This window comes from Alosa pseudoharengus, unplaced genomic scaffold (genome assembly GCF_046254945.1).
Source record: "Alosa pseudoharengus isolate Yale_2024_CS ecotype anadromous, Long Island Sound unplaced genomic scaffold, YU_APseudo_1.1 YU_APseudo_1.1_scf_8, whole genome shotgun sequence".
Taxonomy (NCBI): domain Eukaryota; kingdom Metazoa; phylum Chordata; class Actinopteri; order Clupeiformes; family Clupeidae; genus Alosa; species Alosa pseudoharengus.
The window spans coordinates 21,127,478-21,271,656 of record NW_027468870.1 but is presented as its reverse complement, the minus strand read 5'-3'; the positions used below and the strand labels follow the sequence as shown (position 1 = coordinate 21,271,656).

At 41.8% G+C, this 144,179-nt stretch overlaps 9 protein-coding genes and 1 long non-coding RNA gene across 17 annotated transcripts; 5 read left to right on the top strand and 5 right to left on the bottom strand.

The window, feature by feature from the left end:
* Window positions 1-5,925: 5,925 nt before the first annotated feature.
* On the bottom strand, window positions 5,926-24,351 carry prps1a (phosphoribosyl pyrophosphate synthetase 1A). Of its 3 annotated transcripts, none has more exons than XM_076273531.1 (8): window positions 24,197-24,351; window positions 23,865-23,987; window positions 22,658-22,847; window positions 17,409-17,507; window positions 8,613-8,737; window positions 7,363-7,536; window positions 7,018-7,177; window positions 5,926-6,920 (listed from the first exon to the last, which is right to left on the bottom strand). In XM_076273531.1, the coding sequence occupies exons 1-8, from the start codon at window positions 24,313-24,315 to the stop codon at window positions 6,828-6,830; spliced, it is 1,083 nt and encodes a 360-aa protein (XP_076129646.1). In that variant the 5' UTR covers window positions 24,316-24,351; the 3' UTR covers window positions 5,926-6,827. The 3 variants fall into 3 exon arrangements, with proteins under 3 accessions (XP_076129646.1, XP_076129647.1, XP_076129648.1); XM_076273532.1 differs by having other exon boundaries at window positions 22,664-22,847; XM_076273533.1 differs by having other exon boundaries at window positions 23,865-24,088; window positions 24,197-24,284.
* Window positions 24,352-32,651: 8,300 nt separating this feature from the next.
* nexmifa (neurite extension and migration factor a) lies at window positions 32,652-36,227 on the bottom strand. The gene has a single exon (XM_076274920.1). It carries the CDS (start codon window positions 36,225-36,227, stop codon window positions 32,652-32,654), a length of 3,576 nt encoding a protein of 1,191 aa, XP_076131035.1.
* Window positions 36,228-49,652: 13,425 nt separating this feature from the next.
* On the top strand, window positions 49,653-57,179 carry LOC143111384 (protein NipSnap homolog 2-like). The gene is made up of 10 exons (XM_076273612.1): window positions 49,653-49,787; window positions 50,768-50,907; window positions 51,089-51,134; window positions 51,572-51,666; window positions 51,894-51,964; window positions 52,335-52,475; window positions 53,041-53,072; window positions 54,316-54,410; window positions 54,864-54,947; window positions 55,659-57,179. Exons 1-10 carry the CDS (start codon window positions 49,696-49,698, stop codon window positions 55,721-55,723), a joined length of 861 nt encoding a protein of 286 aa, XP_076129727.1. The 5' UTR covers window positions 49,653-49,695; the 3' UTR covers window positions 55,724-57,179.
* Window positions 57,180-60,516: 3,337 nt separating this feature from the next.
* Window positions 60,517-66,887, top strand: bicdl2l (bicaudal-D-related protein 2-like). Its single transcript, XM_076273539.1, has 6 exons — window positions 60,517-61,046; window positions 61,916-62,032; window positions 63,399-63,554; window positions 64,207-64,277; window positions 64,816-64,936; window positions 65,943-66,887. Exons 1-6 carry the CDS (start codon window positions 60,585-60,587, stop codon window positions 66,321-66,323), a joined length of 1,308 nt encoding a protein of 435 aa, XP_076129654.1. The 5' UTR covers window positions 60,517-60,584; the 3' UTR covers window positions 66,324-66,887.
* Window positions 66,888-67,511: 624 nt separating this feature from the next.
* abhd11 (abhydrolase domain containing 11) lies at window positions 67,512-77,729 on the bottom strand. 3 transcript variants are annotated; one of them, XR_012984524.1, is made up of 7 exons: window positions 77,436-77,729; window positions 76,722-76,857; window positions 76,084-76,257; window positions 71,086-71,256; window positions 70,469-70,650; window positions 68,937-69,132; window positions 67,512-68,795 (listed from the first exon to the last, which is right to left on the bottom strand). XR_012984524.1 is itself a non-coding variant. In XM_076273541.1 (6 exons), the coding sequence occupies exons 3-6, from the start codon at window positions 76,189-76,191 to the stop codon at window positions 69,000-69,002; spliced, it is 594 nt and encodes a 197-aa protein (XP_076129656.1). In that variant the 5' UTR covers window positions 76,192-76,261; window positions 76,722-76,857; window positions 77,436-77,729; the 3' UTR covers window positions 67,512-68,999. The 3 variants fall into 3 exon arrangements, 2 of the variants coding, with proteins under 2 accessions (XP_076129656.1, XP_076129655.1); XM_076273541.1 differs by having other exon boundaries at window positions 67,512-69,132; window positions 76,084-76,261; XM_076273540.1 differs by having other exon boundaries at window positions 67,512-69,132; window positions 77,436-77,728.
* A 2,249-nt stretch (window positions 77,730-79,978) lies between these two features.
* LOC143111506 (fMet-Leu-Phe receptor-like) lies at window positions 79,979-83,885 on the top strand. Of its 2 annotated transcripts, none has more exons than XM_076273753.1 (3): window positions 79,979-80,143; window positions 82,243-82,786; window positions 83,166-83,885. In XM_076273753.1, exons 2-3 carry the CDS (start codon window positions 82,244-82,246, stop codon window positions 83,580-83,582), a joined length of 960 nt encoding a protein of 319 aa, XP_076129868.1. In that variant the 5' UTR covers window positions 79,979-80,143; window position 82,243; the 3' UTR covers window positions 83,583-83,885. The 2 variants fall into 2 exon arrangements, with proteins under 2 accessions (XP_076129868.1, XP_076129869.1); XM_076273754.1 differs by lacking the exon at window positions 79,979-80,143 and adding an exon at window positions 80,192-80,463.
* Window positions 83,886-87,376: 3,491 nt separating this feature from the next.
* On the bottom strand, window positions 87,377-94,363 carry LOC143111707 (uncharacterized). Of its 3 annotated transcripts, none has more exons than XR_012984598.1 (3): window positions 93,748-94,363; window positions 93,454-93,645; window positions 87,377-93,246 (listed from the first exon to the last, which is right to left on the bottom strand). It is a non-coding gene; the product is annotated as an uncharacterized LOC143111707 (long non-coding RNA). The 3 variants fall into 3 exon arrangements; XR_012984597.1 differs by having other exon boundaries at window positions 93,982-94,363; XR_012984596.1 differs by having other exon boundaries at window positions 93,454-93,642; window positions 93,982-94,363.
* A 6,198-nt stretch (window positions 94,364-100,561) lies between these two features.
* On the bottom strand, window positions 100,562-102,766 carry LOC143111403 (claudin-3-like). The gene has a single exon (XM_076273630.1). The coding sequence runs from the start codon at window positions 102,571-102,573 to the stop codon at window positions 101,926-101,928; it is 648 nt and encodes a 215-aa protein (XP_076129745.1). The 5' UTR covers window positions 102,574-102,766; the 3' UTR covers window positions 100,562-101,925.
* A 4,888-nt stretch (window positions 102,767-107,654) lies between these two features.
* LOC143112849 (claudin-4-like) lies at window positions 107,655-115,385 on the top strand. Its single transcript, XM_076275221.1, has 3 exons — window positions 107,655-108,142; window positions 110,532-110,541; window positions 114,765-115,385. Exons 1-3 carry the CDS (start codon window positions 107,655-107,657, stop codon window positions 115,383-115,385), a joined length of 1,119 nt encoding a protein of 372 aa, XP_076131336.1.
* A 4,807-nt stretch (window positions 115,386-120,192) lies between these two features.
* cldn28 (claudin 28) lies at window positions 120,193-120,792 on the top strand. Its single transcript, XM_076274279.1, has one exon. The coding sequence runs from the start codon at window positions 120,226-120,228 to the stop codon at window positions 120,790-120,792; it is 567 nt and encodes a 188-aa protein (XP_076130394.1). The 5' UTR covers window positions 120,193-120,225.
* The last annotated feature ends 23,387 nt before the right edge of the window (window positions 120,793-144,179 follow it).

The following is a 144,179-nucleotide window of genomic DNA, read 5'->3' as shown; positions in this document are numbered from 1 at the left end:
CCTAAAACCGTCTTTATTCAGAAACTGTGTCATTGGTCATTGATTTATGTACTCAAAAATAGCCCTCTAGCCTTTTTCACAAGCCTGTATTAGGCAATGGGTTCCTCAAAATTTCACGCACATTATTATTTATTTACTTTCTTCCAGATATAAAGTTCTTTTGTGAATTTTTTTGTGAATAAAATGATGGCTTGATTGAAAAAAGTTGGTACTCATGATCCTAAATTCATAAACTCAAAGTTGCAAGTTGGGTGCTTAATATAACATCGCCTTATGCAGCCATATTTGTGTATGGGTATCCTAGGTATCTTTGTGCTTCAGGGATATTCTGAACAACGATCTTAAATCGAGTTGAGTGATTACCCAAGCTTTATTTACAATAACTTTAAAAATGATGTTTCATTGCAACTTTGAGGGCATTTCCACCCTTTATCAAAAAAAAGCACCATTTTGCTGTCCATGGGCTAAAAATGTGTTTATTATAAAGTGTGTGCTTAGCTCACCAGTTTCTCCTTTTAATTCTGAATCCATACATACCTCATATGTTATGATTGGTTAAACTAGTCAAAAGTTGTAGCAGTTTAAATATTTTGCAGCGCCCCCTAGAGGCTATTTTGTTATCTGTGTGTTTGACACTCGGACTCAAATTGTTCTATAGACCCTTCACTTCAACTTAGAAGTGAAAACACCAATTTGAAATGACTGAGAAAAATTACACATACATACGACCCCACTAAATGCATTTATTTGACATATCGCACGTTGCGCCGTTAAAGGTAATGACAGATGTCATTCTCATTGGTTTAAAATGATGTTACGCCCCAAACACTCCCATATGACTGATTAAAAGACCTAGGAACACCTTGTTACGCCATGCGCTCCACATTTGAGAACGAAACCCCTCCCAATGTGAACTGGACATCCTACTAAATTTGAATAGACTTTTGACGAGTGACGATGCACTTTAGAATGTCATGATAGGGCCCTATAGCTGTGAACCGTTCCTGGCTGCGCCTGGCAAATCCGCCATCATAATAGCAATCCGCTATGGAACAAGTGCCTGTTGTTAAAGGGAATGTGAGATGACACTCTGATTGGTTTATTGCATGTTACACCCAAACCACACCCATGAGTAATGTAGCTACAGACCACTCCATTTTAGATTTGTGTCAGGCGCAACAGTCATTATCCCACCAGTAAAATGGCAACAGCGCCCAAGATCCGCCCACAAAGCGACTTGCGCAAAGTCAATTGCGCTGGAGTGCAAGAGCCCACTGCATTTCTCCAGGAGGAGATAAGAACAAATGGAGTGAAGATTTAGTTGTTACCTTTTGGAATTCAAGATAGATTTTTGTAGGTTTTACATACCTGACAAATCTTTTGAAACATATAATCAGTTTATTTTTATTTTTTTTATTTGCCTGGAAACAGACAACAACCACAATATGCACATTTTCTTTCAACAAAGACAGTGCAATTAAGGAGAGCTATTTATATAACATGGTAATCCGGTGATCGTTGCTGGGTTTGAAACGCCCATGAGGCCCATAAATACAACGCACATTCAGGTAACATGCCACAACTTGCGCTGTTCTGCTGACACCCAGTGCCAGACCGAGGAGGACCTTGAGCAGGATAGTGAGGATGCCTACTCTTCCTCGGATGGTTTGCCTTAGTTTTAAATTGGTCTTTTCAAATAAATTATTCTCAAATGATGTCTCTCATCTAACAACCCATCCAAAGACACTGTCTTAGTCTACTTCTTTTCAGAAGAAGAATGTGTTGTTGTTTTTTTCATGCTTGCAGCATCAGAGTTTTATTTTTCACTGCAGATGAAGGACCACTAAAGGTCTAGGCTAACAGTTTCCCCCATTTCATTCCATTATTCCATTCCATTCACAGAAACCGCGAGATACCTACAAAAACATAATGTAGAAGCTGATGGATTGTGAGAACACGCTCATTCAAAGCAGCAGTCCCAGACAACCTCCTACCGATTACGAAGGAAAAGTAAAAGAGAGCCAGAGGAGACTACAGAGGTGCTGATAAAGGAGGTGCTGAAAGACTTGACCGGGATAGGGCAGCAAATTCAGAGAAGTCATTCACTGTCGCTGTCAAGGATACCATTGATGCAAGGTGGAGATCATGGAATTGGTCGGCAAGTGGATGGGGAAGTGTGACGAGCGCCATAGCACCGTAGTTGGCTGTCTGACTTTAACTTTGTATTGCATATTCACGTGTTTTCTTTGCATTACACTGGTGAATTGTTTTCTTTGCACATTTCCCTGGTGAACGGTAGCCTACCGTTATCCTGGCTATTAAAACCACATTCTAGGCTACATCTGGTGTGGTGTCTAGTCGTGTAAAGAGATGGAAGAAGTAGCCTACTAGTGCAGACTGCTACAAATATGGGAAACATATATCAGAAGTAAAAAGACGGGAGAAGGGTCAAAAGACAAAATTGAAAATCAACAAATCCATTCTTGTCTGCCCCAGATCTCGTTCTCGCTCCAGATGGACCAATTCTCACCGGTTCCTGGACAATGCTAAAAACTCAAATATCGAAACCCAACAAAAGAAAATGCTAGGGTGAATTCTCACCTCTCCTTGGAGCATTACCTGGCTAGCCTATGATGCGTTGTAATTATCATAGGAAAATGAATAGACCTCTCCAGAATAAGTCCCGCCTCCGTAACTTCCGTATCCATCCAACTTCCGGTCGTCAAATCTCTATTCTGGAGAGGTCTATATCTCTTGCTCACATGCCCTCAATTCTCACCTGTTCCTGGACAACGATGACCTCAAATAACGAAACCCCCAATAACACTTCTTGATTGAGATGCATTTCCACCTCTCCTGGAAAGTATCACCTGGCTGCGTTGTGCTTACCATAACAAAAATAAATTACTCTGTTCCAGGTGCCCCCATTCTCACCTGGTCCTGAAAATCCCCAAATCCCGAAACCCAGTAACGCAGCTTAAAGGTAAACTATGCCGTATTGGCATATTCCTTACGTTTTCTCGGTTTTTGCTTCTTTTTCGCTGGCTCTGTCATGACGAATGTCTGAGAAACTCCATCGCTACCTTTTTCTAGCCGGTGCCTGGCGTGTTTGTGTATTTGAATGCAGTAAAGCAATTCGTTATACTCGTTATACTTCCTGACGACGCTGAGGCCGTCGGGAAGCGAGACGGCCACCATTCAACCCGAAAAAAGTCATATAACCATTCCAATGACTCTGAAGCTGTTAAATTAAGGTAAATTAAGCTAAAAAACTTGCACATTAAGCTAAAAAAACTGCATAGTGTGCCTTTAATTGAGATGTGTTTTTTGTCTGTAGTATTATAAGGCAATGTTTTTCCTATTAATTTGATTAATGCAATAAAATGCAGCCAATTCACACACTGGTGTCCCCCACATGGCATATTATCATACATTTCATAACAGTTGCAACTGAGGAAGTTTAATCACATCAGTAACTGAGTGAGGACATGATGTTAATAAGCATCTTTAATTATTTTATTTAGGCCTACTTCTGACATATTTTATCAGCTGCATTTTCAAGATAATATTAATAAATGGGCTACATATTAATAAAAACATTCAGTATCTTTCTTGTCTCTCCTGAGGTGTTATTTTACACCATTAATACAGGAAGGAGGAAATGCTGAAAACAATTTCAAAGGCCAATCTGAACATTAAATATGAAAGTTTACAATACAGAGCTAAGAATATGGTCTAAACACACTTTGAGATAAGATGTAGTAGGCCTAGGTAAGGTAATGCATATATTTCTCCAAGAGCAAACTGCATTTCGTTTTGGCTCACATATTTCGTAACCATTTCCTTTAAGGCAAAGATGCACATATTAGTGTCATTCATTTAAAACCAAATGTCTGTCTGTCTGTCTCTCTGACATTGTGATCTGCAGCACCGGAGCGCCACAGGGAACTGTGCTCTCTCCAGTCCTGTTCACCCTGTACACATCTGACTTCTGCTACAACACCGAGTCATGCCACATGCAGAAGTTTTCTGATGATACTGCAATTGTGGGGTGTATCAGGAACGGGCATGAGGAGGAGTACAGGAGCCTGGTGGAGGACTTTGTGCAATGGTGCAAACTCAATCATCTTCAACTTAACACTTCAAAGACCAAGGAGATGGTGGTGGATTTCCGCAGGTCTAAGCCCACTCTGCTACCAGTCCACATTGATGGGGTCAATGTGGAGGTGGTTAGCACCTACAAGTATCTAGGTCTCCACCTGGACAATAAACTGGACTGGTCAGCCAACACTGATGCACTCTACTCTTGGAGCGCTTTGGGTTGCACTCTGTGCACGTTAAATGCGCTATACAAATAAAACTGACTTGACTTGACTTGACTCTACAAGAAAGGGCAGAGCAGGCTGTACTTCCTGAGGAGGCTGCGGTCCTTCAATGTGTGCAGTAAGCTCCTCAGGATGTTCTACCAGTCTGTTGTTGCCAGCGTCCTCTTCTATGCAGTAGTATGTTGGGGAGGAAGCACAAGGAAGAAGGATGCGGGGCGAATTGACAGGCTGGTAAGGAAAGCTGGCTCTGTAGTGGGAGCTGAACTGGAGTGCATCACTTCACTATCTGACAAAAGGACCCTGAACAAACTGATCAACATCTTGGACAATAAGTGTCACCCACTCCACAGCACTATTGTTAAGCAGAAGAGCCTGAGACTTCGCTCACTGCTCACTTTATTTCTGCATTGTTGCACTGTTGGACTTACTCATTTGCACTATCACCATGACCACTATCACCATTGCACTACCACCATGACACTCATTCACACAGAGCACCTTAAAGCACCTTACCATACCTTACTATTCACAGAGAATCACAGGCTCAGTCCCTGCCTCAGTCATTGCAAGCGCCTCTGATTGATTAATCACCACTATGTGGATACTGTTTTTAGAATTGATTTAGATTAAGTGTTAGTTAGTATAATTTGTATTTTTGTAATTTGTATTTTAGTATATTTTTATATATTGTATTTAAGTGTTAGTTAGTATAATTTGTATTTTAGTATATTTAGCATATTCTTTATCTTCTACTGTCCTTATTGCTTAGTTCTGTTTTTTTATATTATATACTTCGATTACTCTTTCTGCTGTTAAAGATTGTGTTTGTGCTGTCTGTATGCTGCTGAGACCTTGAATTTCCCCTGGGGATCAATAAAGTATCTATCTATCTATCTATCTATCTATCTATCTAATTGATTATCTGTAGTAATTGCAGACATTACCTTGTTAATAATATTATTTCTAGCACTTTAGAGAAAATACCGGAGAGGGCAATGGGCCTATAGTTAGTTACCCATGCTGTTTAGTTTGCCAGCTTATACTAGAAATGTACACACAATAGTCTGGTAGGACACCATGAGCTAGGAAACCAGTGAAGCACATGACAATCGGCCAGAGCCTATGACTGCCAATCTTCAAATGGTCTGCTGTAATATCATCCATACCACACGCCTTGTTGCCATCTAGCATCATAGACTTTGTCTGACCCGACTACCATGCTATAAATGAAGAGTTTGGTTTCAAAATGCCATATCCACTATTTTAATGAATTTTCATAAATCATTTTTTTACATTTTGTTTTCCAAGTTATTTCAGTAGAACTGTAATAGGGTATTGTTATTTGATTGATATTACCTGAAATACACCAGACTTAGACGAAATAGCCAGACTTTTTAACGTTTTTTAAAAACTTAGCTATAGCATTTTGGAATTAAATAAATTATAGTAATGCTGACACCATATCCACTATTTTGTCTGGACCAGACACCCTCAATATCAGAAGAGAGGGATGCTTTACAAATGATTCATAACTCTTCCTCTTTCCAGAAATCATAATAATAACTTGAAGTAAAGAGGGAAGAACAGGAGACACACAGCGTAGAGTTGAAAACCTTGAGATGATTTATTCACACACATACTGTAGCTCTCCAGATGGAGAGGAGTGATCTCTCCCACCCTCGGAAGAGACAACCTCTTCTCCGCTTTAAGGCAACCGGCTTCTTCTTCTCTCATAAAAAATAAGGAAACATGCATCCAGACAATGGCTGCGTGATTTAAAATAACATGTATGTAATCTAGTCTATATCATATATTCGTATTGTATGTGGTGTGTTAGTTGGCTGAATCACACAAGCGATGGCAAAATAGATTGGAAACTTTGTTTGATAAACAATGTTAAGTCTCCAGCTGTCACATATCCAGTTTGTCTTTGAAGACACTTGTACCGAGTGACTGGTGCAGCTTCATGCAGAGAGAAAGGCTGCACTGTCTTTAAGCAGCAACAGACAAAACTCACAGCTATGCAACCAAAAATATACACAATAAAAACATAAGCCACAACATTAACAACATCCTAAATCTAGAGAGGGAGAAAAGTCAAATATATAACAAAAACTAACAAGAGTTCCCTCTTTTTTTTGGCAGCCACAGAGGCTGTGGAAGCATTTCCTCACTTTCCTTGTCCTCCTTGGTTTCCAGTCCCCAGGGTCAAATCCCTGACTGTTGTTGCGTAAACAAACACTTGTGTAGTCATCACATAACAAACATATTTGTAACAAGTTGTCAAGGCAACCAAACTGGCAGCATCAAATCACTACAATGTGGATATAAATGGCATTATGACAGTGTGGGAGTGGACAGCATAGTGGACAGCGTAGGAGTCCATAGGCCATTGGAGTACCCATGTGAAGTACACATGAATGTTTATATGTACTGTGTGTGTGTGTGTGTGTGTGTGTGTGTGTGTGTGTGTGTGTGTGTGTAGGAGGCGAATGGTGGGTATTACAATGGAACGTGGCTGAATAAGTAGGAAACAGACTCTCCGTTGTGTGTTCGTCTGATTGCTTCAGCCAAAATCATTGAGATATCAATCACCTTAATAAAAAGAGAGAGAGAAGAAATGTGAAATTCACATCATTCCAGTTAGTGTTTTCACCGAGTTCTTCAACCGCTCCAACAGCCAATTCCTCACCTGTATTTTGCTGCAGTGTTTCATCTTGTCCTCCTGGGGGATGGTGTTAGTGACCACCACGGCCTCAAAGCTGGCGTTGTTCACTCTGGAGATGGCAGGGCCGGAGAATATGCCATGCGTCAAGATGGCATAAACTTTAGTGGCTCCTGCTGACACCAATCTGAAAGATTAAACAATTACAACCCACATTTAGCTATCAAATTATGCATATTACTCCTTCAGAATAATACTCCTTCAGAATACTCATAGAGTACATGTACTACAATACACACACACACACACACACAAGGATAGGTATACAGACGCAAAAAAATAATTTCTAGTTAGCACAATGTTTGAACTCACTTCTCCGCTGCATGGCATATTGTGCCACAGGTGTCAGCCATATCGTCCACCAAAATGGCTACTCTGTCTTTCACATCTCCAACAAGCACCATGCGGTCGACCTCGTTGGCCTTCTTCCTTTCCTTATGGATGAGGGCAAAGTCCACATTGAGTCGATCAGCTATAGATGTTACCCTGATGACACAAAACCAACAAGCAAGACCAGATTGACATATGTGTGTGAATGTGTCTCTCATGACATGACATGACAACGAGAAAACCTCAGGCCCCTAATTTGAAGTGCAAAGTCTAACTAAAGTTAATTTATCAACTTGACAAAATCACTTTGCTAGTTTGCCATCATGGGCAAGACACTGAAGCAAACATTGATGAGTCAGTTCAATGCTTCCATACGCCACATGATAGCTCTATTTCATGCGTGAGAACTTTGCTTGCTCTTTTTTTTGCACTTTGCACTGCAAATAAATCAGTGTCCAAAGATGAGATAATACCACGTGTAAACTACTGTTATCATAACACACTTCAACAATCAGCGTAAAAAAACAGCATACCAGGGGGCAACTGTGACACAAGGAGCAGCATGCATAACACATTCAGGTTGAAGTGGACAGTCAATTCACAATCCTACTCCCTTATCTCTCTACCACTCATTTCCTGCCAATCTGTCCTGACTCAATTAAAGACACAAGCCTTTGTTTGTATCCTCCAGGAGGACTGCTGCTGTATAGGGAGGTGCTAACACTAGAATTAATGAGATTCTGTTTTTTTCCCCCTGTCTCACTTTGTTTCAGTAAGAGCATGTCAGCAAGGGAGAGAAATGGATCTCAGTGCTATTTATCTCTGCCGTGTCACTGAGAAACTATGATGACATTTCTTAGGTTAGCACTTACTGTATTGGAATCAATAATGCTGTTCTTCCATGTCGAGTTGAAGAGTGCCACTGAAACGCGGTGCACCTAACCTTCACTGTAGGATCTTTTGGCTCCTCTTGCATGGGTAGCCTTTTCTAAAAGAAACATTCCAAATTCTATCCAGACTTTTCCAAAATTATCATTTTTTAAGACTTTTTCAAGAGTTTCACCAAAAATCGCCATTCTTTTCCTGATCTGGACGTATTTTCTATAGACTTGTACGAGCAGCCTGAATAATGCAGTTCTTCCACGTCAGATTAGAGGGTACAAACTAACACACCCAACTGTGTGCCTAACCTTCACTGGCTCTGGCTAAATGTCTGGGCATGGACTGAGTACCTCTTGGCACCCCCGGCGTCAGGAGAGACGATGATGCAATTCTTCCACTCGTGTATGTTCTCCATGATCCACTTCAGCACTGCAGGCTCAGCATACAGGTTATCCACAGGGATGTCGAAGAAGCCCTAAACCACACACACACACACAGAAAATCACAGATTATTTCATAAACAAAAAAATAATAATGTGACAACTTAGACCTTCACACTTCAGCTCCCAACAAATATTCACAAACTCGGCATTACTTAAAAATGGCACTAGTCAACGTAATATCTCTATCTAGTAAGACATTCACTTTTTATTTATTGGGGGCCAAGCAGCGAAGCTGCGAAGGCACCCATTGTGTTTCTATGATTTCTTATTGGGGGCCAAGCAGCGAAGCTGCGAAGGCACCCATTGTGTTTCTATGATTTCTTATTATTATTATTTAACATCTTTCCTCCGCCATTGGAGTCTATGGCAGCCCATAGAACCGTCTGGTGAAAAGTTGTGAAATTTGGCACACTGATTGAGGACAGTCTCATGAATAATTTCACCAAATTTCATACCGGCACCTTGAGCGCTCTAGCGCCACCAACAGGCCAAAGTTGGACATGCGTTCACGCATGTAACTTTTGACCCGTATGGCCGATTGTCAAAAATGAGATATCGTTGGAATCCTTGGACCAAGCCGAGTTCAACGAACCCTATGACGTCATTTTCCGCCATGATGGATTTTCCGCCATTTTGGATTTAATCAAAAACACTAAAAAGTTTTCACAGGTTACAAATTTTGTCCGATCGTCACCAAACTTGACACACATGATCTTCAGCCCAAGCCTCACAAAAGATACTCCTTTTCGTCTTCGGAACTCAAACCGTTCGCCCGTAACAGCCAATCGAAATATGCGGCGAAGCCGCCAAACAGGAAGTGAGCTCATATTTCAGCAACCCATGCATATATCATAACCAAACTTAGTACATGGACTCAGAACCCCATCAGGGGGAAGCTCAAGAAATATGGTGACCTTTGACCTCTAGGGGGCGCTGTAATAAAGAAACATGCTTTTTGGCCTGTAGCTGCTGATGTGCTTAGAATTAAAACGCACTAGTGGTGTCTGGTAATACTGTTTGAGGTCCTTAGGCCGACTCAAGCCAATTTGTGATGTCATTGTAATTGATTCGGCCGCCATATTGGATTTCATCAAAAACACGTACAAGTTATCGCAGGGCACAAATTTCAGCGGATCCTTACCAAAATTGGCAGAGACCATCTTCAGACCATGCCTTATCAGTGCATTGCTTTCTGGACCAATTGACAGAAGCATTCGGCTGTAACAGCCAATCGAAATTTGCGGCGAAGCCGCCAAACAGGAAGTGAGCTCATATCTCAGCAACCCTGCCATGTATCATAACCAAACTTACTACATGGATTCATGACCACATTAGGAGGTCGCTCAAAAAAATTGGTGACCTTTGACCTGTAGGGGGTGCTGCAATTAGCAATTGACTTTTGATCTGTAGTTGCTGATGTGTTTTATCAATCTTTTATTTTTTGATGTGAAACTGATGACAACATGTTCCATCCAGTTCATTCTAATGCGTGCGTGCAACAGCGGGGCGGGACGGAACGGGGTGGGACGGGCAGGGGTGATTAGGTGGGGGGGCTGGCTGGCGGAGGCGGCAGCGGCAGCGGCAATACTCAGCCCTGTTTCAGCCCTACAAAGTCAGTTATGTTTTGATGTGAAAGTTTTTGAAAGTGTTGATCACGGGTGCCTGCTGAGTTCTATCTTGTCGCCGTAGCTACTCCGGCCTATTCTGCTTGGCCCCCTCATTGCTGCTTGCAGCTATATTTATTATTTAACATCTTTCTTCCCGAATGGGAGTCTATGGCAGCCCATAGAACCGTCTGGTAAAAAGTTGTGAAATTTGGCACACCGATTGGGGACAGTCCCATGTTTAATTTCACCAAGTTTCATGTCAGCACCTTGAGCACTCTAGCGCCACCAACAGGCCAAAGTTAGACATGCGTTCACGCACATAACTTTTGACCCATATGCCCGATTGTCAAAAATGAGGTATCGTTGGAATCCTTGGACCAAGCCGAGTTCAACGCACCCTATGACGTCATTTTCCGCCATGATGGATTTTCCGCCATTTTGGATTTAATCAAAAACACTTAAAAGTTTTCACAGGTCACAAATTTTGTCCAATCGACACCAAACCTGACACACATGATCTTTAGACCAAGCCTCACAAAAGATACTCCTTTTCGTCTTCGGAACTAAAACCGTTCGCCCGTAACAGCCAATCAAAATTTGCGGCGAAGCCGCCAAACAGGAAGTGAGCTCATATCTCAGCAACCCATTGATCCATCATAACCAAACTTAGTATATGGACTCAGGACCCAATCAGGGGGACACTCAAGAAATCTGGTGACCTTTGACCTCTAGGGGGCGCTGTAATTAAGAAACATGCCTTTTGGCCTGTAGCTGCTGTTGTGCTTAGAATTAAAACGCACTAGTGGTGTCTGGTAATACTGTTGGAGCTCCTTAGGCCGACCCATGTCAACTTGTGATGTCATTGTAATTGATTCGGCCGCCATATTGGATTAGATCAAAAACACGTACAAGTTTTCACAGATCACAAATTTTAGCGGATCCTCACCAAAATTGGCAGAGACCATCTTCAGACCATAACCTATCAATATATTGCTTTCTGGAACAATTGACAAAAGCATTCGCCCGTAACAGCCAATCGAAATTGGTGGCGAAGCCGCCAAACAGGAAGTGATCTCATATCTCAGCAACCCTGCCATGTATCATAACCAAACTTACTACATGGATTCATGACCCCATTAGGAGGACGCTCAAAAACTTTGGTGACCTTTGACCTGTAGGGGGTGCTGCATTTAGCAATATTGCATTTTGATCTGTAGTTGCTGATGTGTTTTATTGATCTTTTACTTTTTGATGTGAAACTGATGACAACATGTTCCATCCAGTTCATTCTAATGCGTGCGTGCATGCAAGGGCGGGGCAGGACGGGGTGGGACGTGCAGGGGTGATTAGGTGAGGGGGGCTGGCTGGCGGAGGTGGTGGCAATACTCAGCCCTGTTTCAGCCCTACAAAATCAGCTATGTTTTGATGTGACACAAAGTGTTGATCGCGGGTGTCTGCTGAGTTCTATCTTGTCGCCGTGGCTACTCCGGCCTATTCTGCTTGGCCCCCTCATTGCTGCTTGCAGCTATATTTCTGTTTATTCTACAAACCTTGATTTTTAACTAAGACCTGGTTAAAAATGGGTGAGCATAGTATAACTAGATGTACCGCAGAGCGGTACAAAATATGACCGCCGCCCAGTCCAGCACATTTTTTCCACAAAAATAAATCACGCTGAAAGGCCTATATGATTCTAACTGTCTCACTAAATTGCATTAGCCACACTCAATTCTCACTGGTATCTGCTAGACAACAAGTACCAAAACAGTAGATTTCACATGTAAAATTAATTTTATACAACCCCACCCCCATCTTGCCTGTTCATAATTCTGAGAAATTCTTGAATTGTGTGCATGTGTGCGTGTACACGTTTATGTTTATGTGTGTGGGTGTGTGTGTGTGTGTGTGTGTGTGCGTGCTTGTGTGTTTGCCTGCATATGTGTGTTTGTGCATGTGCATGCATGCGTACATATGTCTACTGTGTGAGTATGTGTCATACGTATAATTACTGTGAATGTATGTGTGTGCGTGTGTATCTGTTTATGCACATGTGTGCACATGGAATGGGTTAACATGACCCCTGGAGGCAAACATACGGAAAAAATTGGTCATCCTAGGCCCTACGGTTCTCAAGATATTCACAGAAAACTGTGTCTGCCCTACCCTCCTTTCGGGGGGTCCAGTACAGCGGGGGGGCTACAGATCAAAACAAAAACGATGGTTCCATGCTATCCATGTGGGGTTACATGCCCACCAAGTTTCGTGTACCCCGGTCTTTCAGTGTCCCGGGAATCCTTGTTGGTGTACGGTCACTAAATGTACACATAAATTATTTTATTGTAAGGCCCCCCATGAACGAAAGTTCACAAAACTTGGCATGCATTCGGAGGGTGTCATAATGATCCTACACTTTCAATTTCGTGCAATTTTGACCATGTCAGCCAGAGATATTGTGATGAAAACACCAAATGTTTTGCTTTTTAATTTTTAACTAGGTGGCGCTATACATGAAATAAGTGGTAATGGGATGGGTTGACATGCCCCCTTAAGACCAACATACATAAAAAAGGTGGACCTCCTAGGCCCTACGGTTCTCGAGATATTCACAGAAAACTGTCTCCGGCCACCTACAGGCCAGTTGGTGTATAGTAACATAAATTAATTTATTGTGTGGCCCCCAATGAACGGAATTCCACGAAACTTGGCGTGCATTCAGAGGGTGTCATAATGATCCTACACTTCCAATTTCGTGCAGTTTTGACTATGTTAGGTCACAGATACCTGCGATTACAACACCTCATTTTTACTTTTTTGTGTTTAACTAGGTGGCGCTATACATGAAATGAGTGGTTATGGAATGGGTTGACATGGCACCTTGAGATCAACATACAAAAAAAAAATGGTCCTCCTAAACCTTACGGTTCTCGAGATATTCACAGAAAACTGTGTCTGCCCTACCCTCCTTTCGGGGGGTGCAGTCCAGCGGGGGGGCTACAGATCAAAACGAAAAACGATGGTTCCATGCTATCCATATGGGGTTACATGCCCACCAAGTTTCGTCTACCCCGGTCTTTCAAATTTGGACATGCGAAAAAAAAAAAAAAAAAAAAAAAAAATCTGACTAAACCTGCGCGGCGCTTCGCTGCGCGGCGGTCATAATAAGGGGAGCTGTAAGCTCCCGATTACAGCTTCTTTAGTTCTTCTGTAGACAACTTCTGAGGTTTTTTGTGATGTCCCAGTGCTCTGCATGGTTGTTTATCTAACCCCCTAAACACTGCTGCATATTTATCACCATTCTCTGAATTTCTATCTTCTGTCATTTTAAACTATGATAAGACTATAATTGTCTGAGATTTTAAAATCCATGTTGACAACTCTACGAATTGTTTCTCAGTTGCATTTTCAGTGCCAAATAAAAAGGACTTCTGTTTTGACAGAATTAAATTGTAGAAAATACAACAGGGAGAGTAGCAACCGAGAGCACAGTGTCAAAGATGATACAGTAGTGGTCTGACACCAATATTGTTTGTTAACATTGTTAAGATCTAAGCCAAGGGAACTTAATCTAAGCCAAGGGACTTAATCTGAAGTAAGACTGTGTCTTTTAATTTGATGCAGCATGTGTTGGGTTCAACTCACAACCATGGGCATACTTTAGAAAGATTTATACAAATTGACTTTGTATACTCGCGCATTTGTCTTTCCTATTTTGCAGTCAGCGCATATTGGAATTTTCCCTCCACAGGTACATGTGCGCCCACGGGGCGTTTCAGCAAAAAGAGGGGGCGTGTTCCGGTGCAAACGGTCCCTGTTAATATTTAGCAGTTTCAGAAAACGATTCCGCCACAGACCAGGAACCTCCTGGTGTAAAGTCAGTGGATGGCGCAAATTCAGTTGCTATTTGCATGCATGGCCACAGGCCTGCAGAAACTAATGCTATGCACACCGATCTACAGACACCCTGTGCACAGATGGAAACATTCAAAGCCTTGATAATATTTGTCCGTTTCCCGGTTTTGTTCGTGCATTGATCAACTAAAGATTTAGTAGCCTATATAGTACATCTACATGCAATATCTTTATAACAACGCCTAATTACGACCTATTCATTTGGACAACTTTATACAGCCCTATAAAGGCTAAAGTTACCTTTAGTTTTGTTCCAATTTACCATTGTGTATGGCTTTAAACATCGTGTGCGCTTTAACATCAGCCTATTATTATACAGCATTATTCCAGCTGCGCTAAGGTTTTGACAAGCACCACAATTTTGCCTACCTTGTTGTAGCCCATCTGAAATAACTCCAAACTTTGCTATGTTCCCTCCATCCTTTCGTTGTTTTCAAAAAACGTTTAATATCCATGATGGCCTTGAAGTCTTGAGTTTGTGAATTTGCTTAAATAAGCTTATTATGTGCTGTTAACCAGCAACCATAGACAGTAAAAGAAAGCAGCAAGTAGCCTTGGCTACAATTTCTGTAGTTGCTGCGTCCATTCATTGTTATTCTCTCTCCTGCTCAAACAAAAGTTGTGCGTGCATTTAGTTGATGATAACGTGTTTATAAACTCTACATAAAATAAATATTGTAAATAGCCTACTGTCATGCAGTTAATGGGATACTGTGCAGAGTTGGAAAGTTAGGTCAACTTGGAAACTGTTTATCGTTGTTGAGTTGCCTGTTGGTAAGGTACAGCCGTAGCTTACACCTGCAGGAGCGCTTGCTTGGGCTCCTGTGTTGCGCAATGCACTTTGCTTCTCTCATCTATACGACGCCGTTCCCATTTCTCCAAACCATACATAATTACAAGGACAAATATTGCTACACGAGGGAAATCAGTGTGGTGTCCGATGTGAAAAAACAGGTATAAATCTAGCGAACACATTTCCACGAATCACGGATGTGTTGATGACATAAATTAGGAAATATTAGAGGACTTAATGAGACGTGATGTTGAACTGCATGCCGTACCATTTAACCCAAATGCCCCAGCAGCAGCACGGGAGAGGAGAGCTTATCTGACAGATCTGCATTGTCTATAGTGAGGTAATGTTAGATTACATTGCAAAAATATCACCATGCATTCATAACCTCGTGATTCAATGAGAGTGATCCGAAAACATTGGAAAGTTACATTTCTGTCAAGAGGGAAAATCAATAGCAAACTGTTCCCAACTGACTATAGCGCTGTGAACCGTTCCTGGCTGCGCCTGGCAAATCCGCCATCATAATAGCAATCCGCTATGGAACAAGCGTGCCTGTTGTTAAAGGGAATGTGAGATGACGCTCTGATTGGTTTATTGCACGTTACGCCCAAACCACACCCGTGAATAATGTAGCTACTACAGACCACCCCATTTTAAATTTGCGTCAGGCGCAACAGTCATTATGCCGCCGGTAAAATAGAAACAGCGCCCAAGATCCGCCCACAAAGCGATATGCGCAAAGTCAATTGCGCTAAAGTGCAAGATAGGGCTGTATTTTGGGCACCAGCGCATGGCGTAAAGTTCGCTTTTTACCCGCGCAAAGTTGAATTCGGTATTTTGCACATTTATTTTTTAAACATTGTGACCGGGGGTGTGGCAATTAACAACCTAGGGAGGGGCCTGGCGCGTTGTCTAAAAATCGCTATCATACACCACCTAAACCTGGTCAGAAGTCAATGGCGAGTTGTTCATATGCTATTTTAAGAGCGCATGTCAACAGTCATATTGGCAGGTGCACCCACCATCCTTCTATCATTCATGAACGCACACCAGCGCACGTCCATGCAAAGCATTACAAATTGCACGATTACAATGGGAAACATAATTAGAATAAAGATATTACGAAATACTGTACATCTCATGATGATCAGTTATTCACCATCATTTGCAAATTGGTAATGACGGTTAAAAGTGATTAGGGGAGAGGCGAGAGACACGTATGGAGCACAGCTGAAGACGCACTGTCACGAGATATAAGCAACTCCTCTGCAGGATAAATGTTGTTTTATTCAGTCATTTGAGCAACATTAGGGTAAGTGTTGCTTTTTCCAGCCTATGTTTTCGGTAGTAACCCATTTTCAGTCAATGGGTCACAGATGTCATTCTCATTGGTTTGAAATGATGTTACGTCCCAAACACACCGATATGACTGATTAAAAAACCTAGGAACACCTTGTTGCGCCATGCACTCCACTTTTGATAACGAAACCCCTCCCAATGTGAACTGGACATCCTACTAAATTTGAATAGACTTTTGACGAGTGACGATGCACTTTAGAATGTCATGATAGGGCCCTTAGTCTTTTCCCTTGTTTTAGATCTTAACTATGTTATAATAAAACACCTACTTGTGTCAGACCACCACAATCATCAAGTTTACAATGTTTGAAACATTTCCTAAATCAGATCAATCAGTAGAGTCGTTGTGCCTCGACATTCAGAGCACCCAAGCTCCGGAACAATATTAGATCTGCTCCATCAATGTCGGTTTTTAAATCAAGCACTAAATCTAGCCTTTTTAAAATTAAATCACCTTCCTTCATAAGTGAGTGAGATTCTATGTATCTGCATATTCATTTTTTTGTTTCGTTATTTTATTTATTTTATTTGTTTAATTTACTGTATTTTTATTTACTCTCTTTTGTTTCCTCTAACTGGTATTTTACATCCCCTTCTTGTTTCTGTACAGTTTGTTATTTTTTGAGGTTACCTTAATCACTGATTATTGCTATTATCATTATTACTAATATTATTATTATAAACAACCACATATGAACTGGCAACTTTTATTTCAATTGATTCATGATGAATGATAAAAATGCTAATACAACGCCCCTTTTCATTAGGGAGAACTGACAGGATATAGTTGGCCATTGTTGAACAGTTGAACCTGAATTTACCGGTATATATTCTAGTGATAAAATATTCAGTGGTCTCTGCAATGTAGCACAAGACTGATTTTTTATCAGGTCTACTGTAGAGTTGATGCAGTTAATATGGTAACTGTATCTATGATGCGTGCAGGTCCATGGTTATTATATGGTCAGTTCATATGATGTATCAGCGATGTGTCTAGATCCATGGTTATGATATGGTCAGTTCATATGATACCTGTATCTGTGATGCATGTAGGTCCATGGTTATGATATGATCTGCTCCAGACACAGACAGCATGTTGGCCACCAGCTTAGCTGAGATTGGAGCGCGGCTCTACAACAGGACAAAGAGACATAAAAGAAGTTAGAGCATTTCCTTTTCATTGGTGCTGTTTGTAGTTTCTGTGGTCAAAAATACTGACATATCGTAAGAATTTTAAATGCTCAAATTCCTGAGCATTTTATGTACCAGTAAAATGGCAAATGAAGTGAAAAGAATATGCATACAAGAGGAAATTCTGTTCCATGTATATTATGCAATATATATAATAATTATACAGTATATATATATATATATATATATATATATATATATATATATATATATATATATATAATTATTATATATTACATTATTATTATATAATTATTATATATAATTTTTGACAACTAACAGATATAGTATACATTTATTATAGCACATATTTTTTGACAACATAACTCCCAAACAGCAGCTTTAAGACTCCTTTCTCCCCTATACTAGCCCTCATGTTTGGGGTTAATGTGACTGTGATAAGACTAATGTGGGTGTGAGTGGACGTGGATGACAGAGATAACTTCTCCATGCTTTTGCTGCTGAACGAGGTGAAACTGCTTTCCAAAAGTGCTGTGAGAGATGTTTGGTCTAAAACGGTTTGGTCTGCTAACGGTGAAGACGGTGGTCTGATAACAACATCAGCAGATCCTTCTCTTATTTGCTGAAAGTGGTCCTCTTGCAAAGTGCATCTCTCCACCAACAGCCCCAGATGCTATACATACAGATGCAGAGGTGTAAAACTTCAGGCTTTTTCAATCGTACCCAACACAATGAATTTAATTCTAATGACAATGGCTTAGCGTTAATGTTACATCACATTATGGCCCAGTACTGATTTCGTACAGTCACCAGGAAGACTATTATTATACAATACTCTAATAGTAACAAGTAGTAGTAACAAGAAGTAGTAACATCAGCCAAATGCACAAGAAATCTGCTGGGCAATGCTCAATGCAATTGACATGTCCACCTCACGTTACGCTGTGTCAGATATATACTCATCAGACAGCTCAGGGATGTGTCTTGTCTCAGCCATTAATGAGTGAAATACACTGAATCATGAATAAATCATACGCATTGAAGAAATGTCCAGAAATATCATTCAGAGAGTTACATTTCCCTTGCTTGGTTGTATGGTACCAGACCTAATGTCCAAAATAAATCTCACTTGTTATCTAGCTGACCAAGCAAGTCATACCTTGTTGACTGACTAATAATTATTGAACTGATGGTTTAATCATGGAGATTTTTCAAAAAACAAGATTTGACATCACAGTCAATATTTGTGTAGCAATTTGACCTCTGCTGAACTCTGACCCAGGAAGGATATCATTCAAAAAAAGCTTTCGTCAGAGCCTGTTTACGGAGAGCCATGGAGGTTCACTCCATTGTACCTGCAATCTGTTGCAGTTCCGCTAGGGGCGATCACGAATAAGTGCAAAAACAATGGGGGTCTATGGAACTAGACGGCTAAATTTGTCTCTTTCACCAGAAAGATGTGATTGTAGTTTCTGCAAGCTCAATATGGATTATAGGTCAAAAGCTGAATGAACGAGTATTTACATCCTTTCGATTTCTTACAGGTTGGGTCGTTGTTGCCCACAACACACTAGCTTTCTGCTAATGAATGACGTCATTGACACGTTTGAAAGGCTTTTTAGAACAAATTAGTGACTCAAAAATATAATACTCAGCAGTGTGTATTTTCTTTGCCCCCTCTTTCGAATGCAACATTCAAATTTCTAGACAAAAAATTATATCTCGAGAAAAGTGGATTTCGAGGGGTACAGCTCCACAGACCTCCATTCATTCTGCACTTATTCGTGAGCGCCCTCATGTGGAACCAGAACAGGAACTGCAACCAGTTAAGAAACTGGAAGTTTCCCGAGAGTGGAGGTTCTCCCCTTATTAGACATTCTCTGCTTTCGTCCACAAAGACATAACAAGTAGAAGAGATAACAAGACTACTTACTACCTTTGTGTCGTCACAGTTTTATCCGTCAAGAGTAAAATAAAGGATTTGTGGATATTAAGAGGAATAATAGTCAATTCACAGTGTTTGCTGTGCTTTTCTGTGCCCATGTGGACACATTTAGCCCAAAGTTTAATGCACATAGATTTAGAAATCTCATATCTACTGTATGCAAGCTCCTGTCCTGAGCCATAACCACAACAATTAAAGGCTCTGATAGTAATGTGCATGGGGAGCACAATGAAGAATAAAGGAAACTGACCATCTTAAAGCAATCATTAGGACCACATATTCATATCCATCCTCCATGCCCATGGCTTGTTTGAAGAGCACAACCCTAGTGCTGGTGTCCATCCGTACACTCTTCAGTTCCATTTTCACCAGCTTTCCACCATTTTGAAACTTTGGACAAATTACCTTCTGGGACCCTAATTTGATTGATGGGCAAAGTGCAAAGTCTTAGGCGGGGATCACATTAGCCAGTGTCAAGCGGCAGGTTGCCTATTGTTCTCTATGGTTCGGCAGCGGAACAGTGGCAACGCTGGCGTAACGCTAGTGTTGAACAAGCTGAGTGTTGAACTTGGTTCAACTCTTTGGGCAGCTGTGGCCTACTGGTTAGCGATTCGGACTTGTAACTGGAGGGTTTCCGGTTCAAACCCCGACCAGTAGGCACGGCTGAAGTGCCCTTGAGCAAGGCACCTAACCCCTCACTGCTCCCCGAGCGCCGCTGTTGTTGCAGGCAGCTCACTGCGCCGGGATTAGTGTGTGCTTCACCTCACTGTGTGTTCACTGTGTGCTGAGTGTGTTTCACTAATTCACGGATTGGGATAAATGCAGAGACCAAATTTCCCTCACGGGATCAAAAGAGTATATATACTTATATATACTATTTAACTTTCAAAGCGCAACGCGAGCATATTCAATTGTCAGTTTGTGTTACCATAGGAACGAGATAGAACTAATTATGGTCTGAGCATTATGCTTGCCGCTGGCTACTGTGATCCCCGCCTTACATCTAACTAACAATTTAATAACTAGACAAGGTCTATTTGCAAGTTGGACAACATGTCCAAGACACTGAAGTGGCACATTGAGAGTCAGCCCAGTGCTCCCACATGTGCTACACGGTAACTGTACTTCATGCGCGAGAACTTTGCTTGCTGACAGGCTTTGCTAGCCTAGAAATCTAGACACGCCCCTAGCGGCAGATTACATTTGCTGCCAGGGCTAGTCTAGCAACTCTCCGTTGGCTTGTGAGCTCCAGAAATCGAAACTCAATCAGGCCAATGAAATCGTGTATAGAGTCGTTAGGTGGGCTTAACATAATGATTGATGGCAGAGCTGCAACGGTTTGGCTTGAATTCCCTGCTACTTGAAAACAAATAAGATAGATGTTGCTGTTGGCGAACAGTGTGACACGAGTTAAGCTTTTATTAACTTGGCAAACGTTTGAACTAGCCAACTAGCTCCGCTGGTGGGAAACGCATGGGACTCATAGCGCTGCCGATGTCCTATTGCGTGCAGAGGGAATTTGAAAGACAACTGATTATCCCGCCCCTCGGACTGAGCACTGCGAACGGTGAGTGCCCAAACCCTACATTTTAATGTGGGTCTGGCTCGTCAGGCTAAGGCTTTGCACTTTGCACGGCAAATTAATTAGGGGCCCCTGAAACTGTTCTGTGAGCGTGAGAAGGGCGTGTTGGGGTCAGGGCATAGGGGCACTGGGTGGGGGTACTGAGGTACTAAAGAGAGGCTGAGAAGTCATGGATTATGATGACCTTAGGATGACAAACGTTACCGCAGGTGAAAATAATGGTGGATGGAACTCAAATGTTATGAGATGAGACAGGGGAAATGTTTCATGAGGGGCTTAAACAGATAGAGCAAGAAGTAGGACTGTACCTTTGGCTATGACAGTCACTGACACCCAAATGAAAGACTTGTTTTTACTCGTAACTTCACATTGCAACAAATTGTAACAGCCCATTACACACACACACGCACATGTGGCTGAGTGTAAGTGTGTGTGTGACTATGCATGCATACATACTCCTGATAATATGGTCCTGGCCAATATTACCCAATTGGGGTATGGAACCTAACATTCAACTCGTCCACTAACAAATTCCAAAGTATATCTCCAAAGTAGCTGCAACCTAATATACACATTCCTACAAGGTATTTAAAATGCTAAATTTAAATGATGCCCAACATGCAGAAAAAACTGGCCAATAAAAGTCAATGCACTTCCCACAGCAGAATAAACACATGCAACAGATCCAAACAAGCATACTGACGGAATGGAGGAACTCCCTGTTCAAAGTTTACCCTGAATCTAAGAATCTGTAATTGATCCAAGTTTAGGGAGTTAAAATGCATCTTTGAATAAACCAATATAGTGGTCAGAGTAAGAAAGGGGTTTCCAAATGTTTCGATGGCATTGTTTAGCTGGGGTTTGTCCTTTATAACCACAACACCCTTCACATTCATACCTTTTACATGATAATAACAACATGAACAGTTGTACAGGGGTGCGTTTCCCAAAACCATAGTTGCTAACCTGTTAGCAACTTAGTTGGTTGAGAATGGGAAATTGCATTACAACCAACAAAGTTAGCAACTATGGTTTTGAGAAATGCGCCCCAGAATAGTTGTAACAGTGTGATCTGTAACAGGGGGAATAGTAATAATAATAACATTGTGATAACATTATTTTTCCGGACAATGAGAAATGTTTGTTCTGAACCCCTTAAAATGTTTTGGCTTCAAAGGCTAATTTGCTGATCTGGTGGACATTCTCAGCCTCAGGGTAAAATTCTTAATTTGGGTGATGCACTTACACTGACAGCTTTTCTGTTATACTTCCGGTGCAATGTATAGATGTGTCTCTGAAGTTAACAATGGCAACCTTACCTCAAGCTCAAAATAGTGGTCTAGATATTAGAGATATAATGTTTTGACAGCACACAAGCCCTGGTCCCTGAACCACGCAAATAGGGCTCATAGGGAGGCAGGAATGCAGTGTTTGTGTTTGTGTATGTATGTATGTATGTATGTATGTATATGTAATATATGTATCTGTTTATGTATGTAATGTATGCATGAGTGTAATATGTATGTATGTGTTCATCCAAGCACTACATGAGCGCATGAATGCCATGCGTGTTAGAGTAGAAGCAAAGCATGATTTCCTCACCCCCACCTTGTCCTTCTTGTCTTGTCGGGCATAAGGGAAACAAGGGATGACTGCTGTGACTCGAGATGCGGAGGCAATCTTACACGCATTGATCATGATGAGCAACTCCATCAGGTTGTCGTTTATTTCGCCACAGCCGCTCTGCACAATGTACACGTCCTCGCCACGGACACTCTCGCCAATCTCCACACTGAGCACAATGAATATATACACTTGAGCATATACACACACATGCAAACACATACACACACATGCACACATACACACACACAAATACAGACCCCCCCCCTCACACACAAACAAACAGAACAAAACTCTGAAATGCAAGTTTACAATATATCTGCCTCTGAAAAATGCACCACCCTTAAGCAAAGTTAACAGAGATTCACACTGCTGTTTAGTTCATTTGGAGGGCTGTACATAAATGTTAAATGTGTTGAGTTACACAGCAGTAACCGCAAACACGCACAGAGAGAGACAGAGAGAGAGAGAGCGCTTTCATGGTAGATGGGTGGCTATTATTAGAATTATCTTTCACATATGTCTACCCCATGCACCCCTCGGCTGGCGTTGCCTGTTACCGAGCTGAACTAAAATCTGAACATAAAATAGGTGCTTTCGTTAAAAGTCAACCTGCGACCTGCGCATTAATTTGACCTTGTTAGCATAATGGTTTCGTTTTCATGACATACCTTATCTGCTACTGCCAATACTATTATTTTGGCGCATTCGCCCAAATTCTGCAAGTCAACAAATGTAAACTAAACTAGCTGGTGAGCTAACAGTTTACGTCAAGAAGGTTATAATGGGAGTCCACATAAGTACAAAAGTGTTTTTTTTAGCTCTAGGACATGTATATGCGTACTACAGTTACTGTGTTTATTATTCTAGCTAGCACTGTAGCAATGTGGTGAAAACTAACGTTACAGTAGAAGGCTACATTGACCCTTGTAAATTTCTGACAACACATCATAGGTAACACAGGTATAACTGTAAACATGACGAATTTGAGACAGCTAATTTGAGATTAAACGTTTAAAGAGTTGGCTTGCAGATTCAATACACAGTCTGTCGTGAAATGTTTATTTCCACCATCTCTAGCACGCACTTCGTCCATGTGGTTGTTCATAGCAAGGCAGGCTAATGTTAAAGCATCACACTAGCCAGCTAACTGGCTATCTTGCAAACGTGATAGAATGGTACTCACCATGTCTCCTGGTTGCTGAATTTTTTAGTGACAACTTTTCCCAGCTCTTGTCCTAAACGGTCGGCGATTTTCTGTGACAGGTCCGGATGAGAACTACCGCTGAATATTTTTATGTTTGGCATTCTTGTTTTTTCCAGGATGGAGGAGGAGGACGACGACACGGTGAATAACGTTGACTGTTACACCACACAGTAGTTATCTGATGTCACTACAGTCTTGGCGTGCTATATGAAATATGAATGCTTAATGCGTATGTGTAATTGCGGTCGTAGGGCTGCCTTTGGTATTTGATATCTTGCTGTATTATCAAACGATAGTAAAATTACACTGACCTGGGTGTACCTGCGTGTGTCGACCGGTCCGTCAATGGTTCAACTCCCCGGTTAGTTAAATCAGACACCTCTGTGTCTCTTGCCTTGATTGTTGCCTGGTTCATATCCAAAACATCCATCAAGTGATGCGTCAGGGTACCACCCCCCCCTTTTCGGTCGACGCCACGCCCACCAAGGCCTTGAAGAGTCATGCGCACATTTTGTTGACAAGAGGATGATAAGGCTACTTTCTTACATGAATTACATGAATGCCACGGTTTACCTTTTCCTCAAAATATATAGGCTATAAATATATATATGTACCTTTATCGCTTTAACTCTGAGGCACATGGAAAGACACAAACACAGGCAAAAATGACCTACGTCTAGAAATTGATTGGCAATAACATGCAAAAACTAGGCCAAAAATGTATCTTATTTGTTTTTATTTAACTGGGTGATTTCTTTTTTCTTTACAACACCTGCTGTAGCCTGTAACCAAATTATATATATTCGATATAATTATATATATTATATATTTCCCAATGATTTGGTCCCTTACGCAACCAGCAGAGGTCTCTGTTGCACGGAGATAGACATAGTCTCATATGCACCACTCAGAGGTGGGCACAAATACATCAAAAACTATTTTGTTACAAATTACAAATACTGGCTCATGAAATGTAACAAAATAAAATACAAAATACTGATGTGAAAAATTTATTTAATTAAAATACAAGTAATTAGTAATTTGGAAATACAAAAATACCCACACAATAATCATGGTAACAAGGCATATTATTGAAATGTATCCTCAAGAGACAAGAAATACTATTTTTGATTGGCTGGCAGGGGGTTATTAATTCTGTACATAGGGGCACCTATGAAGTAGATCTGGTAAAAAATGTAATCACCATCCCATATCAACCATGTAAACCCCTTGAGGATCAATAAAGTATCTATCTATCTATCTATCTATCTATCTATCTACACTGTAAAAAATAATAAGTAATGGTTACTTGAAAAAAGGGTGGAAACTCGTTGCCTTAAATAAGTTAAGTAAACAAAACTTTTCTCTTCCAAGTTATGTTTACTTGATGTCTACAAGTAATGCTTACTTAGAAGAAGTTATCCTTACTTAAGACTTTAAAGTTCTGGTTACTTACTTCCAACTAGTAAAGTTTACTTCATGCCCTCGAGTAAAGCTTACTTAAAAACAAAGTTGTATTTACTACTGTTAAATGAGTTACCCTTACTTTGAGTTGTAAAGGGTACTTTATGTTGGATAGTAAAGTTTACTTGCAAAATGTACACAAATAGTTGGCACTATTAGATTAGATAACTTTATTGTCATTTTTCAGAGTACAAGTACAAAGACAACAAAATGCAGTTTGCGTCTAACTAGAAGTGCAAAAAAAGCAGAAAAATGCAATGTGATATTATACAAAGACAGGTGGTGCAAAGACAGGATAAGAAATATGCGGTGTAAACAGTAGTATACAGTTGGTTTACAGGTGGTGGTTTAGAGTAATATAAATTAGGTATAAATTTGTGCAGTGTATTAGCAGAATAAATATGGATATTCGGTATGAACCATATAGACATATATGTACAGTATACAGCTATGTGCAGTGTGGTAACAGTACTGTAGTGCAGAAACAGTAACATTATAACAGTAGTAAGAATATGTGTATGTGCAGGATGAATAGTATGAAGAGCAGTAGAAAATGCCATGTATAAGTGTAATTACAGTATGTACATTTGTAAATAAATAGAACACTATGGGTGGGATAGAGTAGTGCAATTGTCCGCGGGGGTGGGTGTCCCCCGTCAAGGTTTCCATGGTCATGGTGGACACCTCAACAGGCACAGGCAAGGAGGCATCGGGCGGGGGCTTAGTTGGTTGGTTGTCACCGGGATGCAGAGCTAGAGTTCAGTAGGGTGACAGCCGCAGGGAAGAAGCTTCCTCTGAACCTGCTGGTTCGGGTGCAGAGACCTGTAACGCCTCCCAGAGGGGAATGGGGTGAACAGTCTGTGGTTGAGGTGAGAACAGTCTTTGATGATGCTGCGCGCCTTACGCAAGCATCACTTGCCCTGGATGGCCTTGATGGAGGGGAGTGAGGAACCGGTGATGCGTTGGCCAGTTTTCACCACTGCAGTTTTTTTCGGTCGTATTCTGGTGTAACCTCCATGTTTCAATCTGTAGTGTTTGAGCAACTGACCTCTGACTTCACATCCAAACAAGCACAACTTACATGTCCAGTTCATTGCTCTGCATTTTCAGTTTTCCAACTGCAAAAAGAAAAAGAGGGCAAAATTATTATCAATATGCATCTATTGGCCATGTTTAACTAAAACAGCTGATTAAGTTCATCACATTAAATGTTCATTTAAATTATTTCTCCAGAGACCTAATTAATACTGTTAAGCTAAAAATATTATGACTTGCCAACTGAATTTTCTCTATTGCTTCAGGCCTAGTACATTTATCACAATAGAATTTAAAAGAATTTAAAATGTCAATCATACGTTGGAATTATATGACGCCATTTTGCACCTCAATAACGGCACATTCATTTAAATTCCACACACTGCAACCTAAGTCCTCTTGCTAAATCACAACGAAAGATTTTAGATAAAAAACCATGGCTTTCTCAGTCAGTAAGGTTATGAGTCCAATTATCCTAATTGTTTTATCAATACAGTAGGAATATCGACGTATACCATACACAGTTTAATCTTTACACGTTTTGAATCAACTTAGCATGCTAGCAAGCGTTTCTCATGAGAAACGTTAGAACTAAACTTCATTAAGAGCTCATGAAGACAACTGCTATTGGCAAATTTATACAGCCTAGTTCTAGACCCCAGGCGCCACCACTTCCTCATAACTTCGATAACAAAAAATATCAAAGGGCTTGAATACCTAGAATATTTGTTTTCTGCTCTGCATGGTCTGAGGCAATGTTAACTCGCATAGCTGCTATCAGTTAGCTGCAAACTGTTAGCAGCTAGCGCATATATCGGCCACTTCGCAAGTTAAACTTAACATTACCCCAGCTGTTAATGAAACCGAATGTACAGTTTTGCACAAATGCTGTTAGTTCAACCTATACTGTAAACATTTGACACATTAATACATACTGTAAACTTACCGGACAGAGCAAGTCACTGGTGAAGCTGTGTTACACTCCCATCCCAAAAGTCAGCCACACCGTAACACGACCGTTGGCTGTGGAATCCAGAATGCTCCCTCTGCTGACTGTGCACGTGTGCACTGCGTGAGTCCAGTTTACTCAGGTCTGAGTTGTGAAGCTTACTCGTGTATCTCAAGTTTTAGACCCCATTGATGCAAGTTCGGCACATTACTAATGTTACTCTAGTAAGAACACTAGGTCAGCCTTTAGTAAGTAAAGTATACTTGTGTTACTGCAGTAAGATGTAATGTTATTTTTTACAGTGTATCTAAACAATGATTGAACTGACAAGCAGGCTAACAGTGGAATCAACTGTAACAAAGCAAACTACCCACCATCATTTTCCATAACCAATGTAAGTAGTACAACAAATTGAACAGGTTGGCCTCTTTTTAAACTGAACTACATTTCCCTTGTTGTGCTATAAATGCATGCCTACTGGCAACATGGGGGATAAACAGAATAACAACCTATAAGGTGTCCCAATATACGGAATTAATTAACTTGGGAGAGAATTCCACTCCGGGAGGTCTTTGACTTGTCTCCGTCTCCTCCATTATTTCTGCATATCAGGACACCTGTTGTTATTCCTTACATAAATCCTCATGTCAAATCCAAGTTTTAATACTGTCCTGTAGTGAGAATGAACATCAGCTATTAGGTACTCAAGGTCATGGGGTCAAAGGCCGTGGTCCTAATATTCTCCCTCAGTATCTTATCTGTCTTATCTCTTATCAAATTTTAGTCTTGTAGCACTTAATACACCTGACAATTCAAGCTCCTAGTTACTTTTTAATTTCTTTCAACTTTCTGACATGTTCTAAGGGGCTTTACTGTAAGTTGTCTACAGGGTGACAACAATTGACATAAACAAACAAATTGGGTTTACACCCCATGTTGTCCTTACAGAAGGGTGATAAAGTTGACCATTTTGGCTCCCTCAATTGACTTTTCTTTTAATTTTTTTCAACTTTACACATGTTCAGAGGGGATCATAATAGAAGAAAGTTGGATCTAACACTTTAAAGGAATTATCCGGAGTAAAATGCACTTTAGATCGATTTCCGGGTGATTGGGGGTACATACGTTGAGTTGACATCAAAATTATGTCATTCGGATGTGTTTTGAGAAAGTTTGATTGTACCGTTTTCAGTCACAACTCGTAGCCTGGAAGTGAGCGGGGCATTTCAATTGCGCCGCTACAAAACGCTATTTCTATACCTCTTCTACAGTTCCAAACAACATAACACTTACGTGGTAGTGAGTAGAGGGTCCCTAAAGCCAAACCGAAGTATCCCGAGGTCTTTATGTGGTCGAATAGAGAGTCCAGAATGAATGTCATCAAGCCAGTACCTTTACAGAAATGTTGCCATCTTTGCCGCCACTTTGAGGGGAAAGTCTGTAGGAGTCTTATTGCTGAGTGTGTTGTAACACGCTCTGGAAATTCACAATTTCGTCGCCGTTTAAAAAAAAAAAAAAACATAGTCCAGTATTTCTTTCGAAATTGAAATGAAGTTGTATGGACTGGACTATGTTTTTTTTTTTTTTTTAAACGGCGACGAAATTGTGAATTTCCAGAGCGTGTTACACAGCAATAAGACTCCTACGGACTTTCCCCTCAAGGTGGCGGCAAAGATGGCAACATTCCCGGAAAGGTACTGGCTTGATGAAATTCATTCTGGACTCTCTATTCGACCACATAAAGACCTCGGGATACTTCGGTTTGGCTTTAGGGACCCTCTACTCACTACCACGTAAGTGTTATGTTGTTTGGAACTGTAGAAGAGGTATAGAAATAGCGTTTTGTAGCGGCGCAGGCTACGAGTTGTGACTGAAAACGGTACAATCAAACTTTCTCAAAACACATCCAAATGACATAATTTTGATGTCAACTCAACATATGTACCCCCAATCATCCGGAAATCGATCTAAAGTGCATTTTACTCCGGATAATTCCTTTAAAGTTGGTCAAAATGTGGCATACCACAGTAAGAAAAATGGAAAATGGGTAAACATTTCATGCTTTTCTTCCAAAAAGGTAATGAAATGTTTAGGTCAACTTTACAGTTGAATATAGAGAATTGCCCAAGGGATATCTCAGGCACCCAGCCATTCTTAAAACCAGATTCACCAAGATTCTAGCCTTTGGCTTTATGATAATCATTGCCTATTGTCATGGTTATAGCGGGTATATTTAATTGAGTGATGACATTTTTGCTTATTTGAGAAGTATTTAAGTAGTGATACTCAAATACAATCCCTCAAAGTATTTTGTTACAAACTACATTTAAGTTTTTCCAATCCTGCAAAATACAAATTGCAAAATACGCTAAAGTAATTAAATACGTATTTTAAATACATATAATTAAAATACTGCCCATGTCTGGCACCACTCATACTAGCTTCACATCACTCAGAAAGCTAAAGTAGGCTATAGGATACAATTTTTACTGCAATCTCATCGCAAAAAGCATCGCCACTGCTTAGCAAGTACAGCTAACTTCTATTAAATGTCCATACATATACTCATACATGCACAGATATTCTTTCCATTTAAATCACATAGGTCTAAATTAATGCTGAACAACACCCACATGATGCAATTTCACACAAACACATCCAACGGTAGAACATCAGAATGCAATTATGTGTGTAGAAAGTCTGCTGAAAGACAGGATATCTCTGTAAACAGTGATCAAAAGCTCTTTTTATTGTATATTTATACCATAAACATGATTACAAAACTTATCAAGTTACCAATATTACAGTTTTCACCATACAGGCTTGATCACAAATATGGAAACTTTTGTACCAGTTACAACAAAAAAGTAATACTAGAATAATTTACATGAAAATCTATAAAACAGCAATGAAATCACAAATTGTCAATATTTTTTTCTGACTGTTTCCAACAATATTTTTACACTATAGCACAACACTCTAACGACAAAATTGGTCCAGTTACAAAATTCTCAACAAAGTTTCACAGCTTCAGCTCATAGGTCATATTTCCCCTCGCCTTCATCTCTGTCTTTTTGTAATGCTTTTGGTTTTTGAAACCATAATCTTGGCATTTGATATCCTTTTCACAGCATGAAAAGGCAGGACGCTTAGCCACAGCAAGAGAGACTTCACAGCACTTTCTAAGAAAAATATACACTTAGAAAATATGTTACAAATTGGCACACGGAAAAATATACAAGTCTTTTAATGTCAAGAGTTCATTGAGAATCATTGTGGCAACAACTCAAGACTATGTAGATAAAGCTCCGTATTCTTTAACTTGAAACAAAAGGCAAGGAGTCTTTTCTAATCAATGTTTTAAAATTATGGCAGTACATCAAACATAACAGTATATCATACATTCATAATTATGGGCACAATAAGAATTCAGAGTTTTTTTTTCACAGAGTTTTTTTCTTTTTCGAATCATATACCATTTTTTAAAATGTTCAGTTTGTGTCTATGCTACCAGCACCATTCAAAGGCGGTTTGACACTGGCACCTTTTGACGAAGCTCATAGTCGAAGTGAAAAACTGAATTCATACTCTGACACATGGGAGAAAGAAAAATAGTACATTCAAAAATGCAGTTACAGTTAGAAAATTAAGATGTGAACGGAAAACCGAGCCCCACTTGGACCTGCCAGGATAGCAGAAACATGCATCAGAGACCCCAGTAAACAAAGAATATAGAAGAAAAAAAACATATGTGAGTATGCAAGTTATGCCTGAAAAATTGGCACGTAAATCACCCTACATTAAGATTAATGCATCACCAAACATGTGAAAATGCTGTTCTCGCCACAACAGATTCTCCTGCAACAAACCCTGATATGTATACTTGCCCCTAAAAAAAAAAGTTTTCATTAAAAAAAAAAAATGAGAGGAATTAGTAATTTTTTTACACCATTCCGCATACTTGGAATTATGACAGCAGTTAGCTTTCCCATCCGGCACTTAACACCTATTCCATTTCAAAACATCACAGTCCTATATATATATGCAATATATCGGTTTCTGGTTAATTTCTTCCTACACAACATATTCATGATAATGTCTCCAATCTATTTATTTTTCCTCATAGGTTGACTGCGGTAGGCTGGTGACGCCATAGAGACAAAAGGTATATCAAAACATGCACCCTTGAACTTCCCCTGCCCAATCAAAACAAACAATCAAATAAACAAACAAAAAACAAAGACCTAAGCAAATGTATGTAGATAAAAAATGTCTGAAGTGAGTTATTCACTGTTTGGCACAATATTTGAAACAATATTTTCATAGTCAGTAACTGGTAAATAGTGCATACTTTCCTATACAACAACGATAAATCATTCTTTATATAAATAAATAATAAACAAATAAACAAGTTAACACATGCACACATCCATCCATACACACACACACACACACACACACACACACAAACACAGGACACATTCTCTATGCTAGAACTTGCCAGATCTGCTCATCAAACATCACCAGTAGACCCTGTTAACTGGACTGGGGAAAGAGATACATAATGCCACGTTAAAAAAACTGTACAAACACCAGCATCAACAGGCTGATGTAAGTCAACAGACCAGCAAATCTCTTGGAGAGACAGCTTACTCCCTGCAGAAACCCAAACAGGTTTACTGTTGGCATGATAAAGACGGAAATATCTTGTAGTACAGGAAACCTCTCAAGTGTCCCTGACTTTTGAACAACTGAAGGCAACCACTTGCTGATTCGGCAAAGAGATGGGATGTTTTTTTGTTTGTTTGTTTGTTTGTTTGTTTTTAAAGCATTGATGTAGATGTCCACTGAAAAAACAGACACACACTGAGAGCTGTAACAGAAAAACAAAACAACGAAAACATTAACCAACACACAAAGATACAGTATACCAAGGCATTTTCTATTCATACCAACATATTTAAAAAAATGCAATGAAATCAAAACATATCTTTAAATTGAAATCATGTAATCGAAAGACATAAGCAGTAATGTCCTAAGAAAATGCAGCCATGTGGTGGTTCAGTTCCAGGAAAGGTGAGCAGGAGTCTGTGGCCTTTGTGACAAACATGTTTGTGTCATGCAGGATAGCCCAGCTTGTCTGTAGGCTAGGTCTGGGATGTGGCAAGGTTGGGTTGTTAGGGTTAGATTAACATCATGCAGATTCCCGTGGGATGCTGGAGTGCTCAAAAAAGGTTCGGAGGGGTGATGTGTACATTAGAGGGGTGGGGGGGAAAGTTGGGGCACGGGGGCATTTAACGGAATCCGGTGACTGAACGTTACCTCTGTTTCTCAAGTGTCGCTGTCAATGCTGAAACTTTAGCGTTCCCTTTGCTGAGCGCCAGCTCCTCACGTGAAAACTTGGCGCTGCTCTTGTGGCGGTACATCTTTTTGTGGGCTGGCCGGTGCGGGACGGGGAAGCAGTCCAGACCTAGCGCCGGGAAGAAGTCCGCGGGGATGAGTTTGGGTGGGTTTTTCGCACCGCGCCCCGCCCCTTTCTTCCCGCGGCCCGCCCCGCTGGTGCCTCCACCACCACCCCGCTTCTTCCCAGACTCGAACGGTCCTCCCAGAATCCTCAGCGTCTGGCTTTGCAGCGACTGCTCCCCTGGCGGCGGGCATGGCCCCCACAGTGGCTCAACAGACGCCCTCATGAAGCGCTGAACCTCCGCCATACCGGACACAATGTTGGATAGGATGTTGGACGGCTCCTTGAACTCCTGTTGGTCGTCGTCGGACAGACCGCCGCCGGGCCACTCCCCTGCTACGCCTAACATGGCAGCCGAGGGCGAGTCAGTGCCACTGTGGGAACCCCCCATTCCTTTGTTGGCCTTCCCCTCCAGTATGGCTTTGATCTTCCGCGCGGATTTGGACTCCTGCCTGGGGGACTTGCTCTGCTCGCCTTTGGCAGCTTTGGGGCTTTTCGTCTTTTTGGGTCCCGACTTGGCGCCTTTCCGTTTAAGACCCTTCTTCCCTTTCAAACCGCCTTCCTCATCCTTGCCGAGACTGTTGCTCTCCTCCTCATCTTCCTCGTTGGGACCGAAGGAATGTATCTGGAGCAGGTGGGTGTGCCTCGACCCGTTCACGTCCTCGAGCTCAGACGAGCTCACCACTCCGCAGTCCCAGTGCAGCTCGGAGGCTACGGCCTCGGTGGGGAAACCCGCACCTTGCCGGATTAGGTGCGGGGACGGGCTGGGGGTCACGGGTGGGGACATCTCGGACAGGGAGGCGTGGCGGAACTTGTCCGGCGTGAAGTTGGAGATGTCGAGCAGGTCGGTGGACTCTCGCAGCGGCGTCATCTCCTCCAGGCTTTGCTGCAGCACCAGCTGCGGGCTGCAGTGGGACAGGAAGTTGTCGCTCATCTCGCCCTCATCTCCGTCCCCTCCCTCCCCCTCGTGCAGGCTCAGCGAGCTGTAGTTGCTGGACGCCACAGAGAGCGAGCCGAGGGAGTCGAAGCTGACCAGCCGCCCGACACCGCCGCCGTCCCCCTGAGCTCCGTTCGGGCTTAGCCTATACTCCAGGTCCAGAAGCTGCTGCTGCTGCTCGGGTTGAAGCATCTCCTCGCTTGACACAACTCTGCTGTCTCCGACGGATGACGCAGGAAGGTAGCCTACTACGGTGGCTTTCCCGTCCGGAGTCAGCAAGGCCTGTTTGGGAAAGCCAGAGTGCATCATGGGAGACTGGGCGGGGATGGCGGACGGAAAAGGAAGCTGGTGTGTCTCCCCAGGCTGAGACGGCCATGCTGCGGGATAGCTAGTGTCTGCGTGGTGTGCGCCCTCGCTGGCGTATCCTTGGCTTTGCTGTTTCTCTCCAGGGTAGCTGCCGTGGCCATGGGGGGACTGAGGGAGCTCCGACTCAGACGGGGGCGAGAGAACGCAGCTTTGTGGAGGCTGAAACGGCACCCCGAGAAGGAAGGGCTGGGACTGCTGCTGCTGCTCCTGTGACAACGGAAAATAGGACGTGCAAGCATTGTTTGATGATTCAGATGCCTCCAGCAAGGTCTGAAGGTAGCCTCCGGGGAGAGGGGGCATGTTGGCAGGAGCTGCGCCCCCCGAGGAGTTCAAGGTCAAAGTGCATTTGTCTGGTGCATTACTGCTGGTGCTCACTTTCGTGTCTTGGGGGTTTCTTGTGCTAGACTCATACGCCTGGGCTGGTTCACTCTCTGCGCTCATGCTGGCCTGTGCGTCTGCCAGTTTCTTAGCCCTTAGTCGAGCCTCACTTCTGAACTTCCTCACTCGGATGGGTTTGTTGTCCTTGTCCCTCTCTTCGCTCTCTTGTCTCATCACCCTTCTTCTGGGTCCCGGACCACCCAGGCAGGCAGACGTAACACCCCCTGACACCCCGTCCTCGCGCACTGACATTTTATCCCTCAACTTCTCCGCTTCAGCTGCGTTCATCTGGGATGACATCACTTCCTGCCTGCTGTCCACGGGCGTTTTTTCCATGGTGTGAATCCGTTGGATCCTCAGCCGGTTGGCCATCCTGTGTCTGCGTTTCTTTAGGCCAGCGCCGGGTGATAGTTTGCAGCCATTGAGGTGCTTGACCTTGTTGCCAAGTGCCAGCTGCTCCTTCTCCGATTGGCTCTGCCAGAAGGCCTTCAGAGGGGCCAGCTTCTCGTACTGGTTAAGGGAGTCTGCGCTCAAGCTAACAGGCGTGGTCGACGCATCCACTCTTCCTAGTTTCACTGTCATGTGCTTGACTCCTTTGAACCGGTTGATAATGATGTACTTGATGATGACCGGCGGGTCTTTCCGGTGAGACTTCCGTCTCTTCTTGGGGCACCAGTCGTCATCCTTTTCCTTTTTCAGCCCGACTTTCGGCTTGGGCTTTTTCTCGGTGCGGCTCTCGGCGTTCCGCTCGCTCTCGATGGAGTCGACGTCGTAGAGGTAGTCCTCGCGGAAGGCCACCTTCCTCTTGGCGCGGAGCCGGTAGCTCAGCTGGCTGGACGAGGAGCTGGAGTTCTCCCGCGACAGGTTGCCGTGCTCTCGCCGTGCTAGCCACGTGTCTGGAGACGAGCCCGTGCAGGAGCTGGAGTCGTCGCTGAACTCGGCCGACTCGCCGGGCGAGCTGCTGAAGTCAAACAGTGACTGGCTGGTGGGGCTGATGATGGGGGTCGGCGTGAGGGCGTCAGCTTTGTCTGTATCCCACGATTCTGGCTTCTCAGCAGACGTCTCCCGTCTGGGGCATGCTGGGAAGAAGCCAAGGTGCTGCTGTGCCTCCTGTAAGGCGTCGGCGTCTGCATCACTGCTGCGCTCGTGGACGCTTTCTGAGAAGGACTCGTAGCGGATTTTGAGTGAGCAGACGTCGCCGGCCAGTGCGGTGTCCTCCTCCTGGAACATGTAGTTGTCCACGTCCTCCTCGCAGAAGAGATTGACGGCCAGCTCACTGCGGGAGCACAAGTCCAGCAACTCCATGCGGCTCTCGCTGATCAGCGACTCCAGGCAGCTCCAGTCCTGCGTCTCCTCCTCCCCTAGGCCCTCGTAGATGCTCTGGGTCGCCTCCACCGCCGTCGGGTCCCCGTCCGACTCGCTCCCCGCCCCCCGCAACGCCCGCTCTGCTGCTTCTTCCTCCTCCTCCACGGACGGCACGACCGCTGCTGCCGCGCCATGGTCCGCCGAGTCGCTGAGGAGCTGATCGGACAGGACCTGCTCGTCGGCATGGTGACCGGAGTCGGAGCCGAGGCACGGAATGGTTGAGGCTGAACAAGGTTGGAACTCCTGAGGGAGGCCGAGGACAGACTCACAAGATTCAGACTCTGCCGGGCTTTTGGTGTGAGAACTCAAACAGTCACCTCTCCCCTCACTGCTGCCACCGCCACCATCCACACCACCACCTCCACCAGCGCTACCCAACTCCATGGTAGAGAGAGGGGTCTTATCTGCAGAGCTCTGAGCAGGCCAAGGTGCTACTGATGTGGCACAGGAGATGGAGGAGAGGGAAGATAAGGAGGAAGAGGAGGAGGAGGAGAGAGGAGAGAGCAAAGCAAACGAGGAGAGGGAAGAGAGGGAGGAGAGAGAAGCTGGCGGGGCTGCGGTCTCATCTGGGAAGTCTGGCAGGCCTGGGGAGGGGGAGGGAGACAGGACCACCGAGCTGGGGGCTGGGGCACGGACTGGGTGAAGCGTCGTCGAGGGCGGGCAAACAGCAGAGGTGCACACTTTCAGATTGTGGAGCTGCTCTGTTGTTGACTCTGGGGCTAAAGATAGAGGGCGAGGTAGGAAGAGAGAGAGAGAGAAAGAGAGAGAGAAAGAGAAGGAAGGAGGAGAGAAAGAGACAGAAAGTGCAACAATTGAAAAAAAACAAGAAAAGACATTCAAAAGGTAAAACTTGTCTGAGACAGAAATTACTCATTTTAGCTAGCTGGTGACTGCAAATTGGTTGTTGACAGCAACAGCAACACAGCCATTACTGCATTTCATTTTGGCAGTAATTTGAGGCTCTAAATGCACACTGACAATGATCACTGTCCTGGCGGAGTTTTCATGTCTGCAATAATATTCTCGCCAGAGCTCCCAGAGTCTCATCACTACATCAGCACCTTGAATTCTCCATTTGCTTCCATGTCTGTCTCCAATTTTATTCCTTCATGTGTACAGATGACTGACTGACTGTCTCGTTTTGCAAGCAGAACTGTTGTTGAGCTGTTATTCAGCAGACACATGCTGTGTTTAATATCTAGATATCAAAGGTAATGTTTCCCTTACAGCACATAAAATAATTTTCATGAGAAAAAAACATCAGGTATAAACATCTTTAAATCAGCTGATAAATAAAAAAAGGAAACTTTGTAAAGATTGTTCAGTACTTTTACAGCCTTCAATTAATTTTCTACCCACAAGTTGTTTTCACCGCAAGGCAGCCTGTTGCATCTTAAGGTCTATACGTTGAACTACTCACAAGTCTATATGTTGAACTATACACAAGGTCTATTATGTTCAACAATGTATGTAATACATATGTACTTAATCAACTTACCTCTTTGTTGAAGGCTGCTCTTGAATTTCTGAAGAAGATCCATTAATCACTGATAGTTTCTATCAGGCATGCTCTGCCTTGTGTCCAACCTAGAGTAACACATTAAAAAGGTATAATGTAAATACACACACAGTATAATATAACACACATCATCAGGTGCGATGCTAGTGACTATATTTTAAACAGTGGGACTTTGTGTTAGATATACTGTGCATATACAACATTCTGGTATAAACATGTGCCACTAAACTGTGAGGAATTGCCAAATGGTAAGCTCCCAAATTGGTAAAACCCACCTTACAGGTCCGAGAAAGCACAAGCTTTAATTGAACCAATTGTCTGATGACAGTGGTGTAAATAACCAGCATTCATCTTTCATACACATAGTGTATGCAGTAACCAATAGCCTCTAGGTCAAAATATGAATGTCTCAGAGAAACAGAATAAAATGAAGGCCATATTCATGTCATGCCATGCGGCAGGGAACGCAAAACAGGAGAGGAAATCAGAGCAGATTACTAATGAGAATCCACATGGGAAGTGAACACTTCGGTCAATAATGCATTCCCTCAATAAAACATGGCTTAGAACTTTGTTTATTTTATTAGATTGTTCCATTTTCCTCTCTCTTGAATCTTAAAGGACCCTCTCATATCAGACGTTTCATTCAGAGATGGTGTCAAGCACTGTTTTGTCTTTCTGAGTGTTCAGATCTAGTACTGATTAGCCTAAACGTCAACATTTCTGATTCTGTACAAGTGCAAGCCACTGTAAACACATTGCCCCCCATAACATTATAAAATATTACAGCATTGCAGCATTATCCACTGCAGTGAACCTATGCTCAGATTTCTAATACCCCATATTCTCTACCGTTTAAATCCTTTTGCCCCATTCTGTTCCAGTCTTACAGATATTAACTCTTCATTACATCATGCTTTCCTGCTCTCGTCATTCTCTAGTTCTCTTAATGGGGTCCCAAACCTAGCAGTAACTCCAGACCAAATCTGGCCCTTATGCGGTCCATGCTCGTTCCAAATCCGTTACCTCAGTTCTCCTTTTAAACTGAGGCAACATGTCTACGTAAGATAAATGAGAGATTTTGAAAAGAAACAAAGTAAAGTAAACCTTGCGTTCTGAATTCTGCCTACACCTTAATGACAGCGTTCAGGTGAAGAGAAGAAAAAAACACTGATGAGTGAGGAGGCACAGCTGTGTGGGAAGCTATAAGAGTACAAATTAAAATATCTATTCTAAATGTCATTACTCCCTGTAAACATGTCAATTACATGTCAAAATGCATGTAAAATTCTGCATGTTACGAACAGGTAAAACTTCTCATAGCTGTGTGCTATTTAAAGGTGAACAGCAACACTGTTAGACAGCATTGTGTTCCAATTACTTCTTGGTGTTAAATGTTCAGAGCCAGCAATCATGTGATTACATGTATTGTAGAGTATTGTATAATGTACAGTTTTGAACATATGGCATATTTTGTGTTTATACCCATGTACTGTCTGATGTTTTCCTTTTTCAGGCTCTTATGTGTTTTATATAGAGGTTACTTGCATGCCACTATAAAAGTATAATAATATATGACCACGAGCATTATTATTAGTAGCCTCAAAATGAAATCCTATTATCACTTAATACATATTACTGGTTCATACTGGATCAGTCAACTGATGCCACCATTACTTTTACAGGGTTTCCAGGCATGGACCAAGACCCTTGTTTTTTTGTTTTGTTTTTGATTTTTTGCTGTGGGTACACTTACACTTACAACTTCAACCCTAAGCTGTCAGTGCTGCAAGCATTAATGGCAGTAAGCAGATGAATCACTGTTACGCATCAGCTGGGTTAAACAACTCTGATTATGACCTGAAGGCAGTGCACACATTAGCAAGCCTTCCAGTTTCAAAATAGCGCTGTCTAGGTAACCTCTCATATGCTGTGTCTTATTAGGTTTTATTAGCATGTGATAAACTAAAGATATGTTTTGAAGTGGTTATTCCAGTCTGTATGCCAAGTAGAAATGATACATGCATATAACAACAAATGTGAGTGTGTGTAGTCTACTTTATAAAAATCTTTAATTACAAATGTGTTTAACTGACAAGAATCCCACTGAATAGTCTCTTGTGTCCTTTGTACAAAATAAGACTAATGATTTTTATCAGGCACAAAAGTTGATCTATGCAGTAATGCATAAAATAAGAGAGAACTGAACACTGATTGATGTTATCAATCTTGTTTAAGTCAGACAGCTGTCACAACCGGTCAAAGTGGTTCACCCTTCCCTGTCTTGAGTTGTCTTCCATGTAACTTTGCAACTGTTTACAGAAACGGACACAGTGGGCAACATGTTGCAGACACCCATCATAAATCGTCTTGCTGCACCCAATCCTGGAAATCTGGAAACAGATCTGGCTCTGCTCTGGCACTGGGTGATGGCTAGATCTGTCCTGAAACAATCTGCTATTCGCAATCTGCTATCTACACAATCTAATGTGCTGTCTGCACTCGCCCCTGCTCTGTGCTGTACTTGTCCATGATCCCATTTCATGCTGAAAACAGTTCCTGATCGGTCTCTTCATTGTCTTAACTTTGCTGCCTTCTTCTGTTTCACCCCCCCCCCCCCTCCCCCAGCTGAAAAAGGAGTTAAAGCAACACCAAAGAACTTTTCATCTGTCGCACGCACTATTTGTTTATCGAGCACCGGCTTTGCAAATAACAATGTCCACAGACAAGGTAGAATAAGTTGCATGATTTTATGAAAGTACGATGTATTGCGACATCAGATGCAAGTCAAATTTGTAGTTTCTCATGTCTCATTCCATCGAACTACAGATCCGCTACCCGATGCAGCAAACTTACATAGTGCGGTAATAGCCGATAGAGGGCCGCGAAGCGAATGCAGAAAGTGCCGTTCACCCTGTTACGAGTTGATGAACCACTGAAACGATTTTGGAAACATTATTTTAAGGTACAAAAAACTCTTTGGTGTTGCTTTAAGGCTTTAATGCACACATACAGGCTTCAATGCTCTGCCTCCTCAAAAACTAACAACAGCAACGATATTGATTGGATCAGAGACATTCAAAAATAAGATGCCCCAGTAAGCTTACCAATTTATTTGCTCACAGGCTCTTGTTCATATGTCAGTGTGTGATTAGGATAAGTCAGGGTAAATAGCCATTCTCCTGACTGCTGATTGGGTGAGAGTGGAGTGACTAGTCAGGCGCATCACAGTTTATGCCACCATGCAGATGTCTGGGACTGGGGCAGATGTCTTTTGTCCCCTGGTGTGTACACACACTATGACAGTATACATACTTACTATGATGATGAGAAATAACTATAATATTCAGGATACCTTTTCATAGTTCAGCCATTCAAGCACTCTCTACAATTATACAATTGTGAGAACAGCTCGTACACATGTGCTGCCAACACGTTAACTGACTACTAACATTAATACAACATTACAGTAGATCATTATGGACAATTTATAGCCCGTAGAAAACTAGTGCTTTTACTCTGGAAATGTGAAGGATTCTTGAACCTATACGGATTCTTAAAAGACTGCAGTAAAGCAAGAAAATGTTCAGAAGAATCAACAAATTCCACAATTAAAACAACAATGTGGAGTGTTGGTCAGACTACCCAGGAGGCATGCCCAAAATCATACAAACACCATCAACAACACAGAAGGGCCTGATGAAACAACTGCAAGCCTGCTAGCACATGTCTGTTTGCAGTATACTATAGTAGTTGGTAATAGAATAGAATAGAATATGTATTGTCATTGTACAGGATACAATGAAATTGGATGTCATAATGTAAAAGCTTTTGCTCAAATTCTTTTTGGTTCAGCTGCATAATCTGTTATCTTGTCAGGTAGCCTACCTAACTAGTCAGGTGCCTTTGAGATAGTTTGACATTTTGAAGTCTTGACATTTTCATATTTTTCTCCCAAAAACATGTGATCCCAAAATGCTGCATATGTTATCAATCAGTGCAAACTCAAAGCCACAAATCTAACCTGAGAGCAGTACTGCAGTAGTACTCAGGACAATTTATAATCTGTTAACTTCTCATTCTGCCTCAAGTCTTCAGTTTAGAGATGATAGCATAGTGTCATAACAACAGCACTAAGACACACATGGCAGGCACCCATAACGCATGCATGAGGCTCTCCAGTGTCAGATGATGAAACTAGAACTGACATGGGTGAACTTCAGGAAGATGAGGAGCATGTGAGCATGTGGCCCATCTCCTTCAGGCTGAATACATACCATGGGGCCCTTATTTAAAAGCTGGGTAAAAGTATAGTCAATCTATGAGCAAAGTTATTGTGCATAAATGTACAGCATCATGTGGCAGACAGCTTTTAGCTGATCGACTGCTGTTTGTGCTAGGATCTTTCTCATGGTATCAAATTTGCAAATAGATTTTGCATAGGTATTGAGCAATCTTTAGTTAGACTTAAGAATGTGCACTTTGCCCAGCATTTCAATTAGGGCACCTAGGGTGAGACAAGAACCTATACCAAAAGTTATCCTGTGATAATGCACTGGTAAGAGAAGCATTAAGCAGGAGCCGGCTCCTTACTAACCTTAAAAGGTGCAACACACAGTTTGGTTGTCAAATAGAAAGATGCTTCTATTCTAGATTCTAATTCTAAGAACAGAGTGAACATCATGTTTCCCAGAGGTCCTACACATTCAGGGTATTTTGATACTCTGCTCAGATTTGTTTTATGCATGCAATTGCGCAGAGCAAGAGAAACATCACAAACTGCACACTTATTCTTACTACTCTTATAATGTTGTTTCTGCACTGCAATGGTACTGTTACCTCACTGCACATAGCTGTACATATCTGTCTATACGGTTCATACTGAATATCCATATTTATTCCGTATTTCTTATAATATATTCTGTTAATACACTGCATATATTATTCTTACTACTCTTATAATGTTATACTGCTGTTGTTCATACATTGTTCATACTACATAGCCATATTTATTCTGCTCTTATAAGGTTCCTGCTAATACAATTCACATATTTATATTTAATTTATATTACTGTAAACCAACTGTATACTACTGTCTACCCTGCACTATATATCTTGTATTGTCTAGGCACCACCTGTCTATACTATACTGTATATTACAATGCACTTTTTTGCACTTCTGGTTAGACGCAAACTGCATTTCATTGTCTTTACTTGTAGCCTACTCTGCACAATGATAATAAAGTTGAATCTAATAAAGTTGATCTAATCACAGACAGCAATAAAAGGCCAAAACGGGCATGTGATTATTGACACATACTGGTGTAGTTTTAAGTATTGCATTATTTTTGTGAAAAAACTAAATCATAGACACAAATCTCCTAAAGCTGAACTGGAGGAACAGTTTTGCTATCACAATCTGTCAAGTGCACCTACTTGTTGGTCACAGATACAAAAGCTGCTAGCACAGACACACATCGATGTTATACCTGTTCCGTTCAAACACATTTTATATCGCAACTATACACAGGCCTTCCAGCATTTTGATTCTGTGACTTTCATGGTCTACTACTATTGAACACAGATATAGCCTACCACATGGAAGGAAGTGGTGTTCTAGCTCGATAAAAATGCCATTTTTTTTATCAGTCAACGTTATTGGGATACTGAATATAAAATATCTGAGCTTTCCCACTTGAACTTACAACACACGTAGACATGCCGGTCATGCAAATGATCCTTCAGTGCCTGATCGAATGATAAATTAACGTGAAGGTCATCTCCAAGACAGACAAATACAAAACTAACGGCGCAGCTATTATTCATGCATCTGTTTTAGAAGCATATGGGAATCAGGAGAGGCCTGGCATGCCTATCCCAGTTTTGCATACTTAAATACTAAATACTCAATAATAATAATAATGCTAATAATAATGATGATAATAAACATTTACAGGGGAAATCTGTATCAGTTCCGTCACTATAGGACAGCCTATAGCAGGCATGTTCCAACCAGCAAGTGCCGCATGTCATGATAACAGACCTGCATATTATAGCCAACATCACTTCTTCAAACTGCCAACATAATAAACCAGAAAAACAATATACAGATTACTGCAGCATGCGCAACATCGCACAGTGCTGGTTTGAGGAGCATGTTGAATTCTGACGTTTTATTTTCACGGGAAGGGAATGGTGTATACGTGTGTGTGTGTGTGTGTGAAAGAGAGAGGACGGGTACTGGGGGGCAGGGCATTATTATTGCCTGCACAGAGCAGAACTAGCCAAAATCGATGGCCGGCCTTTTGTATTTGCATTCATTCAAAGGGCTGTTCAGCAAGTGTAAGGGCTAATGTTATGACAAACAATTGACATATAGGCCTACACGGCTTACAAGGTTACGCATTCAACTCTAGCGATCTCACAGGAGTAGTAACACGGATTCGTCTACCCCCTCGCTGTTGCATGCTCACACCGAGCATCTTGGGGTTGATCCGCACCGTAGCCTATCAGTCTAACCACCCTAGACACCAGGGCCGCCGTACCCCCGTCAACATTACCCGCGTTTCATGCGATTAAAGAAAAATATTAGTAGGCTATGCGTGTAATTCCCACGCTGCATTTTGCTGCAAGCTCACCTTGTTTTTAACCCACGAGCCAGGACTCTTCTGTAGCAGCAGGTGGACGCGCCTCTCGCGCCGTGGATTGCCTACCACTCCATTTTTATTTCCCGGTGCTGTTCGGTTCCTAGGAAACAATCAAAGCTCTGCCCTGTCCCGATTGCTTTCTCATCCTTGTGGTTGACATGAGCGCGGTGGCCGCTGTCATACAGTCAACAACTGCGTGGGCTACTCAAGCTGTTTTTTTTCTGTGGATGTTTTTCTACCCACAGCTACACCCCGTCCCTGGTAACGACGACGCACTCATGCGCTGCTACCCCCCCCTTTTGAGACCTGCCATAAAGAGCGCGCCCACACATCGCGGGATCGCGCTTAGCGTGCCCGGCTAAACAGGTGCAGCGCTCTCGGGAGTAGCTAGACTGGCGAGAGAGTCTGCTAAGACTACTAAACAATTCTTCCAAACTCATAAACTTTGAATTTGGACCGAAGAATTAGCCTTAGTAGACTCTAACCAGCTACTCGTATAAGCCTGGCGCAAAATAGGCTGGAATGGTTAGCTACATACATTCTCAGTCACAGCGATACATTATTTTGTACATTTATGTATGCTACATGGCTCTGTAAAAAGTGAAGTTTAAATTTTTAAAAAAGAAAGAAAATCCAAACATTAAACTCTCGTATCCCGTTCATTCCCCAAGAAGGGTATGGTATACTACTGATATTATTTTAATTATTTATTTCAGTATGTTTAAGACTGTTTTCATCGTTGTCCTATGCCCTTTACCGTGACGGCACGCCCTGGTTTCTGGTCCCTCTCTCTTGCTGAGGGCTGATCAGAGAGTTGTCACTGTTTGACCATGATGTGGATGAGGAAGGCTATAGCCTCTGGCCATCAGTCCCTCCTCTTGCATCTGTCGCTGGGGGGTAAGAGCAGAGGAGTAGAGGTGATGTTTATAGATAAGGGACCAGATAGGATAGGCTACCTCCTTGCTTTTGTCCTGTTGCTGTGTTGGAGCGCTGGGAGAAATTTTGGTCCCAGATAAGAATACTAACCCTCCCCCATCCCCATATTAATCTTTGCCAATAATCTTATTCTATAAGGGCCCCCTGTCGGTGCAGGGCCCTTTGAGTCATCCTAAAACCAATCCCCCTCCTCGTTGTGTATAGGTAGGCCTATGTGTGCAGTTTCCATGTGATTGCTTGTTAACCAGAAGTCATGTGACAAAGCCCTGCAGTGACTACTGATGACTACAACTGACAGTATGGCTACTCTGGCCAATGCATGTGCTTGTGCACAACTCTGACAGCATGATAGATAGATAGATAGACAGATAGATAGATAGATAGATAGATAGATACTTTATTAATCCCTAGGGGAAATTCAAGGTCACAGTAGCATGCAGACAACATATACACACACATTCACTAACAGCAGAAAAAGTAATTCAAAGTATATAATATAAAAAACACAACTAAGCAATAAGGACTGTAGAAGATAAAGAATATACTAAACATAATAAAATACAAATTATACTAAATAAAACGTAATCTAAATCAATTCTAAAAAACAGTATCCACATAGTGGGTGATTAATCAATCAGGTGCGCTTGCAATGACTGAAGCAGGGACTGAGCATGTGGTCCTCTGTGCATAAGGTAAGGTAAGGTGCTCTTTGTGAATGAGTGTCATGGTGATGGTGCAAATGAGTAAGTCAAACAGTGCAACAGTGCAAGAATAAAGTCTATATATCTATGTATAAATAACTATATTAAGAAAGGTATAAGTGTGGTCACAGTTCGGCTGTGGCATGGAGGGAGAGGTTGTGCATATGTGCTAATAAAGCACGCAAACAGTGAGGCAGAAGACAATGGTAAAGTGGCTAGTGGACAGACAGTTCAAGACATGGAGTGCATCCTACACTTTCTCTCACTGCTACAGGTTGAATGAGACATCAGCTATTCACAGCATTCAGAAGTCAGACTGGCCTTGGACATATAGTCGAGTCATGATAACACATCTGATCAGATAGAGGCTGACGGTCTGATTTGATTTCTGTCATTGCCAGTAGTAGCTGTTAACTATAGTTCACTCACAGTTGTGGCCCTGTCCATGTTAAGTTACAATCAGACTTACACTTACATTCCAAGACATTATATTATTCACTCCAGTCATATATCATTATATCAGTTTCATTTTTATTTATAGTTTATTTAGCCATGAAGGTCATAGAGATACAATAATTTCGGCCAGGGAGGCCTTGTCAATGTAATAAAAAAAGGACAGTTTAAAAGAAAAATATACTAAAATACAATAGACACAGAAACATAAAGGCAAAATAAATTACTGGTTTGTTTTATTCAGTAAAATTGTCTGATTTCTGCTTGTTAAGGTTTCATCTGTGTCCATGTTTATGTTCAGCATGAATTCGTTATCCATCCATTAAGGATCACTCAAGTAAGAAATGATCACTTCTTCTTTATTTAACAGGTATTTATTAATAGGTTTGTGAAGTGTGTTACTTGTCGAACTGGGTTGTTCATAATAAATCACGGAGACTGTGTTAGGCATGACCATCACTTTATCCAACTGACACTGAACTCCGTATCTCTTGTTATACAGGCAATATTCCAGGCCTACACTATGGAGCACGCCACCTACAGGTAAGGAGTGTTACACACAATTACCATACATCACAGGTTTTCCATCCCACAGCACTGGGGCAGCATCAGTACCTGAGGCATGCTCAGAATGTATAGATAACGTAGGCTCCTACAGAAGTTCCTCTTTATTTATTCAAATTAAGAGTCCTTTTGTTATGTCATCTTAGTTCACAACATATGTGCACAATAAACTTCTGCCCATTCAGCATGTATAATTCAAACAAATAATTATAGTCAGCTAAATAAAATACCAATAATATGATAGATGAGAAGAACATAACTCAACTACTGTACATGCTGTCTGTGTAAAGCACATTGAACTGCCTTAGTATGAAATGTGCTACAAATAAAACGTCCTGGCCTTGCCTTGCCTTGGTATGGAAAATAAAAGGCATGCCATTGTTGACATTGTCAAGATTGTGAAGGCTTTGTGAAGAGAGGGTGCAGATTCCAGTTTATTCCAAGTGCAGCCAGTGATTCTTGAGATTAGGGACAAAACATATCCGCCAGATAAAACAAGGTTTGGGGGTAAAAATATGAACAATATTAATTTGAAAAACTACTCAAAATCTTAATCAGGGCAAGGGTTGCACAACAAGGCATGATTTCATGTTGCCTCATAAATAGTTTTTGTTCTAAATGATATAGAATGTAGTCAGTGCCTGGAAAACCCCATGTCCGGAAGCAGATTTCCTCATTTCAGCATACCATAAAAATATCTAAAAGTATTGCAAAATGTATCATAATGATTATAATTTATATATTTAAGAAAATAATTTAATCAGTATCAAAAGTTAGAAATTGTACTATATGTTTTAAATGTACTTTTTATAATAAAAAAAAAAGGAATAATTGTGCGCAGCTAAAACACAGAGGACCCCTTTAGCACTTCCTAGTTCTTCCTCATGTCATGATACCTTTCTAGTTCTGGTAAGTTTTTCATATCTCATGTATTTAATATCCATCTGTTAACACCTGGCATGTCACAACCATAATGTGTTAACACCAAGGCTTAATTTTAAGAAGATTATGAATTGAACCAAAACATGGTTAGATAGCCAAAGCTACATTTAACAAAGATGTGTTAATAGCTTTTGAAAATCTTCAAAATATTCTTTTAGAAAATGTAAACCTTTTTTGTCCCTAATCTCAAGAATCACTGGCAGCTTATTCCAAGCATGTGGTACACGAAAGCAAACTTCAGCTCTCTTCAAGTGGATATTGCAGTAATTTCGTCCAGCAGTCTCTGACGTTGGGTTTTCTTCTTCATTGTGATCGTACCAATGTCACAGTTCTGTTCATTGTGTACTATGACCTTCATCTTTGACCAGGGGCACTGCTATAAAATGTGGGTGACAGAAAATAATTGTGGGCCCCCAAATATGCTAGGGGGTCCTGGGGCAATTGATGAATTGAAACTCTAAATATATTATATTCTTTGATTACAGCATATTAAAATATAAAAGAAAAATATAAAATACAACACATAAAAACCTACACTGGTATTCAATTTGTTTTTTTCCTAACACAGTTTTAAGCAAGTCTATTGGGAGTTTTACCTCCTCACATAGACAACATCAATAGAGTAGCTCCTGAGCAGCTATAGCCTAGCAGCTTAATAATGTAAAGGTGACACCAGTTAAATTTACCTCAGCATGACATTTACTAATGGTAGAAAAAATGAAATACAACCAAAGCTGAAAACCCAGGAGGAGACATGAAATGTGTGTGTGTGTGTGTGTGTGTGTGTGTGTGTGTGTGTGTGTGTGTGTGTGTGTGTGTGTGAAAGAGACTGTACATCTTGTGACTATTCCTCTAACTCCTCTAACGTACGGCTATGTTACAACATGCAGAGACTATGTGACCGCATGCACCAATTCAAACAAAAGTAGACATAGAACCACAGCCTTCCTATTTGTGTGGAAATAGGTCATTGGAATCTTTCCACACATACAGTATACAGTATATAATCCTCACCACATTTACAATTATTTATTCAAAGCGACTTAAAAGGGCCATTTTCATCAGGGCAACTCAGTACGGTGGAGCAAACGACTTGCAATTCATGACAACACATGCAAATAGACAAAACACTTGCAAATAGACAAAACACGAGCAACTTAAAAAAGTGTCTTCATCAATTTAACAAAGAAAGTACACAAACTACCCAGCCATAAAGGTATCCTGCAGGTGAACAAAACCATTTTGCGCTTTAGCAAGTGGTGAGTGTGACCTTAGACAGTCTTCACTATTTCTTATATACAAAATTCAGTCATTCAATCAACCAAGTTATTCAGCAAATACACTTTACAAATTAACTTTACATTTCGTCTTACATTCATTATAGAATTTTATTTAGAAATTAAAATATTCAGGAAAAATCAAATATATTCCAGACTTTTCAAGGGCCCTCTTCCCCCTTGGGGCCCTAGAAATCAGTCTCACTTTCCCCCCCAGTCCGACGTCCCTGCCTTTGACAAACGTGATGACTGAGTACCCATGACAGAGGACTGTTTAGGCTTCTACTGCAACCACATTATTGATGTGTATGCAAGACTATTTGTAGTTAATCAGGATAAGACCCCGACCACCTTGTCAAGTCGGGTAGGCTACCACCCATATGACACATGACACCTGACAAATAAACTTTTGGTTTTTTGGTGCGTTCCCATTGATTGTGGGCAACAGATTTTGGTTTCTGGAGAACTATCATCGGACAACAAATCATCCTCCAGTCAGAACACATTCAACCGGTTAGGTGGTCACTCAGCAACATTGCTCAAAAAGATGGCACATGCATCATCACAGTGGCAAAACATATTCATGGTAGTTTTACATGTGAGAACTGTAACACAGCATACTGCAAAAAGGAACATGAACGATTTTGTCTATGGGGAGGTGCACAAGTGGTTCAAGGTTCAAACTGAGGGTCAATTACAAAGTAACTTCGATACATTGCCCTCTGGCGGCGAGAGGTTAGAAGTTCATAATGTTTCTTGCCTGGGACCGTGTGGCCACAACAACACACAGTCACAGAGCTCATTCAGGGAAAGATGGCGACTCGAGTCCTCCAAAGTGTGGGAAACGGCCTCAACCATGCTAGAAAGAGTGTCAGAGGGAACCAGCAAGTTTCTCTTACGATAAGGTGAAACCTACATTTCAGAGAGATAATTTCAGCAGAAATTGTTAATGCACTTCTGCAAAGTGTTCGTAGTTGTTTGCTAACTTGCACAGCTAGCTACCTGTGATTTAGGTGCAAGTAGTTCGTACGTAGCCTACACAGCAAGGGACTCTTAACATTAGGCTCTTTTGGTAGAACAAGCTAATCGGCTAGCCATTTGATTCACAAGTTATAAAAATCTGTAGCGCCGAAAAGCAGGAACTTTTCCCTCTCCCCTTTGGTATGTATGTTTATGCATTTCTTTTGAAGGTCGAAGTAGTAGTTTTCCGAACAAAACAATGGGGACGTCAGAGCTGTTTTGACCCGTACGGCTGGAGAGCTTTGGCAATCTTAGGCTAACGTGATATCGCCACTGAATTGTCGCTCAAGGTCATTAGACATAACATGTGACTACGGAGTTGTTGCTTTTGTAGAGTCTATTGTCTTGTTACAGTTACCACTTGGATTGTTACATGATTTATTTCAAATAAACTCATGTCATCAAACGTAACTCGCACCAGCGGCGTTACAACCTTTGTTAGGACTTTGTTAGTTCGTCCCTGAATGACTTTTCCCAAAAATCTCAGCTATTTTGAGCATGAACTTGTTCCCTTGACTTATTTAAACAAGAATTTCGGTCATTTTAGGAAACGATGGTACATTTTGTATACAAGTGTTTAATTCCACAGCAACATGCTTGCTTACCTTCTAGGTTAAAGAGGAAAATATCACTGTAAATGCAGCCAAAGTCTTTAAGTAAAACCTGACCTTCAATGCAGTTATCCATTACATGTAAGTGTGATTAATGTATTCATGCAACAGGTGGATCCAAGTTGATGCACTGCATAGAAGCAGTTCTTGAACAACTGTGTTGAGTAGCCTAAATACCTTTGACCTTTTTGGAGTCGGTAAAAATAACTATGGGCATGTTGAGTTAAACACTTCTTTCTCCTGTCCATCTGCAGGTCTCTCTCTGCATCACCAAGCAAAAACCGCGAGGACAGCTGGTTCAAGTCTCTCTTTGTGCGCAAAGTGGACCCCAGGAAAGACGCACATTCACATCTGCTAGCCAAGAAAGAAGAGCATAACCTCTACAAAATCCAGTGTAGGCCTACAACAGCATTTCACAATTTTATGGAGCTGACAGTGTTAACTAACTGGGATTGGAGTGGCCAAATAACCTGCTTAAATTAAGGGGGGAGGATTTAAGAACTATAAGGCTTACTGCTGGTACAACTGAAATTTGTTCTGATTGGGATTATTTCAAACAAGTATTTCTTTTGTAGTTCACAATGTCAAACCAGAGTGTCTTGATGCCTACAACAAGCTTTGGTAAGATCCACTGTTACAGTGGTGCATATTGTCTGCTCATATGGTAAAAGCACTGAAAATGTGGCATGCTTTCATGCATATTATAATTGATTCTTAAATAGCATTTAAATAGCAAAGAGAACATAATACCTTTGATTGAATCATTAAGATGCACCCGGATGTATGTAAATTGTATTTCTGTGGAGATTTTATTAGAATACTGCTAGTGTTTTATTAACGTCTGTCGTTTTTACAGTGTGTTTGAGATGGCAGTTTAGAATTGTTAAATATGTACATAATTGCTCTCTCTCTCTCTCTCCCTCCCTACTTCCCTCCCTTTCTTTCTTTCTTTCTTTCTTTCTTACTTTCTATTTCTTTCTTTCTCTCTCTCTCTTGCTCTCTCTTTCTTTCTCTCTTTCTTTCTCTTTCTCTCTCTTTCTCTCTCTCTTTGTCCACAGTGAGAAAGTGCTTCCCTCCATCCACACCGATCCTCAGTACACGTGTGAGCTGGTGGGAACCTGGAACACTTGGTATGGGGAGCAAGACCAGGCAGGTAGGAGCTCAGAAGATCAGATCACAGCAACTCATCCAGAGATACAGATTCATAAACCTACAAAGTCTTCAACTTATTTGACAGCCAGCAATACGCATTTATCAATTGTACTGTAGCATGTCTGTATGTGTATTATTCTATGACGTTGTGTATATTTGTATAATTTAATTAGCCCCCAGTGATACAATGCTTGCTGTTGAGTGTTGATGTGTTTCTGCCTTCCCTAGTTCATCTGTGGAGATATCGAGGTGGATATCCAGCCTTGACTGATGTGATGAACAAACTCAAGAAGAGTCAGGTAACTCATTTCAGACTAACTCATTTCATCATGTGCGGTACATATAAGCTGTGCTAACATCACTGCCTGACAATCACTCGGCCCGGGTTCGCTTCTCGAATCCACTGTTGCAAGGCCATGTCTCTTTGGATTAAAGCATTTGCTAAATAAATACCAGTCAACTTTGACTTATATAATATGTAAATATGTTTACCTCATAGTCACTGGAAAGCATCATAGAACCACCAGTAAACCTAAAGCAAATAAATATTGGGAGTAATTTAACTGTAGTAATAGGGTGACTAGTGTGTACAGTTACCCCATGCACTTGTCTTATTATAATTAACAGGACAATTAACTCATTCACTGCTTTTTTAATTATTGTCTTAAGGAATTCTCGGACTTCAGAAAAGAGCGGTCAAAGATGCTTTTGTCCCGCCGGAACCAGCTGCTTTTGGAGTTCAGCTTCTGGAATGAGCCTGTACCCAGAGATGGGCCGAACATATACGAACTGAGATCGTACCAGCTCAGGGTATGTGTGCATTGTTATGTTTTTGCACGTAACTTTGTCAGAGTATATTTTTAGGGGACAAGAGGTTATTGTATCAGTAAACAGGTCCTTCCGTCTGACCTTGTTTGTGTTTGTGTTTGTGTTTGTGTTTGTTCATACAGTTTGGTTTTACTTTGGTTCATATTGTGTGCAAGCGAAGGTCTGCAGTCCCCTGACTGCTCTTGATAGTTTTCAATTTAGGTACTTGGGCATAACAAGGTCAGATAAATATTCTAGTATTTCTGTTGCATTGGTGGTATGTGAAACGAAATATATATTTGGGCTTGTGCATAGAAATACTGTCTAAGTGACCATAGTAGAAAAATAAACTAAAAATAAACAAACTAAAAGCCTATGAATGTGGTCAAACGGCTAAACAGTGACGTTGTCAAAATCAAGACGGTCATCTGCATGTGTAGTGTGAGGAAATGCAGTGGTCTCGTAGTGCCTAAGGAGCTGGCCTAGTATGCAGTGACCAGAAAAGCTGCGGGTTCATTGCAGTGTGAGGAAACTGACCATGTCTCACTTCTGATTTATCTGTTCTCAGCCTGGGACTATGATTGAGTGGGGAAACTACTGGTAAGACTTCTGTTTTTTTCCTGTCAAACAGTAAAGTGTCAACATGTAACCCAATAGGCCTGTATAACCCAATGAATATTCAACCAAATCTTTTTTTTTATTTTGTACTTAAGTCTAAAATACTAAATGTAAGTACTACCGTACATTGTTTTTACAAATATGAAGACTTTAATTCTTGGAAACAAAATGCTATTTTCATATTGTGTATACAGATGTTAAAAAATCTAAATCTATATGATATTGGTGTTTACTAATGCACTTGTTTATGCACTTATTATTGTTGCCTCTACAGATTATAGTAGCTGAATTTTATGAACGGTTTGTTCAAGCTATCTTTAAATATACTAAGACCAAATGAAAAATCTATTAATTTTAAGTAAAGATATCTCTATTGCCTGCCATAATTCAACTTATATATTTTGCCTGCTATGACCAAAATGATGATTGATTTTAAAATCCTTCATTTGAAAATCACGTTGCACAATGAAGTAATGACTGTAGTCAACAGTGATTGAATAAAATATGCTGATTAAATCCAATACTATACAAAACCAGGATGATCTTAAGATAAGGCCAAAGCTACCAGGCTTATGCAATCTCTGTAAACGTATCTATCTCACTAAGGCTATCATCAGTGATTAGTCTGTCTGCTGGATGACGCAGTGTGGGCAAGCACTTAACTCTAGGCCTCTGAAGAATATCTCTTTGTTTTGTTGGTTAAAATAACAGCAGATTTATGTCAATGCCCAGAGAGAGAATGCCCACTGATCAGTTGCCAGAAAATGTTGCATAGGGGGCATTTAAATTATCTGGCTTACGATGTTTAGAAATGTAATGTGAGGACTGTATTTTATTTACCCCTTTAGAGTGATTTATCGGTAAGTACAGTACATAGACATAAAACTCATAAACAAATGTTCAGATCTCAGTTTACGGTCATTCATGGTGTTGGCCATCAAAGGATAGGCACGCATGGGCTTGTTGGGTCCTCAGTGTTCAAGAGGGCTATAACTATAACTTTCACGGACGCAGAACAATGCATTTTATTACACAATCTAAATATATGTCTGCAAAATCATGGAGGAAATCTGCTGTGATACAAACCAGATAAAGCCGCTAGGTTCTTATGAAGTTGTACAGTTTCCAGCAGTTAAGCAGCTACTAAGGCTAAAACATATTCCAGGTGGTGCGTTAAAGACGTGTTTTGAATAGTGATGATTGAGGAAGGAACTGTTTTGTATAGGGCGCGGGCCATTGAGCTCCGCCAGGAGAACCATGAGGCTGTTGGCGGCTTCTTCTCTCAGATTGGGAACCTCTACCTGGTGCATCACCTCTGGGGTGAGTCAACTAAAGGCATGACATTGACATACATCCAGTTCTTTCAAGCTGCACTTTTGTGTACTAACAATAATGCATACTTTTAGGCGTCACAGTCACTATGACAGGTGATGTGTATAGAGAATTTAAGAGATAGATACAAGAGACAGAAACAAGTTTATGGGAATATTCCAGGATTAAATGAATAAGTACAAATTAAAAATACACGTTATAAATGGGCCTGTATCTGTCAGGTAAATAGTTAGAGGGAAAAGGCTTTGAGCTTTATGTAAATGCTGTCATGAAAACTGAAACTAAGATTTCAAACAAAACTGATGTATTTTGCATGCTGCCTTTCCCACAGTTAACCCTGTATATGTGTAGATGGAAATTTGAACTTAGACACGTTCAGCGTATAGACCTTTTTTTAAAAGGTAGCTTTGGCCAGCTTTAAATCATTTCATTCTCTTGCAGCTTACAAAGACTTGCAGTCCAGAGAGGAAACTAGAAACGCTGCCTGGAAGCACGAAGGCTGGGATGAGGCGGTCTACTACACAGGTGAGATGGCAAACAGGTAGAGATGAGGCAGTCTACTATACAGAGGTGAGACCTGTAGCAGGTACGGGCAAGGTCACCTTATAGGTGAGGCTTGTAGCAGGTAAGGGTAAGGTCATGTTACAGGTGAGTTCTGTAACCGGTAGAGATGAGGTAATCACACAGGTGAGACTTGACCTGCAGCTGCTAGATACATGGTTGTCGTGCTGGTGAGCTCTCTAACTGCTCCCACACACAGTTGCGTTCCATCAACGCATGCCAGTGGGTTTTCCAGACGGTAGCTATGCATAATTTGCTAAGCGTAATTTGATTGGCTGGTGCCGCTCGTCGATTGGCTTGATTGGCCGGTGCCGTCCTTCGGTGCAGCAAAAGTTAAACTTCTCAACACGAGCGACGGGAGCAACGCAACGCAACGGACCCACAATTCAGTTCGGCAACGGATGACGTAAGCCCATGTAAAGTGAACGGGATTCGTCTCCAGCACTGCAACGCACGCAACTGTGTGGGAGCCGTAACTGCTAAAGAAGTCTGTTAAATGTTGCACTGTTATTTAGGATGTAATGTATGTTCTTCAGACTTTTGCACAATATGCATAGTGAGTGTGTAATGCTACTAATGAGTTGGACAGTATGATCTTTCAACCGGTTAGTATTTTGCCAAATGAACAACGCCACTGGCAAGAGTTCTGAAAGCATGATTCTGCTCTCTTCTCAGTCCCTCTGATTCAGCACATGGAGTCGAGAATAATGATCCCGACGAAAGCGTCTCCTCTGAAGTAGCCAATCGGAAGCCACCCAGCAGGTGAACATGGAACTCATTTCTAGGGAAGTGAATCACCTGTGACGGATTCCACAGCCTTGGACAGCCATCGGATTTCAAAACGCTAGCACGCTTTCCTTTGTTTAATGTCTCTCTCTCTCACTCTTCTCTCTTCACTACGGCTGTTTGCCGTTAAAGATGAAACAAAAATGAAAAGAAATCTGTAAATGCTGCCGCATCTTGCCTATAAACTTTACACCGTTCAAATCAAAGTAACGGTTTCCTTTGGAATTTTGACCCATTCCTAGACAGCCATGATGATGGAATTTTGCTGATTTTAAAATGCATCCATTACCTCTGTATGTGCAATTAGCAAAAATATTTATTGAAAACAAAACTGAGGATCAGCAAATGGAGATGATCATGAAAATGTCTTGGAAGAGTGATTGTATTTGACACCACAGCAAATTGACCTCAGTAAACCTACTAACAACTCCTGTCAGTATGTGTTGCCTTGTTGCAGTTGTACCCCTCTGATCAGTTGTCTGTCTATTTTTCTGTGGACTCAAAATACAATTTTGGAGGTTGATTATGTTCTTCCACTGCATTTTTGGGCATTCATTGGTTCTGTAAAAAGTCAGTTACTGTCGGGTGTGTGATGGACATAATGTCACATGACTCAAATGTCGTAATTAATGAATAATTCATTAAAAGAAGCTATTCCTGGTACCTGACTCAACAGTTCCTAGTATGTAGGGCCTCTATTCATTTGGCAGGGTGTTCTCAGTGTGTGTCTGCTGACTGGATTAAAAGTTTGACAGCATACTGTAGCTCAAAGAAGCTGAATTCAATTGGCCCCCATTTAACCAGAGACAACATTTTAGACCCTGAGATCAGATTACTGATTCAGATTGCTGAAACGTAAAGAACAGCAAGTATGCCACATAACATTCTTATATCATGGCAACCACAATACCATCACAACACAATTATTGTGTTGCATAAAGTAAAATGAGAACTTTCTGTTGGTTAATGAGTCAGTTACTGCATCTTCTCCTGTCAAGAACATATTGAAGACAGATTTATCAGGTGTTATCAGGTTCCAGAGTTGCTTGGATTTTTGTTATTACGCGTTGGCAGTGTTGACTACAGAAGCACTGTTACAAATCCAGCCTTGGATGCCTAAAACAGGTTAGCTGCTTGATTGGTGAAGGAAGTGCATGGGCCTTTTAATAGTGTAGGTCCAATCTTGTAATGGTTAGGATTTGTATTTGTGAGATGATTAATGCCTTGCAAGACGACTAGCAAATAATTGTATTTTCTTTGTGGGGTATGAAATGTTTGATGTGCTGTGATTTTATCAACATAGAATACATGAATATGAATTGTAATATTTTTCTACAGTGATGATGCTTTTGTTTCCATTTAAGGAAAGCTTGTCACTGAAAGTAAGCCATTAAATCCATTATGTTTACAGTCTGTGTTTTACCTGTTGTTCACTGTGTGTGTGAGAGTGTGTTTCTGTAGGGTCTTAGCTGCTTAGAATGAAGTGCTAAATTAACTCTCAGGTGTGGCAGGATTGTTATGTATATTGTGACACTTGCAAGAAAGTGTCTTTTTTATATAATTTTCTTTGAGCTTTTAAAAATATTGAATTTTTATATATATATATACTGTATATGGGTCATTCTATAATTCGGGGTACATTTCAATTGTAGAGATAAACCAAAAAAAATGTAATACGTTTTTAAATCATTAGTCATAGAACACACATGACAAGTATTTGCTGAGCTTAAACCTGTAAGACTTCAAGTATTTATTTGAAAAAAAAAAAGTCATGACAGAAAAATCTGTCAACTCTGTTAGAGACAAACTCTGTAAATTATATATACTTAGCAAATATCACAGTGTTTCCTCTATGTTGATTTGGTAGTGGCGGCCCCCCACGGTTTAATTTTCTTCCCCCACGGTATCAGAAATGGGGCAGACGTACAATAGTCGCAGTTGCCTTTCAAAATTCATTGTGCAGACCTGTTGTAGATTCTCCAAATATACAGCTCAATCACAACTGAAAATAATGCCTCATTGTGTGTGAATAGAGGTGAATACATATAATTGTTTGTGTTGCAGCGAAGTGTCAGTTGTCAGTTCCGTGGGACGGTGGTTCGGACAGGCCTGCCCCACTGCTTAAAAAAATCCTAGAGGAAACACTGTATCATACATTTTAATATGCCTTCCCTAAGAGAACTTTTGTCTCTACAGTCACTGTAGCAACTTAGAATTTGATAAGATTGCTACTTTTTGAAATGAAAAAAAAAAACACATTCCACTGGCAAGTTTCCAAGAGGTGCATATTTTCTAAAAAAAAAGGGTAGCTTTTACATATATAATTTTAAAAAAATCATGTGGTAAAAATATTAGTTGTACCACATCGTCTGATATACATTTGAAACAAAAAACATTTAGTCATCATTTTAAGAGCAAAAGCTTAAATTAACAGTTGACACTCTCATTAAATGAAAACAGAGTTGACAGCACATCATTGTCAACTCTGTTACCATTAATCTATGCAGAATTAACACAGAATTAACATTTGTTGATTTGTTGAGTTGACATTTCCCATCATTTTGTGGCTTAGCTCCACATCCTAACCTCAAACTAGTTACTGCATGATGTATAAACCCAGAATTTCATGACTTTTAATCATATGATTGTTTTTTAAAAATTGAGCGAGACTTTCACTCCAATAACGCAATAACAGAGTTGACAAATAATGAATCTACTGTTGGTGTATCCTCAACATTTTGTTCAAATTAATGAGAGAAGAAGCTTAACATCTCACTGCCTTTCAGAAGTTTCCTGTCAGAGGAATTGACATCTCTCTGTGTAGGTGTCATGCTTCATATTCAAAGTCTGTCTGGATTTTAAGCAGTTTTATAACAGAGTTAACAGAGTTGACAGGAACTTTGAGAAGAACCAAAATGATATTTTTTTAAAACTTAAATCTTGCATAATACAGAAAATAGACATTGTATATAACTGATGTTATGACAGTAAATTAATCTCCAAAGAATAGATCGTTAGACTTGATAACATCATGTTTAGTCAAGTTGAAAGCATGACTCTGTAGTCGGAGACAGTCAATAATATGGGGTGTAGAATTAATTTAGTAAAATAGTTTGTGGATAAATTGGGTCTAAAATAAATATAAAACATTGTTATTGGTGAAAGGGTGTTTTATTGGCATAATTGTTGAAAATTGATTCTATAAAGATTTATTTTTTTGATAATAACTAAATCTTACTAATCTTACTAACTAAATGTACCCTGAATTATAGAATGACCCATATAACATAAAGGGCTGTTGGTGGGATCACAGCGGGCTCCAGTGCTTCAAAACAAACCAGTAACCCTTTGACAAACAACAGGACAGATACAGTACATGTAAAACAGAGATGCAAGTAGTTTGGTGTCGTACAGTATCAGCCGTTCCTAAAAACGTCTGTGAGAAGTAAGGCTTGGGAAGATAGGTCTATGTGTTCTTCAGACCTCTTCTTATGCAGCGAGTCTCCTTATTCTGCATATCTTTAGTCGGTGTTGGTTTCATACTCACCTAATTGAGTTCAGGGAAATAAGATTGACTAAATCTCATATGTTGAGCTAATCAGAAGCGGCACTGACTGATGGGGTAGTCAGTGAGCTGAGAAGAGTGGAGAAGCCAAAGCAGGTTTGGACCTGCTCATAATAATGCTCTGGCATCTTCGCTATCTGCTATGTTTATGGTATTTAGCAGACAGTTTTGTCCAATGTGACTTAACACGTATCTGATAGCACTACATATGTGTGTACATGTTTATTGTATTTAGCAAAGGCATTTGCCACCCAGCACTTATCTGATAACACTGAGTGCTTATCTACGCACATATTAAACAGTAGCACTTTTGGGAAACGGGTATAAAACTGAACTATATAGATCTCATTATGATCTCACCTCATGAAGAAGATGTGTGTGTTGAACAACCCACCCTTGGGTGGCCTCATTAGGCCGAACAACCCTCCACCACTGTCGTAAATAATCTACAGAAAACACATTTGAATCAACCCAATCCATGTGATATATTACCGTAAGGACATAAAAACCAACTCCAGTCTCCACACTTAGCAGTCTCTCCTCTGCAACAGGAACAGGAGTAAAGAAAGTTTCAGGACTGCTAAAAGACACCTACTCCTGAGCAGAAACCTGAGTCCAGATGAACCTGTTAGCCCAATTGAATTTGCTCTGCAGGTCAGTCTGGAAAGGAGTCCACTGACGTTTGTAACAGGTTCATCTTGAGTTCACCCAGGCTACAGAAACCTATTTCACCCTAGTAAAAGTGATTATACAGTGGAAGTTCCTGCAGTGGTGACACACAAAGGCGTGAAGCCCCTGAAACCTCACTCCCAGGTTCCTGCAGTGAAAAGGGCCCTATTAACTGCTGCTTCATCACCTTTTCAGGTGCACTTTATCAGGCAATTAGGTGTAGCACAGCCTGTCCAGGGTGGAGTTGCCCAAAGACGGAAAGGAAAACAAAGATACATTACACATTTGTGGCCGTAACATTTCGAAAGTCTTATTTTTAGACAGTATTAGTTCCATGGTCCTATTTTTAGACAGTATTAGGGTATGTTCTATTCTTAAGTGTCTGTTTAGTAGTCTCAAGAATGCTGATGTCATGAATGATACGCCCTCGCTGACGTCACACTCACTCCATGATGACAAACACTCATCCCATTTCCACAGACAGGTAAAACAGGTTTGTTGGCATTTCACATGTCTGTGTCTCACACGTACCTGTGAAATCTCCACTGTGGTAGCTGACTGTTGTTGTTGAAGAGCCCGTGATGGATTCGGTGGCTCACCCTGAGAGAGAGAGAGAGGCCAAGCCATTGCCTGCGTTTTTTGCTGAGCGTAACGCCTGCACACCCTTGAGCATACTGGAGGGGCTGATGACACCCAGGAGCTTTGAACAGCCGGACCCGGAGGACGTCCCGGGAGACGGAGTGGAGATCTTTGTCTCGGACGCTGATGACTCAGTGAAGTCCACACAGGATCAGGAGGAACAGAAGATTATGTCCGAGTCGACAGAAAAGTACACACGGCAAGTCCTGCGGGAGAGCAGTGGTTGCTCAGAGAGTAGTGTCCGGGTCGTTCTGTCGGAGAGTGAGGAGCCTGCGCTGCAGCCCGTGACAGAGGAGGGCCCTGGGCCTGCCCCACAGAGACACTATGTGGACGGGACACTGCCGGACCTGCTTAGGAGTGGGAGCCCGTTGAGGAGGAGGGTGTCCAGCCCAGTGTGTAACACGGTGAGTGGGGAAGAAACACTCAACAGCAGCTGATCACACTAAGAACTAGGAAGAGAGGTTGTCTGCTTGAACTATGTACAACACATAGAAAAGAAGTGTGTGTGTGTGTGTGGGGGGGGGTTGTTTGATTTAAGGGCATGGCAGAAAGTAGATAAAGTCTTCAAATAGTTGTGGGCCCACTGGACTTTCCATTCACTGTGGAGAGTTTTAAACAAGTGAAAATTACGGGGGAAAAAACAAAGAAGTGTCTGTGTTCACTGACCTCGCATAATTCGATCTAGTTTATCCAGAAAGTCAACATTCCTTGCTCGGCAGTTTTAAATGGCAATGAGATGGCAACAGCTAGGCTATGTGGATTCATGATAAGGAACATTTCTGAAAGTCCTTAACTGGACCATGGCCATATGGAGGCCTTACTTACAGCTTTGTTATACATTCACACTGTTTTCCCACAGCCCTCACTCTTTTACACGTGTCCTACACATACAATCTCTCTCTCTCTCTCTCTCTCACACACACAGACACACATACAGACACATACACACAATCAGCATTAAGGGTATTGTCAGTCTCTGAACAGTTTAGTGTTGAAGACACATTGACTCTAAGTTTGTCACATCCTTTTGTCATGCCTTGTGTTTGTGCTTGTTTGTGCTTGTGTTTGTGTTTGTTTGTGATTATGCTTGTGTTTAGGGTTTTGTTTGCGTTTGTGCTTGTGTTTGTTCGTGCTTATGTTTGTGCTTATGTTTTTGTTTGTTTGTGTTTGTGTTTGTGTTTGTGTTTGTGCTTGTGTTTGTGTTTGTTCTTGTGTTTGTGCATGTGCTTGTGTTGTCTAACACCTCCTGTCTCGTGTGCTGGCCCCTCTGCAGCTGAAGGAAGTGCGGCGTGAGGTGGCGCTGTCTCGCCGTCGGAGTCTCAAGCTCAAGGCTCAGGTGGACAAGCTCCAGAACCAGAATGACCCAAACTGGACTCAGCAGAAACAACAGGTACTGTAGGATGGGCCTTGCACTGGCTTTCACTTAAAGCAATATTACTACTAATCCTCATCATGCCTAAAGGCACATATGGCATCAGCAATTTGCCTCCATCTGGTTCTGTCTTGGGCTATACGTGTTGGGCTTCACCCCATGTTAGGTCCATTCCTTTTAGCTTATTCATCACTGTTCAACACCAGGTTGTTTTAGTGGTTTGATCGACTCATTCCAATAGTCATTAGGACAGGCTATATTGTGTACTGTCAGTGGAAACACTTAATTAAATTCTAAACAAATTTAAAAAAAAATTAAGGGTGACAACAAAGGGGTCATGGTCAGGCATAAATATGACAAGTTGGAAATGAGACTGTAAAACTTTATAATGCACCTTTAAAATTCAAAGCTTGTATGAATTGAAATGATTTGATTTGATGTGATATGTCTCACAATAACATGCTCTCAGTGGAGTGAAACTCCCACATGAATGTGCCTGCATATGAGCAGAATCTGTGGGTCAGCTGTTTGACTGTGGTACATGTTTTGAATGTGGTACATTTTTGTTTTGGTGAAATTAAGTTTGTGACTATAAGTCTGTGAGTTTTGTGAAAGGTTGTTGATAATTGAACTCAAGAGCCAATCATACTGTGGGTTTTGGGGAAATGTAGTGGTTAAGTAGCTGGGCTAGCATGCAGTAGTGTAGTGTTTAAGGAGATGGGCTACCATGCACTAGCCTGAAAAGTTGCAGTTGCAGCTGAAGTTGCAGGTTCAATACTCAGTTTCCACTGTTATGCCCTTGATCAAGGCACTTAACTCTGAGTTGCTCATGGGACAATGACCCTTGCAATATAACGGACATAAAGTCGCTTTGGATAAAAGTCTCCGCTAAATGAATAGGAAATTCACCTCACCCGCTGTGCATCACCTGAGTGTATGGAATGGCTGGAAACATTTATAGCTCCATCTGTGCCATTGTGGTTTGTGTATGGACATGCTCACAATGCATCAACAATGCCCACACACACACATACACACACACTCACACATACACACAGAGACCACTGCACATTTTTCAGATGTCATTCTACGGTTGCTAAGTGACATTCGAATGAGTTGAGCATATTTGAGCATATTTAAATTTGCAGTGGTCTCTTAATTTTGAATATGACCATCAACTCATTGAAATGTCACTCAGCAACCGTAGGATGACATCTGAAAAATGTGCAGTGGTCTCTGTGTGTGTGTGTGTGTGTGTGTGTGTGTGTGTGTGTGTGTGTGTGTGGGGGGGGGGGGGGGGGGTGCTTTCAAACACTCCAAATACTTTCAAAGGATTGCAATGATTTTGCTCACTTTCTCTCTTACTCGCTTTCTCTCTCTTTAGGTGACTGAAGAGGTTGAGTCCATTCTGAACCTTCTGCGGCCTCTAACAGACGTGACTCCAGCCGTGTCGGACTGCTTTGGGTCTGAGGGTCCTCTAGACGTGGCTCTGAGCCAGCTTCAGCAAGTGGCACGCTCACTGGCCATGAACAACAACAAGGTGAGGTGACCTGAGAAGCAGAGTGTGTGTGGGTGTGTGTGTGTGTGTGTGTGTGTGTGTGGGTGTGGGGGGGGGGTCTGCATAAAGAGGTGTGTTGTATATTGACGTATTGATAAGCGTACATAGCAACCGGCCAACAGCAGCAGAATAAATAACAGGATATAAGGTCGATTTTCTACAGACTGCAATGCTCAAAAATGTACCTGAAATGGTCAGAAGGGTTTGAGGATCATGAAAACGTGCCCAAAATTCACATTCCTAACTCTATAGAACCAAGACTTAAGCATATGTGGTGAAATTCTGAGCTATGGCCATAGACTTCAATGGAACAGTCGCTGCCTCCGCACAAGATGAAATATCTTGCTCCGCCATATACAATCTTTGCTTAGGAGTTGTGCTAATTAGAATCAGCTGATTAAGTGAATGGTTGGAACAAAAATGTGGCAGGACTTTTACTTTCTGAAGCTGGACTTTTACACCTCTGAATACCTCACATTTCATTTTCCATTCTTCTTCCATGCTCAACATGAAGTGTATTATTTTGGCAAAGAACAGCCTTATCTTGTTGCAGCCCTGATTTTAATAATACAGTTACTCCTGAGACATAGTGATTGATGCATCATTAAAAGACTCCATTTCCCATGATCCACAGGGAAGAACTGAAGATGGGGACAATGCTGTCCTACAACAGGCCTTACGAGACAGAGACGAAGCTGTTGCCAAGTGAGTTCCACACAGCAGAAGGGCATTTCTCTCTGACAGGAAAACCACCCTTCCAACAGCAAAGAATTGAACAATTTAACCCTTTTTTAACTTCATAAAGTGTTTTCCTCAAACATGTTAGATTTCATTTTGTAAACAAAATGTAACCACACTGTCCTCTGCAAGTCATACCTCTGCAATGTATGGTGGTACTTAAACACATCTCCAACAACACCAAATAAGGCTGATGTGTGGCCGAGGACATGAACGCAGCGGACCGGTCAACAGTTTCAGTAGGGAGAGATAACTAGAGATCAGGTCACAGAAAGCCCGTTTCAGGACAAATATTGAATTTCTGAATTGAATTGTGCTGTGCTGAATTCGCCTTATTTACACAGCATCCTATACTATGGGAGTAGGGACTAGGAGGGGTACACAAACCAGAGTAGGCTACCCTATTGTTGTGTTCTATGCATTCGCCAGTAGGTGGCGAGAACACGTAGGATATAGTCAGTGTACGAATGTCTTGTGTAATTGTGTTGTGTTATATGTCTGGCAGGAAGAAAGCAATGGAGATGGAACTGCTTAACAGTAAGACAGAGATGATGACCCTGAACAACCAGCTGCTGGAGGCTGTTCAACACCGACTGGAGCTCTCTCTGGAGCTGGAGGCCTGGAAGGTGCGCTCAGAGAGCAGCTGATCTGAAATCAGACATACTGTAGTAGTAGATGTAGTTTACTTAAAGGAACACGCCAACTTTTTTGGGGAAATGAGAGGAGCTGCAGGCAAACTGGTGTAAAAGGGAGCTATAGGCTAACTGGTCTAATTTATTTCCAGTTAATTATGCTAAGCTAGGCTAACAGTGTCAGACTAGGTTATTGCAAGCACAAAGAGAAGGGTATGTATATCTTCTTATCAAACTCTGGGGTACTGGCAAATAAGCTAATTTCTGAAAAAGATGGAATGTTCTTGCGCGCGCGCGCGCACACGCGCACACACGCGCACACACACACACACACACACACACACACACACACACACACACACACACACACACACACACACACACACACACACACACACACACACACACACACACACACACACACACACACACACACACACACACACACACACACACACACACACACACACACACACACACACACACACACACACACACACACACACACACACACACACACACACACACACACACACACACACACACACACACACACACACACACACACGGCCTACTGGTTAGCGCTTCGGACTTGTAACCGGAGGGTTGCCGGTTCTAACCCCGACCAGTAGGCACGGCTAAAGTGCCCTTGAGTAAGGTACATAACCCCTCAATGCTCCCCGAGCGCCGCTGTTGTTGCAGGCAGCTCACTGCGCCGGGATTAGTGTGTGCTGAGTGTGTTTCACTAATTCACGGATTGGGATAAATGCAGAGACCAAATTTCCCTCACGGGATCAAGAGTGTATGTACTTATACTATAGTATACATACAAGGCAAGGCTTTTTTTTTTATTTCTTTAGTGTATTTCATACACAGGGCAGCTCAGTGTGCTTTACAGTGTCAGCTGTCACACACACACACAATACAGCTGTGCATCTGTATGAGATAATGGTATGATAGGACCTTAAATGAAATGTCTCTCTGTCTCTCTCTGCATCAGGAGGACTTCCAGCTGCTCCTTCAACAGAATGTGATGAGTCAGCAGAAGCAGGCCGAACAGTCCCAGAAGAAGGGCCTTCTGGCGTCTTTTGGGAGAAAGGCCGGCAAGACCGTTCGCAATCCCTCCCCGTCCCCCTCTCGCCGGTCAGCTCCCGTGACCCCTAACACGAGCACTGCGAGCACGCCAATAGAGCCTGCGAGCACGCCCAAAGAGCCTGAGAAGAGAGAAGCCCCGTACCGCTGGAAAATCATCAGAAGAGGTCGCACCACCAAAGGGTCCAACAACACCGAAATGCCAGAGGGAAGCACACAAAGCCCATACACCTCACCCCCTCTAGGGGGCAGGAGAGATGGGCAATTTCAAACCATCTCCCTTGAATGAGTAAAAAAAAAAAAAAAAAACTAGGATATGATTGAAGAGCTTTATCTGTGCCCAGCATGTACACACTGTGAGCTTAAAAGCTTTGCACTATTATGGTGATAACTCAGCAAATACAGGTCCTATGTTGCCAAACTACAACTGGAAAATCAGTGGGACCAAACTTACTTTATTCTTGGTTGAGAATGCAGTTCTATGTGCATTTTCTTGTCCAGTTAATGCTAATGTTCCAGTAATCCAGTTAATGTGTTTGATGTAATGATGTATAAATATATAAATTCCTGCTGCACTCTATTTTTTTTATGTGAACAGATGCTAAGCATTGTTCTTCTGATGTTTGTAAAAAAAAAAAGTCTGATTTGTACTGCCAATTGTCTTCCTCTGTCCAGAACCTAAAGTTTACCAGCGTTGGATGTCCGTGCTTTTTTTGTTGATTTTATCACAACAATTTACAATACTTTAACATGATGAAAGAATCAGACATTGACAATGGAAGACATTTCTTTTTTTTTTTGTATATAATAAATAACTACAACATCGCAATACAAATGGACATCACTTGTCAGTCTCAACATACACACACACATATATAAGCTTTTTTCCAACAAATATAGGTTACTTTGTCTTCTGTCAAAAAATATTGATAGAGAAAATCACTAAGTTCAATAAAATCTGCAAAATTAAAAACCTCATTCAGACACTGACAATCTTGATGGTTAAACAACAATTCATTCATGACAGTTACACACTGAAAACCACCACTTTTACATTCTGATCGAACTGCATCATCCTACTCCTCTTAGCTGCTACCCAAAGCCAGAAAGAAAAAATATGAAAATGGATCAAAGAATCATGTAACTACCCACAATGCAGTTCACTCTAATATGAGACTTGGCCCGGTCTGGTGCACAGTTATGCCACAGTCAACTGCCAGTTTGGAAATAGATAAAACAGAATACAAACTCATGCTGTTAATGACTTAACATTTAGCTACGAATGTTATGATTAACATCTGCGATATTGGAAGAGTTATGTCTGTCACCAGTCATTCTGATGATCAAGTATTACCTAAGAACAAACAAAACAAGAAATGTCCAGCACAATAATATTACACCATTTACTATACCTGACTTGGACAAGTATTACATCAACAGTAGAATATTCACTTATTTATAAATGACATAAGAGCTGTTGAGGTTAGCAGTGCATATTGTGTCCCTTTATTCATTACGTAGTGTAAATATTATATTTACGCATATATAATCCTTACACGTTAACAAAGAACACAAATTAGAATAAAAGACAAGAGCTTTCTATGTACAAACTGTACACTAAAAGGTGGCAATTCAAGTATTAGGGCACAGGTAATATATGTATGTATACGTATGTAATATGTATACGTGCCCCCTGAGAAAGCCAACGGCACTGTAAATGGCACTCCTGTGTTAGAATACTGTCTTATAACCTGCCATATTGGTCACATTGGGATGGTCAAAATAAACTGTACAGCCAAATATTGATAACGTTTTTCTATAAACTGGAACCTGAATAGTGCTAACATATTCAAGTATTGTTGAGATCTGTTAATGTATGCATATCAATTTATATTTATCTTAAATAATTAACCTTTACTGTATGCCATTTATTTATTATCTATTAATGTGGCTTTCATTTCTCAATTTTGTGAAGGCACAATCGCAATTTGTGTGTGAACTATGCTGATGTTGCATGCATCTTATTTAGTGACCAGTATCCAATGTAGCAGGTTGTCAACAGTTGTGTGAAGCCTTCACACTGGAGTCAAAGCCAACTGCCTTATCAATGGCAGATTCATTTAGATGACCCTAACTCTCTCACCTAGTTATATTATATATTCTCATCTAATTAACTACCGGTATATTTAATACTGTTCCCTTACATGTAGTAAAAAAAAAGAACGAAAAAAACACAACTTGCGGATTTTCACCATACTGTCCGCATATTAAAAAATATATCTTAAAATGAAAGAAGAGATGTGTTAAAGCTTTTAGTGATCTGTGCTGTCTGTAAGACTAAAAACCCCTGCTGATCTTCTCTAGGCCTCACTAAAGTCCATTACTCTGTTATTACATTATTCAAACCTTGCGCTTTTCACTCCAAACTATAGGTGGATTTACATGGACAGTTTTTTTTTGTCATTCCAATTAAACTATTCCGAATGAAAAATTAGAATCGGATCGGCAGTTTTATTCCCATCAAGGTATTTATGTGTCTAATTTTTATTCTGATTGAGTCATCGTTCCGATTCTAATCGGATTAAAAGTGCCCATGGAAACCCACCTTATACCTTTATACTACAATCCAGCAATTAATCATAGTAATGATCATAATATGTCCTTTGGGTAAGTTAATAATTGCCTATGTACCAGTAAGAATTAGTATTCAACTCTGCGGAACCATAGGCACCTGCATACACTGCTATTACTTGATGATGACCTAAAAACAACAACAAAAAGAAATGGCCATAAACAACATAGCCTAATATAAACAAACACTCGAAAAAAAAAGAAAGGCAAAAACAAATGAGACTAAAAAAGAAAGACACAAAAACTAAATAAAAAAGATGCTTGTTCATACATTTCTCCTTGCTGACGACTGTAAGGTCCTGTCCTCTGTTCCCTGCGTCTGGCCTGGCCGGGGCTACTGGAGGAAGGATATGACTGTGCTGATGAAGTCCAGTGGCTTGTCTGCGTGGATCCAGTGGCTGGCGTCTGGGATGTACTGAATATCTGCACACGGGAAAAGACGCTGGATCTCTGGGTAGTCTTCAGAGCTGGGGAGGCGGAGACACACTTGGGTTAGGTTGACACCTCACCAATGTAAACATGAAAGTTTTTCAATAACGTACATAATTATATTTAGGTTAAGGTATGTAGCAGACACTTTTGTCCAACGCTACTTACAATGAAATCAATAAACACTACATGAACATTAAAATGAACAGTTTATAGTAAAAATTAAATAGCCTAAAGAGTACCAATATTATAATTCGACTACATAGAATTTAACAGAATAATGACAATAGCTATAAACATATACAACCCGCCACAATAACTATAAACATACAAACCTCAACAAAGCTGACAGCGTCCGTTTTACATTACAATCCTATGGAATAGACAGAAAAAGTCCCTACAGCTCAGAGCATCTTTCTCATCTCATCCGCAAAAAAGTTCCCAGAAAAAAAGGTGTCCTACGTCAACACTTTTTCGACAGCTGACCAATTACAAGCTGAGTAATGAGTCATTTATAACCAGCAGAAGTGGAGATTGTAGCGATGGAGAAACTTATTACAATCGATTTTGAGCACAATGAGCTATATGACGTGAGATTTAAACTGCATCACCATATTCATTTATGGAGTTAAACTGGACGTGTCCCAAATTTAGTGGTCAGTTCTGTGTCTTTAAGGAAAAAGCTTAAGACTGATGGCGAACATTCTCGTATGAATCTAGCACTGCTGCTCAGATTGGAACATACAAAACAGCAGAGATGACACTAATGAGAACAGACAGGTTTTAAACTAATATCATCACAGCACAGTACAAAAGCCAGATATGACTAATTATCCTGGTGTAATGTGTTACAATGTAATTTACTGTAGTGCCGGTGTCAATAGGTAAGTTTAGCTCTGCCATTGCATTGTGAACAGGACTGTGCAAGAGTGGATTCGGCTGCCTACCAGTTCTGTGATGTGCTTTGTGTTGTGCAGTGTTCCCCATTGTATTTGCTCACTGCGCAGTTTTCAACTGAAGGGGCCGAACCCCTACTTTCCCCATCGCATTATACACCAAGGATTATAACAGGAGTAAAATCATACTTATTATAGTGCAATGCACTATATTTTGAATGGAAATATTGTTTGCTTGTGCATAACTTCCTAATGAAAACAGTATAGTATAAACTAATTCTTTGTTTTCTATTTTGGAGCTTGTTGTCTTTAATTGTGATTGGACAGTAGAAATGTACAGGAAGTGAGTGGGAGATATGGGAGTAGGATCAGGAAGTGACCACGGGTTGGAATCGAATCCAGGCCCCCATGGCCACTTAAGGCTGAATGTGGTATGACTGCTGCCAATTATGCCTCCCACGTGCCGCTTTCTTTTCACCTGATATACGCAGAGTTGGTCCCACCAAGGAAGAGGGTTGGTCCCTCATAGCTGGTGTTGAATTCTGGGAAATTCATGATGTCATCCAGGTGATTGGAGATGGCCTCCAAGTTGATCCTCCAAGAATACTGACCATCCTCCTCAACCAGGTTTGTCAGGAGGAACTGCCGCAGTGAGCGCTCCTATGAAAACCAGCATGAGAAAGAGCATGAAAATCAGTGGGAGCACAGTACATTTTACAACATTTTTGTCCAAAACTAGTGAGCTAACTAGCTAAAACCAGAGGACTGGCCTTGCAAACTCCAAATGGATCACGAGTGTCAGTGATGAAAGCTAGCCTAGCCATAACCTTTTCATTTTAGCGGGAAGTTCGACCCACATAATGAACGGCTGAGGCAGGTAGCAATAATGGCAGATGTGGTTATCTGTCCTTCACTATGCTCATATACCATCAAAAAGGAATTTGAATATGGCACAAAAACTTCATTATCTTCAAATCAAAAACACACCTTGAAAAAAGGTGAAAATACTGCACACTGTAGCCTTAAACTGAATGTATGGTGCCACACAACAAATTATATAATACTGGACAACTGCCTTTTGCTTGATGGACTCACTTTGACATGCTTGCGGAGCTGGTCCTCCACCAGCCTGCGTGCAGTGGAGCGGGGCACATCTCTGGGCACACTCACGTCCTTCATCGCCTGGATGTAGATGGGGAAATTTGTGACTGACCCAGACTGGGCGGGGCTTATGTCCACCACCACCAGGCGCTCCACTAGAGTCGGCTGGAAGGAAAACACAAGGAAGGAAGGAGGGAGGAAAGGAAGGAGGGAGGAAAGGAAGGAGAGAGGGAAGGATGGCAAGGGGAAGAAGGGAGGAAGAGAAAGGAGGGAATGGGAGCGGAAAGTACAGGAGGATGGGGAGAATGGAGAAGAAAGGAGGAATGGAGGAAGGAGGGAAGACAGGAGGTAGGAAAAGAGGAGGAGAAAGGAGGATAGAGGGAAGGGGGAAAGGCAAATATCAAAGTAGAGGTTAAAGTAGATCATCACAAGGATTTTGCCAACATAGTAGGGGGGCCTATGTGTCTAATTTGGGGGCCTGTGGGATTCGCATGTTAATTTTTGGAGAGTATTATATCTTTGTTCTAGGGGTTCTTAAGAGTAAAAAAAAACATGTCTCCATTTTTTTTGAAGGTTTTGAAGGACCCAAATCAAAGGTCAAATTCAGAAAAGGTCAAATATGGTGTTTTGTCCATAAACCTCACATTTCTGGTATTATAGCATAGGGTTTGGTGCCTACAAGGTGTGCAAAAGTGGGCCACATAAACAATACAACATAATAAAACATTTTTAGGCTGATGATTGATCTCTTTAACAAGAAATTGTGCCTAAAATTCTCGAAATTGTCCGCTAAAAAATAATACCGGTACTTCAATATCAATACAATCAATTCATGCCTATTAGTGTGCTTGAGTGTAGGCCTAGCCTGCTCTGTCAGTTCTTGTCTACACCCATTCAGAGCACAAAGTGCAGAGATCTCTGTTAAATCAAGTGTAATAGACTTAATAGACTTTTACATAGTACCAGCTGAAGTCTGTGCCTTCCGTAGCTTATGTAAGTGTGATGAAAAGAAAGGCTAAAGGATCAGATAGACAAACAGACAGTTGTGTGTGTGTGTGTGTGTAACAGAGAGAAAGAGAAAGAGAGACACTACCAGCATGGATGGATTATGAACTTTCAGGCCCCTGGGCCCAGGTGTATTAAGGGCCACCCACTAATTGTTTTGCGGGGGACATTTTTAAAAATGTATTTGATGTGATTTCCTATATTCTGGTGCATTTTGGGGATGGCCAATACTTTAATTCAATCAGATTCATAGCCTATATGTTGATATGATGTGTTGATATTGAGGCAATGATTCCATGCAATGGCTTGGGCCCCCTGACTCCTTGTCTCCCCTGGGCTTGGGCCCGGTAGGCCCATGCAGTAATCCATCCCTGACTACCATTGACAGTTGGCTGATGATAGCTGGCAGTGATAGAATTTAGAATATCGAATAACCTGAAGCACATAGTGCTCTGTTCTTCATGGTTGGTGATATTAGTGACCTTCTAGCCTTCTACATTTGAGCAAGCACATTTTCATAGTCCATGGTGGCACAGTCTAGTTAGGTTATATTCTGAGGTGTGTCTTTCTGTTAGTCAGGTGATGGCACACATATTCTAAAAGAAACAGATTTTGGGCTATGTATCCAGTGGCAGATATGTGTGGACTGGTGAATGAACCATCACTAGAGACATATGCCAAATGTCTTGTTTTTGTCCATGAGAGAGTATAGAGATGGGGATCACAGATCAGCCAACGATTACATTGTTACAGTGCAGTTATCTTACAAGAGAACAAAGCAGTTTGGCACAGGAACTGCTACAAATCCACCTGTAACAGTGAGCATCTGCAGCATGCTAAGATTCGCTACTAGAAATCATGTGAAGCAGGCAGGACTCAGTGTCTTCAGAAAAGACGTGGTAGACCATCTTCTAAACCTGCAGCAACACCTGCAACTGCATCAAGTCCATCTAGAGAGACTTTGTACACTTGTTCAGCAGCAGCTGCTGCCAGCATAGATAAGTGCTTCTTCTGTCAGAAGCAGACAAAAGAGCGTCTTCATGAGGTGTCCTCTTTCAATGCAGGCAACCAACCAAGAACTATAAGTAATATTTTGAAGTCAATTACTTTTAACAGGTAGCCAGTGTAAAGATGCTAGGATGGGGAAAATATGTTCATATTTTTTGTGTGTGTGAGCAGCTGCATTTTGAATAAACTGTTAGCTCTTTAGACAGGTATTATTACAGCCAGCATAATAGCATTGCAATAGTCTATCCTTGAGATGACAAAACATTAATTTCTTGGCATCTGGTAAGGAGAAGGACTTCCTTATCTTTGAAATGTTCCTTAAATGGTAAAGTTAAGTTTTGGTGATCTGTTTTATGTGATTACTTAGTGCTAGGTCCTGGTCAATTATAACTCCCAGGTTTTTAACACTTGTGGATGAGGTCAGTGGAAGATCACTATGTAGCCTGTAATGTGGATAGGACATCCCTCATCTTTTTGAACCTAAAACCATGACTTCTGTTTTATCTGAGTTCAAAAGCAGGAAATTATTCGTCATCCATGTCTTTATAGCTCTTATACATGAGTCAAGTTTGGCTAACGGGGTTAATTCATCAGGTTTTATGGAGAGGTATAGTTATGTATCATCTGCTAAACAACAGGGGCCCCAGTACTGAGCCTTGAGGCACTCCATATTTTACCATAATCTTGGTAGATGGTTTATTATGGATTGTTGACGGTTAGGAAGGTATGATCTAAACCAAGCGAGTGCTGAGTCTTTGATGCCTATCAAATTTTCAAGCCTAAGTAGTATCTATGCTGTCAAAGGCAGCACTGAGGTCCAGGAGGACCAGTATAGATACAAGGCTTGGTTTTTTTCGTGGGAGAGCTTAATAACAGATGTCTTAAACGACTGCGGTACATGCTCTGACAGAATTATTTATAATCTAGAGCAAAACATTATCCAGGAAGGGGAGACCAGTCTTAAGAAGGTGAGTACAAATAGGGTTTAGTAGACTAGTTGTAGATTTTGATGAGGACATTGTGGAGGTGAGATCTAATATGTTGTGTATATGTAAATGAATTAAATGTTGTTTGAGGTCTCATCTGTGATTCAGTGATTTTGCTATCTTTCAGCAATGGAGTATGTGTATTTGGTGAAACTGATTGGTTATTGATCGATCTTATCTCTAATTGTTTGACATACAATCATAATACTGACATACAATCATACTGTTGAAAATAATAAAATAAATGTTTTATGAACTTTATTCAACATAGCCAGTGATTTAGGCAATATTTATGGTGTTAATTATAGTGAAATATACAATTTAACAAAAATAGGGTTAAAACAGGTTTAAAAAAATGGAGACATCATTTTTCTCCATGTTCAATGACCTCTAAAGACAGTCCAACCACTCTCCAAAAATTAACATTTCAATCCCACAGAAACCACATAGGCCCCCTGACTAACACAGCATTCTTACATCTCAGCTGTTATATATTATAGAGGACACCAAGATTATGGCTATATATTGACAAGAATCTGGCGATATGCATCATGATATAGGGGTTACGATTTAATACATATAAATGATTGCAAGGCAATGCAATCATATATATGCAAGGCAATAAGTTGTGATTTTTTAAATATAATTTTAGGAAACTATCATGATGGTGAGCCCCTATGCTACTTCCTGTCTCAGGCTCAGGCCGAGGTACAGGGAAAAAAACATTGCCAAAAATGGGTCACAACAATCTAGCAGTCGGGTTTTACACTAAATAAAACACTACCACTGTATATTGCAAATCTTTCACGTTAAAAATATCCATTTTGACAAGACACAGTATCATAAAAGAAAGCAACAAGATATTAAATGTGTATTAATGTTTTCTTATATCCTTAACCAATACTAGGGTTGGGCAATATCCCCTTAATTGGCATTTGACGGTTTGTACAGTAAAACAACACAATGAACAATGATATCATCAGTGGGTGTGGGGGGTAGGTGTAGTAGGCACTAATTACCATATATCTGTACAGAAATAGATGTATAGTTTGACTGAAGAGGGGCTGCAAAAAGTGAAAGTTAGGGGCTGCGATCGCACAGTCCAGGCTACAGGAGGGCGCAGCATACAACTTATATAAATAACGAATTCACTCTGTTGGTATCTGGGACTTTTGATGAATGCACAATATACAAGCCTTACAGTGAAAGACGGAGGTCTTCTGATCCTATAACTATAACGGAATAAATGGTTTCTTTTAAAACGGTGGAGAAGAACACATTTGGTGCTTCAGTGCTGTAGCCTTGGAAAAATATTAGAGCTATATATGACAATCAGCAAGAATGTCCTTGTCGTAACAATGATAATAGTTCATTAAGACTATTTTCTGCTAAAACATTAAATATTTTAAGTTCAATGTAGGCTATAGTGCGAGACATGTAAAAAAAAGACAATAACACATTCACATGTCACAATCAGGGATAGACTAATAAGTCCTTTATTTTTGCACTCTTTGGCTGATAGCCTTTAAAGTAGCCTGAATATGCATCAGTTCTAGGCTCAATTTAATTTCCAGGGGAAGGTGTTTTATGTTTTAGCCTATGTTACAGCAGGAATAGGTGCCTGGCATGTGGGGGGGTTGCTACCCATCGTGATGTCTGTCAACCATCACGATGGACGAAGATATCGATCATCAGCCCAACCCTAAACAAGACCATTCTTTTGGTACTCACAGAGTGCACATAGTAATGAAAATGTCTACCTGTATTACTGGCAGTTACTTTAAACTACAAAATGTCAACTAAATTAAATGAACACTGCTCCCATGAAGTCAACATTCACTAGAGGTTGTTTTGTTGTTTAAGATGCTCTCCTATTAGGCTATATCTTCCACGTTACATTTATCTGATGTAGCTACTCAAATGGACAGAGTATATTCCTGTATTCCTGAACAGATGTTATTCCAGAAAACAAAATTCCTGTGTCCTACATTACCTGCGTGAGTGCCGTTGTCATGGCCACCTTGCCTCCCATGCTGTGTCCAATCAGAATGCACTTCCCAATTCGCAGCTGAGAGAGTAGTTGCGTGAGGTCATTGGTCATTGCCTCATAGGTGATTATGGGGCTGTGTGTGCTTGTGCCATGGTTACGTGCATCTACTGTCACCACCTGACTGGACAAAGGACAGTTAAGACACTAACTAGGACACAAGTTTAAATTTCAGTAAAAAATATCAAGCAACATCAGTTTGTCTAAATAAGTCACTTATAATAAAAAGTCACACCAGGAGTTTATATATTTTCCTTCCATAATTTATGATTATACACTACACTAGAGAATGATAATACTATAAGAATGACAACATGAAAACAATAAGATAAAGCACTCGTGTGTCTACATGGCTTCAAAGGATAAACAACGACAGTCAAAACATTTAGGCAAGAATGGTTTACAGGCCTAAATAGGGATTTGAATTCCCAAAGCAGAATTTGACACTGGAGAGCGCTAGACGTTTGTTGGGGCAGTGATACAATATTAACAATAAGTAACAACTAAATTAAGATGTTCCATCTTTAATCACTCAGGGTGATTTGTGGATCTAGCACCACACCACATAGCATGTTGTGCAATACCTTTCTGCCGGTCCGCTGAACTAAAGACCTCGCTATGGAGTGGAAGTTGGATTTACTGCCGAAAAGACCATGGAGAAAAACCAGCGGCGTACTGTCCCCTTTTCCGTCGAAGACATCATATGTTAAAGTCACAGGCCTAATCAGGGATAGAAGACTGAGCATTAGTCGCTTGGAAGAATATTAAACATCAATCACATTACAAACGATGGAAGCGGTCACGTTAACTACGGTTACCATAACTTGCTAGCTAGATGGGACAGCACCCATGGAAAGGACTTGCTTTTGCCACCTTGAATGACTTTCTGCAGGGCTGCCGGAGTGGTCTTGGAAGAGGTTTATTCGAAAGACAGTTTGCCAACATATCCGCAAAAGAAGTTCGAATATCAATTCAACCAATATAAGTTACACTACCAAAGGAGTATTGTTAACATTAATCCCCAGTCATATTGCGTTTATTGTTGCTCTTGTAACATATTTACCGCTAGCTGGCTAACACTAGCTGCATTACTAACGTTATAGCTAGCCAGCCATTCAAATCACGACAGGGTATACTTAATTTCAGAAGGAAAAATACAGCGTCAATTGTCATTTTAGGTCTTTTTTGCCCATCATAGTCATGTTTGGGATGATGTTAGATTCATATACAAACAGACTGACATTTGTTTAACTAATATGAGTCGTTTAATTCGCTAACTAGCTAGCAAGCAAATGTACCTTGCAGAATCAGCAGTAGAGTTGGCTTTAGTTCCGATTTGACGAATCCAGTGCATCCGTGCATTATTAAAGCAGGAATTACGACATCCAGTAATAGAAATATGTGATGTTGCTTTATGCAAGAGACCACTTGAAAGAAAGCGACAAGCGACACTCATGATAACATAGAATATTTCTACAAGAGGGCCAAACAGCACAACACCCGGCACACTCTCGACAATGCTAACTCATGGAGCTAGCGACTAGTGGAGGAAAAAGGGGGCGGCGATGTTCGTCTGACTCATACTAGTCTGCTCTCTACCAATCAAGAAGTCCAGTGCTTTGACGTGTTCACAGATAAGCGATAAGCGTTTCGTGCTTCATCTTTACAGAGCTCAGTAGATAGATATAAATTATGGAGAAGACTGTCTTTAAAATCACCTAATTGATTATCTTGGCTTACTAGCCTATCTAAGAAATACTAGGTGAAATAGATGCTTTTAGACTTCGATGTCCTCTGTGAATAGGGTTGCCACCTGTGTCTGACAAAAATCCTGGACATTTTGACCATCCAATCGACCTTTTTGTTTGTAAGCAACGGTGCCTTTCGCACATCTAACCCAAGATAAAAAACCGTCATTCTAAGCGACAATTGTATAGCTAAATTAGTAAGAATGACATTTTCTAGTTATTTGTTTAGTTAATTGCTTTATTTAATAGCAGACCTTTATTATTTTGTTATAGGCCTATTTTCAACAGTTGTTAGTTGTGGACACCTGGGGGCAGTATTGAGAAAAAAGGGGGAATACATAATTAGGTTCTGCTTTTTTGCTTATGTGGAATAAACTTTCCTTTCTCTGTCTCTCCTTGTCCCACACACTCTCCGTCTCCACCTCACCATTTCTAATGAACCTCCACGGTGCGTGCCCCCACCACCACCACCCATGTTATGCTACGTCATTTTTGTAGAGCCAATAAGGCTGTGCATACGTTTATGGACGTAGGCACGCTTCAATTAAACTGAAATACACATTTTGTGCATCATGTACAAAAATCCGGGACATTTAGTGTCCAGGATTTTTATTTTTATTTTCCTGGACAGACCATGAAAATCCTGGACAATCAGGAAAATCCTGGACAGGTGGCAACCCTATCTGTGAAGCCAGTCTGAAGTCTACCCAGAGTTAGGAGAGAAAAGCCATTTCTCTGCTGTGGTTGCAGGCATAAATAGCATGTCTTTCTCATTAACAAGTTACCAGATGTCAGTTGCCTCTGGATTTACAGGTCACACATTCTCTCACTGACTGACAGGCGTTTGCAATTTGACATAAAGCTTTCATATCTGTAACGGCCCATACACATATTGCGACAAAAGTAGGCTGGCTCTGGATTTAATCACATGTTAAGTTAAGTTATAGGCCTACTGTATAGTCCTGTAGAACATTTGTTCTCTGCATTTTACCCATCCAGGGGTAGTGTAGGCCTACATACACATTCACACACACTCAGAGCAGTGAGCTCACTAGGAGCACACCCACACTAGGAGCACACACAAACACACCCAGACCCTGTGCTCTGGTTAACACACACATCCCCACACTGGTTTAGATGACTTGACTTGAGTAACAGTCAGTCCCTCCAGGATCTTGAGAGTGTTTGTTGTGAATGCTATGTTGGCTTTTCATGATTTGCTAAATTTATTTATTTAGTTAGTTATTTGGCAGCAACATTGTGGTAAAACTTGACACTCACAATTACACTCAACTATGACAAATCCTGGAATCTGTGAGCACAAGATCAAAACATCCTGGAAGTATTGAACAAATATTATTCAGTGTCCATTTAGTGAGGTCAACAATGAACTCTGCCGGAGGTGAAGCAGCAGGTCTTTTCTCCAGGGCTTGCCTTAGAGCCTCCTGGCGTTCATCATGATCAGCAGTTGTATAAAGTGCTTCAACGTCCATCATGACCAGATGTAGGGATGCAACGATTACCGGTATAATGGTAAACCGCGATAAAAATGTTGACGATAACAATTACCGTTTTCATTTCAAATATCATAATAATCACGGTTGATTACCACGGTGTGGATACCGCGTGTTTAATCCTTCCTAGCTTCCAGAATAAAGGAATCACTTCTACTCAGTAACATTTTTTTTCCCTTCCCTCAGCACCCCCTCTATGAGCACCACCAGGTAAAAATGAGTGTCATGATGTGTGTCATGGATATAAACGGCTTTATAGGCCCATTTTGATGAGCACCCTCTAGTTTTATTGCAACAAAAAATTTTGACCCAGGGAAGTGAACATAGGAACATGAATTCATATGTAGCCTACATTCTCACTCACAGTTTTCAACTTACAGGGTAGTTTGATTTTCATGAAAGCCATTATACGTAATGGATTTTCATTTCAATCTAATCTGATCTTGTGTCTGTGTCTCATTATTGCCTGTTCACATATTAAACAATAGGCTGAAAATATAAATGTCTTTTAAAGGTTTTTTTCACACTCTTGTGTGTGGTTTTCACACCCGTGTGTGTGAGTGTGAGAGTGTACACTGTAAGTTGTCTTCTAGCCCTCTCCTCACTACCTCTTCTTTATGTATGCAACACAGAGAGAGAGAGGGAGGGGGCACCCCTGTGCTGTTGTCAGTTAAACACCACAAATGAACACACTGAGAAAAAATTGAATCAGCAGCACACAGGAGTACTGCAGATAACAAGCAGGTAAGCATCATTTTACATAATATACACAACATTGAGCGATTGCAACCTCAGAGTGTCTCTTGCAACATGGCGTGTTGGAGAGAACCGCTGAAATAATTCGTGTACAAATGTTTTAGTCATATATTGTACCACTATTTCATTTACTAGGTAAACCCTCATTATCATCATTGTATTCTGAGTGTGAAAGTGTGCAGTCTACTTTAGTAAAGGATTGCCTTCGAAGATGCAATTGAGGAAGCTTTTTGAAAGTAAGAAAGTAAAGGTATAAAAGCAGGGGAAATGAGGTTGGCAAGAATATACAAGATCGGTGGAGATGGATGGTAAGCATGCGTGTCACTAGACCCCTTTTACCACTATTGAACTGCTGTGCCCCAGGCAATTATTTAAGGTTTTTAACTAGCTGATGTTTAGATACATTGGGCAGGGCATTGTTCAGACACTGAGACGCGTTTTCCCCTCGATCAAATGATGAATGATGATGATTTGGTGATTAAAAAGGCAGATAAGGGAGGAACCGTTGTAGTCTGAGGAAAAGAGAAATATAGCGGAAGCTAGACAACTCAATAATCCAGAATTTTTTAAAATCTTGATTTGTAATTCCTGAATCCCTCAACATGGCAAGAGGCAACAACTGGATCTCTGACAATGAGAGTAATCCAAAATTGCCATCTTTTTACCTCCTAGATACATACAAATGTGGAAACTCCCTCTGGGAGACCAGTCATCTCAGGAATTGACAGTCTGACAAAAACCTTTGTCTAAATAAGCTACATTGACTACTTTCTTAAACCCATTTTACCATCTCTTTCAGCATACATTCAAGACACTACAGCTGTTCTGAAAAAGATTGAACAATTTGACAATATACAAAAACTTTATTGGATGTTGAATCACTCTACACAACGAGTAGTGAATGAACAACAATAGTAATGAGCAGTGGGGGCTAAACAATTAAGCAAAGAAAACTTTAAACCAAGGCACTCGTCTAAAGGCAAAAAAGTTCAAATGCCTTTATTTAACTGGGCAGACTGTTAAAAACAGTCCTTTGACGCGTTTTTGGTGTCTAGGAAGTTGACAAAACAGGATTGTGGCAAGTCAAGGTATATAGCCTATATCATTTGTGTGTCAGATAGCAGGTGCAGACATTCAAACAGTTAACATTTAACTTACAAATTAACCAACCAACATATAAAACCTTGAGTCGTTTGCCGGTCGGCGCCATCTTGAAACAAAACTCAAGGTATTGTCTGTATACAGTCCTTTTTAATAAACTGTACATTTACAAAGTTGTCAATGCCTCGTTTTATATGTTAAGACCAAACTACCAAAGAAGTGCAGGCTACTTTGAGCCTCGTAAATGGTTTAATATGTGCAATCTTTTTATCATGAGAAATGCCCTATCACTACCAGTGTTAGCATTTTGGAAGCACTGGCTAAAAACAGGCGATGTGTTTAGAATGCATCGGATTAGCGTTTTTTTTTGCTCCCCAACGAATGTTCGAACTCATTATCATGCTAAGCATATCCAAAGTTCATTTTACACCGGATTTCCCCTTTAAAGTGCATTGGGTCCATCATCAAAACACAACAAGGAGAACAGTGGAAGCAACTTCCCCAGTCCAGGCATGAACAGAGAAAAAAATGCATGTCAAACACCCAAAAAACACGTACAATGAAGGCACACCATTAAACACATAGCTTTACCAAAGTTCTTTAAAGTAAAAAAGCGTTACTAGATTTGATAATGAGACGGGGAAGAGGTGAAAGCCTGAGAAGAGTAGCATTTGGCGTGAGATCTGTATCAACAGCACAGGCATGTCATGCTCAGTGTGTTTGGCAGCTCTGCTGGAGCTACAGGAAATGACACCACTGTATTTTAAAGCCTTATCTCAACGCATCTGACCATAACTTTTATAAACGAAGACGCAGATGAGTCGGGCAAAGAAATTTGCTTTTCACTACAAAGGGGAAATTTACATGCACACACAAACCACTGAAGTCTAGCACACATGACCTTGAAAGCAAAACAAGACTCAAGAAAATAATTGCATTACTATTATTATTACCATTAATAATATTATTTATCTGTTTCCCTGCAGAATGGCCCCCAACATTTCACTCCTACAGCCTCAGATCAATTCCTCCTTTGAAAATGATCAGACAACAGTGGATATCTATGACTTTATAGTTAACATTGAAATCGTGTTCTGCTTCATCACTGTCATCCTGGGAACTGTTGGCAACGCCCTTGTCATTTGGGTGGCTGGCATCAGCCTACAGGCCAAAGTCACTTATGTCTGGCTAGTGAATCTGGCCACTGCCGACCTCATCTTCTGCCTGACCCGCGCCTTCTCACTGGCCCAGAAGTACCAAGGCAACTGGTCATTCGGCGTCTTCCTCTGCAAGTTCAACGGCTTCTTCAAGTACGCCAACATGTTCTGCAGCGTCTTCCTGCTGGCGGTCATTAGTTTGGATCGGGCGCTGTGCGTGTTGCAGCCCATCTTCACTAAACAGCACCGTACTGTCTGTGCTGCGCGGCTGGTCAGTGTTGTGGTGTGGGTAGTGGCGTCGGTCATGAGCGCACCGTACTTCATCCATTGGCAGGTCTACCCTGACAAAAAAAATCACAGGTGTGGCTTGAAGGTCTGTAGCTTTATCTTTCCTTCTTCTCAGATTGTATAGCTTTACTTGCGTAGCACCCTAAACTGATAAACCAAAACCAATCATATTATGAAATGAAAATGTATTCTGGTCTATTTCTTCAGTTTATCTTTAAAGGCACTTCAGCTAACATGCTTTCAAGAGAGGACTCAGGTGTCTTAACACATGTTCTAGAAGCTTTCAAGGGTTCTAATAGAGGATTTAGGTGTCTAACACAAATTTGCAGACCTGTGTGTCACTGTGTAAAAACCTTTATGGTGCATAAATACTCCACTAATCAATAACCTCAAAATCTCTTACAATATTGCATGGTCATTGATGCTTTTCATAGCCTGTTCTGTTTCATCATCCACTCTTTTAGGGAGACGATGGGAATGCCGCCAAGATGGCTCTCATCGTCATCCGCCTCTTGTGCGGTTTCTTCCTCCCGTTCGTAGTCATCCTGTTGTGTTCCGTGCTAGCAGGCGTAGGAATCCGGCGTACACAGCTGAGGGGAAAGTCCCGTCCCTTGCGGATGCTCGTCACCCTGGTCGCTGCCTTCTTCCTGTGCTGGGCACCCTACCACTGCTTCCGGCTGGCCAAGGTAATCGACAGTAAGAACCGGACCATCAAAGTGGGTCTGGCACTGACCAAGAGCCTGGCCTACTTCAACAGCTGTGTCAACCCTGTGCTGTACTTCTGCATGGGTATTAAACAAGGCTGGCTGCGGCGGATCAGAAATGCTGCTTACCACCCTGCTGTCCGTGGTAGCACCACAAAAAACTCTACCTGTCTGTAGATGATTCAGTAATTTGATGCTTGTGTCTGTCTTCTATTAATTATACCATCATGTGCAGTCTTCAATGCAATCACAGCCAGAGATGTAAAAGTCCAGCTTCAGGAAGTAATTAGGCCTGCCATGTATTGGTTCTATTGTTTTTTAAAATCTGTGTGTAAGCCACACTTGTTAAACTTAGCTAGTCCGCGACCAGCTAAACGGTGAATTAGAAATGATCAGCATAATCATATGATGGGTGTTTATCTCTGGACAGGTGCAGGTGATACTCGTTGTCAACTTAAAATAAATGAATAAATAAATAAATCACGAAGGCTAATTATTCAAGAGGAGACTTACAATGAAAACAATCCTGGGAGTGTCTAATGTAGCCGTCTGGGCAGTTTATGCAGGTCAGCCCAAGAGGAAATACATGAAGATAATCGGGAATAATCTATATGCCAATAGGAACATTTCTCTTGAAGAATTCAATGACAATTTTTAAAACCTGATATACAATTTATAGTTGTAGAATTTTTATATTTTCATATTAATATGGTCATTCACATTGATCATATTCCTTTGCATTCCAATAAATAATTTTGCTGTCTTTAAAAACTTACAAATAAAATGAGTATTCTAAATGAGTATTCATTCAATGAGTTCATAATCAGTGAAATTCTACAATTTCTAACATGTTTTTTTTTTTGTTTAACTCTACATGTTGGCCACATCTCAACAGTATTCTAAATGTCATGCCTGCTACAACTCCCATAGGCACTTAATTTCCCTGCTTCACCTGAGTGTTGAAGATAAGTAAGGGACAATGTATAGAACACCGGTCATTATTGGGAAAATAATGCACAGGTAATTTCCTAATAATGGCCGGCGTTAGGGCTGGGCGATATAAACGGTATAAGCGGTATGCGATATAAAATTGGCCAACGATAGAGATTTTTGTTATACCGGCATATTGCGATAGGTCATTATGTCATCAAATTGCAACACACTTGGCCTGCCGGGACCGGCAGCAACCACGAGGAGGCCACAGGTGTGGAAAAATGGCTGCGAGACCCAGAACACAATACACACGGAGCAGGTCAAGTACACACACACGCTACACAGGGGTGGACGCAGCCCCCCACACAAAAAGGATCACACACGAGGGAGAACTAAAAGGGAAACATGTCACGATAAAGACGCTAACTTTAGACTTATAACTTAGGAGAAATACAGACATAAACCCCCAAACAGGGTAGGAATTTCACGGCGGCCACGTCGTTGCCTCTTGCGTTGGCCGTGAGGCCCCTTTGAAAATCAGGTTTACAGGCCACGGCGGCCTTGGTGCCCCCTTCTCTCAATATTCTGCTTTGCGTCCTACTAATAGCGATTTTTATTTAGCCTGTGTGGCCTGTCAAAATGATCTAAGCATTCACAGCGCAAATTAATTGAGTATTTTACGCAGTGGAGAAAGCGACAGCGCAAGAAAGAAACTGCGTCCAAATTCCATTCATCTCAGTTGAACTACTCGCGAAATAGCCTATTCGTCACACAGACATCACAAGTATCACATGAAAGAGCTTTTTCTCAGCTTTTAAACGATGTTACCCGATAATTGCTTAGTTGAACGATTCGCGAGAAAAGTAAATAATATAATTCAATTTAATCATACATTCTACTGAAGGTTTTGCGTCCTATGATCTCCCAACCCATTCATCTCGGTGGAATACTTCACGAACCCTTCTTTTAACACACGACAAACCTGATATCAAAATAAACAGCAGACCTTACCGAACACAAAGGTGTAAAGCAGTCCCCTGTACAGTTAGCCGTTCCAGAGTAATCCAGTTTTGAATTTGCAGTAAATTTCGACATGCATGGATGTCTCCAAATTTGGCCTTTAAGTTTTACAATGTGTTTAAATTGTTCCACATGATTTCATAACGGGCCAAATACAAAATAAATGTTACAAATATCGCCTAGATATTGGTAAATCAGGACAGCTGACTGTGAAAGTAGCCTTAGCCTAATGATCACAAAATGCTAAGCATGCTAAGCTATTTGAGTTTCTTAAAGCTGAGCTGTGGTTAAATTATTCAATACATGATTTTGTATTATATAAAATCAATGTTATATATAGCCTAGATATCTGTAAATATTAGATGATCAGATGATTTACAGTTCTATGTAATATGTCATGTTTCATGTTTTTGTAATGTTTCATACAGTGATGCCGGTCTACTGCAGTGAATAGGCTAAATAAAACTTTGATCATTTTTATAGCCAATACATTTTTAAATAAGTAACAATCTTGACTATTTTATGCAAGAACCTGCTAGACCTATATTGAAATTCACACACCAAATTATACCGCAATATATACCATTTACCGTCTGTGTCCCAAATTATACCGCAATATGAATTTTAGGCCATATCGCCCACCCCTAGCCGGCGTTCTATACATTATCCCGCTTATTACACGGCTACTTGCCGAAACAAAACAATAAACTCCCACGATATGACTATTTAGCCTACATAGCCTTGGCTATAGCATATTTGTTACCGTTCATCGTGGCTTTTGCTGAGAAACAAATAGTTCGCAACAACACACAACACAAGCATTCGTTCCCAATTCAAGGGCACACACCCACCTTCGAGAGGCTAACTGGACTTACACTTGAGCCAAAGTGCTTTTAGGCAAGTTCCCCCACTCGGCAGCCATCTCGGTAACGCACTTTGGGCAGCTAGACCCCAGACCAGGGGTCGGCAACCCGCGGCTCCGGAACCGCATGCGGCTCTTTGATCCCTCTAATGCGGCTCAGCTTTTGAAATAAATTAATGAGTATTTAATTAAAATGTATTTTATTTTAGTTCGTTCATTTTCAAAATGTAATATTGTAAGTCTATCTGAGTAATTTAGCCTATATAACTTTTCACCAACTTTCCCCCAAACGTGAGCGCAGGTTTGTCATTATATTTTTCATATGTGAGAATATAAAGACAAACCTGCGCTCACGTTTGGGGGCCATTCCACGCAAGGCTGTCACATCCATAACGCCAACACAATGCCATGGTAGGCTATTTAGTTGGCGTTATAGATGTGACAGTTTTGCGTGGAGTTGCCCTTAAATGGTGACTGCCTCAATTCTTGCATGACACTTTACCTCACTGAATATGAGCCAGCCAGACTCCAAGGCCATCACCAAATCTAATCTCTGGTAGGCCTAATGTTCAATTTCGCCAATGACATGTCAACAAAAATTGAGTGTTGTATTGTTAACTATGATGTTACTTTGCATACCAAAGGACACTGGAAAAATAGGGGGTGGTGTTTAGCCTACATGGAAAGCCTAAGGCCTATACTTGTGTCATTCCACTTTACATTTCAAGTTGCTTACACATTAAAACTAGTAGAGAATGTAGGCTATTTAAAAATCCTCTGTTGAATTAAAGTAACTGTACGTTAAATATCCAAACTTTTTCTTGTAACCGTCTTTTATTTGCTAAAAGGGGCTCTCCAAGCAAAAAAGGTTGCCGACCCCTGCCCCAGACGAATGTTGGTCAAGCTCTCGACTGAGATACAGGTGGACATAAGAGTGTGCGTGGCCCATCACAGAGGATGTACAGTTAACGTACGCAGATGCCTGAGACTGCGGGGTCCTGTCACCGCAGCATCGGTAGTGGTGCCGTTTGGCCTGCATCCCATGCAAGAGTTTTCAAGCTTGGTGGAGCTAATAAATGTCGTGACTAGGGCTATTCCCCTAAGTCAATCTTAAACCAGATCCACCCGCAACACAGGCAACACACAAGTCTTCCAATGAAGTTTTAACAATTGATTTATTAATGCAAAACAAAGAGACTGCCGGAGGGCATACAGATGTAATGGGCACCACTAGGGGGTAAACTTATCCTAATTGACACATGGAAGCCACCGAACCCTCCCCAATAGGTTAAGATGCACAGAGCATACGTGAAAACCACAGCACAGCAAAAATGACACACCCACAATGGATCAAATAAATAAATGCACCGTCCTAAATAGTCACTGCAATCCAACTACAAAATACACACAATGCACATATCTATATAAATATCAATAGTCACCACAGTTCATTCAAAAGGCACAATAAGAGGGATAGATATGTATTGCCACCATTGTCAGTCAGAGATGCAGAAACCCCAGGCCCACCCACACGGCAGTCCCACAAGAGGAATAAAACAGACTGTACTGGTCGGCCCACACCGACCAGTACAACAAATAAAGAGTCTATTCACCACACCCAAACCAGCGAGGTTCCACAGTTTTGGCGCAGCTCTCAGTCCACACAATAGAATCCTGGCTTATCCAGCTTCAGGCGCGCCGAGTTGCGCACCGCGGATCACCCTGAACGTGCCCTCCAGTCAATGACGCGATGCCCCGCCCCCAACTGCAAGGCAACGAAAACCGGATACAGCATCACAATTCCAGCAGAGATTAGCCAACACAGCGAGACGGAGTGGAAGAAAAGTACTTCCCTTTCAACACTGGTTTGAGCGCGTAGTTTAACAGTCACTCCTTAGGCCTCGCATCTCCCTGCTCCAGGCTCCCGTCTTCTCGTTCGCCAAGCTTCCCAGTTGCTTGGCCGTCTTCAGCTGCGATCTCTGGCTACGACTGCGTGGCGGCTGAAAACACAACTGCATCAACACAGCGGTCGGACAATGCTACGGCATGAGATAAACAATATCGGCAGTGAAACTCGGACATCCCTTAGATAGGCTACTTAGCTTGCGTTGAGACACAGTTCTTCCATCCGACGTTCCAATGGGTCCTCCTGCCGTCTTTTTCCCCACAATAGTAGGCTGCCCCTATTTATGAAAGAGAATAGCTCATCCTAGCTCCATGCTCATCATGGCCTCAATCAGTCCATTAACACTAATCAATTAGCCCAATGTCCCACATGACTAACGTCATGGCAGAGTTCCATGATAGCTCACGTAGTCCCCTTGTGAACATTTCCCCTGCCCTCAGTCTTTATACACAAGCACAACATATACCCCATTTCATCCAATGAAATAACAAACATGCCCACAAGTACAGCTCAACATTACTGCACAATACATAACATAGCCCACAACTATGCCCACATTTCCTGTCCATACACTTAGGCATTTGACATCACCGTATCTACACCCCAGGGGACAGGCGACTCAGAGTAGGCAATTCACATTGGTCAGCACTAACTTCCTGGTGTTCCCCAAACTCATTATGCACATGTGTGCCCATGGGAAGGCCGAGCTACTGACGCATCTTGTCCACAGATGCCTCTCTCCATGGCTGGGATGCTGTGTACAAGATGGCAGATAGCCTGTGGTGTGTGGATAACCACACAGAAACGCCTTCACATCAGGGTGCTGGAACTACACACTTGGGGCATATTGGCAAGCATTTGAACAGTTGTTATGTTCTAGACAAGACCGACAACATGGCTGCAGTAGCCTATATCAACTGCCATGGTGGCCTTAGCACACAGCAGCTGGGCCCCCTATGTAAGGGACATTACGTTGTGGTCACACTAACAGGTACGGTCACGACATTTGTCTGATGTTCAGAACAGCTCTGTTCTCCGGAAGCTGTTTGCTGCCGTCATAGTAGCACCTACACTCCACAGTCGTGGCAGGCATACAGAAAACACTTAGGGCCAGATGTACGTACATTTGCGAACATAGCGTTATCAGCGTCATAGACAAACCGCACATTGCGAACGCTGTCAGACCCAAGTTTCTGTCGTATTTATCAATCGTTCAATCCTTAGTGTAAACTGCGCTTTTCTCTGCCTTTCTCCGCCTATAAACGCAATTTACGAACGTCCACAACTGAATGGCAGCGCCTACAAGCGCAGTTGAATGAAGTTAACTGATGACAACATTAAAAGAATCAAACGTTTAGCGATCATGAAATAATACCATACATGATAACATGTCAACAAGCAAGGAGATAATGAAGATCAGTAGTTCTACTCAAAATGCTTGTGCACGTAGGCTACGGAAGATTGGTCAAATCTAGCAAGTAGGAAAGTTTAAGTGAATGACGTGAAAGTGAAAGTAAGACATTCGAAAGGCCAACGAAAGTTAATGTTGCTTTTGATAGTACAAAGACTTACAAAACTGGTGCTCTAAATAGCGATTCTGTTGTCTTATTAACGCAAAAGAGGTTCTCTTATTAACGCATTGAACTGCAATTTGGATTAACACCTGCTTTTACAATGCGGAAGTATTTAGGCGAATAGACGTGCGTTTTCAGGTGCAGTCTTTGTACATACCGCGGAATACATATTAGGCGCTCTTCACTCTTCCCCTCCCATCTTTTTACGCTAAACTCCCACTTTCCCCTGGATCCTCCCATGAATGCATATGCATGACATTAAAAAAGCAATCTGCCACTTTCAGCTCCCGCGACAAGCAGTTTGCGCTTTTACATCATTGCGGCCTGTTTGTACATACCTCGCAATGATTTTACACGCACGTTGCGAAACAAATACGCCTGAAGTGGGCGCAAAAGCGTTAGTACATCTGGCCCTCAGTGTTGCTGAGGTTGGCTTGTTTGCATCTCAAGACAGCCCACTGCTAGCTGTGGTTCTTGATTCACGACAACAACCCACCGCTGGGAATAGATGTGTCAGTATGCATATCTGTATGCATTACTCCCGCCAGTGCTCATCTCAGATTTCCTGTGAGGAGGGCGAACGGGCAAGCACTCGATCATTCTGGTAAGCCCCCCTGAGCGAACCAGACCTCAGATTGATCGTGCATGTGCAACTGGTGCAGCAACCTACTGTCTCAAGCGCAGGGCAAAATATGGTGCCCGAACCTAGAGAGTTCGCGACTGACCATCTGGCTCAATTTCAATTCCACTTACGTGTAAGGTGTGGTTTGCAATTCAAACATAAATGTAACCATTTGATGCTAACCATATTGAGTTAGCCTTAGGCTAATATACATCTGCAGTCCCAATTTACATCTGGAGTTCCATCTGCAGCCCCTGAGTGGACAAGACCCCTGAGTATGGGACTGCCCCCAGAAATCATACAAAGTGCTAGAGCCTCGGCGACACGAGCACTCTACACACTTAAGCGGAGGTGTTGCAGAATGGTGTGCTGGTAATGACTGTAACCCACTGTTGTGGCCCATTGACTCAGTGCTTGAGTTCCTACAGTACTTATTGGAACTGGGTTGCGTTGCATCAACACTTGTCTACCAAGTCTACCAAGCTTGCCTGCCACTTAGGTTGGAGTGGCATGGCGTCAGAATCTCATCCCCTAACGTCTCTAAGTGCTTAGGCTATGGCCTCTAAGCACCACAACAGTACTTCCGTGGGACCTCTCGGTAGTGCCGAAGGCTCTCTCCAGTATGCCCTTCGAGCCTCTGGGAGATATTGTGCTGAAATTGCTGTCGCTGCGGTCAAGCAGGTGAGGGATTTAATAGCTCTCTCAGTGAACTTCAGACTTCAAATCAGGTGTTACCTGGCCGTGAATCCATTTTGCCAGCCTAAGGCACTGACCTTGGCCCTTAGGAGCAGGGTAATTGAACTACCCCAACATTCAACAGAAAGAGTAATGGCTACTTGATCGCTTCCCAATGAGAGCGCTTCGGCATACACCGATCTTCTACAGAACTGACCGACCGCCTATCTGCTACAGGGCTCAAGCAATTGGCTGCACATTATCAAAGCAAAGGCTTCCCCACTGGTCAAGCCCATCACTCTGGCATAGAAAGCTTTGGTTGTAGCCCCTCCTGAACGATCGAAAGCCCACACCACTAAGTGTGGCTTCCTCTGGGGTAATATGGGAAGGAGTTCAATGGCACAGATCTTTTTGCCTACTTTTACAATCTGGCCGTCAACAGTTCGTCCATTGCCTGCTCTGCGCCTCAGCTTCGCGGCATGTGAGAATTGTCCTGAGCCAGCAATCTGCTGCTCTTTACTGAGGTTACAGTCGGCTGATGAGTGTTGTCTAGCCACCGTTGTTGTTAGCTATACACATTGAAGGAAACCCTGCATTGTGCTGAAGGTGTGTGTTCATCAGTGTGCTTTTGCAACTGTCAGACATATGCCAAACCAGCCAGTCGCTGTAGAACACCCAGTGGTTTCTCTTGTCACTACGCACTCGCCAGAGCTTGTGTAGTACTGTACATTTTGCCTGCTTCACTGCTGAAGTGAGCAGCTGCTGAACCCACTATCGGCTCTAGTGTCATGCAGATGTGGGAGCCTCATCCTGTTGATGGCGTCACTGTGTAACCATCAAACTCATCTTGTGCTGTACTGTTGACTCCCTGCTCAAGCAGTGGTCATTGGAACCCCACCATTTGCCAGTGTAAAAGGTGGATGTGAAGACTCACTGATAATTATTTTTGTGTCACAATGCGTGCATGCACCAGCTCTGTTTGGGCTGCATTGGTGACCTCTTACCTGCCAATGCGAAAATTTACAAAAACACTGCCATTGCTGGTAATGTCAGAATGTATATGTACTCCACTGATGACTTATTATACTGGAGGCGAAGGTCTATGCTACGCTTCATTATCAGTGAACTATTTTGCCACAGCTGCTATGAGGGCTATGGGATACTGTATGTGTCCCATTGGTTGACGTTGAGTAAGCTTGGCTGAAAGAGGTTATGTAACCTCAGTTCTCCGATTCTGTGGGGAACACAGAGGCTGAACCTGTCAGGGTTGTGTGCATTTAACAAGAGATATAGCACTGTGGTGGGGCACATCCTTACAGGATATCAGTGCAGCAGCCACATGGTCAACCCTGTTGACTTTGTGGAATACTACTCCCTGAACATGACTGCTGGTCCGTCCTGCATGTGGCTGGTGCTACGTGCAACTATTGTAGGCTGGGATTCCATGCCCTTTGTTGCTGTCCCTTCCTCCTCGAGGTCTGATGTGCTCTCGACCAGGAAGATCTGTTCATTACAACTCAACCAGCCTTGCATCTGCTGGGCAAGTTTGAGTGACTTTCACCCCACCACTACACCTTTGCATCTTGCAGGGTTGGTAGGCCCAGGGTGGCGTCTGGCAACTGGTCTGAAGGCAATGGCTCTTGCATCTGGCAGAGCTGGAAAGCCTTGGGGTGTGTAAATTGACTATATGTCTATCTGTGTGCTTGGTCTGCACTGTCTCCTCCCGGTGTGTCTTACAGAGGCTCCCCGTACATATGGAATATGTAACGGAGTGGAGAGATAGTCTCGATACGATAGAGAACATTCGGTTATGTTGTAATCTTTGTTCTCTGAGTGAAGAGACTATCTCTCCACCGTCATGCCGCTCGGAGACATGTGTCGATCAGCTTAAAGCACTAGTCCCACGCCAACACAGGTGCTTTATGCAGCACCTGTGTTCCCCGTACATATGGAATATGTAACAGAGTGGAGAGATAGTCTCTTCACTCAGAGAAAAAAGGTTACAACGTAACCGAACGTTATCCATCCCACTCTCCAAAGCGTCCTTTTTAGTGACTGACCACTGTTTTCCATATTCTGGAACAACATTTGGGAAGGAAACTGTACACAAGAAGTGATTTCTTTAAATATACTTATTTTAGATTGAATAGACTCCATTACCTGCATTCTGATTGATGAAACCTTTGACCTTTTAAACTTCCAACTCACCCCCTTGAGCCACTGTTGAGCCTCACATGGAGGCTAGGTTCCTGTGATTATAAATTATTAAGATTATTAATTTCCAATCTTAATCTTCATTTTTATATATTATATTGTAAAGGAGAAATATTTAAAATTCTGTATGTGTAACCAAGGTGCAACTCGTTTTGCTGGGGAGCTATGCTGTGGCTGTTCAACAAACAAGGCTGGCGACCGACTTATGAAAATCCAAAATATTTATTTAATACAATACTTACAGTAATACAGTCCGTAGGTAGAGAAGGCACCAGTTCACAGGTAGTGGGCACATCCGATCCGGGGAGCGAGGGAGGAGGGCAGTGTTCAGCTACACGCACACGCTGATCCAAGGGGGAGGGGCGGCCGATAGTCGAGCGGGCGTCCAGGCAGTCCAAACAATCCAGGCAATACTTTACTTCACACGCGCACTGCTGGAAGAAAGAGAAAACTTATACTAATAGGCCAAACTGCTATAGCCAGTAAGTGTGGACTACAATTCTTAAGCAGTCAATAGTATTCCTAGGGCAATTTACTGAAGAAGAGTCACTGCAACGTCCAAACATAGCACAGCAACATAGCAAACTTAAGACGAGGCACACAGTCTTTAAGTACACACGGCACGGCACACGAGACACACGTTGCCACTAAGAGTCTATCAATACGTAAAAACTGTTGTCCACAATCACACGGCAGTCATGGCAGGAAGGCTAATGGGCATCTGCACGCGGTAACACTGCAGCTCAGGTTGAGGAATGCAATCACTTAACTTGATGGAGGGCTAACTATGTCGCGCCTCCAGATGATACAGCAAGCAGCGAGTTCGTCCGAGGCAACTTCTCGGCACCGATCAGGAGCAGACACACAGGAAACTTCGCGTCCAATGGATTCTTTTCCACACGCTGCCACAGCCCCCGGCTATAAACACTGTGCACCAAAACTCACTTCGGTAAAGTTAGACAGAAATTGGCAGATTCGCAAGATTCGCGTTTTGCGGTTCAATAAATCATAGGAGAAACATTTTCATTGCACAATAGAGAGCTCTATCTAACCGTAGTAAGGTAGACAACAAGCTACAACCCGGTTTTCATCCGAAAGAACCGTGTACATACGTGGATAAATAAAACGCATCCCTGTGAGCATTCGGCTGTCAGCCGAGCGTCTAGGGACCGTCTACAAAGTGCAAAAACGAAAGTGGATACAAAGATACATTTAAATAGCATCACTGTTATTGAGCCTAGTGCTGCCAAAATCATAACACACAGCTACATAACACACATGTACTGCTTCACTAGCAACACACTACACGTGCCAATTCCGGGAAAAACGGACTCATCCTATTTATAATATATTTTTAATGGGGGTAAAATTAAATAACTTCACTGTCATTGGACCTAGTGCTTCCAAAATCACAACAGACATCTAGGGCCTCACTAGCAACATACTACACCAGGTAATTATGGAAAAACGGACTCACCCTATTTATAATATATATTTTTATGGGGGAGAAATTCAATAGCTTCACTGTTATTGAGCCTACTGCTTCCAAAATCACAACACACATCTAGGGCCTCCCAAGCAACATACTACAGCAGCTAATTGTGAAAAAATGGACTCGCCCTATTTATAATATATTTTAAATAGGGGGAAAATTCAATAGCTTTGCTGTTATAAAGCCTAGTACTTCCAAAATCACTCCACACATCTAGGGCCTCACTAGCAACATACTACAGCAGCTAATTATGGAAAAATATATTTTTATTTGAACATTTTAAATAGCTTGACTATTTTTGAGTCTTGCACTTCCAAAGTCACTCCAGACATCTAGGGTCTCCATATCGTGCTACACCTGCTACTTTGGGAAATTCTTGATCAGCCTATCTTTCATTAATCTTTATTGAAGAAAAAGTCAAGGCAAGCGGCAAGGCCATCCAGGGAGAAAGACAGACCTGGCATGTTAGAGCTGGGCTGTCACAATAAAGAGACTGTAGATGTGTGTAGTACAACCGTAGGGAGACCCTTGATGTGTAGAAGGATTGTGGAAGCGCTAGACTCAATAACAGTGAAGCCATTGACATTTTCCTCTGAAAAAAATCATGAAAAATAGACCGAGCCAGATCTTGCCATACTACGAGGTGTAGTATGTTACTAGGGAGACCCTAGATTTGTGGAGTGATTTTTGAGGCACTAAATTCAATAAGAGAGAAGGTATTGAATTTATTCTCCAATACAAAATCATTAAAAATAGGCTGAGCATAATTTCCCAAAACAAGCAGGTGTAGTCTGTTGATGGAGAGTCCCTAGATGCGTGAAGTGGTTTTGGAAGCACTGGGCTTAATAACAATGAAGCTATTGAATTTTTCTGAAATAAAAATATATTATAAATAGGCTGAGCCAGCTTTTCCAAAATTAGCAGGTGTAGTATGTTAAAAGGGAGGCCCTAGATGTGTGTTGTGATTTTGGAAGCACTAGGCTCAATGAGAGTGAAGCTATTGAACTTTATCCCCAATAAAAATATATTATAAATAGGCTGAGCATAATTGACCAAAACAAGAAGGTGTAGTATGTTGATAGGGAGGCAGTAGATGTGTGTAGTGATTTTGGAAGCACTATGCTCAAACAGAGTGAAGCTATTGAATTTTCCCCCTAATAAATATATATATTGTAAATAGGGCGACTCAGTTTTTCCATAATTAGCAGGTGTAGTATGTTGCCAGTGAGGCCCTATATGTGTGTTGTGATTTTGGAAGCAGTAGGCTCAATAACAGTGAAGCTATTGACTTTTCCCCCCATTACAAATATATTATAAATAGGGATAGTCCATTTTTCCATAATTAGCTGCTGTAGTATGTTGCTTGGGAGGCCCTACACATGTGCTGTGATTTTGGAAGCAGTAGGCTCAATAACAGCAAAGCTATTGAATTTCCCCCCCATAAAAAATATATTATAAATAGGGCAAGTATTTTTTTCCCTAATTAGCAGGTGTAGTATGTTGCTAGTGAGGCCCTAGATGTGTGTTGTGATTTTGGAAGCAGTAGGCTCAATAACAGCGAAGCTATTGAATTTTCCCCCCATAAAAAATATACTATAAATAGGGCAAGTAATTTTTTCCCTAATTAGCAGGTGTAGTATGTTGCTAGTGAGGCCCTAGATGTGTGTTGTGATTTTGGAAGCAGTAGGCTCAATAACAGTGAAGCTATTGCATTTGTCTCCCATTAAAAATATATTATAAATAGGGCGAGTCCATTTTCCCCTAATTATCTGGTGTAGTATGTTGCTTGGGAGGCCCTACACATGTGTTGTGATTTTGGAAGCAGTAGGCTCAATAACAGCGAAGCTATTTAATTTTTCCCCCATTAAAAATATATTATAAATAGGGCGAGTCAATTTCCCCCTAATTAGCTGGTGTAGTATGTTGCTTGGGAGGCCCTCTATGTGTGTTGTGATTTTGGAAGCAGTAGGCTCAATAACAGCGAAGCTATTGAATTTCCCCCCCTATAATAATATATTATCAATAGGCTGAGCGAGCTTTTCCAAAATTAGGAGGTGTAGTATGTTAATACGGAGGCCCTCTATGTGTGTGATGCGATTTTGGAAGCAGTAGGCTCAATAACAGCGAAGCTATTGAATTTTTCCCCCATTAAAAATATATTATAAATAGGGCGAGTCCATTTTCCCCTAATTAACTGGTGTAGTATGTTGCTTGGGAGGCCCTTGATGTGTGTTGTGATTTTGGAAGCAGTAGGCTCAATAACAGTGAAGCTATTGAATTTTACCCCCAATAAAATATTATTAATTATAATATATTATAAATAGGGTGAGTCATTTTTCCTGTTATTGGCAGGTGTAGTGTGTTTCTAGGGGAGTACTAGCTGTGTGCTATGATTTTGGTAGCTCTAGGTTCAATAACAGCGAAGCTATTCAAATGTATCTTTGTGTCCACTTTCAGTTTTGCACTTTGTAGACGGTCCCTAGGCGCTTGGCTGAAAGCTAACGCTCACAGGGATGCGTTTTATTAATCCACATATGTACACGGTTCTTTCGGATGAAAACAGGGTTGTAGCTTGTTGTCTACCTTACTACGGTTAGATTGAGCTCTCTATTGTGCAATGAAAACGTTTCTCCTATGATTTAATGAACCGCAAAACGTGAATCTTGCGAATCTGCCAATTTCTGTCTAACTTTACCGAAGTCCAAAACTCTATCCCGCTCTCCCGTGTTCTTCCCTTCCTCCAAATGAGCTTGTCTTTTGTCTGTCACAATGCCGCTTCCCTAATTATCCCCAAATCACCACACCTGTGCCTAGAGAGCCCCGTACCCCTCTGTGGCTATCTACAGGTCGCATTACATGCATGTCACACACACACCCACCCCCAGATTCCTCAGTCGCACCAGACATTGACAGCCCTCACCCGATCACACCGTTACGTCTCATGTGCCACATAAATTCACCCGTGACATATGGAATGTCAAATGCTGTTTTATTTTTAATTATTTGTTTTTTTCTTTGTTTGTTTATTTTTGCCTGACAGAGTCCTTTGCCCAGTGGACATCATGTTTCCTTTAACTTTTCAGGTGATTTGATGAACTGATGTCACCTGGTGGCAAGTCATAAGTACACACTTCCTGGTTACTGACTCAACCCACAGTACCATTACCTTAGCCTGACGAGCCAGACCCACATTAAAATGTAGGGTCTGGGCACTCACCGTTCGCAGTGCTCAGTCCAAGGGGCGGGATAATCAGTTGTCTTTCAAATTCCTTCTGCACGCAATAGGACAGCGGCAGCGAGTCCCATGCGTTTCCCACCATCGGAGCTAGTTGGCTAGTTCAAATGTTTTCCAACTTAATAAAAGCTTAACTCGTGTCACACTGTTCGCCAACAGCAACATCCATCTTATTTGTTTTCAAGTAGCAGGGAATTCTAGCCAAACCATCAAGCCAGCCATCAATCATTATGTTAAGCCCACCTTACGACTCTATACACGATTTCATTGGCCTGATTGAGTTTTGATTTCTGGAGCTCACAAGCCAACAGAGAGTTGCTACACTAGCCCTGGCAGCAAATGTAATTTGTAAATTGCCGCTAGGGGCGCGTCTAGATTTCTAGGCTACCATTACCTATACTAAGTCTCTCAAAAACACTGAGGCAAAACAATAAAGCTCAGGTCAATAAGACCAGACCTAATTGTTTAGTTGCTATACCGTGCCCTTCTCAAATAGGTTTAAGGAAATTACAAACTTGGTTCCTCTGTGAATCTTTTTAGGGGGCATGGTAGATGAGAGAAAACCTACATTAAAGCCTGTCCTCAGATGAAGGGGAGGTTATCTCTATTCATTAGAGGGGGCAAAGGTGTCAAGGGACAAGGTTTCCATGAAGGCAGCAGAAGATACTTGGTATACAGTCTCCATGGTGACAAGGACAGCTGTAGCAGTTCAGTGTGGTCTCCTCTTTCACCTAATTCTATTTTCAGTCTCAATTTTTCTTGAGTGCATTTATTGTCTTACAAACAGCCTTTTTTAGACGTTTGTGTAGTTTTAGTATCTGAAAAAGCACATTTAACTGGGACAGATAATTACGTATGGGACAAATGAAGACTTAGATTCCAAAACACTATCTCCATTTTTAAATACATTAAGAAGTCATGTTATTTAATGTGTATTTCAGGTAATATCAATAAAATTGCAGTTTTGCTGTTTTGATTGAATAAAGATAAGTCAAATAACAATAAACCAATTACAGTTGCACTGAAACTACCTGGAAAACAAAATGTAAAAAAAATGATTTATGAAAATTCATTGAAATGGAGGATATAGCGTTTTGGAACCAAACTCTTCAAATATTCATCATATTGTAGCGTGTCTTAAGTTCCTAAAAGTAATGGTCTAAGTTTCTAATGTGTATATGGTTATGATAGGCTCTGTTACCTGGGCCATGTTGCGGTACCGCCCCCTTCCGGGGGTAATGTGGTAGTTTTTGGGGGAAAATAGTAGGAAGATTACGATGAGGTGTGTGTGAGTTGGAGCTCCTATACGTGAGTGTAAAACTGTTTTTTGTGGCGTGACTGTGGCCGACAACAGTCAACATTAAACCTGGTTATGGTAAACGGTCTTTTCATTGGCACAGAACGTTACAATATTTCAATGATGATACGTACACTAATCCCAAATCTGCCAACGTTTCACAACTACTTAGGTTCTTGGGCTGGATTCACAAACATTTTCTTAAGAACTTAAGTAGATTACTAAGAAAAACAATAAGAAATTCTTAAGAATCTTCTTAAATGGTATTCACCAAAATGTTTTTAAGAACTGTCATATTTCTTAAGAACTTCTTTGTTTTCTCACTTAAGAACTTCTTTGGTCGTTCTTTTGAAAATTTAAACAACTACTTGTTAGGTTCTGATCCCTAACTCTAACCTGACCTTAATACTTAGGCTATTTCTGTCAATTCTTGTGAAAAGAGTCATCAAAAAGTTTACTTTGTACTTTACTTGCCAAACCTGCTGTACAGATAAGGTGCTAGAGTAGTACATGCAAAACATCTCCATCTTGTCTATAAAGATTGTGTGAGCATAAACTACTTGACCCAACAGAAAACCCCATGGAGGCCTATAAGTACTATACTGGTATGTTTCTGATACATAAATCGTGAAAATGTCACTAAATTGGATTATAGCTGCATGCAAGTATCTGGTTCAGCTTTCCACTCTTCCCCAAAGCACGAATATACATTGATCATTATTTTCATCTGGTCAACTGTAATCTGAGTTTTAAAAGACCATTTCCCCCGTGGAAATAACAACAAAGAAAGGCTAGAAAGGAGGAACTTTGTGGCCTGTGGTGAAGTTAAACCACTTCTCATAAAAACAATGTATTATTATCTACAGGCAGTAATAGCAAGCAAATACATAAACAACAACAAAACACAGGTGATTTATTCCTTTTCAGATGTACTGTTGATGAACAGATCCTGTACTGTCCTGAACAGATGTCACTGATCCTAATAATATGCATTATAAGCATGTGTGATATCTGTGATAAGCATATCTGACATTAATGCATAATCACAAGAGCTTATTAGAAGAAAAACAAATATATGATTTATTAGCTTATTATTTCTAAGCTGTTGGTCAGGGTCCGTATTCCCAAAGAATCTTAAGGCTAAAAGTAGCTCCTACTGGCCGATTTAGGAGAAACTCCTAAAAACTAGACGTATGCATATGTGTTTTTGCTTCAGTGTGTATGTGCTTCTGGTCTGTAGACCATCAGTTTCTGTCCATTGCACATTAAGAGAGTCACAAAATTCAGTCACAAAATTCAGTCACAAAATTGACACACATTCAGTCACAAAATTGATCAATTGTCTTTATTCATTTAATTCATCAAGTAAAATATTTATCACACCCATATGTACAATGTAAAAAAAGGCCTTTATGATCAGTTCAGACGGTCTTCAGTCCTTTTTTAGTTTCAGTTCCAAAATAATAAGAAAAACAAAACAGCCAGGCAATAAACACATATTGGTCGCTTTGGACAAACCATGATGAAATGTTGAAATGTGTTTTTCTGAAACACAAAAGGCTATTTATCAGAATCAATTAACATATGTTGTGTTAAAAAATACATTTGGTCTACACATTGACGTTGCATTTGGCCACTAAGACGATAAATATAATGAATGTTGAGTACTCTGTAATCTGACCCAGTGTTGGCCTGTGATGAGCACTGAGTTCTGATGTGTATTTGTGTTGTCTGTGCTTCCTTCTTGGCTCCCACAGTGACAATGCAAAGGCACTCTCTGTGATGGCCACCTCCTCTGGCAAACATTGGACAGTTTTGTGTGCTAAAGTGACTAACTAAAGTGAGCAACACGTCAAGTCACAGGACTTTAAACCATGATGGATAAATAAGAATATGTGCCCTCAGGAATAAGACTTATCTTAAATGTAGGCATTTATTTGCATATAGTACAAATTTCTATAAAACAAAGTAACACACAGTAACAAATGAAAATAGTGAGTGACCAATGTATATACATTTCTAAAATTTGAATTCAGATGGGTCTCTTTGCCTCTGTTTTAATCAGTTCATGAATGTAGAAGGATCAATGCATTATCGTTATAGACATTTTAAATGGATATACTAGAACATTATATAAATAAAAGTAATTAGATATAAAATGAATATTATGTGTGTCTATAATTTTAAGATGTAGCAGAGTTAAATGGTTTGATCTAATCTTGACATTTGTTGACATTAATTACTTATAAATAATCACCACGGCAACCTTGACGTTTTTCAATTCCTAGTAAAAATGAATAGACCAAACAGTATCTGTGAGATGTTTGGGTTTTGTTTTGAGTCTTTTCCAGGTCAGGATTTTCCTAAACAAATATATGTAAAACACACCACTCCTATTTAACAGTAAGTTTAAGACAAAGGACACGTTCACTTGAAAATACACATTAATTTCAACAGTTTTTCACAATTACTTTAACTTTCTCATTTACTTTACACTAACAATTTTGCATTTGTGCTACATAGAAACATTAACATAAAGTATTGATTTACCAATGAATGGGTTACAAATACAAATTTTACAGACCTCAGAATTGTATGGTATTTGTCTTCCAAAAGCACAAAAGTAATGAAAACAGTACAAAAACAATTTCCACACTGAAGTTAAACAGATGTGTGAGACGTTTGGTTTTTCAGACATAATCCTTCCTGTCGTACCCAGCCGCGCTTGCTGAGTTGGGGTTGGTGTAGGCCATTTTCGGGGCCTTGTACCTCCTCTCTCGCGGAGGGCAGGTGCAGCACAGCATTGCACCGGCAAAAATCAGAAGTGCCGCTGCTGCCCAGCCAATGTAGAGGGCAGCACCCAGCTCTCGGAGCGTGCTAGCGGGCACCAGAGGGTTGTAGAAGTCCTTGATGGTGCGGTCGGCCGACCACGACACGGGGATGAGCACCAGGATGCCAGCGATGATGAACAAGATGCCGGAGACTATCATGGTCTTGGCCTTGGAGGCCTCGTCCTCGATGCAGTTGGTGCACTTGGCGCCCATGATGGAGATGAGCAGTCCGAGGACGCCGAGGATGATGGAGATGATGGTCATGGCGCGCGCCGCCTGCAGGTCCGAGCTCAGCGCCAGCAAGGAGTCGTAGACCTTGCACTGCATCTGGCCCGTGCTCTGCACCACGCAGTTCATCCACAGGCCCTCCCAGATGGTCTGCGCCGTCACAATGTTGGCCCCGACGAACGCAGAAACCCTCCACATAGGCAGGGCGCAGCACACGATGGTGATGATCCATCCGATGACACCCAGAGCAATGCCTCCGATCTCCAATCCCATCGACATGATGCCTCCTCAGCTGTGTCTTCCCCCAAGATGCTCCTAAAGCCCAGTAGATTTTAGACTATGTTCCAACAATAGGGATGTTATCAGTGTGAACCACAGAAGCAGCAAATAATGGCAGGCGTGCAGGTGAGTGTGCTCCAGTTGCAGAGGTACCTGTCATCAGGGTGTGGCGATGCTTCAGGTGGAGAGGAAAACAAGCAGCTCTTATAGTCCCATGGGAGAGGAGGGCTGGAGACCTGTACGTGACATCATCAGGAGGAGGAGAGAGGAAAAAGCAAACTGATGTAATCTCTGTATGTAAACGACACTGGCTAGCAGCCCGCAGCTCCACAAGAGGCACACACACACACACACACACACAATGGGGGACTACTGATGGGTAGGGTTTCACCAGTAAAATGACCCACAACAAGTCGCAGTTTTGTAGTACAGGCAACGGGTCAGGCACCCAGGCTTTAATGTTGTTTGGATCTGGAATATTACAGCCAAGTATGAAGCCACACTACTACTAACGATGCCAGTCCAGGCTAATACTGGCCTTGTGACGTGAAAACATTTGAAGTATACATGATCATGCATGCCAAATCCTAATCACTAACCAAATAAAGATTGATTAAACTGTTGTCAAATTGATTTTTAAAGTCTCTTGCATTTCCATTAACACCTTCACTGGTACACAACTGCATGCATTTCTGGCTTCTTTTCATGAATCTTGGGGGACTACTGGGGTACTGGCAAGGGTTCTGTGTTCCCGCAGCTGGTTGAGAAAATGCCAAGAGCGTGATAAGCAGTCACCACAGTAAAACGGCATAGTGGAGGAGCTGTAACGTCACCGCCTGGGATTGACTCCCAAATCCGCCATTGTGAGTCCCGAATCCGCATTGTGAATCTGTAATGCTTTTGATGCAAGCATCTGCTAAATACCAATCAACTTTAAAGGTGCTCTAAGCGATGCCATGCGTTTTTTTAGGCTAAAACATTTTATGTCAGTTACTGCAAACTTCACCTAACCAACCGCTAGCTGCCTGTGTCCTGAATACACTGTAAAAAAACGCGATCTCTGTGGACTGCCCAGGCTCCAAAAACTGCAACAAAAACAACCTGGGCAAACCTAGCCCATAACAACATAACAAACTGTTCCAGCAAATCACAGACGAGATGCGCGTTTAGCAGAGTTTCAATTGCACAGGAGCAGCACGGGAGGGAGGGGGAGGAAGTAGCGAGCTAGCTCTCTGTTTGAAAGTCAACAGAAGTGACGTTACCCAGCATCACTTAGAGCACCTTTAACTTTAAAAGTTCGCTGCTTTAAAGAGCTTAAAATATCAAACATTTTGATTTGGCTTACTACACAATCCTGTGTTAGCCTGGAAATCCAGACCCAAATCTAAAGATTTAGGGTCTGGCTATGAGTAATGAAAATGGCCCAACTAGAGGGGCGGCACCAAGTATGCATTTGAAAATATCACCGCAGGCAATTGGATTACAATAAGACCAATGTTTACTGACTGATTCCGGACTTTGATGTTGCAGCGCTCTGTTTAGCTCGCCTCTGGCCGGCCTATATCAGTTACACCGATGGGATTGGTGCAGCTCGGCTCCATGCATAGGTAATGAGCATCATTACTGATTGCCAGAGTAAGTCGCTGAGCAAATTTAAATTGTGCTCTCGCGAGAACTCTGGATTTCCAGGGTAATACTGTGTGGTATTTCATAGTTTTTGTTCTTCAGTTTTGTTAATAATAGTCAAAATAAGGGAAAAAAACATAAATGAGTAAGTGTTCAAACATTTGATTGTTACTGTATAATACATGCATACATACTGCTACCATGTGACCCTGGGGCAAAGATGTAGGGTGGTCAATGAGCACCATTTAGTGTAGTTCATTTGCATTGGAGTCTGACTTTGCAACCATTCTTTCTCTGAGTTCTCACTGGGGCAAATCACTAGGACTGTTATTTCTGGCTGTATATGTATATATACAGTATATATACTACCGAAAAGTTTGGGGTCACTTAGAAATTTCCATTTCACTCCATTATAGACAGAATACAAGCTGAGATCAGTTGCATTGTTTTTGTAATCATGGCAGCAGTTTTCAGATTCCATTATGTGCTTACATCGTTGCAAAAGGGTTCTCAACTGTTGTAGAAAAAATGGCTAATCTTTTAATGCAATATCTACATTATATCATATCCTTACATATCCTTGTATCCTTGTACATTGCCCATTATCCAATGAATCATTCATCCAATGTTCCAAAGGCACATTCTGTTTACTAATATAATATCATTTTAAAAGACTAACTGAGAAAACATTGGAGAACTCTTTTGCAATTATGTAAGCATCATGTAATCTGAAAACAAGGATACAAGGATACAAGGAAGTTTATTGTCACATGCATATAGTTACTGGATGTAAGAAATGCAGTGAAATTATGTCTGGTGTCAGCCTATTTGTGCATTTATGGGCAAATGGCATTTACCAACAAGGAGCACCCAAGAGCAAACTGCTGATCTCAGCTGGTATTCTGTATAATGGAGTGGAATGGACATTTCTAAGTAACCCTAAACTTTTGACCGGTAATGTATATATATATATACCATATATATAATCATCTGTGAAAGGGGTGAGCTGCATACGGCTTTTCACCTGCTCTTGTGTGACTTGTTGTATTTTTGCTATTCTTACTCCTGAAAATGACAGTTTGAAGCATCTGCCAGATGTCCAACTGAGTAAATGGAGAAAAAGAAAAGGCTTATTTAAACTGTAAGGCTTTGTTATGTTAAATGTCTTATCATGAGACCATGATTATAAGTCACTGTTGCTGTTGTAGTGTGGGCATCTGTGTTGTTGAACTGCTCTTTGCAATTGTGGGTCTTTTTTAGTTCTTTAAGCTGGACTGGTTTGTGAATCCTCAGACATTAGATTAGAGCACACAACCTCACAAATATGACACAGAAAAGTCAACTGCAAAATCACAATACACCTGTTCCATAAAAAACACTCTGTACTTCCCTCCAGGTGAGAGTGTTAGATCAGGAGTTTCTGTCCTCGCAGATCAGACAATTAGTTTCAGTGGCATTTTGGCCTTCCTTATTTTTGTATCCGTTCTCAGCTAGAGTTTCCGGAACTCTAACACAACTTTGCTCCATATCTTAAACCCAATGCAAATAAAGCCAAACTGAATGGCATTGGTAGGTGAAGTAGTACTTGATATTATGCTTGCATATGATACTTACACACTATATTGTACACAAAGTATGATTTTGATGTGATGTATTGCATGATTTATATTTACATAAAAGAATGTATAAGATTTGTCAATGTAATACCTCAATGTCAATGTAAACCTTTCTTTTGTGCTGTTTGTGAAGGTATTGTGATCGTGTAGGCTGTGGGCAGAGTGTGCACTCAGATACGTTGCATTGTTTTGTCAAGATGAGACAACTTGGCATGATGAAAGTGTTGCAATTTCAGAAACAAGGATTTGATTCACAGTAATTGACAGGGCTTTTTGCTTCCTCAAAACAAAGCTTTTGGCTTCTATCCAGCAGCCATTATCAAACAAATTACACACGCTATTTATTTTAAAATTATTATACATCGAAACATTAAAACGTTAAGAATGTCTTGTATACTTTGACATTTTGTTACTCTGGCATGTCCGATAGATCCCTCTGAGCACCCTAACATGCTGAGAATTCCCCAGCCTGACTCATGCTAGAGAATGTGCTCATGCACCAATGACATAAACTTCCCACAAAAACCCGCACCTTGCATACCAGTGACTCGTTGTCATCATTGTCACATATACATAGAGAATGAAGTGTATTTGGCATTTGAGACACCTCTCTATTCAAGTCTTTACACCCCCCCCCCCCCACACACACACACACACATACATACACACTTGATTAACTGCTCACTCAGGTCCTTTACTACAGTCTGACACCCTCTTGGCCTAGATACAGAGTTAAGTCAGACTGTGGAGTGTCTAACACTGATACCCACTCCATTATTTCACAAGTGTGTGATAAGCTTAGATCTCTAAGTGTATTTTCACCTGAATGTATTTAATATCTAATCCTAATTCCAATGTGTGTGTTATCTTGTGTACAGCAATCTCCTGACTTTATCTTACTTAAGATTGTGGATGTTTATCTTGTTATGTTTACCCTTTGATTTAAATTTGTATCTTTTGTTTGAATATGTATTTCACTTCTTGATATTTCACAAAGCAATACTGGCTTTACTAAAGGTACTATATAAACAAATTATTCTATTCATCTCTATATGAAGGAATGAAGACAAATGCCATATTAAATGATTCAGACCTGTAAGACCTCACAGGAGACCACGCATTCTGGGTGCTAAAATTCAAATGGCTTTAACAGGCTTGCAAGGCTGTTTTTCTAAGAAATTCAGCAATGCATACAATAGACATTTCAAGGAAATTAGACAGGAACTACCATGGGTGTCACGTTACTCCAAGGACTCATTGTCCTGTGGCTAAAGTGAGCGTTGTTCCTCACTTGTATTGTTGTTTTGGATAAAGGTGCCTACTAAGTGAGTAAATATAATATTTAATGTATCAAAGGCAATCCTGTTCATTTGGAGATTGTAACATATAAGGGTCCAAGGCCTACATTAATAAATGCAAAATAAGGAAGCCACAAAAAACAACTGGACAAAAACAACAAATCAGACACTATTCTGAAAAGGAAGAGGGGCTTTAATCCTAGAGATCATCTATGATGTGACCATATATGGGCTGCTCTTTGTTGTCCCCTTGGCTAATAATTTGTGTTGTGTGACTAACCCAGGGGAATATAAAAGTCCCCCCCCCTCCCCCCTTGTTAACCACAGGAAGAAACTGTGAAACCGGCCGAGCTGGTTAGATGATGGTGTTTGTGTGTCAGGCCCCACCCTTCTCAAACGTCCACCCCGGGGACCTCACCTTACACTCTGTGTGCAACGGTTGACGGAGAGAGAGACAAAGGCAGCAGCTTTATCACACAGACACAAAGCAAATTCTCAAGGATATTTCTTTTTAACTGAAGGCCAATACGTGGAGAGCAAAATGGTCGCTGCCGGGATTCAGATGCTGGGTGCCGCATTGGGCATCATCGGCTGGATCGGTGCCATCGTGCTGTGCGCCCTACCCATGTGGAAAGTCACCGCATTCATCGGCAGCAACATTGTCACGTCGCAGACGAGCTGGGAAGGCATCTGGATGAATTGCGTCGTCCAGAGCACGGGTCAGATGCAGTGTAAGGTCTACGATTCCATGCTGGCGCTGCCTCAGGACTTGCAGGCCGCTCGTGCCCTCTGCATTATCTCCATCATCGTGGGCATCTTTGGCATCCTGCTGTCGGTGGCCGGTGGCAAGTGCACCAACTGCGTGGAGGATGAGAAGGCCAAGGCCAAGGTGGGCATCGCTGCTGGCGTGGTCTACATCATCGCCGGTATCCTGACCCTTGTGCCTGTGTGCTGGACGGCCAACACCATCATCCAGGACTTCTACAACCCGCTGGTCAACCAGGCCCAGAAACGTGAGCTGGGGGCCGCGCTCTACATCGGCTGGGGTGCCGGCGCACTCATGACCATTGGAGGTGCCATGTTGTGCTGCAACTGCCCCAAGAACGATGACGACACCGGCTACACTGCCAAGTACTCAGCTGCTAGATCCAATGCCTCTGCTCCCTCCAATAAGGACTATGTGTGATCAGTCTGGGTAAAAGCATGGCTTTGTCCTCTGAGAGGTAGTTTAAGTTTTGGGACACTGTTGTCGGCCTCCAATTGAGTTGCTGTCAGACATTTTGTTAAAATAAGTTTACATTTGGAAATGTATTACATGGGATTACTCCTGAGTTGGAGAATGCTCAGTATCACTTACACAATATTAGGGAGGGGCGAGAACACAAAGGAAGTACTGCTTGGGAGACAAAGTTTAGAAAATATCAGGATCAGACAAGTAAACTTTCTTTGTTCAGAATCATTTGTTAAACTGCTGTTCTGTTAACTCTGTGTTTCACTATGACTTCAGTGACTAAATCTGTGTCCTTAAAGTTGCTTGAAATAGACATATACAGCTTGATTTTGTCAGTAACAGTGTGTTGACAGTCTGAGGATGATCAAAGCAAATCCATTTAACTGTTCTCTCCAGTCATGTGTAGTGTGTATTAACAGTGTGTTTTGTAACATTTGTATCCCTCTAAATGGTCAGTAAAGTCTGTAAATATAAACACGTTTTTTTTTTTATTCTTGAAAATATTTTGAAAACAACCTGGAACTTTGTTAATAAATATTTTATGGGACTCATTGGTTTGAATATGTTTTTACACTGTGAGAACATCACAACGAATTTGACCATAAACTCACCCATGTTAAATCTGATATCATTCGATAGATCAGAGATAACCATAACATTCCTTGAGTCAAATGAATAGCACTGAGGCTCAGTCAAGTCTGAAACAGGTTCTGATTTATGTGTGGCTGCATCATATAGCACACATACTAGTGTATAGTATTTATGCAATATGAAAACCTGTTGCGTTCCACTGTAAACTGAAGATAGAGTTGTGAAGTAAATATGTGGCATATTTACTTCACAACTACTGTTACACTTCTGAATACTGTATGTAAGGGATAATGTATTGTCCGTCATTCATTATCAGAAAATAAGTCCCGACAGGATAAACAGGACCCTGATGCGCAGTGGACACGGACAGCACATTATCCCAATTATTATACGGCTACTTACCACAATGAGAAAAGAAACTTCACACAATGGGATTTTAGAAATTATTATCACTGTTTTGTGGCTTCTGCGAGAAAACAAATAGTTTGCCACACAAATAGAACAGTTTCAGGTGTTGCGTGGCCAGTGTTGTATAAAGTACTAGAAAGCAATACTTGAGTAAAAGTACAAGTATCGCACTAGAAAAAGACTTTGGTAGAAGTGAAAGTTACCTGGTATGAGAATCTCTAGGGCTTACTCCCCAGGTCACCATCTCACTCTCTCACACACACACACACACACACAGGCCACCTATGTCCAGCTACTAATATGCCAGTCATTACTTGAAACTGAAAAGGTGTCTGTTCATCTTGAAAAGAAGTTGGTTTTCAAAGTTGCCAGAATTCAGTGCTTGGGAGTTTCAGGCCCAAGACCAGCCCACGATTTCCATAGTGGTGGAAATTGGATAAATGAGGCAACATTTCAGCTCTTACTATCCTATAGTTTTTATTAGTACCATGGTTCAACAAATGTGTAAAGGTTATATAATAATTCACTTCAACTAAAAATAATAACTTGGACTCATATAGCGTCTTTAATGGTACCCAAGGTCGCTTAACAATGGGGGGGGGGGGGGGGGTATTGTGGTGGTGAGAGTCCATGGAAAGATTTGTAGGTGAGCAGGAGGATCTTGTAGGCGATGCGTGACTTGACTGGCAACCAGTGGAGCTGTTGGAGAATGGGAGTGATATGCTGCCAGGGCTTTGTGTGGGTTAAAACCCTGGCAGCTGAGTTCTGTACATACTGGAGTCTGCTAAGGGCCTTGGTGGGCAGTATAGACAGGACACCATTGCAGTAGTCCAAACGGGAGGTGATGAACTAAGAAGTTAACTAAAAATATTCCACTATTCCACAAGTTAACAAAAACAGAAAGAAAGAAAGAAAGAAAGCCTTTGAAATGTAGCCTATCCCACGCTTCCACAAAGAGGCATATTGAACTAATGTTTAGGCTACATGTTTTTTGCATGGGTAGGCTATATTGTTGTTTGGTGATTTAGCCTACTCCTTTACTACACCCTCTTCTGAGCAAACAAAGCATATAGGTTTATCATGTAGGGTAATTGGTCTTTCTTACATTAAATAACTTTAATTTATCCTCTCTACTTGTCCCTGTAGTCATGGCCTCCTAATCAATAATTTTGGGCTCATCATTTTCAGTGGTCGACTGGTTGATCTGCTGCTCAGACTCTCCTGGCCTCTTTCTACCATCCATCCTTCCTGGCGCTTGTATCTACTGTAGGGCCGGCTCGGCTATCCGTATCTGAGAAAACTTTTTGGAAAAGACGGGGGCTATATGGACCCAACCAAATCTTTTTGGGAGGGGAGAACTCCCTCACGTAGACTACAACCCATGCAGAGGCATTGCATTGGTGTCATGAACAGAATGCGGAACGTGTAAGAAAAGATAGGTTTGTTTCTCATTGCATTTTTTCTGGGGACCCACTTTTTAAAAATGACAGACTATGGCGACCCAACTCGTGACTGTGGTAGTTAACAAACTAGATCAGTGGTTCTCAAACTTTTTCTTTCATTGCCCACTTTGATCAAGGGGGCATTCTCGAGCCCCATCTGTCGCTCTAAGAAAGTGGTAGGTCAAGCTTAAAATTGTCAAATTTATTGAAATAATGACAAGTTCTAAATATATCCTCTTCAACAGAGTTAAAATCAGCTGGTGCTGCAGATATAATAATAAATAAATACATAACACACATATTTCTGTTTTCCAGAAACATATTAGGAAGCATAGGCCATTTTACAGCATTGTACAAGATATTCAGTGAAATACCAACATGCTGCATTAAATGGATCCATAATCCAGTCATACTGAGCACTGCTGGTTGGGAAATATTTTTGAAATAAACTTTGCAGGGATGTGTGGCATACTGTTTAATACATGGGATCACAAGAGTGCCTCCCAATCAGACGTTTCAGCGATTTCGCTCAGAAATGTCAAAGGCATAATACTGTCGCGATCGAGGCGCCTGTCCCATACTCAAGTTTTTTTGGTGAATGCAGTAATCTTATTTGCTAGGTGAGGTAGGTGCTTGTATTAACTGGACATTTAACTCAAATATATCGCTAAGATAGGCCAGCTTCGTCAAGAAATGTTCATTAGTGAAAGTGCTTGCAGATTCAAACATGCGCTCTTCCTCCAAGAAGAGGCGACTCGGAGCTCAAACACGCGCGACAGCACTTTACCTCGGGAAAGCCACCTTGCCTCGCTGTGAAACAGTACAGCCTTTTGGTCAGCTACCATCTCTTCGCATAGACGAGAATAGACGCGCTTTTAAGGGCCGCGTTTTGATGAAATTCACCACTCTCACAACAACGTTCAAAATCTCATGTAGGTCGGGACTAACTAAGCTGCCTTGACACAAGCGCTTAACACAGTGCGTCCATTGCGCATCGGGTGCTACCTGGGCCCAGGCTACAGATAAAAAAAAAAAAAAAAAAAAACTCCTGTTTTTCACATCAGTTCACGCCCCACCTGGCATGTCTCCGCGACCCAGTAGTGGGTCGCGACCCACAGTTTGAGAAACGCTGGGCTAACGTGACAAATGTCAATATTTTTTTCCTCGACCGGCCCAAAAGTGAAGCGGCCCACCGGGAATTCTCCCGATTTCCCACCCCGGGCCTGATTCAGTCTTACTCTTCTTGGACTGAAGACAAGTCCTGCGATGCTAAATAGCCTTTCACAGGCCGCTGAGGCAGGTAGCTGAGTGTTCAGCTTCACAGAAAGCTGCCAATGTACAGAAACATTCCTTGCAAATACGGCCACGGGTGTATGACGTTATCTTCACCACTACCCTGTTCACCGAGTTAACCACTATTGTCGGGGTGGTCGTCTATGATAACAGGAGGTCCTCCAGTAGGTGCTCGTGCTTCCATGGCGGTTTCAGTTGTGCGTCCTCCTCCTTTAGCAACAAACAAGCGCTGAAATAGAGCGCGCAGCGTGTGTAATGCAATCTAGGAGCAGTGATTCGCCAAACCTCCCTTATTGCAGTCGCACACTTTTCTTCTAATTTTATGTTTTAGTAACGAGTAACGAAGATGCTTAGTGGAAATATAACGGAGTAAAAGTATACATTTTATCTAGGAAATGTAGTGGAGTAAAAGTGAAAGTTGACATAAATTTAAATAGCGAAGTAAGGTACAGATATGTGAAATTTCTAAGTACAGTAACGAAGTATTTGTACTCCGTTACATTACAACACTGTGCGTGGCAATGTTTAACATTGCTAACTATGCTAACTTTCACTCTTAATGAAGTTATTTTGAACTAAGCAAACAACTCGAGGAATGATATGAAAGACGTGAATCAGAAGCACAAAACCCGTCGCCATAGACAGCAGTCATTATATACTTTGCAGCAGTCATCATATAGATTTAACAGACCTCCGAATGTTGGGAAGGCCTATTGATGTGAATGGAACTTTCTGCACCATATAATAAAACTAGATGTACCGCAGAGCGGTACAAAATATGACCGCCGCCCAGTCCAGCACATTTTTTCCACAAAAATAAATCACGCTGAAAAGCCTGTATGATTCTAGCTGTCTCACTAAATTGCATTATCCACACTCAATTCTCACTGATATCTGCTAGACAACAAGTACCAAAACATGATTAGTTCATAGATTTCACATGTAAAATTAATTTTATACAACCCCACCTCCATCTTGCCTGTTCATAATTCTGAGAAATTTCTTGAATTGTGTGCATGTGTGCATGTACATGTTTATGTTATGTGTGTGTGTGTGTGTGTGTGTGTGTGTGTGTGTGTGTGTGTGTGTGTGCGCGTGCTTGTGTGTGTGTGCCTGCGTATGTGCCTGTGCATGCAAGCGTACATATGTCTACTGTGTGAGTATGTGTCATACGTATGATTACTGTGAATGTATGTGTGTGTGTGTGTATCTGTTTGTGCACATGTGTGCACATGAAATGGGTTAACATGACCCCTGGAGGCAAACATACGGAAAAAAATGGTCATCCTAGTCCCTACAGTTCTCAAGATATTCACAGAGAACTGTGTCTGCCCTACCCTCCTTTCGTGGGGTCCAGTCCAGCGGAGGGGCTACAGATCAAAACGAAAAACGACGGTTCCATGCTATCCATGTGGGGTTACATGCCCACCAAGTTTTGTGTACCCCGGTCTTTCAGTGTCCCGGGAATCCTTGTTGGTGTACGTCACTAAATGTACACATACATTATTTTATTGTAAGGCCCCCCATGAACGAAAGTACACAAAACTTGGCATGCATTCGGAGGGTGTCATAATGATCCTACACTTTTAATTTTGTGCAGTTTTGACCTTGTCAGCCAGAGATATTGTGATGAAAACACCTAATTTTTTGCTTTTTAATTTTTAACTAGGTGGCGCTATAGATGAAATAAGTGGTAATGGGATGGATTGACATGCCCCCTTAAGACCAACATACATAAAAAAGGTGGACCTCCTAGGCCCTACGGTTCTCGAGATATTCACAGAAAACTGTCTCCGGCCACCTACAGGCCAGTTGGTGTATAGTAACATAAATTAATTTATTGTGTGGCCCCCCATGAACAGAATTCCACGAAACTTGGTGTGCATACAGAGGGTGTCATAATGATCCTATACTTCCAATTTCGTGCAGTTTTGACTATGTTAGGTCACAGATACCTGCGATTACAACACCTCATTTTTACTTTTTTGTGTTTAACTAGGTGGCGCTATACATGAAAAGAGAGGTTATGGAATGGGTTCACATGGCCCCTTGAGATTAACATAAAAAAAAAATGGTCCTCCTAAACCCTACGGTTCTCGAGATATTCACAGAAAACTGTGTCTGCCCTACCCTCCTTTCGGGGGGTCAAGTCCAGCGGGGGGGGGGGGGGGGGGGGCTACAGATCAAAACGAAAAACGATGGTTCCATGCTATCCATGTGGGGTTACATGCCTACCAAGTTTCGTGTACCCCGGTCATTCAGTGTCCCGGGAATCATTGACGGAAATTTGGGCATGCGAAAAAAAAAAAAAATGAAAAAAAAAATCTGACTAAACCTATATGACCGCCGCTTCGCTGCGCGGCGGTCATAATAATATGTCTGTCCATACTGTCTGTCCACATTGAAGTGTCTCTGGATTGATGGGGCTGACATGGAGTCAGTCAGCTCTCAGTGAACTCGACAGAGAATGGAGAGCTTTAATATCAAGTTTCAGCTTTCCTTCAGGGCCTGGAAACAAAAGAACTTCGGAGCCACACCCATTGGCTTGATCTATAAAACCAGACCCCACTTCTCAGGTGAACCTTTACCACCATCGACCTCACGCAGTGATGATCTACAACTCTTCCTGATAGACCCAGTTTATAGTCACAAGACGCAGGAAACCAACGTAACCATGGCGTCACAGGGGCTCCAGATCCTAGGTGTGATGCTGGCCATGATCGGCTGGCTGGGCAGCATCATCACCTGCGCGATGCCCATGTGGCGTGTGACGGCCTTCATCGGGGCCAACATCGTGACGGCACAGGTCATCTGGGAGGGCCTGTGGATGACCTGCGTGGTGCAGAGCACGGGCCAGATGCAGTGCAAGGTCTACGACTCCATGCTGGCGCTGAGCTCGGACCTGCAGGCGGCGCGCGCCATGACCATCATCTCCATCATCGTGGGCATCTTCGGCGTGCTCATGGCCATCATGGGCGGCAAGTGCACCAACTGCCTGGAGGACGAGAGCGCCAAGGCCAAGGCCTGCATCGTCTCTGGGGTCATCTTCATCATGGCCGCCGTCCTGGTGCTGGTGCCGGTGTCCTGGTCAGCTCACACACTCATCCGTGACTTCTACAACCCGCTGGTGATTGCGGCGCAGCAGCGAGAGCTGGGCGCAGCACTCTACATTGGCTGGGGCACCGCGGTGCTACTGCTGCTCGGAGGGGGGCTACTCTGCTGGAACTGCCCCCCCAGAGATCACCAGGCCTACAGAGCGGGGCAGTACGCCCCGGCCCGGTCCAAAGCCTCAGGGGACTACGTTTGAGGGATGCCGCGGGAAAACCAGGTGACCGATGGTGTAGAGGAGTCTAAGGACTGTGAGGAAAAGTAACTGTTTCATGTTTGTATAAGTTTGGCTTTTTCTTCTTACATGAATACTTATTAGTAAATGTAGTGTTGAAATTAGCCTGTCTTTTTACCTGTTTACTACTCCCATTTGTGTCAGTACTTGTCTGCCATTGAAATGATCATTTTATATGAAAATCGTCAAAATAAAAGCACTGTTTTCAAGGAGAGAAAAGGCTAGGCTATTTTATATATTCACATCCCTACTGGTTAGAAAATGAGTGTCAAAATGTATGCTGTTTATTACTCCCACTTGTGTCGGTACTCAAAAATGCCATTGAAATAATCATTACATATGAAGATCATCAACATAAAAGTACTTTTTTCAAGGAGAGAAAATGCTTGGTTATTTTATTTGTCCAATCCCTAAGAGCATTGAATTGTGACATTAAGGTGTTGTATTCATTTGTCCAAGAGTGCCTCAATTGGCTTTGTATTTCAGTGTTACCACCATTTGTTAGTTAGTAACACAGACTTCATTTTTTAGTGTTTTATACATGTGACCAGATCCATGACGCAGTTTCAAGCTAGGACATTTCTGAACAAATTCTGAATATGTGTATTCAAATCCAATCTACATTGTGTGAATATCACACTAGAGCACCAGTGAGTTGTGGAAGGATATCGGCCCTAGAATCTATTGTTCTGCAGTTTCGAGAAGGATAATAGCTCTCTTTTTCTCCCTCTCTTTCTCACACACACTGAGAGGTGACACTTACTTCACAGGTGGAGGTCAAGGAAAGGAGCTCAGTGTAACGGAGGGGTCTTGCTTCGCCCTGAAGGGACTTATTTTCCCAATAATGACTGGCGTTCTATCCCTTACTTATAAACCATTATAAAGCCATACCAGGGGCGATTCTAGACCTAGAGCTTTGCTGGGGCACAGGCCCCCAACTCCCAATACATAAAAAAATAATAATAATAAATGTGTGGGCAATATGAAATAAATGGCTAGCCTACGGGTACAAGCTTCAAAATCATTATTGTCACTGTCATACTGTAGGCTACATTAAACCACTGGTAACGAAGTATAGATTCATGAGTACAATATAATGATATCTATTTGCACATGCACACCTCAAAGATTTACAAACAACATCCTCTTACTACAACCATTTAAGATTAGAAAGAGTCAGACATCCTCCTCCATACTCTGAATAGTTTTACGTCTAGCCCCCATCATGTCCTCATCCGTTTCTTGCCTGTCCCTCTCCTCCTCCTCCTCCTCCCCCTCCCCCTGCCTGGTACTGGACTGCCCAGCCTGTGCTCTTTCTCCCCTCTCTTCTCCTTCTCTTTGACCTTCTTCTCCTCCTCCTCCAGCACTCTCTCCCTCAATTGTTGTAGCAGCCACTATCCAGCAACATCCAAACACATAGGCATAAGTAGGCCTATACTCACTGCATGAATTTAATAGGCTTTCCTACTAACACAAGGGAAGCTTATTTTTAGTCAAAATTGAGATATACTTCCCTCCCAGGCAAGGGTCCTATAGTCATCCTGGCAATACTGCAGTTCTCTGTAGCTTAAATAGCCTAAAGCCTTCATACTGACTTTTGGTGATAATTTGCAAATGTAGCCTATAATAATCTACACAGAATCAGAGTAGCCTATAATATAGGCTTAGATTATTATAGGCTACATTTGCAAATGCAGCAAACTTATTTAAGTTTGCCATTAAACCATTGATCAAATCACAGCACTGGCTATTACCAGCATAAATGTTAATGTTACCGTTAATGTGGGCAATTATCATACCCCTCTCGTCCTCCTCATCTCTCCTCACTGTTCCTCTCCCTCTGCCTCTGTTCAGGAAGAATGTTCTGATGTCCATCTCTGAATAGTTTATCAGAAGGCTGTGTTTAGTTTTACAGTAGGACAGTTGCACAAACAGTATAGGCTACTTGTACAGGACTCTCTCTCTCTACAGTATACGTATAAATCATTATTAATTGTCCGCATGTGTGTATGCAGCCTACACATGGTGTGAGTGTGTGTGTGTGAGGGAGAGAGCACAAGCTGGTAAACTGTTGCTAAATTTAGGCTACAATGACGCTAAGCATTGAAAACAGATGCTAATTATGTGGGCAACATTCTCTAACAGCGATCAACTTGTCATTTTTTCTGTCAAACAAGTTGTGAATTTGTTGTAACATTAAAACAGGGGACGACTTACTCTGTGCTCAAAGTGATGTGACGAGCTCCAGCAGTTTCCACTGTGTATGCGTGTGTGTACAACGAAACACTCTGAAGAATCATGTGAACGATTTTCATTGGTTGTTGCGTTCAATCTTACCCAGCTACAGAGGTGCTATTTCCTGATTGGCTATTATGGCCCCTTTCTTTTTTTCCTTGTTTTTTTTATTGGCTGGTAAGTTACAGGCTCGAGTCATGACTAAAGCAGGCACGGAGATGCACTCATGAATGCCGTTTCCAGCAAGAGCAGCTCTAGAATTTTACTGGGGCCCTGGAGACTTTTACTAAGGCACATTCTCCAGTGAATAAGGTCTAGTGACATTAATCAATATTAGTAAAAAAGAAAAAAAAGAAAAAGAAAGAAATTAGGCCACTTTACAGATTTTAATTCATGAGATTTTGTGAAACTGCAAGACTGTAGGAGAGGAGACTGTAGACACATGACACATTTTTGTGTTGAATACGGGTGATTCCGGTGTCTATCATTTATAAGTCATATGAAGACAGACAATAAGGATAGGTCAAAATAAAAGCACTTTTTTTCAAGGAGAGAAAATGCTTGGTAATTTTATTCGTCCACATCCCTAAGAGCATTGTATTGGGACAATACTGTGTTGTAATCATTTGTCTAAGAGTGCCTCAATTGGATTTGTATTTCAGTGTTACCACCATTTGCTAGTTAATAGACTTTTTATTTGTGTGTTTGATATATGTAACCAGATCCGTCATGACGTTTCAAGCTAGAACAATCAAGTTTCTAGACTAATTAAATTCTGATTATAGAAATTAGAATATTGTCCCATAGGGATAATGATTTCCACACATCTTCTGTTCCATAGCACAGCAACAACACGTATAAAAAACACATAAAACATGTAACACATATATCCCATTCACCCATGTGACATATATCTCATCCACTCAGCACATGCATGCACAAGCATATGGCATATAACAGTAACTTGTATCCCATCCTCATTCAACACAAAAGAAAGAACACATCACATGAGACACCCACATACAGACACAAAATTAAACTACAAAGCATCTGAGGTGGTGGAGGCAGTGTTACAGTTTGTTCAACACTGTGATGGCGGTGGGGGAAAAACTATCACACCAGAGCACCAGTGAGTGGTTGTGGAAGGGTATCAGCCTAGAATCTATTGTTCTGCAGTTTGGAGAAGGATCATAGCTCTCTTTTTCTCCCACTCTTTCTCACACACTCAGAGGTGACGCTTACTTCACAGGTGGTGGTCTAGGAAAGGAGCTCATTATTTGTGACAAGTTTGGAGCTTCAAATCAGCGGCAGACACAAATACTGTATACAAGCAAGGACTTCTGCCCTGATGCTCACCTGATTCAAAATGCATCCATATAACATGGGGTATTCACCATCTTCACCTCCACATTTATAAATGGTGTTAAATATGAGTGATTCCAATGTCTATTATTTCCTCAAGTAATATGAAGACAATGCAAAGATAGGTCACTGTCTGTGATCAGATGTTTTGCCACCATATCAGAATGAATACAATACGCTTTATACATAACAAGGGTTTCTGAGCCAAGTCTGAGGTCAGGTCAGAAAACTCCCTGGAGAACGATGTGTGTGTGTGTGTGTGTGTGTGTGTGTGTGTGGGGGGGGGGGGGGGGGACAGTCTGACCAGGAATAGCAAGTTATGGGGTAGAAGGGCTTTTAAGCCTTTTCAGTCTCTTAAATCTGTTGAACTAAGCAGCACAGTAAATCAAGACATGGGTGTGTTTGGAGCGTCTCCTGGACGGCGGCCGCTGATACTCAGGGCTCGGGTGTCGTGTCTCCAGGCTCGGGGGCTAAAGGACTATTTGCATCCCTCCTTCCTTTGTCTGAGGCACAACAGGTTACTAGACACCAGTTCATCCCCCTTCCTCTATATGGAGAACCCTGCCGCTGTTCTTTAGAGGGACTCACACAGAGACAGAAATCATAGACACACAGGCTGGAATCAGCCATTGATTCATTAAGTAGTGAGCATCCGTCTTTTCAGCATCACTGTGATTCCTAATTTAAGGATATTTTTTAAAAACCATAAAAAGAACTGTTTTCTTTAGAACATTGCATTGCAGAAGAGTCTAGAGTGCTGATGTGAAGACTTGACACCTGTTCAAAGCTTTCGAACATAAAGCATTTTCTAAGCCCATTACACCTGCTGTCCCCTCCCCCTCTCTCCTGCTCACAGAGCATAACAAACAATCCAGTCAAACAGGAAAGTAACCCGAGCCCCGACGAGGAAATCTCCTCCCTCTCTCTTTCTTTCACTCTTTCTCTATCTCTCTCTCTCTCTCTTACACATACACACACACTAACATGTACTCTCTCTCCCTCTCCTTACCTCCCACTCTCTCTCTTGCTCTCTAACACAAACAAACATTCTCTCTCTCTCCCCACAAGACCTGCTACACAACAAAAAACTGGTCAAACTCAGGCAATAATCGGATGGCACGCTGTGACTGAATGAGTTTCTCTGTCGCTTTTTTCACCGCAAACTTTCTAAAGTCCGTCCTGTGAGTCCCACCACCGCGGAAGCAGGATGGGCCGGCAGCTGCTGGCCTTCTGCCTGGCGCTTATCGGCTTCATGGGCACCATCCTGATCTGCGCGCTGCCCATGTGGAAGGTGACTGCCTTCGTGGGTGCCAACATCATCACGTCGCAGGTGTTCTGGGAGGGCCTGTGGATGAACTGCGTGATCCAGAGCACGGGTCACCTGCAGTGCAAGGCCTACGACTCCGTACTGGCACTGCCACAGGACCTGCAGGCCTCGCGCGCCCTCGTCTGCGTCTCCATCGCCGTCGCCGTGGTAGCCATATCCCTGAGCGTGCTCGGGGCCCAGTGCACAAACTTCTACAGAGACGAGAGGATCACCAAGGACCAGCTGGGTCTCTCAGCAGGGATCGTGTTCATGGTGGCCGGCGTACTGTGCATCGTGCCCGTCAGCTGGTCAGCTTACACCATCATCACGGGATTCTACAATCCCCTGGCCACGCAGGAGAGGCGAGGGGAGCTGGGGGCCTCCATGTACGTGGGCTGGGTGTCCGGCTTCCTCCTCTTCCTGGGGGGAGGGATGATCTGCAGCACCTACTCTCACAGATGCTGCTGAGGAGTAACTAATGCCTGAGATTAAACAATGAACTATGATGAACTGAAACTGGAGTGAACTGGACCTCCAGTTAAAATGGCTGGAACGTATTCATGAGGACAAAGTTTTTCAGAGATGTTTCTTTTTTTTGCCAGATGTTCTTGACCTCAACATCGCTAAAATAAATAGGCAAATGTTAACAGTTTTCTGGGCCACTACAGTGATGGCAACCTGTGATGACAATGATATGATGTTTACCTTAGACTGTGGATGTCACAGACAGGCCAGAGACATCAGATGCTCCTGTTTAAGAAGGGGGTTTTAAAAATGCTGATACTGATAACGTCAGAATGGATTTACTGCACTAGGCTGATTTAAAAAACCAAGCTATAATAGGACATATACAGTATAATCAACATTAAGCCAGATGTATTAGTAAATGTTTACAAAATATTTTGTACATTTAAATTTCTACCTTTGTATCAAAATATAACTATAATTCTATTTGAGGTAACATAAACATTTAAGGTAATACTTCATTCTACTCTTCAGTCATATTAAGGTGTCATCTAGTTATGCATTGTGAGAGGAAATGTCTAATTACATTAGTTCTTGCCATGACCTGATTTTGTGCCATATGCTAGTAAGACATCCAATCTCATGTGATCTGCCATTACAGTGACTGATAATGATAGCATTACTGTTTTCTACTGCTGGTCACAATCTGACATATATATCTGAAAATAAAAGTAAATCATTAATTGTTAAATTTTTATGACATGATGATGTTACTCTTACAAGTGTATAAGGGTTGCTCTGATTGGCTGCTTATCTTGCCTAAATGAGCAAAGTCTGTCCTCTCTCTTCCTCATAGAGCATAGACACCTGAACACACACACACACACAAACAAACAAACATTCTCAGTCTCTCTCTTTCACTTCTCATCAGACCTGCCGCACAACTAAAAAGTTGGTCATACTCGATTGGAGTAATTAGGCTGCTACACCAAAATGTTAATTATTTTCCTTTCCCTGTTCTTTTTACCTGTGCTGGACTAGGATGGGTCAACAGTTCCTGGGCATTTTGCTGGCATTCATTGGCTTCATGTTTAGCATCATGGCGTTCTTTATCCCAGCGTCCCAGGTGACAACATTTCCAGGGACAACATTGCAGCATCCTATATCCTTAGTGAGGGTGTGTGGTTTAAGTGCAAAGGGTCTCAGTATTCTTTCCTGGTTCCTCTTGAGGGCCTGGAACAGTTTTGGATCCTACTGTGCATCTCCATCACCAGCAGTGTGGCAGCCATATATGACTGCATGGCTAGGAGAGACCAGCGGTCTGGTGAGCCTCTATAGACCCTTTCAACAATAAAAACAAAAACAATGCTTGAACGTTCTATTTGGTTCCCAATCGACTTCCTCTGCATTAAGATAACATACGGAATGTTAAAACGTAAGCCTTGTGGGGCCAACTATGATGCTGAAAATGGAACTCTCTTGAAAGGGTTTCTCCAACCCCGAGGCCACAGAAGAGAGTCAAGTCAAGTCAAGTCAGTTTTATTTAGTATAGCGCATTTAACATGCACAAAGTGCAACCCAAAGCGCTCCACATACAATACATTGACAAAAAACAAAAACAAAAGACAATAAGACAAAAAATGCCAGACGGAGCCCGTTGACACCAGATGACAAAAACATTTAAAAAATAACAAACACAAAAGATGCCGGACGGAGCGGCGTAGTCGCCAGCGTTCCCGTGACACTAAGACATACAAGACAGACAACACAGAAAATTGAAAATAAATAAATAAAATAATAATAATCATGTTAAAATTAGTCCAATTTCCAACTGGTTGAAAAAGTCCAAGGGCAATGATGACCCGCGTGAAACTGCCAATGCAAGACCAACAAAGATCTTACACTGATCAACTCAGAGAATTTAGCACTACTGGCAGTCTGGAGAGCAGAGCACCGGAAGAACAATAGTCTGAAGTCATGATGGGCGATCTTCCTGCTGATCAGCAGCTCGGTGGCTTTAGCAAGACGTTTGTTGCTTCATGGCTCCCGACGTCGCCATCAGAGCTCCCCACGTCAGCACTCAATCCAGGCTGCAGGCACCCAGCGTCAGAGGCTATACGTTAACGTTACTTATGGCAGCTCGCAGGTCAGCCGCAGCTCGGTGGTCGTGGCTGCTGCAGATCTCTCGCAGAGTAGGCCCATTGCTCTGAGCAATCTTTCCGTCCAGACGAGTCCAGACAGAGGATGTGCAGCGTCAGATGGAAGAGGGACGGCTAGCTTCTAGTCAAGGCAAGCTCATCAGCCCAGTCGAATAGAAACTAACGTTACCGTTAGTTATCAGCCAGAAAAAAGGACCAAGAATAACACAAAAACTATCGAAAGTAACGTAAATAAAAGGTGAAAACATTTAACTTGACAAAAAAATAACAAAACATTACATAAAATTACGAACATTACATAAAAACAAACAAAAACATGATGCCAGACGGAGCGGCGTGTCTCGCCAGCGTCCCCGTAACCTAGCAACCTCAGAGTCACGGGGAGCTGGGAGCCTCCATCTACGTGGGCTGGGTGTCCAGCTCCCTCCTCTTGGTTGGGGGAGGGTTGATCTAACCGCTTGCCCAGATCCTGCGATGACCCAACTACCCATCCTTATTTTACTTATCTTACTTTTGCTAACAATTCACTCTAACCTTCAGTCATAAGATTATCATACAATCATTAATGTGTCATATGGCTTGTCACTTTGCATCACATGCTAGTAAGACCCCATAACCGAAGAACCTTGATTACTGACTACTCCGCTTTACCCTCTTTGCCATAACGTTAAGCTATAGACGGAACTATCTATGACAGCAACCAATGATTGTGACATGCCAGTGTCAGGCAATTGACCGATCCCAAGCCCCTCCTCCCATTGTCAGTCCCATAGTTACTGTTGCTAAGTCGGACAAGTTTGCAGGAAAGTGTGCGAGAACGCGTGTTCAACATGGGGACGCAGCACCCCCATTTAGCCTAGTGCAACAGTGTATGCTGGATTTCTGGGCGTCAAGTAATATTGATATATTCAAAAAACAGAGGTCAGAAAGGCCTTCAGTATGCAGAAGGACACATTCACAATGTCCGCTGTCATCAACGAGGTGGAACACCACAAATTGAGGACAAAAAAATCCGGTGTCGTGGATCTTAATGGGATGCTGGATAAACAATTAGCACGTTATCCCGAGCAGGTAGTTTACCTTATTTGCTGCAGATGTGACTCTGATTCAATAAACAGGTCTGTGCGAACATATGGTGTTGACGTGTCCATAACAAAATCTAACCATATTTCGAGGATTAGTAAGACGGGACCAAGTGCTGCAGATCCAAGTTCACGCAACTTGGGAGAGTGACTAGCCTGTTAAGCAGCTCATGTTGGGGAGGTGGAGAGAAGCTTCTCTTCGGTAGGCCGAGAGTCTACTTATTTTTTTGAATGGCTGCTTTAGAAGGAAGAGTTCAAATAAACATGATACAAGTGTATTGAAAAGAACCCAATCCGAGTTCAAACCCATACCACGCATAGGCTATCTGCAGTTTGCAGACGTGGTTTGTCTTGCACTAGACTTCATCATTATGCTATAATTAATTTAAACGTGGGCAATGTAGTAGGCTAGGTCTAATATTGGCAATTTCGAGACTGCATAGCCTATAGCAAGGCATAGTTTTGAATCAGCACATGATTCGATCTTTAGAAGACATTGTCTATCTCTCGTTCAGCCATCAATAATGCATCGCAGTAGGCTAGTATTGCGTTTGTTGAAAAAATGATCATTAGCCTATTTCTGTCAACAGTCTTCTATCCCAAGTTAAACATGGCAATGTAGCAAAGCTGAAAGTATGTTCTTGATGTGTGTAAGGCGATACGTGATTGAAGGTGTAGCCCTTTGCGCGTCTTCCAATCGTATGAATGTGCGAGTTCAGTTCCTGCAAGGTAGGTATATTTTTTTGCGTAGGCTTATGTTGTCGTTTCATCAGTGGAAACCAGATTTAGTTATGTTTTTGTGTGTAGTTATGAACACAAATAAAGGGAACATTTTCGTACACACTCAGATTTCTTTAGGCTACTGAAAAGTAGCAGCCTATCCAAAGTTATGCAAAGTTAGGCCTATGTGTGTTAACGTTTTACACGGTCAGGATATCGGATGTCACTTCTACAAGTATCTCAGGCTTATCTTTGAACCTTTTTGAGCTCTTTAGTTATTTAGTTTCTTAGGCTACTCGCAAAAGAAGCATTATAGCCTTCGCATAACTGGCGTATTGTCATACAGAACGGACACTAGAAAATTCAAAATTGACCGAGGTTGACCGAGGTCCTCCAAAGTCCTCATTGTGACATAGTAAAAGGGGGCGGGGCTTGGGATCGGTCAATTGAGTTTCAGGTTTAAGGGCCATTCACACCAAGAACAATGTTTCTAATTTTAAGTATAAGTAAGTATAAGTATATATAGTATTTTGATCCGAGAGGGAAATTTGGTCTCTGCCTTTATCCCAATCCGTGAATTAGTGAACCACACTCAGCACACAGTGAACACACAGTGAGGTGAAGCACACACTAATCCCGGTGCAGTGAGCTGCCAGCTACAGCGGCGCTCGGGGAGCAGTGAGGGATTAGGTGCCTTGCTCAAGGGCACTTCAGCTGTTCCTACTGGTCGGGGTTTGAACCGGCAACCCTCCGGTTACAAGTCCGAAGCGCTAAACAGTAGGCCACGGCTGCCCAATCTATTCTATACTAATTTCTAATTTACTGCACATTTTCAGAAGGATTGTTACCCTTTTTAATGCATGACATAGCAATAAAAGGAAGTCATATTGTAGTGCTCAGTGAAAACTGGTTTGAACATATTTTTTGCAACTCTGCAATCTTTGGTTTGTTGCAAATTAAGCTCAGATGGAATTAAATGACTGGTGAGCCTCTGTCAGTTTTATTACATTCAGTATATCTATTGGATGCTATTGGATCATACCAGAATGATCGTTTGTGTATTCTACCAATCTTCTGATGACTGCCAATAATGGCTTACGGTGGGATAAATAGAATGGAATAAAACACACATACGGTATCATGGGAATGGGTTGGGAATGGTGTTGTACGTGGACATTTTACCGTTTTCTTACTAATTTGCATGTTGGGATCCCAGCTCTAGACCCTGGACAGGAAACACAGTTTCTGTTTCAATTCAGTGATAGTGTAACAGAATGGACTGTATTGTGGGTGGGTGCAATGACTGGGCCGGGACAATAGGGGAACTGTGGCGCTGAGTGACAGGAAGAGCCCGGTTTGAAATGATGGCTTCTCTTTAAAAACAGGAAGTTGGAGGTGCCGGGCCTCTTTGGTCTCCTTTGTGCAGGGGGTAAGGTTGGTGGCGTACAGGTTCAGTTTCTTTTGCGTGTCTGTGTGAGGTGTGCTAGATATTGAGTGTGTGTATGTGTGTAAGGCTAGCGCAAGTCAACGGTATGTGCTAGCCTGCCACTAAAAACAGTCTTACCCACTCCAAAGTACACCCGAGGAAAATAAATTATAACGCCAGACTATCGATGTAAATGTCTGTTTTGATAGTGTTATTTCTAACGTTATTCTATCCTTGCATTTCAACGATCGCATTACATTTTGAGGGACTAGTTTCTTAGCAGCGGCGGAATTATACTTGCTCCGGTTAGTAGTACTGTGCCGAAAAGTAAACAGTAAAGCGCACTCCAATGGGGATACCTAGTAGTAGCCTTGGTAATATCAGTCCGCCGCTGAGATGCAAAATGACTACTACCAACTTCAGGGATCAAAGTATAACTATTGCAACGCGATGCGAGGGTAGTTGTATTTCTCACACTATTCTATCAACACAGACATTTACATCGATTGTCTGGAATTTGCCTCGGGTGTACTTTGGAGTGGGTAAGACTGTCTTTAGTGGCAGGCTAGCACATACCGTTGACTTGCGCTAGCCTAGCACCTGCGAACTCTGCAATTAGAAGGACTGGATGAAACGTGTTGAAAACGGTCTCCACTGATAAATATCACACTTGCTTACTTGGAAATGAGGTCTTATGTCCAAAATCCTGAACCACCCCTTTAAGGGTGCGTTATCACGGAGGTTTGTTTACATACCATATTGGATTGGTTGTGTCCACTGGGATACTCTCACTACTTCTTTTATAATGTTGAGTGGGAAAACATGCCAAATGGACAGATATTTATATAGTTTCCTCGTTAGCTAGCCTAGCTAGCATAGTTATTGCTAACGTTAGCTAGCTACAGTAGTTAAGTAGATATAATATCAACCTAGTTCCAATTATGTCTTTATTTCCTCATTCTCTACTCTTAAGCTATTCTCATACATAATCTGTAAGATCGCTTGTACCTTCATCTGTGACCAGAGGCCACTGTCTAACATCATCAACCCAACAAGCCATACTGCCTGGCTGTAGCTGTCATTGAGGGTGCGTTATCACAGAGGTTTCTTTACATACCAGTAACAGCCATAGGGTAACAGCTCAGTAATGGCGTCGCCACAAGATGGCAGCCTCCACAGAATGCTCGTCGGATTTGTGTATGTCATTCCCTGATGTGAGTCGCTACCGGATGTGAGTCGTGCATGCGACTTTGCGACTACCTGTGCTGTTAGCCACAGAATAATGACATTAGCCTACACAGCAGTAATGTATTATTTAGCGTAAGGCATCACATTTTCACGGCATGATCTCTAATGTCAGTTCTAGATTAGAGGCTGAAGTAGCCTGCTAGCGAGAGACTTCTGTAATATCAATAAAAATGTGTTCACTGCTGGCAAGTAAGTAAGCAATCAAGCACAACAAAGGCTGTCACTTGAATGGCGTTTGCTAACGTTAGCAATCAAACAATCTTAGATAGCTAAAAACGTTTCTGAAACAGAAAAGTTAATTATTTTATGGATTTCAGTCGGATCCCTTGCCGTTATGCCGTAAAACCTATCAATCTGAGCATGCGTGACTCACATCGGGTAGCGACTCACATCGGGGAGTGACAGTGTATACGGATACTTTTGAGACTGTTCTGGCATTTCCTGTTGAATAGCTAATGGCGATGCTCAGGTTTGGCTAGCCAATCAGGAATCTAAGTTCACTAACTTATTACAGAGTCAGGAGGTAGCGAACCCCACCCCACGTGGGTTGAAGAGGATCGACTGTCAGAAGAACGAGGATGTAATGCTCACAATGGTGCACACAAGAAATGCTGGCAAAACGATATAGCTTACATGGGATTAATTCAACACCGATACATGGAATTTGCTTGTGATCTATCTGAAAATGACGTTAATTAAAATGAGTCTACTTCCTTCTGTGAACTGTCCCATATTCTAAGCAGATTCATGAGCCACACAGTGAATGTAGGCTAATAAAGAAGATAATCACCGGTGTATAATAGCCTATACTTGTCACTGGCTTTCTTCCGGGGCAAAAGTATGTCCATATCGTGTATGTGTCGAAAACTAGCGGCTAATTATAAGGTAAGTATATATTAGTCTATGCTGCAAGTTGCCAGCTGTTGCGACCACCAACCGTGTATGTGTCGAAAACTAGCATAGTTAGCTAATTATAAGGTAAGTATATATTAGCAGAGCCCGTCTACGGAGAGCCTTGCCACTCTGTATTAAGTCCCATTGTACCAGTTTTGGATGCAGTTCCACCAGAGTTCCACTGGGGGCGATTGCCATGAGTGCAGAATGAATGGGAGTCAATGGAGCTAGACGGCTAAATTTGTCTCTTTCACCTGATTGTCGTTGACAAATCTCAGATTTGATTGTAGTTTGTATAACTTCATGGGTTATAGGTCAAAAGTTGAATGAACGAGTACTTATGTCCTTTTGATTTCTTACAGGTTGGGTCGTTGTTGCACATAACACGCTAGCATTGTGCTAATGAATGACGTCATTGACACATTTGAAAGGCTTTTTAAAACAATTAAGTGACTAAAAAATATAATACTCAACCAAGTGTATTTTCTTTGCCTCCCCTTTCGAATACAATACTCAAATTGAAAAAAAATTATATCCTGAGAAAAGTGGATTTTGAGGGGTAGCCTACAGCTCCATAGACCTCCATGCATTCTGCACTCGTGAACGAGCGCCCTCATGTGGAACCACAGAAGGAACTGCAACCAGTTCAGAAACCGGAAGTTTTCAGAGAGTGGCAGATCTCCCCTTATTAGACATTCTCTGATATTAGTCTATGCCGCGAGTTGCCAGCTGTTGCGACCACCAACACAACCCACCCACGTTGGTATGGCTCTGTGATTGGTTAGTAAACTTAGATTCCTGTGGTGGGGTATAGAGCATCACAGTCCCGCCCCTCCTCCGAGAGAGCTTAGTTTCCGGAAGTAAATTTCCCATTCATTTCTCCCATTGACGTTTTGGAAAAATCCGTATCTAAAGAGTTTTAGAGCATGTCTTAGGCCAGTGGTTCCCAAACTTTTAACAGGCATGTACCCCCTGAGACATTATGATCTTCCGGAGTACCCCCAACACCACCAATTGTTAATTGTTAATTAATATTTTAGTTTTATTAATATTTATTTTTATCAATTTTGTCGAGAATAGTGAATAGGATCATAAACATATGATACAAATCTCATCAATAGTCAACATATGATAGGCCTACAAATGTGCTAAATATAATGATTTTAAATAGATCTGCACCTAATCTCACACACAATCGTCTTGTTGAATGCAGTGATCTTATCTGCTAGGTGCTTGTCTTTGCCTTGTAACTGAAGATTTCAGACATCCCAACCTGCAAAAAGTCATTTCAGGGAGGTATCACAAAGCCACCCCCCCCCCAAAAAAAGTTTAGCCTATGTTGCTATTTAGATACTGAAATACAGATTGATATGTTTGTTCAATAATGTCTAGTCAGTACACCAAATAAGGGAGAAATTGTGAAAATAAAATATGTACATTTTGGTAGTTTGGTCTTTTTTTTTTTGGTCTTTTCATGTAGCCTTGGCAATTAGCCATGTATAGGCCTGAATATAGAATAATATGCACATAAATTGGCACTAGTTAAACTCACCTCAACATGTCTTTTGCAATCATTTAACCTGCCATGGGCAACGCTAAAGTCACTGTTACAAACAGTGCAGCGTGCAAGACTAGGCCTATCATTATTTTTTACTCTTATGAGACAAGGGTACACTTTGAAATGGGTCTTACATTTTCCTTTTTTGAGGGGCAATGACTCCATGACGCTCCTGTTCCTAGATACACTGAACCAGGGGGTCAAGAGCGTGCAGATTAGCTTCGGCATGTTAGCATACGCCATTTTCAAATATGGCGCTGCATGGAGCATTTGGAACCAGCTCCATGCACGAAAATCCGTGTTGGGCACGAGCTCTCATGCGCGTACATGTTGGTGGGCAGCAGCGTGCCTGGAAAGGTCCTCACCTTGGGATGAACAGCCTTGGCCATCACACAACGGGAGCATTGCTGACACCACCGCTCAATCTCTCTTCTCATCTGGGGCCAGTAGCACCTCTGTCGGACCAGATGAGTTGTCCGTTCACACCCCTGATGGCCATGGTTGTCGTGGAGGGCCGTCAACACCTCAGACTTAAGCGTGTCTGGGAGTAGTAGCTGTAACACCTCTCTATTCTCCCCCGGCACGTGTGTGTGGCGATACAACACCCCCCCCCGATCTCTGATCTTTTTCCACTGTTTGAATAAGTCCAAGACTGCCCTCGTTTCAGTTGCCCGCTCTTTTGCAGAAGGAAGTCGACCTCTCCGCCAGTACACCAGAAAGGTGCGGATGATTGGATCTGCTGCTTGCAAGGCCACTAAATCTACTTGTTGGCGCACTGGGAAAGCATCAATCAGAGAGATTGTGGTGGGACACTGTCGCCCAATGGATGAAGGAACGGAGACTCCAGATGCCACTTCTTCCATTGTGACCGGGGCTGGACAATCACGTTGACGGGACAATGCATCAGCATTCTGGTTTGCACGCCCTGGACGGTACTTGATCTCAAAGTCAAACAGGGCTAGTTGGGAGGCCCAGCGCTGCTCAACAGCTCCCAGTTTGGCAGTCTGCAAATAGCTCAGGGGGTTATTGTCAGTGAATATGGTAAACTTGGCCCCCAACAAGTATTCCCTGAACTTTTCAGTGACTGCCCATTTTAACCCGAGGAGTTCTAACTTCATTGAACTATAATTGGACATGTTCCGTTCAGTTGCATGCAGTCCTCGGCTGGCGTAGGCGACGGGTCTCCTCTTCCCCTCCTGTTCTTGGGAGAGCACTGCACCCAATCCCGTGTGGCTTGCATCTATCTCTAAAACAAATGGTTTGGTAAAGTCAGCATAAGCTAGTACCGGTGTAGTCACCAATTTGTCCTTTAATGAGTAGAATGCTTGTTCACAGGCCTCATCCCACTTTTCTCCCAACATGGTGGTACCTGGTCTCTTCTTGCTGCCTTGGAGTAGAGCTACCAACTTGTGCAATGGGGCCGCATGCTTTGCAAACTGATCAACAAATCTCCGATAATAGGAGGCGAAGCCGAGAAAGGATCTAAGTTCTTTCACCGTTACCGGGCGCTTCCACTCAGAAACAGCACGGATTTTCTCAGGGTCCGTTGCCACCCCCAGGGGCGAAATAACATGGCCGAGGTAACGGACCTCGGTCTGGAAGAAGTGACATTTGTCCAACCTAAGCTTCAAGTTATGCTGTTGAAGTCTTCCCAGAACCATCTCCAACCGTTGCAGGTGTGAAGAGAAAGAAGAAGAGAAAATCACTATGTCGTCCAAATACAACAAGAGGGACTGGTAACGCTCATCTCCAAAGATGCGCTCCATCAACCGCTGGAATGAACTTGGTGCGTTACAAAGACCGACCGGCATACGGTTGAACTCAAATAAACCGAATGGAGTGCAGAATGCTGTCTTTTGTTTATCTTTTTCTGCCATTGGAACTTGGTTATATCCGCTGGTTAGATCAAGAGTAGAAAAGAGCTTGGCACCAGCTAATGCATCCAAAGATTCTTCTATCCGTGGTAATGGATAGGCGTCTTTCCTGGTCTTTGCGTTTAGTTGACGGTAGTCTACACATAGCCGAATAGTCCCGTCCTTCTTCTGTACTACTACAATTGGGGCAGAGTAGGGACTGCAGCTCACCCGCACAATCTCTCTATCCAGCAAATCCTGGATATGGGCTTTGACCTGTTCATACTGGGACGGCGGAAGGCGACGGTAACGTTGACGGACTGGTGTGTCATCGATTAGTGGAATCTCATGCTCTATTAAATCTGTGCACCCAACATCCCCCTCCCCCTGGCTAAAAACTGTGCTGTAGCGCTGCAGAAGTGCTTTACCATGTGTTTCCTGATCAGGGGCCAATGTCGGCCAGGACAAGCTAGACAGGTCCAAGGTGTTATGTTCTAGACTCAGTGACTGTACTACAGCCACACGTTCACTACCATCCAACTTTTCCTCAATTGTTACCTTCTGACTGCTTATCTGTTCAACAATGAACAAAGTCCCTAATAACATGCGGGCAGGCAGCCAGACCTCTCTCGTCTCCACGTTAACGACTGGCACCAATATCTGCCCCTGATCAGGAGAAAGAAAAGCTCTTGAGAGTAAAATGCCAGGAGGGAGTTCATTGTCCAAGGGCTCAAATAAAACTGACTGAGCTGAGGGTGCTAAGTGTTGATTGCTAGTGGTTTTCACCAACTTAACTGAGCCTGCTGGGATACACACCGATGTACGTCCCGCTACTCTCACCCTCCCCAGACAACCGGTAGGCGGCAAACAATCCAGCTGATGACATTCTGTGAATGCTTGCTTCCAGGCCTCCCCTGCCAATTTGACAAGAGGGGCTTGAAACAAAGAAGATCCATGTTGCTGAAATAACTCATTGTAACAATGACTAATGACATTCATGCTTAACAACCCCGGTACTTTGGACTTTTGTGCCCTAGTGTGAAGGTCACTAGAGTCTCGGACCACCAAGACCCCCATTTTTGGGAGCTTTCTACCTAAGACATGAATATCGACCTCAAAATAACCTAAGTACGGAACTTCTAAGCCATTCGCTGCTCTGAGTTGAAGCCAGCGACAATGTTGGAGCTGATCTGATAGAGAATGCAAATTTCTGTAGAAAAAGTCTTCTGTTAGTGTAGTCACCATTGACCCTGTGTCTAATAAACATGGAACAGAAACTCCTTGCATTACAACATCCACTACCGGACACTTTCCCATGAGTTTAGACATACATTCAGATGTTGCTATTGAGCCCACATTACCCGCACCTGATGTTTGGCTCTCTACATCAGAGGGCATTAGTTTCCCTGTGGCACAGCAATATCAGTAACCAAGCCCACCTCTGGTGTATGATGTTCCATTCTCCTAGACGCACCGTCTAGCCCTCTCCCCGCCCGACAGAACCTTGCTATATGACCAGCTTGATTACAACGGTTACAAATAGGTTTCCCAGCAGCATCATAACGGTATGTTCTAGCTGGTCTACTCATGGCTGGTGTAGTAGTTGGTGGTTGGGTGGTGGTCAAAGCAAAATGTTTCAATAAAAGATCTAATTGAGCTTGTTGTTTCCGGAAACTTTCTTTCAATTCTGACAAATCATCAGTAGGCTTGGTTACAACAGTTTGGCTGTCTACATTACACTCACCCACCACTTCAATCTGGGTATCACAGGAATATGCACGGGCTCTTGGATTACCAATATGATCACCTTCTTCCACCCATCGGATGGCTTCACTGCGAATAGTTAGAAAAGACACATCAGGATTCTGCCGTAAAGATCGTTTCAACTCTCTGCGGAGCATACCATCCCGAACGTGTTCAATAAATTGATCACGCACTAGATGGTCAGCGTTAGGAATGGCAGTAGGACTTCTTCGTTTAATAACTTCCATTAGCGACAGTAAAGAATGTGAATACTCACGCAAAGACTCTCCTTCCAACTGTCTGCGTTGAAAAAACTGTTTTTGTACACTAATATATGATTGAGAACATCCATAGATTTCACTTAAGATGGTTAGAATTCTGTCAGGGTTGTTCTTATCAGCTGCCGGCCGGAATTTTATTTCAGTTTTAGCTTCACCGTCTAAATGATCATATATAAACAAAGCTTGCTCAGCAGGGGACATGTGACGGCTCTCTAGGGACCTGTGCATCTCTTCTACCCAGTCTTCCACCGTTAACCCATCAGAGGATTTGCCAGAAAATCTAGAGCATTTTCTCTCTTTTGGTACATACACAAATCGCTCTGAGACAGTAGGAGGGTCAGTACTATTACGACTAGATTGTGGTGTGGGATTAGTGCTAGCCCTTAACCGTTCATTGTCAGTCTGTAGCTGTTGTACCCGTTCTGTCAAGGCCCTAAGCTGTTCTTCCATATCACCAGGTGAACGGGACATAGCACTATGCTGTACCAACACAAAAAGAAACAAAAATCACAAACAAAAATTAGCCTTAATTGTAAGTCTAAGCAAGATCCAGTTGTTCAAATCTTCGTCTTGATTCCAGTCAATCTTCAGACAATAGCCACTGTTTTGAGTCTTAAAAGAAAACACTGAGTGCCACAACAACCTGAAGCTAACAATGAGTGCCCCTTTCCTTGTATTCAGTACTCAAGAGAAAAAGAGTGCCGACTACGCCATATGTGACCTACAGCTAAGAATTACCAAAGCACGCAGGAAACGAGTTGAGACTGATACAAAAATATATTTATTTTCCAAATTGTCAAGTGTCACCAGCAGTCTCTAGAACAAGACTAATAAAAACATTCACAATTTATTAATCCAATATTCTAAAAAGTCTGTATACATATAAGTCTTTAAAAAAATAGCAATGATGACAGTTTGGTAGGGCACTCAACATAGGCTTCAAGTTTACAGAGCCTCCACAAAGATCAACCAGGACGGGGTCTCCTCACAATAAATAGTGACACACAGGACACAAAAGAAAACAAAAGAAAGGGAAATGTATGATTCACAGCACAGCAAAATGGCCTGAGCCAAGGTAAGGTGCACTACAAGCTGAGCAAACAAGGGTGACCACAGCAAACACTTAGGAGTGAGGAGCCCTGCTTAAAATTATTACCTTCTGGGGATTAATGTAGGCTAGTACTTAAAGCTTAGGTCTGAGGGTATCACAGATACTGTAAGAGTCTGCTAAATGTTCACAGTGTAAGTGTACTAAGTTATAGCAAATCTAATTCAACCTATACAACGAGTCATAGACCCCTATGGCTCAGAAGTACCAGTTTCCAGTATGGATGCGCTAAGTCAATGGGTAAACCCGTTAGTAAATCTATGAACTAATACCGCCGGGAGCATAGACCCTATGCCCCGGAGTAAGTCTCCCGTATGGAAATACCGTGTGAATCCACTAAGCAGCCGTCAGTAACTCTATGAACTAATACAGCCGGAAGCATAGACACTATGCCCCGGAGTAACAGTCTCCCGTATGGAAATACTTATGGTAGTAGGCTGGTACTTATCTATGATTTCAAGGGTTAGTTTCAACGTAGGCTAGGCCTATAGCACAATCCCTTGCCACGGGCCAAACATAGGCCTTCAAACACCAGTATGGACAAAATCAGTGTGGCACTCAGTAAAAGAAACAAACAGAACGAAAATAAACCAAGACAAAATAGTGGCTATTATCACTACCAACACAGTCGCTCCTGCTCCGTCATGGCAACGCTGTTGACATAAACTCCCGAACCCCTGCGTAAAGCAGTCCAACCTCCGTGTGGATGCAGCTCGCACTAATAATGGACACAGCGAGGGTACGGAGCTTCCAGTGTTTGTTTGGCATATCCCTTGTCCATCAAAGTTACTATGCGCCCAGTCTGTATGAAAGCTCTAAACCACCACAGTAGTCGTCCTAAACGAGATGCTATGCTTCGTTGCTGAACTGAGGACAAGTATTCTACCAGCGATGACTCGGCAAAAGCACAGGTGTTGCCTTTTGTTAATGAACGACAAACGAGATCAAACGATACTTTGCCACGGACACGAGACTTTATTCGTCCCGTCAATCACTCTGTCAAAGTAAAAGCCCCCCCTCCCCAAATCAACAAACAGCTCCTGCTGCAGGCTACACAAACAAGGCATATAGGTTTCTTACATTAAATAACTTTAATTTATCCTCTCTACTTGTCCCTGTAGTCATGGCCTCCTTATCACTAATTTCGGGCTCATCATTTTCAGTGGTCGACTGGTTGATCTGCTGCTCAGAGGCTACACTTTTTACCGCATAGGCCTACACAGATCAAACTTCAGTTTTGTTATTAATATTTGCATACTGCAAAGTCTATGAATCGGATACAAAAGGCTAATATTTTAAGAAATGTAATATGTTGCTTGCAAATAGCTTGACAACGTTACAAACGTCCAATATTAGCCCAATAACTGCTAATAATAATTGCCTATAGCTATCTCTCTTTACCAGTTGCCACTTTTGTCTGTAGGCCTAATCTAGAAGCTTGGCACATTTAGCAGCATCTACCTGGCCGTTTCAGTCCCTCCTGGCCTCTTTCTACCATCCATCCTTCCTGACGCTTATGGGGCCGGCCCGGCTATCCGTATCTGAGAAAACTTTTTTGGAAAAGACGGGCTATATGGACCCAACCAACTCTCTTTGGGAGGGGAGAACTCCCTCACACGGTAGGCTACAACCCATGCAGAGGCAACGGTGCCATGCACAGAATGCGGAACGTGTAGCCTACTTTAAGAGAAGTTAGACTAACGTGACAAATGTCAATATTTTTTTCCTCGACCGGCCCAAAAGTGAAGCGGCCCACCGGGAATTCTCCCGATTACCCACCCCGGGCCTGCCTCTTGGAGGAAGAGCGCATGTTTGAATCTGCAAGCACGTTCACTAATTTACCCTATCTGTCTCCACTCTCGAATATTTTGTTAATGCGGAGAAAATAAGTTTTTAATATGCAGTGCAAATGCGGAAGTTAAGTTACCAACGTGGGATAGAGAAAACGTTTGAAAAGGCATATGACTTAGATCTTTTTTCGCGTAGGCTACCCCCTGAAATCAGTCCACGTACCCCTGGGGGTACGCGTACCCCAGTTTGACAACCGTGGTCTTAGGCTAATCAGCTACGGCGTAACTCATAAGCATACAACATATCATTTCGAGTGAAAAAACGAAGAGAAAGTCCAAAAAAAGTCAAAGGTACAAGACTGTGTACATATTTTTATTTCCGAGCGAAGGAACTACTCATCCCATAAACCACCGCGCCTCACTGAAAAATATATAAGCAGCACGAACCAGAGCGAAATCATTTCCAACCATGTTTCAAACCGGCGACAGCACGCGAACCCTTTCCTCCAAACAATGATTTTTATATAGTTAATAGCAGTTATTTCAGGAGTAATCGTGTAAATAATAGTGTTTTGGTATTGAATGTTATATTTATCATCGTGTATTTTATATCGCGTGTGTGAAACCGGTTAACGTTAACGTTAGCAACATTGTGCAGTGCTTCATATCTGACTACCATCCTGATGCATGGACCGGTGCATGGTCTGCTCTTGGACCACCATATTCAGTTTATTAACTTGCTGTGAATTATTACACCAAATGTTCATTAAATGTACGAAGAAGTATTTCTAGGTTAATGATTGATGATATGGCTCGTACAGTATGAAGGCTACAGTAGCCTAGCTAATGTTAACTAGCATTACCAACCTCCCTGCAAAACTCACCACACAACTTCGTAGGTTTGATAGGTCTTGTCCCACAAGCTGACCCTCGACACACAACAGTCAATAATGTGACCCGATTTAAAGTGGTTTTCACCCCTTTGGACACTCTTGATTTCGTCCTTGAAACAGTGAAATATTCATGGGGGCATGGACGGTTTGCTAACCATTTTACTGCAGTGTCTAGCCCAGGGGTGTCAAACTCAAATTCACAGGGGGCCAAAATTAAGAACTGGGGTAGGGCCAAGCTCAACATTTATTGAATAACCGATGTTTTTATTGAATTAAAACTGTATACACACAAGAAAAAATAAAATGCAGGCATTTCTGAATATAGCCTAATAGAAAAAATATATTGAATATCTGAATAGAAAAAATATATTGGCCTATTTTTGCAGGTGAACTATCAAAATTGTAATTGTAACTATTAACAGTTCATGACAGTTCACGTCATGAACTCATGACAGTTCACGTTCAACGTAGTGCCGTTTTATGTTGTAGGCTACTCTTTAGTGACAGCTACGGTGAATCCACATACCAAGCAAACGGGTTTGTCCTTGAATAATATGAACATATAATCATTTTCCCACCTATCTTGAAAGCTCTGATTATCAATCTTTCGCTTCGCCATTTTTTCGTTGATAGTTTGTCTGGTTGCATGGATACATGTTTTGTTTATGAACAGAAAAGGCGGCATTAACGATGCAACGCATTTTGGGATTTGAAGTGTTATCGGTGTATGATACACTATATGTACAGTATGTAGCAACTTGATGGGCTGCGTTGCCCTGGGCTGCGCTCATGCGCTGAATAGAATAGCGTGCTGGGCCAGCTCTAACGCGGATGCGCTGAAGAGAATACTGTCGGGCCAGCTCAGATATAGATGCGCTGTATAAACTACGCGGCGGGCCACTTCTAATACAGATTGAATAATGACCTCGCGGGCCACAAATAAGCAGCCCGCGGGCCATTGGGCCTGAGTTTGACATCCCTGGTCTAGCCGGTGGTAGCATCCAGCCTGTGCTATCAGCTAGCTAGCTAGTTCAAAGGTTTAATTACTTAATGGGGATATACAGCTTTTCAAGCCTCGACTAAGTTGATGTTTCATATAAACAACAATTCATATTCATAGAAACAACAAGGTCACTAAAACATAACATATTTCATACCTGTGTTGCAGCATGTAGGCTAATGTTAGCAGCATTATAATGACATTCTAATGTCTGAAAGGCTAATGATTAGCCTGTTGGCTAACTGAAAAGTTAAGTGTTCAAACTAGCATTTCCAGTGTTCTATTTGATGGTGTATTGGCCCTGACTAAGTTCGTGTGATATATAAACCACAATCCTTGTTGATACAAGTACCAATGTTCGTCTAGAAAGTTTTTATTCACATTAAGAATTTCGTCATAGGCAGTAAAAGACTCCGCCATCTTTGTCAATAATTTTCGCTGATAACGTTTCAAACTATGACAATCAGAGGCATCACTGTGGGATTGTGGGATTGTTCAGGATTGTGGGTAATGAAGTACTTATCCAAGACATCGCGAATAAAAGACATTTATCTCAAAACAAGGTTAGTGCCCCGTGAACTTTTGGCGTCTATATGAGCATACACAATCGCTTAGTACAGCCGTAGCTGGTTTTGAGTCTACCATGTGCAGTTAAGTTTTTATGGCTTATACCCGAATCGTCAATGGTGAAATTGCATTGAATTCTTACTTCCGGAAACTCCTGTGGGCGGGACTGTGATGCACTATACTACGAAGCACGTTAGACATATCTAGGCTATGTAGACATAGCGAGGCTTCACAAAGCCTTGACTCGTTAAGTGATACTACGATAGCAGTTATGTGATATATTTGTCAAACTATTTTTCAGCTCAGATCTGTGCTCGTTCTCGGTGTTGGGACGACGTTGGCCAATCGTGAAACGTGGAGACACACAAGACCGCCTCTATTTAAAAACAATTACTTCAGCATTCATGAGCGATAGCTTCTACACTGCGGTCATTTTTTGTGTCCAACCTATAACATCAAATAAATCAATTGTCATCAGTTGTTGTATGGTATGCATGTCCATAGTGGGATATTTGCACGCACAGCACTTTTAAAGCGCATTCGAGATCCAAAATGTTAGTAGAGGCGGAGCTCCATCTGTAAGATATATGACAGAATCCTACACGTGAGAGAACTTCGTTTTTAAGACAATTGATTGGTCCGTGTGCAGTAGATTACACGATTTCAGCTATAACTTAGCACATAACCCGACCAGGCCTCCCGACCAGGTTTGGTTGACAGCATAAGATACCATGGTGCAGGGGCGGAGCCAGAGGGGTGGCTTTGGGTGGCACAGGCCATCCTTGAAATTCGATTGGCCACCCCAGGTGCCACCCCAAAATCCTAGTCTACGATTGGCCATTATGACGGTCTAAGGCGGGACCTTTCTTGACATTTGCATTTGCAGCGCTAGTTTGAAGTGAGACAGACTTCGGAAAGTGACAAACATGCTTGCCATTATACATGACTTATTGTTTTTAGCATGTGAGTTTAGGCCTACAGGCTACTGCTTGTGCTAACACGCAAAGATATCTACACAAGTTGCGTTTGTTGAATCACGTCATCCTAGACTAATTTTCCTACCTGCTTATTGTACCTAGCCTGCCCAGCCAACACTTGCTAGGTCATTAAGTGTTAACTGTGGGCCTACTTTTGTAAAAGCGTTTAATGATAATACTGTCCTAATCAAGGTTTGAAAATCGGAGGTTCACAGGCCACTGTGGCCTTGGTGCTCCCTTCTTTCAATATTCTGCTTTGCATCCGACTAATAGCGATTTTCATTTAACCTATGGCCTGTCAAAATAATCTTAGCATTTACAGTGCAAATTAATTTAGTCTTTTACGCAGTGGAGAAAGTGACAGCGCACGGCAAGAAAGAGCGTCCAAATTCACCCATTCTTCTCTGTTGAACTACTCGCGAAGTAGCCTACTCATCACCAGTGTTGGGAGTAATGCGTTACAAAAGTAATGTAATTACTGTAATATATTGCTGTTTGCGGTAACGCGGTAATGTAAGGCATTACAAAAAAAAATTTGGGTAATATTTACTCGGTACAAACTTCAGTAACGCGCGTTACAATGCAGTTTAACCCAAAATTAAGCGCTTGTTTTGTTTTGATACATATTCGCAAACAGAAAGCGAGAACAACAGAGGAGAAAAAATCCGCGCAAAATAGTAGAACGTTATCTCCTGATACTGGTTGAATATGACTGTGGCTGCAGCAGACTCGCAGGCAGACTCTATTTGCGGGATGGACATAAGCCTATGCTCATTATTTTCAGCTTGTCAGAGACAAGGCTATTAAGAACATAATAGTTAGTGCACTTTGTGTGCGAAACCGAAAGATCTCTCAGCTCGCGAAATAGCACAAGTAAATTAATGAAAAATCTAAAGTAGTGCCACGCTAATCTTTTTGATTCTTGATAAAACACAAACTATGCTGTTGTGCATGTCAGCTTTGTGCTGTGAACTTAAATCGAAGAGAATAAAGGGGTAGAAATGCAGAAAAAGATTGTGTAGCCTGGCAGTGCCATCGCTCCCACCACGCGCATCACGCACTTTGCTTTGGGCACCAAAGGACAGAGGGGGCACCCAAATGTAACCAATGAATAGTAGCTTTACTGCAAACTGCGTTTCACTCTTCATCAATAACGTTTACAATGTCAAAATGCACTAACACGATGTTACATGCAAGTTTGATAGCTTTTGGGTTCTCTCAATCACCACGTAGTACTAGAATTGGTGGGTCTTCAATCATTCGTTTTCCAAGCATTTAGGCTACACGAAGCACATGATATGCTGAGTCGACTGAAACGCATTCCATTCAGATAGCTAGGTGGATACCAGGCTCATAATTCACTTGTATTCGCAAAACGAAATGTGAAGCAACATGTCATTGCATACTTCCATTTCCAAAGCAATGAAGGTTGCTTAAAACAACTTAACATTGTGCATATTATTGTTAATATTGTGCTATCAATGTAACTCAAACAAATAAGGCTTGTAAACAAGAGCTGGCAAAAGGGCATTATGACAACGTAAAGATCAATGCTCTTAAAGTGACAGTGCACCATTTATAAGTAAAACAGCATTTCTTCAGAAATTAATGTTTAAAAATACACAGTAATGGTCTGTAAATAATAGGCCTTTTATTTTACTTTAGGTGTTTGAGTTATCATTTAAATGTCACTCACTCAAAGCCACTCACTTAGGGCACCGAAATGGCCAGCAGGCCACCATCTTGACATGTCTTTAAGGAACCGTATGTAAAAATTGTATTTCAATTAATCATAAAATTGCCCTGATATGTCACTAGACATTAAGAAATCATGTTCATTTCAAATACTTATATCACTGACAACAGTAGTCTGGCCAGGATATTGTCATTTAAAAAGTGAAGTTGCAGCCCTCAACTGATGTTGATGTTGTCTTGTTTTGGCCTAATGTGCCACCCTCCACCTATCTACTAATCACAAAGTCAGTAGTGTTTTGTCATCCGGTTGCCAACTCTGCCAGTCAGGGGGGAGGGGAAGGGGATACACCGCTCTACAGTAATTTAAAAGTGATTGTAGTACCCGTTTTGGCCACAATCTTACATACGGTTCCTTTAAGCTTTGATTTACAATATAGTAGGCTCTCTATTGATTTTAATGAGTAGGCCTAGGCCTTAAAGTTACAGTATTTCTATCACAATTTACCAGACTTTGACCTTTTGTCGGTTTTTAACAAAATTCTGACTATGATTGTTCCTTGTATTGCATTATGAGCACTGCGCCTACTGTATTGCATTCTACTGTTGCCTTAAGCCTAGCTCAGTCATTATGCTATACCACATCTCCCTCCATTGGAAGATCAAGCTGCATTGAGCGTAATAAGCTGCATTTAGAATGGCAAATCCATATTTCTAGATAATTTCTAGGTAATGCAATAGTAGTGTAATGCCTTACAATTCAGAGACAGTAATATTATAATGTAACAAATTACTTTGAAATGACAGTAATAAGTAATGCATAGTACATTACGATTTTGAAGTAACTTGCCCAACACTGCTCATCACACAGACATTACAGTACATGTATCACATCACATGAAAGAGCTTTTTCTTAGCTTTTAAACAATGTTAGCCACTAGTGATAAACGGTTCGCGAGAAAAGTAACTTTAATTTAATCATATTATTATACAGTTCTGCGCCCATCTCCCTACCCATTCATCTCGGTGGAATGTCTTGTGAACTCTTCCTATATACAAACAATACATACAAACATATCAGAATAAACAGACCTTACCAAACACAAAGGTGTAAAGCATCCCCCTGTACAGATAGCCATTCCAGAGTAATCCGGTTTTGAATTTGCAGCAGATTTATACATGCATGTCTCCAACTTTGGGCTTTAAATTTCATAGCAGGCCAAATAAAACATAAATGTTAAATACAGCCTAGATATCTGTAAAATCAGATGATTTACAGTTCTATGTAATATGTCATGTTTCATGTTTTTGTCATGTTTCATACAGTGATTCAGGACTACTGCTGTGAATAGACTAAATACAACTTTGATCATTTTTATGTCTACTGTATAGTTAACTTTGGCCTTGGTGCCCTGACGTGTGGCCTTTGTGCCCCCTGCCAAACACGCCCAATGTAATGTTAAAGGACAATTCCGGCGCAAAATGAACCTAGGGGTTAATAACACATGTGTACCGAGTTCGACCGTTCGCTGGGATTTGTTTTCATGCTAGTCGAATGTGACCAGTTTTATTGCAAACCGCTTATTAGCGTTTAACGCTAGCCTTCGGGCCACACGTACAGTAGAAAGAAATCACTATTTCTATACCACTAACAAGGCTCAAAATAGCACCACACTTACACAGTAGCATAATGAGGGTCTCTACATGTAAACCGAAGCATTGAGAACTTTGTAAATGTACAGGCAGTTTATTAAAAAGAAACACATTACCGTTCACGTCTGGTTCACATATACAGGCAGGCGATGTGAACTAAAATCAAACGTAATTTGCTCAATATAGGCCTATCAGAAATAATAGCTCCGATGTAACATAACTTGTATATTGTACTTACTTAGTGGATCCATCTGGTCCCTCTGGTATGGATCGCCGCCGCCTGTGTGTGGTATTGACTACAGGTAGCTTCTAGCTCTCTCTCTCATAGCCCTTTCACGGAGCTCCCGCAGCTCTTCATTGGTATTCCGACTCGAAAAGATAAGGACGTCCAATAAGGGTTCATCCTCGATGTCTTCAAATTCGTTCAAATAACCTGCCATCTCTTATGTCTCCTGTTGCGTTCAGTGCTTCTCTTTTGCACAGTCCTTCTGCAACAACGTTTCACCCGAGATTCACTTCACATCCCAGTTCTGTTTAACCAAGGCGCCTGCCTGTATGTGAACCAGACGTCAACGGTAATGTTTATTTTTAATAAACTGCCTGTACACTTACAAAGTTCTCAATGCTTCGGTTTACATGTAGAGACCCTCATTATGCTACTGTGTAAGTGTGGGGCTATTTTGAGCCTTGTTAGTGGTATAGAAATAGCGATTTCTTTCTCTGTACGTGTGCCCCGAAGGCTAGCG

Excerpts from the sequence above, each read along its gene's own strand:
- LOC143112849 (XM_076275221.1), top strand. The coding sequence starts at position 107,655 with ATGGTCGCTGCCGGGATTCAGATGCTGGGTGCCGCATTGGGCATCATC.
- cldn28 (XM_076274279.1), top strand. The coding sequence starts at position 120,226 with ATGGGCCGGCAGCTGCTGGCCTTCTGCCTGGCGCTTATCGGCTTCATG.
- LOC143111506 (XM_076273753.1), top strand. The coding sequence starts at position 82,244 with ATGGCCCCCAACATTTCACTCCTACAGCCTCAGATCAATTCCTCCTTT. Across the intron at positions 82,787-83,165 it reads ATCACAGGTGTGGCTTGAAG|GGAGACGATGGGAATGCCGC; the intron begins GTCTGTAGCTTT and ends CCACTCTTTTAG.
- nexmifa (XM_076274920.1), bottom strand. The coding sequence starts at position 36,227 with ATGGAGTTGGGTAGCGCTGGTGGAGGTGGTGGTGTGGATGGTGGCGGT.
- abhd11 (XM_076273540.1), bottom strand. The coding sequence starts at position 77,593 with ATGAGTGTCGCTTGTCGCTTTCTTTCAAGTGGTCTCTTGCATAAAGCA. Across the intron at positions 71,257-76,083 it reads TGACAACGGCACTCACGCAG|CCGACTCTAGTGGAGCGCCT; the intron begins GTAATGTAGGAC and ends TTTTCCTTCCAG. Across the intron at positions 70,651-71,085 it reads AGCTCCGCAAGCATGTCAAA|GAGCGCTCACTGCGGCAGTT; the intron begins GTGAGTCCATCA and ends TGGTTTTCATAG.
- bicdl2l (XM_076273539.1), top strand. The coding sequence starts at position 60,585 with ATGGATTCGGTGGCTCACCCTGAGAGAGAGAGAGAGGCCAAGCCATTG. Across the intron at positions 61,047-61,915 it reads CCAGCCCAGTGTGTAACACG|CTGAAGGAAGTGCGGCGTGA; the intron begins GTGAGTGGGGAA and ends GCCCCTCTGCAG. Across the intron at positions 62,033-63,398 it reads GGACTCAGCAGAAACAACAG|GTGACTGAAGAGGTTGAGTC; the intron begins GTACTGTAGGAT and ends CTCTCTCTTTAG.
- LOC143111384 (XM_076273612.1), top strand. The coding sequence starts at position 49,696 with ATGGCGACTCGAGTCCTCCAAAGTGTGGGAAACGGCCTCAACCATGCT. Across the intron at positions 50,908-51,088 it reads TAACCTCTACAAAATCCAGT|TTCACAATGTCAAACCAGAG; the intron begins GTAGGCCTACAA and ends TTTCTTTTGTAG. Across the intron at positions 53,073-54,315 it reads ATTGAGTGGGGAAACTACTG|GGCGCGGGCCATTGAGCTCC; the intron begins GTAAGACTTCTG and ends TGTTTTGTATAG.
- LOC143111403 (XM_076273630.1), bottom strand. The coding sequence starts at position 102,573 with ATGTCGATGGGATTGGAGATCGGAGGCATTGCTCTGGGTGTCATCGGA.
- prps1a (XM_076273531.1), bottom strand. The coding sequence starts at position 24,315 with ATGGATGTTTTGGATATGAACCAGGCAACAATCAAGGCAAGAGACACA. Across the intron at positions 22,848-23,864 it reads TTCAGCAACCAGGAGACATG|TGTGGAGATTGGCGAGAGTG; the intron begins GTGAGTACCATT and ends CATTGTGCTCAG. Across the intron at positions 7,537-8,612 it reads GACGCCGGGGGTGCCAAGAG|GGTAACATCTATAGCTGATC; the intron begins GTACTCAGTCCA and ends TTGTGTCATCAG.